The sequence below is a fragment of the Spea bombifrons genome, chromosome 7 (assembly GCF_027358695.1).
Source record: "Spea bombifrons isolate aSpeBom1 chromosome 7, aSpeBom1.2.pri, whole genome shotgun sequence".
Taxonomy (NCBI): domain Eukaryota; kingdom Metazoa; phylum Chordata; class Amphibia; order Anura; family Pelobatidae; genus Spea; species Spea bombifrons.
The window spans coordinates 27,869,994-28,014,172 of NC_071093.1; the positions used below are offsets into that span (position 1 = coordinate 27,869,994).

The following is a 144,179-nucleotide window of genomic DNA, read 5'->3' on the forward strand; positions in this document are numbered from 1 at the left end:
ACTGAGGAAGGGACCTAACAACTTGGTCTCGAACGCTCGCAATTAAACTCTCAGCCAATAATTGGTATCGTTTTCTCCTGTTTTCTCTATGGCTAACATGGTACACAACCTTTTCATCTTTGATTTGGAAATGGAATTCCTATAGCTCAGAATTCTTATTAGTTAGACCATGAATCACCACAGGGGGTCCTCTGGGAAGATGACACTTCCTGCCAGAACACATACAGAGGGAAAACACAAAGAAACTAATTTAAGTCAACATCAGATTAACCCATTGAATGATAACACAAAGAAACTAACCATCTCTGCTGGACTATCCTTGCATACATCCACCATATCCTATGAGTTTGTCATGACACCTTCCCTTGTAAATGCAGACTGGCCAGAGTGGGAAAAAAAAGTAAGAAAAATATCCCACAGGTTGTTTGACCCCATCAATCACAGCCATTACAATCAATTTGGCTACTTCTACCTATAAGTCAACCAGCCCAGAGGCACACTGGGGCCTACCTGAGGCAGATGACTTGGAACCTCAAGACAGGGTAGACGCCGGGCCAGCAAGAAACCTAGGAAGCTGCAGAACAGGCAGGGTCAGGAACCAGATGTGTGTTCGCAGAACAAACTGGGGTCAGCAACAGGTTAGCAGGTCCAAGAGACAGAGGCGTAATCATAGCACAAGCCTGGGTCAACAACAGGTTAACAGGGCCAGGTATCGGAGACATAGTCTTAGAACAAGCTGGGGTCAGCAACAGGTTAACAGCTTTAGGTAAAGGAGAACTGGTGCAGGACTCAGGGTAGGGAAGGCAGAATTGGAGTAACAGAGCATCCAGCTATATGAGAACTGAGCATCTGGCTAAGGGTGTGAGAGACTTTAATAATGTCCCAGAGTACTTAGGGGTCCTATCGTTAAATTGGGTGCAGGTCCCTTTAAGCGTCAGTCCAGGCAGGAGCGCATGAGCGTGACAGAGATTCACCGGATGCCAGCAATAACAGTGGATGGCATGGGACAGCTCCAGGATGCCGAATTCTTCTTGCCCGGTGAGAAGCAGAGCCTGCAGGACATATCATACTGCCTGTGGTAAGCAGACTGTCTGTCTTAATCACCCAGCCAGACATTCTGACTAATGAAAGTCAGTGGACTTTATTAGCATTGCTATAAATAATCAGCTTGTTGTGGTGCCCTAGCAGGGAAAGTCACCTAAAATATTTCATTACCATACCTCCCAACATTTCAAAAAGGGACACTTTTTAAAAAAAATATCTTGCGGAACTCACCGATACAAGCAATTGCACTTTACAATGACGCGCTTGCATCGCCACTTAAAACGCACTTTGTTTTTGTCAGCACAGTCACGCATATTAAAAATAACCAACACATTGAATTGAATTCCCATGAGGCTCAGCCAGATTTTGTTATACTAATTTTGTTATGCTGGCTGAGCGTCATGGGAAGTGCAGCAACAGTAAAGCTGTAGATGCTAGCTGTGAACAAAAATTTCCATGATTCTCCGCCAGGTGTCCACCATAATGCTGGCTGAGCATCATTGGAAGAGTTCACAGCAGCAGAGATTTTTTTAAATGAAAAAAGGCTAATGTTAGGACCCTTACACACAACTGCCCATAAACACACATATACATATACACTGCCCTTACAGACACATATACACAAACACTGCCCTTACACACACACATATACACGTACACTGCCTTTACACACACCTGCCCATAAACACACGTATACACATACACTGCCCTTACACACACCTGCCCATAAACACATGTATACACATACACTGCCTTTACACACACACTGCCCTTACACATACATATCTACACACTCACTGTCCTTACACACACATATACATGTACATGGACCTTACACACACACATATACACGTACACTGCCCTTAGACACACACACATATACACGTACACTGTCCTTAGACACACGTACACTGCCCTTACACACACACACACACATATATGTACACTGCCCTTACACACACAGACGTGTGCATGGACGTCTTTGCATAAGGATTATGTATGTCTATGTATAGGGTTATGTGTGCATGGACGTGCATGTTTGTATGCATGTGAGCATAGATGTGTATGTATAAGTGTATGTGAGCATGGATGTCTATGTATAAGTGTATGTGAGCATAGATGTGTATGTATAAGTGTGTGGCATAGATGTGTATGTGAGCATACCTGTAGATGTGTATGTGTGTTAGTATGAGTGGTGTGAGAGAGAGCATGTTTACATGCATGTGCCAGAGTGTATGTTGGAGGGGGGCAAGGAGCAAAGATGGCGCAGACAAGCTGTTTGGGGTTAGCTGCTTAGGCGGAAATGTGGCACTCACAAGCTAGTTGGTGACACTGCTTTGTGAAGTTGGGCGCTTGGGACAATTTTTGGCACTGGGACCCTGAGGTTTCTAGTAACGCCCCTGTATGTGTTTATAAAGGAGAAAACTCTACAACAAAGAGGAAAAGATGAAGAAAAACACATCAGTTAATAAATTATCTTTGACAGTATTGGGGAAACAACATCCCTTACCATAATAAGCCAGCCTTAAAATCCATATATGCACCTGTGTTTAACTCGCCTGTCACAAGTAATTGAGTTTGTCATAGATCTTTTCTGTCTTTCTAGGCAGATATGCACAGCTGCAGAAACTAGGTAGTGATGGAATTACTGGATGTGACAATAAGCTACTCTATGCTCATGAACTGTGACAAACTGACACTCTTGTAATGTGTGATATGTGCCCTGCTTAGCCTTAATGATTTGATTCCAAAATTTATATAATAGCATAACTTATGATGCAATAACATGCATTGTTGCATAGGCTTTATATGAAAGCCACTTAAAGTATTTGTGGAAGATCAGGGGTTACACCCTTCACTGTGACTGCGTAAAATGGGGTCCCATGGAAAACATATGTTTTCCTTGAGCGTAAAATAAGTGCTGTATAAAAAACAATTTCTAATAAATTTCCTCTCTACAGACCTGGAGTCAGTAATGTAATATTTTAGGTGACTTTCCCTGCTAGGGTTGCCACCTGGACGGTATTTCACTGACACAGCCGGTATTTAGAACACACTGCCGGACTCTGTATTTTAAAAATATTTTTTTCAGAGGCAGACCGGCCGGGAGATTGACAGGAGGGGGCGCCCCGAGTGCTCCCCTGCCTGCCGCTCCGTCTATGTGCCGGTGGCTGAGCCTGAGGCCGATCTCTGACTGCTGAAGGGAAGTGATGTTTCATTTCATGACGACCCTTCCCCCAGCGGCGCTCTGGAGTCTGGCAGCATCCGGCCTGTGCAAGCTCGCTTCCTGTGGAGGAAAAAGCCTTATGTCCCTACTCCTGGCTGCATACATAGGAGCTGTTTAAATGTTTGCATTTGCACTATTTGGTGAAGTTGTCAGGTGTATTTAGTGTTCCCTTTAATTTATTAGTTTTTGTTCAATATTCTTTGAATGTTTTTGTTTGTGTGATTTAGGAACATTTCCTCTGCATATGTATCGTATCTCTTATATAACTTCCTGTGATGTCACGCATATATAATTATTTATGCAAATTAGCATGGTCGGTATTTTTTTGCAAGAAAGGTGGCAACCCTATTCCCTGGTAGGGCACCACAACAAGCTGATTATTCTTTCATTACTCAGAATGTCTGGCTGGGTGATTACCACAGGCAGTATGATATGAAGTAGGGGTGTTTTTCCAGTAGACACAGATAACAGAGCTAAATCACATACAAATGCCCGATATGCCCCTGCCTGAAAACATTATATTATGCAAAAATAAGATCTGTTAAAACAATATTTTCAAAAGCATATCTTTAACATAATACTAGTGATTTTAAAAAATGGTGGGAGTTCAATTTTCAAGTGATAAAACATGCTTGAGGGTTTGTGGTTAAAGGGAAGGTACCTAACATAACCTTAACCCCAGGATCTTCAGGGATGGCACTCCGCTATCCCATAGACAGCAGAGAAAGCAGAGTAACAAGACTAAAGTGCCTGAAAGACTTTCTAAAACCAGTTGGGCAGTGGACTACATGCAAGTTACCTGTCAAATCTGCTCTGTACTGTTTGTACATTGCTTTCGTCTTAGATTCAGGAAAGCCATATGCATATCTCATGCTGCTTAAATTCCCTTATGGTATAAGCCTCTACCACTTTAGTTAGGAGGCTGTTTTTTTACCTTTCACTCTCTTAGTAAAGTAAAATCTCCTTTCGTTACATCTAAGCATCTAGTTTTACATTACCTCTTGTTCTAAGACTTCTCCTCCTTTGAAATAAACTTTCCTCCTGTAGTTTCATAAATTCTTTTATGTATTTAGATGCTTCATATAATGAAGGAGAAATTGAAAACACCAAATTAACTCTGATATGGAAAACACCTAGTAAGGCGCAGTGTTTGGGGATAGACTTACACTAAATTGAACCCCATCCTGAAAAGAGGGGTACATATTATCCTAAAAACAAAACAACTTTAAACCTTTAAACCATGGATGCAAAGCATAACTGGAAACCGCAGGCCCCCTTTGTGAAAATCCCCTCGGGTCCTCCACAATGTCCCACAGTGCCTCCTTTGCCCCAAGTAGCTTATCAGTGCCCCAAGCAACCTGCCTGTGCCATCTTTGGGCCAGCTTGTCAGTGCCCCCAAACAGCTTATCTGTGCCATCATTGCCCCTTGCCTCCCCTCCAACATACACTATGGCACATATTTGTAAACACATTTACACAAATGTTAACACAAATTTACTCATACTCACTAACTCATGTACACGCTCATTCTAACACACACACACTCCCTCTCGCACCCCTCATGCTAACACACACTCCATCTAATACCACTTACACATACAGTGGGGCAAAAAAGTATTTAGTCAGCCACCAATTGTGCAAGTTCTCCCACTTAAAAAGATGAGAGAGGCCTGTAATTTTCACCATAGGTACACTTCAACTATGAGAGACAGAATGGGGGAAAGAATACAGGAAATCACATTGTAGGATTTCTAATGAATTCATTGGTAAATTCGGATGTTGCAGAACATAAAGCAAAATTGCTATAAAAAAAATAAAAAAAAATGTACTATAGGATTTTTTACATACTAGTACTCATAATTATGTTTTACATGTTTCTATGCCCTATTTTTCTGAAAAAGGATGTATTATTTGTGTGGATATATCAAACACAGAACAGGGAAACTGATTAAATCAACGTATAGTAGTACTAAAAAATCTTGGGGTGGAAAGGTTTAAGCTGAAAATGGCAGCCACTTTTAAAAATAATATTTAATTTCAACTAAATTTTTATGTCCCATTCGTCTTTTGTAAAATAAAATTTCAAGACATGTCACATAAAATTAAGACACTGTGGGGTTCTAAGTATCCATATTTGTTAATGTTTCCAGTTTGATCTCAAATGAAAATATTTTTCTGGATCTCCATCATTTAATTATAGTTGGCAAGGAAAGTATCTTTTTTTTTAAATAGTTTAGCTGTATCTGCCAAAACAATCACTTTGGCAGCAAATCACACTTACAGGCTTACTGGAACATGAGATAATGTATCTCCTACCACGAAGGTAACCCTGTGCCATATGAAAAGTTCAGTTTAAGGTTCTTGTTCAAAAATTCTGATACTGCTTCATGTATAACTAAAGTGGTGCTGTTGCCAGGTAACCCATGTGATGAAGTGGTGAAGTAGAGATCATAAACATACCGTAATTCCTCTATGTGTGAAAGTGCTACTTTAGACTGTTACATAGTTACATAGTTATATAGGCTGAAAAAAGACATGCGTCCAGCCTTTCCTATATCTGTTAATTTGTTGCTGTTGATCCAAAGGAAGGCAAAAAAAAAAACCCCGGTTTCGCTCTTTCCAATTTTGCACTAACCAGGGAAAAAAATTCAGTCAGATTTCTCCTTGGATCAATAAGCTGTTTCCCCATAATTAAAGATTATATCCCTGAATATTATGTTTTTCCAGGTATCCACCCAGTTGCTGTTTAAATGTCTGTACAGACTCCGATAAAACTACCTCTGCAGGCAGAGAATTCCACATCCTTATTGTCCTTACTGTAAAAAACCCTTTCCTCTGCTTTAGTCTAAATCTCCTTTCTTCCAGTCTGAATGCGTGGCCACGTGTCCTATGCATAGTCCTGTTATCAGTTGCAGATTTAAAGTGAACTGCTGCAATAATTTGTGGATCGTGGAGTGTTTTTGTGGGACATTTTGCCAATTCATCCAGTAAAGCATTTGTGACGTCAGGCACTGACGTTGGGCAAGAAAGTCTGGCTTGTAATCTCCCTTTTGGTTCCTCGCAAAGATGTTCGATGGGGTTGAGGTCAGGGCTCTGTGTGGCCAATCAAGTTCTTCCACACCAACCTCATCCAACCATGTCTTTATGGGCCTTGCTTTGTGCAAACTGTTCCCACAAAGTTGGAAGCATAGCATTGTCCAAAGTGTCTTAATATGTTGAAGCATTATGATTTTTCCTTCACTGGGCCTAGCCCAAACCCTGATTTTAATTAAGAAGTGTGTACCAATATTTCAATTAGGTCAGCGAGATGGCTTTTAGGAAATCTCCCACATTAACTGTGCATTATACCCCTGTATATACAGATCAATACTTCCAGAAGGAAAAACTAACCATGGCTGACTGAACAAGTTGAAATGTTCAAATCTAGCCCTCTTGTACTTGTGGGGAAAATGTTTCTTTTCATCATCTCTCTAGAACAATTGGTCGTTAAACAACCATTTACTTTTGGAACTTTAAGTAATGTAATTTTCGCATTCTACGTCTAAGAAGTAGGAGAAACGTACATGTTAAGGAATATATTTATAGTATTAAAATAAATCACTCCTCAATGGAAGGCGTATTGTTCTCTACAAGACAAAGAATAGGTCTGTGAACAGCAGCTGTAATGCCATACATCTTATTTTATAATCATACTTTCAATTTGAGGCTGAAATTTCCCTGGGATCAATGCCTTTGCAATTCTAACAAAGCATCTAATCATTAAATCAGTGCCATAGGCCTGAATAAATAGATGATGTCAAAGTATCACCCTTCTTCGAGCTCCTATAACCAAATTAAACGTAACAGGTCACTCTAAGAAATCTAGGCTATATATATATTCTTCATTCTTTTCTTATCTATAGTCAAAAGCTATGAAAAAAAACAGACTTTAACATAAAACATCTGATAAGATAAAGCAAGGAATAAAACATTGGCTGCCATAACGCTGGAGTGATCTGTTTTAATCCTTTTAATAAATACACTTTTAAATGAGAATTGTTTGCCTGATTGATTTGTTTTACTGTGTTCAGAATCATTTCCCTGCATTTATTGTATCATAATTGCAATACCGATTTTTTTTGTTTTCATTTATTGGCAAAGGTTTATATATTGGCTATTTTGTGTTTAAATATTTACAGAGAAAACAGATTTTGCTGCTGTTCTGGTGGTCCAAAAGGATTATAGATGCCTCCATAAATCTATAGCGGTGGTTCCTAGGCAAAGATACACTGGAGATTCCTTCCATTCCAAGTGCAAATAAAGACCATGGTGGCAAGAGGGTCCTACTCATGCTAACTGTGTGCTTTAGTCACTTGAGAGAGTTGTGGTTTTAACTCCTATTGACTTTGCTTTTCATTATAAAGACACAAACCCCAGTGAGCATCTGCAGCAAGACTTTGGTTGGTCCTGTGTTATGGACATAGGCATAAACTGTTCCACATTTATCCATTTTTTCTGTTCCTACGACTGGAAAACAGTTACAAAAATCCAGTATAACCATTTAGTATATCTCCCCCCAGAAAAATGGAGATTTTCTACGCTAGCAGTGGGGAGAGTAGTTTTTTCGAGAAAAACAGGCCCTCACAATCTACAGGCAGGGAGCTAGGACAACCATAAATGGGTGGGGAAGCAGGCTGGTTAAGGGACAAAGCCACACCGAGTTTAGATAGAACTGTTCTGAAGAGCCTGACTTTAGCTCTCCATTCCTACATCTTTTTCTGCACCCCACATTGTCTCCGAAATAGTTCCCAGGAACTAATAAGTATACGCTATTGCATTAGTTAATATAAATATTTTTTTGGAAACCACCCAAGTAACCAACATATAGTATTTTTACCTATAACTGGTGTAATACTGTTATGGTGTACTAGCTATTAATTATTGATGTTTTACTTACACGCTCAATGTTTTGTTGCTTATTAACCCCTTAAAACATTCATGAAGTTCCATGCCGTCATGAACAAGTTGCCCAAAAACCTGTCATGAAGAAAGTGGTGCACATCGCTACCTGACAATTCCCGGTGCAGGGGACTACCTCGCAGGAACCGCCGTTCACCCTTTCCATGCCATAGGTCTCATGCAATCCCAAAACCAAGCAAGAGTTCCATTATGTATCTATTCATGTGTCATGCTGATCAGTAAGCTCAGTAAAAAGGAAAAGTAAAAATAATAAACAAAACATTTTAAAAAGTTATCCGAAGGTTGGAGCACTGTGAACAATGGTTCCTGGTACAGGGAAGTATCTTGCACTCGAGGCAGTCCTTGGGAAAAGCCATTACCCAACCAGTACCTGAAGCCTTGCGCAATCTCAATAAACACAAGGATCCATTCATGAATAGTGAGCGCACCTGACTGATCTGAAAAAAATATTTAGAAATTCATCTAAAGTGAATATAAAGTCATAGAACCATCAGGAGCCTCAGAAAAGTAAAAATAATAAATAAAATGAAAATAAACGTTAAAACGTTTGGTTATTTTGGATTACAACTCCCATCACCCTTCACCAAGCTGATAAGGGTAATGGGAGTTGCAGCCCACAAAAAGGCAAAAATCTGCTATCCTTCTGAATGTATCTTTTGTTATCTGTATGCTCTTGCACAGTTAGATGTATGTTGTATGCCCTGTAGTTTAAAAAATATACAAAAATATAGGGTATTTATATAATCTGGAGATGCAGACAAATACTTTTTGGTAGAGTTCTCTGTAGCTGCATCCAATCTGTGCAAACAATTCTAAAAAAAACATGTAACGTTTGAGCAATGGAAATTAACACTACAGTACGCTTTGCCAGGATTTGTGACCACATGTTTGCATGATAAATTTCCAAATGCTCCTATTGAAATACCCTGGGTTGTCTTCCCCACAAAAATATATACTTTTGAGCTGATGGGCTGCAAAATAGTCATCAAATTAAAATGGCAAAATCTCAGAAATGTTGTTACGTTTCATTTGGTTTTGTGAGCTATAGAGGATTCTCTCCCTCATTTTCTGGGATTTTCTGTGGACCTCAAATTACTTCTGGCATGGACATTAAACTTCTTCTGGGAGGCTGTTCTCCATACACACGGTGATGGATACTGGTGCCACTGGAGAGGCCTGACAACCAGTCTCCTCCCTATCGACTATGGGCCCAGGCTTTGTAAGGACTTCTGTGTCTACCTCCAGAAGTATATCTTCTCACCACTTGCTGAGGGGATTATCTCTGTCAGACAGCCAGGATATGCAACCAAGGAGTGAAGTCCATTGTTTTAGTTTATCAGAACACCCCCACCCCCACGACAGTGCACTAAAATGTTGTATAAATCAGCCCCCCCCCCCAACAGACCATCCCTGGAACTGATTTCAGCCAGTAATAAAAAATGGAGGTTGGAACCCCATGGTACTGTTAATCTCTTTACTACCCCTGTTGTCTCTGTGAGGCAGATTAAGGGGCAGTTTATAATCCCAATATCTTAATTTTTGTTAATGTGCACTATATCCAGCCATGTGTGTGAAAAATAAAGCAGTCTTCATTTTGGTTATACCCTACATTGAGTCTCAGCTAGTGACTGAGAAACCAGGGAAAGAGTATGTTGTCCCAGGCTAAGGGAGCACAAGTCAGCGGCGGTAGTCGGTTGGACTACCCAGCTCCGTGACACACACCACCATCTCAGTACAGTAAATCTTCATTACTATTACATTAAAGTACAAATCTCAGTGGGAGCATAATTAACATGCAAATGATAATTAAGACTTTCAGTGCCTGTAAGGAAAGGCGTGGATGAGAGCGAGAATTTCATCTGGACAAAAAGAAACTGAATTCATTGTCCAGAAACAAGCCAAAAACAAATTGAGGATTTTGAAATTCAGGACACTTATATTATTATATTTGAGGAATTTTGATCAACTAAACTGGTTTGGGGACCATTTTCATAGTAAAATACTATAAAGTTTTTTTTTTTATTATTCATATAAAACGTTGGATTATACATCTGAAAATGGTATCAAAAGAACGCGGTCCTTGAAAAAACAAAATTGAAAAAAAGAGAATCATGGTTCTGCTTAAAAGGTCCCAGGATTTTGGCCACAAATACTCTCAATAAAGCGGGGGTTCAACATTATTATCCTTGCTAGTATTCAGGTTTAGATTATTAATTTGTGTATTGGCGGTTAGGAGATATCTCCAAAATACCACGCGTGTCTTACTTCTCAAACGCCATCTTGGAGGAGAGCTCGAAAACACTCAACCTTAATTTGGCATAAATGTGATGTACTATTAACAGGTTAATAAATCTCTAGTTTAATGAAATCTAAAAGATTATCAAAAGGACGCATCTATGGTGAAACTATCACTAAAATGGCAGAATAGATGGGAAACAATGGTTTATTGCAATTAATCTTGTAGTACTTTTACAGCAGACAGCTTCAGTCCTGCAATGACAAGCACCAACCTCAAAGGAAAAAAGATGTGATAATATTCTTGCCCAACAAAGTATACTGGCAGCGACAGACCAGAGTTCAGAAAGTGGTATTTTTCTATAATAATAAAAAGGACAAGCTATCCACTTAAGAATTGGCACATCAAACCTTTGCTATTGGTAAACCGCATAGGCACTGCGCATGTGGACAACATTGGATATGGATTATTACTCTGCCTGATTTGGTCCCTCATAAAATGTTAAAAAGTGTATTTGTCATTGGTTCTAGCAGCACTGCTGTCAAGCCTCACCTTTTTTTTTTTACTGGTATCGCAGATTAAACTTAATCTGCGCAAAAAAAACAAAAAAAAACCTATTACAGAGGTGGAACTGTTGAGACATCCAGGAGTAAACTTTTCACATTTAACCATAAATAAAAGTGCAGTAAGTGTTCAAGTAGAGTAGGGAGTGATAATGTACAGGGATAGCAGCACATCATCTCTTTGCTCTTCTTGGATCTCTCCCGTTGCTGATAGAGGCTACTACTGGCTGAGGTGTAGTTGCTGGTGAAGTGTTTGTCTGTCCCATTCCTGGTCCACGTCCATTTGTCCGTCCATTGTTATATGATACAGCATGGTTGGAATAAGACCCCGGTTGTCCAGGAACAGGTTGTGAACCGTTTGCTGCATTGGAAATGAATATACGATTGAAATAAACCAAAAACAATCCATTTGGGTTACAGTGAAATCTAGGTTGTTGCATCAGAGACAGCTGCATTTATGAAAGAAATAAAAACAGGATGGGTTTCTGAAACCATGGTTCTGAAACTACTCATCAGCATATCTTTTTAATAACTGTGGGATTAAGGAGGTAAGCAAGAGGAACAGTAATATTATCAACCAGAAATAACTGTTGTAACCAATTAAAAAATATAAAAGTAGGAAGTGAAGAAAAAAAAAAAAGTTACAAACTGTTGGTTAGTGACTTATTTCCTTCTGCACCAACTGCAAAAATCATATGTTACAGAACACATTAACCTTACCGATATTGTTGGGAGATGAATTGCTGCTTTGATCACCAGGTCCCTGGAAGAAGAATACGCCGTGTCACATAATGAAAACCAAGTACACAAACTAATTTTTGGAAATTGTAATAACAAAAACAGCTTTCATACTTAAGGAATGCAGTTTGGAGGGCAATAAACAATGTAAATCATAATTTTAACTTTTGGGTTTATATACTAAGATTACAGCTTTCCCCCGGCTAACCCAATGCACCACGCATGCAGTCGAGACCGCCACATGTGACCAAGGAAAACGTGAGACCTGTATGATTTGTGGGGTATATGATCCATAACAATGACACACTTTTGTTTGATTTAATTTGAAAATAGTTACTTACCATTTTTGCTTGATTTGGCTTTGAAGGCTGACCACTAAAGTCCGGATTTGGCTCACTAAAATTTGGTACTTCGGAATACACCATGCAGAACCTGAAAGCAACATTGAGAATATTGAGATCACTCTGGAACTTTGATTAGAGTGAAAAAAAAGTCCATTCCAAGGCCAGTTGGTTCCATATTCACTCATGATGGACATCAAAATAGCTATGAAACACATAGACATGATGTAAGGAGACATGTTTGGACATATGCAAATTAGAGCAACCAGACCTTCAATACTTGAATATTTACAATGCAGCACTATAATTTTACCTTTGTCGTTATTACCCATATGCAAATCTATACCGCATACCAAGAAATTAAGAGAAACCAAGTTCCAAAGACCATGAGCCTAGACAATACTTTACATGAAATCTTTACTCAGCTATCACAGAGTACAGATCGGGAAGAAGAAATAAAGATTCAAACTGGACATCAATGCCCACCGGGGACATCATTTCAGCTTTCCGGACCTAGAACATCATTTCAAACACTCCAACTGATTGAGCACTATGCTAGCTAGCATGGAGGTTGGATTACCTTTTCATAGCCCTAGAGAGGGTGGTCCCTCCGGTCAGGGTAGTGTGTGGAAGCTCGCATTGCGGCTGCCTGCACCGTACCTGGCCTGTGGATAAATAGAGGACTTCAGTTTCCCATGCTGTCAGTCCTTTAACATTAATAACAGTATAGAAAGTTATTCATTTCACGGAAAAAACGTGGTTATGTGGGAACAAAATGCAGTGTGCATGCAGGAAACTGCAGGTTCTGTAGTCAGATGACACCTAAAACTGGAGGAATAGTTAGCTTTTGTCAGACACAGATACCATCTAAACTGTGATGAACCTTGGAAAAGTCATTGTGATCCACGTCAGGCAAGGGGCCTCCTGACACATATACCTATATAAATAAAAGGATCTCTTTAGGAATTTCGTTTAGACTAAAAAACACTATTTACAGGAGTATGCTGACACTAGTTTGATGACGAATTCAACTTGGTCACTAAACAAAGAAAAAAGTATAGAAGACGAGTTATTTTGTAAACTCTCTAAGCTTAGGAGGCTTGGACGCAAATCTTGAGATTAAACTTGTAAAATTCCATGGGGCATAAAGAGGACACTGGAACAAATTAGGACTACACATTTTAACATGCCTTATAGTAACAGATTTACATCCTTCTACACGAGAGAAATACTCACTCTCCTATCTTCTGAATCTCGCCTCCTCTTCCACTGTATAGAGTCAAGCATCCTTTCCACATAGAAGCGTACCTAGAAATACACCGATATTTCCATAAGCTTCTGTTGTACATATTATCTGTCCCGAATGCCGGATGGCTTGTGCTTTCTAAAGATTTTGGGTGTGGAATGTACCCAAAGCTATGATTCTTTTTATACCTGCTATTTCTGAGGACCACCACCACCAATACCTCTGCCAGGCCTACCTGCTTGGGCTCAGGATTTCAAAACAAATGCCTACCTAAGGCTCTTCTGCCATTAATTCTAAGATGACTGCCAGAGTTAAGGCCAAGGACTTCTGCATAGTGCTTAAGTAAGTCAGCGGTCTGATAGGTGTAACAGTTTGTCAAGCTACGCACACTATGCGATTATCACGTATACATCCGCACTATAGTTATAAAAGGCAGTGTCCGCTCGCTAATGACAGGGTGCAACAATAGCAGAAGCTGCAACACGCTTCCTTTTAAGATGACTCTGCTTTTGCAAGCATTACAGGAAACGATGGCTTGTATTACTAAATCTGGCCCCAATTAGGTATACATTAAATTTACAAAGTTTCCACACTAAGGGATTTTTTTTTTTAGGGAGTAAGGTTATTTTTTTCCTTAAAGCAGTACTGTAACAGCAGCTTTTACCGTAAGCTAACCCGTGACCTAAATTACCTATAAAGTGTGCTTTTTGTTGGGAAGTCAGTTCAATTGTTTTAGAGATATTTAAAACTTTAACCTCATGGAGGCTGTGTGCCAGATCTCAGAGTACCAGGCCAGCATTTAACTAATCCATCTAAGGTCTGTTGAGATACATCCGCCCATATAATATGTATACGGTGGATTGTCAATACATATGTAACGCTTACTTTAATCTGTAAACAGTGTTACATGTGCTTAGTGAGCGTAAAGAATTGTAAAAAAGCGACACATCCGCTTTAAGGTATCTTTAACGCTGACCAGGGATTCACACAAGTAAACATTATACGAGAGATGCAGTCTGCAGCAACACAGCTGTTTCAACAACATATCAATGCACCGGCAATCGCTTGTTGGCTGGGGGTGATGGGAATGGCTTCGCAATTAGGCAAAAAATGACATATCAAAGACACGCAAAAACAAAAAAAAGAATCTAAAGTAAAATGCTAAGTGTGGATGTTACTGATAAGTAAGCACCGCGTGTAAAAATTTGGAAACCGAACATATAGTTTTACCGCGTCCTCTATGTCCATGTACATTCATTTTGTATAACTGGCATGAAAAAAATGCCAACTTCCAGTATACTACAAATGACACCAAATCTACATCCTGATGACCAATTATACTACAGCAAACGCTTTAACGACAGATGGCCATTTACAGTCAATAATGCCAAGCAACCCATAATGCGGTAATTTGGGATTGTGCTTTCGCTTTATCAAAGAGATGACCTTGGTTTACTCATTCTCACTAGTTTTACACCAGCTGAAAAATAAAAAAAAAAACACCACAAAACAAAGAGCTCAAAAGCATACTTTTCTTATTAAAACTATGTCTATGCACTATATGCTTGTCTTTGGATTTCTTTTGTGTTATCACGTACCCTCTGGTTAAGCGTATTATGTCTCCTGGCTGTATAAGGCTTCCAATTTCATCCCAAACTGAGATTGTGATGCTGCCAGTTTTATCTGCCACTTTGCAGGATCTCACTTCATGCCCATCTTTAGTTTTTGTAACTCTTCCTGTATGAAAATTAAGATAAAAAAGGGGGAAAAAAAGGTGCTGTAATTATTAGCCCTACAGATCGAATGAAATTTAATCTTGTCAATTGAATCTGAAAAAAAAAGATGATCATTAAGGAATGCAGCCACAGATGAGCAGTGCCCACGTGTCTGCTATACAAAGCACTGACACTTGCTGCATCACGTTGCCACTTCGTGCCCTTTACTAAAAGGCACCGTCTACCAACTTACCGATCTCCAGGACAATAAAGACGACATTTAAGTTTTTCTGCCCGGTCTTAATGTCTTTAATGGAAACGTATGAATCGTTTACCACGTTCATGATCGCGAACAAACGCCACTAAGCATTACTTTACAAAGAGGGATTTCAGAGGGTTTTATAGTTCGACCCGCCGCCCAGGTTTTGTTTAAAAAAAAAAAAAAGGAAAAAAAAAAAAAGTTTGATGTAAATAGTATGGCTCTTAACACAGAACGGACAAGGCGTTAAATGTACAGAGGAGCCGGAAGGGTGTCAGTCACGGCTATCAGCGCAGATCGGACGGCCACAATACTGCCACCAGCGGTCGCCAGGACAGCGCTATGATTTTTTGTTATATATATTTATAGGGCTTAAAGACGTCTTTCGGTATGCGGGCGTACAGAGTTATGGTTAACTGTACGGTAAGCAACTACCCGTACTTCAAAAGCCCTACCAATAACCCTTTTTACAAAACAAAACAAAAAAACCACACTGCTATCCGCTCCCTTTCACAATGTCTACAAGCATGTGCTGCGTAACCCACATATATACAAATGGACTATGCCATTTGTGCAATGCAGGGGAGGAAATCCTTGTGAAGAAGAAAACCCTTTGCCGATGGCCAGATTGATGCGATAAATCAGTTTCAGTTCAGCCTCTGGTCGTACTAATATTACTGTAACAGTATTAACTGACTAATAATGATTTTTTTAAGTTGAAACGCAAATCAAACGCTTGGGTGCGTCGAAAATAGGAATGGAACCATCCGTTCAATCAGCCTGTTCTTTACCAACGACAGTGCAGAGGTGCCGACAACTGATTGGCTTATTCACGCATATGGGGCGTGGTAAGTGTTCTTTTGTCCTCTGACTTTGTCTTGTACGAGGCATGCATTGCTATCCGGTGCTATCGGCGCTGGGTGTTATTGCGTCCACCTATTTTATTCTTAAATTACTCTTACTTTAAACTATTTATTTAGTAAATGGCATAAACCGAATGTTTAATCCAACGCTAAGCAAATGACATTCGTTAGCGATACGGCGAAGTACGAGAGCAGACCTGCTTTAACGAAGCCAGTAACGGATTCTCGTAAAAGACTTTACACAGCGTTCGGAAATTCGTTTTATAATTTCCTGTTACCACATTTGTAGCTATTCCATCAATCTGCAGAATTAAACCAAGTTAAACATTGTCCTGATAAACCCAATGCACCTATTGTTCCACCGGCTTACAAAATGTTTTATACGATACAGTGATAACGTATTTAATGCTTTTATAGCTCAGGATGGAAGGGGAGAAATCGAACAAGAAACCACAGCAAGGTTATTTTGCTGAAGGACTGAACTATACGATACCTCTGAAGTGTCCCTTTTTAGTTGGGTTAGTCCCTCCTTTGGTCCCAAATCCCCGCCCGCTTTTCTCCCCTGATGTTCCTCTTTTCTATTACAAAACGTTTGGTGCTCTGCAGCCCTATACGGTGTATAGAAACCACAAGCAATGTTTATAATTTAAATTGTGTAAATAAAAAGCACTGTACTTCTAAATGCCTTACTTTGTTACATAAATTACTAGAAAGAGGTCAAAAAGTGATATAAAGTCTCTAGGTAAGGTCCCGCCCCATAAAGCATGGTGCCCCTCTGGTCATTTGAAATGTTCGAGGTGTGATATATAAGACCACAAGTCCAGTTGGTATTTAAACCTGAAATAAACACCTCTTTGTGAGTCAGTTCCTCGGTTGAAAGGATAAAACATATCTGTGTAACAAGATATGCACATCAACCAAAAACAAATCAGACAAATTATTTGTTTCGTTTTTGGCCTTTCGGTTCTGACAAAATTCAGAGGGCTTTTTTTTAATTATTTCTTTTGTTGTCTCTGCACAGCTCCGCTCCTTATCCTCAGGTTTTTCTCCTTTCTTCTTCTTCATTCCTTTCCAGGTGATCCGCGGCGTTGACCTGGCCTCCTTTGAGCACTTCTGCATCAGGGCTTCTCCCCCTACTCGAGGTTGTCCCCGTGGTGGCCTTCGCCTGATGCAAAAGTGCTCCTGGAGACCATAATAATGTAGACGGATCCGCAGAGAAACAAAGGCGCATCTTTCACAGTTGAAGGAGTAGATGTTAAGAATACTATTTCATCGTGAGATCAGAGCCCCTTTTACCTAATATATAAGTTTGTCAGTCTGTCAGCTCTAGTTTTGTCTTATCATTTGAATATATATTCGGTGGCCACGTTTTCCAGAGGCCTGAGAAATGTCGATATGTTTTTTAAACATTGCTTTGGCATTTTCATTGTAACAGCTTTTATGCAAACTGTCAGGATACAATTTTATTCATGAAGGTTCACCAAAAATTCACCATATACCTATTTGCACAACAAAGTGATACAAATATGAAAAAAACACGTGACAAGCAGTAACAAAAGGAAGAAAAACCATGAAGGGGTGACAGAACATAAGATATTATATACTGTCCCATGTCCCTTGATATGCCTTATAGGGGTATAAGGCATTTCTGGGGGCAGAGTGGGCCCCCTATGTGCCACTCGGCCTCTAGAAATGCCTTATACCCCCCTATATGCCACTCTGTTCCATGATATGCCTTTTAACCGCTATATACCAGAGTGGCATATATGGGTATAAGGCATTTCTGGAGCCAGAGTGGCATATACAAGAATATGGTGAAGAATAATGTGATCAATATTTTGCTCCACTGAATAAAATTGAACTTTTTCATCTAAAAATGTTTGCAGTAGCAAATGTTTTGATTCCATTATGTGTAATGTATTTCATTTATTAGGGCCTTTTAACGCTTTTGCTTTCTGGTATTATAATACAAATAATGTGATAAAAAGAATGTTTTATAGTTATTTGTATGGCAAATAGTGTGCCTCTGGTATGTATTAGGAGTGCGTGTGGGTATAAGAGCTTGACCGTGAGATAAACTATATGGGGCTGCTCTCCAAATGTTTCCAGGGCTGCTTTTCAGTCCCAGTCCGGTCCTGAATATGGGCACGAGGACTTGCCCCACTGTAGAGAGACACAGGAGGTATGTAAGATGTAACATAATGAATTTACCAAAACTGCCTATAGACTGTGTCTTTTGTGTCTGTGTAAGTGTTTTGGTTTTTATCTCTGGGAAGCTGAGATCCATGGAAACGTTTGAAAGCCTAGCAGACATAGCTACACAAACAGTCACCCGTCTATAGGATAATGCGTGTTCAATATATGTAGTTGTAAAGCATGCCTAAACAAAAATCCACAGTGTTGTCAGACTTGAAACCGGTTATTAACAGCTTGAAATTGTATGCTTCTATGGAATGTCATAATACATTTGCAAAAAAAAACCCCATAGCTTAATATCAGTTAACCTTCCTTTCAGGAACTTTGCAACCTAAATAGTCTAAACCAGCGATGGCGACCTATGGCACGCGTGCCACAACGGACACGCAAAGCCTTCAGTACTGGCACGAGCCCAGGTTGCCGACTCACCAGCAATTTTTTCGGATTGCGTTCTGGTGAGTGGCACGAAGGTGTTTCAGGTGGGAGGAGGGCTGACATAATTGCGAACGGCTGCCAATTATAAATTCTTTCCATGTTTAATATGCATTGTTGGCACTTTGAGGTCTGCACTTGGTTTCATGCAGAAAACTGGGCACTCTGGCCCAAAAACATTCACCATCTCTGGTCTAAACTAACAATACATGAATATTTACATATCTTTAAAAGTGTTTGTAAGAAATCACATTGTAAAGATCAGGCTAATTACTATTTAAACCAGCAGAGAAAACACCTTCTGGATTTGTCTCTAGTGACTTCATGTATGTTTTGCATTGCAGAATATGGTTGTTATGGCAGCAGTGCACAATGCTCTTAGGATTTGACACATGGGCTTATTATGAAGCTATAATTATGGGGGGGATCACACCATTGTTATATTCTAACTATTGTTCTGCCTCTTTGCACATCCATCCTTATATACTTTCTCATTCTTAGTCGTTCATTGAAATGCGAAAATGTACTGACATTTTTTCTTTAAATATAATAGTATATGTTTTTAGTAAACCGGCAAGGGATTAAACCAATTATTTCACAAATTGGAACATTGCCCATAAATGTTAGATTAAAGGGCATGCATACCATTTAAAGCCTAGTAATTCTGAAATGCCCTGCAAAGTTGTTATCAGTTTAATCAGTTGACTTTGCAAAGTTCATAAATGTACAAAGGATGGGCTAAACATTGTTTTCATTGTGGCTTACATATGCACTATAATACATACTGTATGATAGCTATGGGGTTGCATAACATTTTCTTGGTGTCCTCTTTGCAAATGCATGCAGTTGCCCCTTTGCCTGCTCCCCAGCTGCGTTCAATCCAGAAGATGTGTTCGTCCAAACACATGTCCATGCATGCAATATATCGACAGCCAGACAGCTCCAAAACTGGCTCTGTGAATGGCACAGGTAGGGGGATGTACACTTGAAAATTATTGAGTGGGTGGGCTCGATTCTTCTTTTGGTGGGTAGTGGCTCCAGCAAACCAATAACCACCAAGTAATCTGGCAAGCACGGGTTGGCACTGGGAAGCTGTTTGGGGACAAAATTGGCAGTGGGAAGCTGTTTGGGCACTAAGATGGCACTGGAAAGCTGTTCGGGGATAAAGTGGCACTGTAAGGCTGTTTGGGCACAAATATGGCACTATTAAGCTGTTTGGGTATAAAAGATGGAACTATTAAGCGGTTTCAAGACAAAGTTGGCACTGTTAAGCTTTTTGGGGACAAAGATTGCACTGAGAACCTGTGGACAAAGATGGCATTGTTAAGCTATTTGTAGATGAAGATGGCATTGATAAGCTATGTTGATGAGGTAAGGCTCTTTGGGCACACAGTTGGCACTGTTAAGCTGTTTGTAGACAAAGATGGCACTATTAAGCTGTTTGGGTATAAAAGCTGACACTATTAAGCTGTTTCAGGACAAAGTTGGCACTGTTAAGCTTTTGGGTATAAAAGATGGAACTATTAAGCGGTTTGAAGACAAAGTTGGCACAGTTAAGCTTTTTGGGGACAAAGATTGCACTGGGAACATGTGGACAAAGATGGCATTGTTAAGCTATGTGTAGATGAAGATTACATTGATAAGCTATTTTGATGAGGTAAGGCTGTTTGGGCACACATTTGGCACTGTTAAACCGTTTGTAGACAAAGATGGCACAGTTAAGATGTTTGGGTAAAAAGTTGGGACTGTTAAGCTGTTTGGAAACAAAGTTGGAACTGTGAAACTGTTTAGGGACAAAAATGGCACTGTGAAGCTGTTTAGGGACAAAGATGGTACTAGCAAGTTGATAAGGGACAAAGGTAGCAACGTTAAGCTGTTTGAAGATGAACATGGCACTGTTAAACTGTTTGGTGACAAAACTGTCAGACAATCTGGGCAGAGACAAGCTGTTTGTAGAAAAATGTGGGACTGTTAAGCTGTTTGTAGACAAAGATGGCCCAGTTAAGATGTTTGGGTAAAAAGTTGGGACTGTTAAGCTGTTTGGAAACAAAGTTGGAACTGTGAAACTGTTTAGGGACAAAAATGGCACTGTGAAGCTGTTTAGGGACAAAAATGGCACTGTGAAGCTGTTTAGGGACAAAGATGGTACTAGCAAGTTGATAAGGGACAAATGTAGCAACGTTAAGCTGTTTGAAGATGAACATGGCACTGTTAAACTGGGAACAACGGTGGCATTGTTAAATTGGGGACAAACATGGCAGAGACAAGCTGTTTGGAGACAAATGTGGGACTGTTAAGCTGTTTGGGCGCAAAGCTAGAACTGTTAAGTTGTTTGGGGACAAATATGGTGCTTGGAAGCTGTTTGGGGAGAACATTGGCAGAGACAAGCCAGCTGGCACTTGCAAGTGACAAGTTATTTAAAGACAAAGATTGTAAACTGCCACCTATGGGCAATGCTATGCATTTATTTAAAAAAAAAAACTTTTTAAAAGGATGCAGGTAAAAATAGGCATTACTTTTATTCTGATCTAACTAACAAGCTTTAACACCAGGGATAATTTGTAAAAGAAATGCTACTTATGAACTAATTCACTTAGTACATTTACCAGTGCAATTATTTTTAGTATAAATGAAAGCTTTTTTTCGTGCAAAGTTGTAAGTAATATTTAATCATTTTTTAGCATTACATTTAATTATATGGCATGGTGTTAGCGTGAAAGAAATGATTATGGTACTCGTATGTATTTCATACAAATTGCCACTAGATGGCAATATGAAACAAGGTATAAACCTAGAACAATGGTATTTTTCAAATTTTACATGGAGGAGGTGAACTGCAAAATTCAATGATCACCATGCTTAAAGCAATTCCTAACACTATTTCCTAATTCCACATTTTTTTTACACTAAATAAACTCGTTTACAGATAAAGATATGCAATATGTAGACTTTAAACAAATCAATTTTACGTGCATACCATGGAGAAACGTATCTTAATTTACTATTCTCAGAATCTGCATGGTTATTCCTCCCCACTAATTTATCCCTTACCTTTTAAGTTGAGGACTTAATACTATAGCCTTTGTAAGGTTGATCAGTTAAATGTTGGCTCTGCCCCTGAGACATGATTCTCAATTTCTATGAAATAATTAAATAATATTTATTCTAAATATCTCCAAAACTATTTTTACACGTACTAGGTAGTTTTAATTAATTTATTTAGTTATGCTAAAATCACTTAGCAGCCGTGGAACTCTAAGGGCAGTGGGTGCCAAATGGTTATTCTAGATATTCTAAAAACATGGTCTCTCAGCACATGGCCAAGCGTATCCACATGCACTGCAGAACCTGATCTGTCGCTGGAGCTGTAGTATTGTATTTAGACAATTTTTTAGAAATAGTCATGAGAAATAGCATTGCCCATTTAGTGCTTTGATGCAAGTAAATCCTAAGCCTTTCACTAAAGCAAGCTACAGTGATAACAGTAAACTAAAGTGATTGAAGTGAGCTCCTCCATAGAATTGTATAGCGCACGCAGTCAGCAGTATGTTCTCAATGTTTCTGCAGGAAAATATCTCATAATTTATTAGATCGCCTAGATAGATTGTGTGAAAAGCAGTTCCTCTCACTGCAGAACACTCAACATATTCACGCTGAAGTTTACGAATAGCATGGGGATTTCTCAGATGATCCTGTATCCCGTGCAGTAATGGAAACTATGTAAATAATAAAAAAATGAACATTTTATCCAAATATAACCTTTTTTGCTTCTATATAAAAAAAGTTATTTTTAGGGTTTTTTTTTTTAGCTGTTTAGGCACATTACTCTTTTACTTTGGGTCCCATTTAAAAGATTTATTGGGATTTTGAAAGGATACTGACTTTGACAACATAGATAATGGTACTGGGTGGTCTACACTGAGGAAAGAATCTAAGATATTTACTATTTTAATCCCACTGCACATGTGTGAGTACATGTTAGTGCTGGTGGTGGGGGCTAAAACGTATGCGATATCAGGCTGTTAGCCTCCATTTCCCTTACTATTTAAGTAAAGGAGAGCTAAGTTATCATCACTATCTATATTGCCAATTTTTCTATACCTCCAACCTTTACAAATGACCAAAGAGGGAGACTTCTGTATTAGAGAACAAAGCTTTACCAAGATTTTTTATGTGACTGTGTCCTACAGATATCTATTTATGTAAGTAAGTAATTTAAGTTATAAACACATTGCTGTTCCTATACAACGAAGCAAAAAGCTCAGAATTTTCATCAGAAATGTTGGGCCCTTTGACTCGGACTCTCTTTCTTGTTCACTCTCTCTCCCGTTCTCTAAATGTTTCCTGCTGACCATTTCCACTTCTGCATCTTCTTGTTCTTTATCTTCTTATCTTTTCTCATTCAACTTCTCTCTTCTATCTTCATCTGCATCTCCACAGACATAACCTGGCACAAACTTTCACCAAAATGGTTGCCCTTCCGGTGACATTCTCTTCCATGATCATCCAATCAGGGGAGATGATGTCACCAAAAGCGCCATAATTTTTGTGGAAGTTCACCTTAATGCTGACTTTATTTTACTTTATTCAAGTGATGTGCTGTCTGCAAGTATTAATTCTGAAGTCTCCAGAATTATCATATCCTGGTTTTCTGCTTGAAAGAAACACAAGTCCGTAGTCCTGGCCTCAGCCCTGCTTCTAACCCCACCTCACAAAAACTGTGTACCTATTTGGGCACATGCAACGTTTGGGGAGTATGAGATGCAGATTATAGAGTAACTGTGTAAGTGTAACCAAAACTGAATAAACAAGCAGTAAACCATTCAACAAAAAAATTATCCTTCTTTCATCCCTTTCACCATTACTGCTGTCTAATGGCAGGACAAGAGAGGAGCAGGGGACGATGTGATGGGGATGGAAAGGTAAGGAGGAGTGGGCCAAAAAGGGAATTACGTTGACTGTCAAGGACCCTGGTATTACAACAAGCAAACCTGAGCATGGGATCAACTGCCCAGATCACAACCAGGAGGTGCTGGGATTTACACCTCTCCATGTTATCTGTCATCTTCAGTCTATTCCTGATACACCAGGGGCTTTTATATACCGGGGCCCCTCCAATCTTCTTTTGCTGGAGCATTAGTCCTCCCCTGGTTTCCTATGTGTCCTGTTACAGTTTGGTAATTACCTGGTTCCTAACCTTTGCTCAGACTAGTTTTCATGTTTTGCCTGCTCCCCTTTGAGCCTTGTTTTAGCCTCACAGATTGTGGATATTGAAACTGGGTTGGACCTTGACCCTGATTCAGTCATGTTTACTAATATTTGATCTTGTCCTGGACTTGGATTATCCCTTTGCCTTAGCCTTCTGTACTATACTCTGTTTCCTTCCATATATGTACTCAGCTAGCCCGTCAGAATCTCCTGCCATCTGCCAGTCCCCATCTCAGTCTCTTATGTTCTCCTGGCCTTTTCTGTAGACGCACCCATAATGAGGACTAAGGCTGCAGTAGCCATCTGCTTTTATAGGCTCCTGAATCTACCAGCCCCATGCATGGTCCTGTCTTCAACAAGCACCTATACATGCACAGGATTTCCTTCCAAATCCAGTATGCACAGTGGTGACATGGAGATATTGGGAGGAACATGAGAGAATGATCTAGTGACGAGGCTGCTGGGGAAGTTTTGGGGCACACAGAAATGTATAGTAACTAATGTTATTATATGCATTAAAGTGCTTATGATTACTGTAGTGTATAATAACTCCACACCGACTGACTACACATCTATTTATTTTGTATTTCTTAGTACAGTATTAAATATCTTGTTATTCACATATATGGATAATGTTTTTCCATTTCCTCCTACTACCAATGATTAATAAAACTACCAAGAACGCTTGATGAGTGATGCAAATAGTGATCATTGTTTTTGCTCTCTGGTCATCCATACTAGTAAAGATAAGCAAGAACAGATAAGGACGGTGAACTTTAAGCACAGAGGGGCAAGAACATTCGCATGACCAAGCCATAATGCACCTAAAATACACTTGGCATACAATAGACTTATTGCTCGCTATCCAGCCCTTTTCAGCATAAATACAGTAAAGGGACTGCTTGGTATACCAAACAGTGCACAAAAAAGGATTTGAACAGTGCGTAAACGTAGTCCAAAGCCACCGGACAAACATGTGAGTTACAAGTAAAATACAGGGGAAAAACTCACATTATAACATCTTACAGGGCAACATCGCCCTTTGACAACTCTCTTGGGAAGCAAAACCTGTAACAGATCATCAGATTCTATATGAAGAACATCATGAATGCAGACTCAGAATACCTAAAATGGGTTATTTATTTAAAACCACTTTTATTTCTTAATGAAAACACTACCAAAATACATGTAGGGCTTACAAAGATCTGATCACAACGCACAATCGGCCGGACAGGAAGATTAAGCAATGGTAAAAAAACTGAAACTAGCCTACAGCAATCAGAGAAATTCTAGCAATTTTCCCAGCTTCCTGGCTTGTGGGAACTCTGGTTTTCCTGGGAATAACTGCTATTTTTAACATTTTTATTATACAATTTGTCATGGTGCTGTCTCAGGAGACTATCAACAATCAGTTTCAAACAGATTCCAACCACAAACACTTCTCCACATGTGATTTGGAACATCTGGCTATGAAAGAGGGCGCTTTCAAGGAGCTGCTCCTCTACAACTCTCCATCAGACTCAAGCAGTAACTGCAACTGACTCAATATTTTGCACCCAATTTGCCTTTGGTGTTAATAGATTGTAAGTTTGTACGAGCAGAGCCCTCTGTACCAGTATGCTTTAATGTGTATTAAAGTTATTGTCAGGTTAAATGTTATTGTTAATTTTCACTCTCCCCCGACTGCAATATCCCCATGGAATTTGCTGGCACTCTATAAATAATTATAACGTGTTCACAAAATTAAATGCTTCTGCAAATTTAGTAACAAAACACCAGAAAAAAAACAGAGCCTCTAATTTATAATTATTGTAAAGCTGATACCTATGTAACTGAAAAGGCCTAGAAATATAATTCACATTTACTTATCTGATAAAACTTTTCTTTAAAGTTTAACAATCCAATAATTCTAATTTTTTTTTACATTTAGCATGACATTCAGGCGAATCCCTTAATTCCAGATACCAAATGAATTAGTTAAGAGCCGTAAACATATGGTGATTTTGCGTATAATTTTCTGCACTGCTGATGTCTAACAGGGTTGTATGACATTTAGCGAAAGTTTTTCTGTTTTGTCTCTGTAATATTCTATTTTTTTTTTTTTTTTTTTTTTTAGAAGAGGTTGTTTGCAGAAAAGGTACATTTTTCAACTCTTTTTATCACTATGCATTATAAAAGCAAAATCCCAATGAGCTTCTGCTTGGAGGGTTGGATGTTTAGATTTACTTTACCGAGTGTGTGGCTGATTCATCAGGAGTTGGAGGCTAATACAGTTATTGCATTTAAACATGTGTGAATCTAAGACAAGACCAAGGACTGTGAGTCTTTATATCAAGACAAGAAAATGAGCAGACTACCAGTAGATGGGCCAAATGGGTCTTATCTGCCATCCAATTCTATGTTTCTCTGATAACACATGGGTAGTGTGGGATATTTCTTAAAAGTCTCCTCGCTGGTTTAACTTTACATTAAGAAGACCTGAACTGTCCCTGTATAATGTAGAGTGATATCAGGGAGCTGATCCATATTCAACTCTCTTGCACACTTCCATTTTAGTAAATAGACCCCATTTGGTTTAAACTGAAATTACAGTATTTTCAGATTATATTTATTACAATTGTAAGATAGATGTATAGAGGGCAGTTGTCAAGATAAGGTATGGAGATAGAAGCAGAAATCAGGCAGTAGGAATACAAAGGCCAACCTACATGGTTGAAGGAAACTCAACCTCACAGTAGGAGTTCCTCCAGCTATACAAAACAGAAAAGGTTCGTACATGCTAATATCTGTTTGATCTTCATAGAAGTGGAAGTGTAGAATTACCTATTGTGACAAATTTCTGCCCGAACTTTTACAATCAATGAAGAAGATCTGATGAGGCTGTGAACTGTGCTCACCATTTCATCACAAGCATGAGCCAATTTCAACCAATTCATAGAATATGAAAATCACTTGGCATGGTGTGTGTAGAGGATAAATATGGTTGTCTCTTCCAATCTAATCTATTTTAGAAACGGTTGTCTAACAAGGCAACCATGATTGTAGTGCAATAGTAAAAACCAACTTTGAGATTTGTCTACACAACGCCAAAAGGTTCTGGGACTTATATCTAAAATGCATTGTCACTTTTAGTTGAAAACAAGCATGGTCAACAAGTGAAGGAATTATTTTCATGTAAAAGATTTACAAGCTTTAAGGCAATTAAATACAATAATGACATAATGCAGTTTTCATCCCATAAGTATATTCAATAAAACAGAAGTTTGCAGCTGACTGCACAATACAGCTCCCTGACAATGCAGTATGAAGGGCCAACCTCCGCAAGTTTCCAGTCAGAAGAGCTGGGTAATCTGTATATAACACAGTAAATGTGGAAAGATTTCTCAATGCCATGTTATAGATTTAACTATGCATAAAACAAAGCATCCTCAGCCTTACACGAATGAGAAGCTCTCTGGACTTTGTACATTTTAATCCACCAATGTTATTGTGCTTATTAATATCAAACTTGTGTTTTAGTGAATATGTTATGTTGTCATGTTCCGAACCATCTCATGACTGAAAAGTGAGTGCTTAAAGCATTTATCAAGTTACTATTTTTGCTGTGCCCGCATACAAGTTTACCAGCCATTTTTGGACTAGTCTCAATTTAGGGGCCCAGCCCCATCCCATCAAAATCCTTAATCGATGTTTGATTAATCCAATAATCTAGATAGCTAGGATCAAACCAATTACCTTGCTTTGACGCAGAGGCGTGGCTAGGTCTCTAAAATATCCAGGGCTGGAGCCCACAGAAGATTTGATAGCAGTGGAGTCTGCTCTGGGAGTGGTTGCGGAACACACTGCACGAATAAACACAGATCAGCCATAACATTATTACCACCTGCCTAATATTGTGTAGGTCCCTCTTTTGCCACCAAGTCCTGTAAGGCCTCCATGGATGCATCCTGGTGCCATGTGTTCTCCAGGTAAGCGACGCACACGCACTTGGCCATCCACATGGCGTAAAAGAACTCGTGATTCATCAGGCCACGTTCTTTCATTGCTCTGTGGTGCAGTTCTTACCCTCACATGTCCATTGTAGGCACTTTCGGCAGGGGTCAGCATGGGCACCCTGAGTGGTTTCCAGCTACGCAACCCCTATATGCAACAAACTGCAGTGTATTGTCTGTTCTGACACCTTTTTATCAGAAGAAGCATTAACCGTTTCAGCAATTTGAGCTACAGTAGCCTTCGACTCCGACATGCATCAATGAGCCTTGGCTGACCATTAACCCTTTCACCGGTTCACCTCTTTTCTTCCTTGGACCACTTTTGAAAGGAACAGTTTTGGAGATGCTCTGACCCATTTGTCTAGCCATTACAATTTGGCCCTTGTCAAAGTCACTCAGATCCTTACGCTTGCCCATTTGTCCTGCTTCTAACGCATCCACTTTGATGAAATGTTCACTTACTGCCTAATATATCCCACCCACTGACAGGTGCCATGATAACAAGATTATCACTGTTACTCACTTCACCTGTCAGTGGTACTAATGTTATGGCTGATTGATATATATACTGTATGGACAAAACTATTGCGACATTTGGGCATGTGTCAGGGACGGATGTTGGGCGAGAAGGCCTGGCTCACGGGATCCCCTTAGTTTTTGTCTTGGGGGGTCGCACTTCCTGAAGGGATATGCAAACCCTTCCTTCCTTGGCTCAAAAGCCAACAGGAGATTTGGGTCCTTCTTTGTCCTTCCCCACAAAGGGAAAGACCGCTGGAGTAAATTTCTGAGGGAGTAGCTCTAAAACTCAGACCTCCCTCACAAAACAGATCACCTAGACTGAAACAATGAAACAAATAGAAAAAATAATCAAAAAGAGATCTGGAAGTTCATAATGCGGTAGCATGCTCAAAAAAAAAAAACAAAAAAAAAAAACAACGTACCGCGTTCAGCCTTCCCAGAAATAATATAGTGCACACACCCAGGCCCTGTACTTATCTGATTGCAAACCAAAAACACCTCAGGGTTTCAAGCATTTTTGTTCTTAAGGCCGGAGGAACCAACTTTCCCCTTTGCCATAGGCACTTACTTTATCTTATTCTCTTACATGTTGGGGTGTAGTTAAAAACACCAAAATGCGAGAAAGCAGCTTGAAGATATGTGAACTGATGTCTATCTTGATTACAGGTGAATACTCTGGGTTTGGAAGAAGTTTAAAGGAAAAAAAAAACAAAAAAAAAACATACGGTCCAGATCAATTCTAATAGCTCATTTATACACGCACATGCTAAAAATTGCACAGCCATATGAATGTTTAATATGATCAATTTTAAATGTGCCAATCATTTAAACTGCAGTTTAAAAAAAAAAAAAAAAAACACCTTTACCATGTATCCTTCTACCAAACAAAAACAAAACAGAGAGTCATGCGGCAGCAATCTAGGATGACGTCTGTTTCATATCATTGTTCTCATCTGTTGATGGAGGCTTTACAAGGAAGTAAAAAAAAAACGTATTTGTATGTCAAAAATTTACTAAAAATCACGTAGCAAACCCATAAAAATCCAAGTTTTAAAAACAAGATTAAAAATAATGTAGTTGTAATCTTAGTGGTTTTACCACAAAAAACACTAATTAAAACACATGCCTCTGAAAATTTAAATAGCCAGATGCTTTGTTTTAGAGTACATGGTGAGTCAAGGGTTATTCCTTTACCATAACTATGACTTAGTGACCTACTTATAGTTATATTATATGACCAAAAGTATGACCTAATTACTAAGTTTAGGAGTTTCAGCCACACCATTACTAACAGGCATATAAATTCAAGCACATTGTCACGTCACCTCCATAGACGAACATTGGCAGTAGAATGAATTTTACTTGAAGATTTCAGTGATTTTAAATGTGGCATTGTTATAGAACTTTTGCCACCAGTATGTAAAAAAAACAAACAAAACAAAAACTGCTAGAATCCACCTCTTAAATCCATCCAGTTTTATGAATTCTCAGGAGGGGCAGGCTAGATTTTCCCTTATAGCCACAGCAGCAGGTTCTGTAGATAAGTGTCCGCTTCACTGGGCCATGGGGAAACAAATTGGGTATCACTGCTTCTCCAAAGGCTTGGTACGTTAAAGTAAGCAGATATGAAATGATCTTTCCAATGCCCATAGAATGCAAAATCATGTATTACTAAGCTTTGTGAACAGCGTCTGGTGGAAGGCAATTAGGGGCTGAATCAGAAACGGAGAATGTGGATAGATATGCCAGCATGGATAACGTGTATTGTATAAACGGTTTTGATTTATTTTCTCTTTATTAGATTTTATACTTTGGATGGTGTGGCAGATGCTCCATTTATGAATAAGGCCGTAGTCTAAGCATCATCTGGCTTGAATTCAATTTCTAAAATGTCTAAATCTGAAATCACATCTAGAAAGCATTTTTATTCTTTTTTGGCACAAAAAAAAAAAAAAAAAAAACTTTCCAGCATGTGAACTGTATAATTTGTGTATTTCTAATATTAGAATTTTACAAATTATACTATTATAAACAGTTCAATCGTATGCGATGTACTACTGATGTTTACCTATTGTTAACTGTGAAATATGATTATATACCGTATTGGCTCGGATATAGGCCGCCCCCGTATATAGGCCGCACCCTAAAAGTTTGGTGGTTTTTTTAAAGAAAAAGTTTTTTTCTTTAAAAAAGCACCAAAAAAACATACTGCCACTCTGTCCCCCCCGCCCCCCGAGATATGCTGCCACTGTCCTCCCTCCCCGAGATACGCTACCACTGCTCCGGTAAGTCCGGGGGGGGTGCAGAGGTAAAACGCATCCGCACGATGCGCTTAGACAACCTCCCGTGCCGGCACCCCCCCCCCGTGGGAAGTGCTGGCAGGGGAGGCTGTCTGAGCGTATCGGGGAGTAGGATACAGGTCCCCTGCACCGCTGCGGGGGATCTGTATCCTAACCCCGCTGCCTGCCCGGCGCCCGGGACTGCATGTCCCGGGCGTCGGGCGCTAGACCCCGAATATAGGCCGCACCCCCACTTTAAAGTCTTAAAGTGGGGGAAAAAAGTGCGGCCTATATTCGAGCCAATACGGTATATATATATTTATATTAATTGTAGCTCTTCAAGAACTATAAGCAGAATATATAATCAGGAGGAATCTTCCGTGACCTCCAGGCTGAATACCAGATTTGATTCTCTTTTGACATGCTTTCCCAGGGTGTCATGCTGTTTTAAGTTTTATAATCTATGCATCTATCTAGAGAAAACAACATACCTATTGTCAGTTCAACAAACATTTATGCACCGTAGGTTCCTGGCTGCAAGTGAAACAAGCCATCATCTTCAACCTCAAAAGCCTTTAATTTTATCTCGAATGTTACCGCCATAGTTGCAGGCGTTGCATGCTTTCTGCCAGGACCCCTGATGCAAAAACATTTAACATCTCTTGGCACTTATCTCTAACCAATCAATTGAAAATAATATCTACTCACACATGCCCCAGAGATCCTACAGCAAAAACTCCACAACCTACAGTGCATAAATGTTTGTTGAACATCAATAGAGGTTTGTGTTACACCTGTAAATGCAGTCAGGACTAGAGATGGGCAAAACGTTTCAATCCTTTGAAATAACCAGCATTTATGTAAACATTTGTCGTAAATTATTATATGATTTTAAGTTACATTAATGAAAACAATCTGTTTTAATTTGTCCATATTGGAGTCCAATCAATGAAAATGGATTTAGAGCTACTTTGACTCTCAAACATTTTGGAGTTTGGTGTTCTCAAGTAGCATCTGCTGATGTGAACCATGCCTCAGAGAAAGAAGTCTCAGAATTAAGACCTACAATCAAGAATGGTTTATTTGCATAAAGCTATAAAGGGTTACAAAATAATCTTAAATAGTTTACATATTCATCAGTCCACAGTTACACAAATTATTAATAAATTGGGATAAATTAGTACTGTGGCTACTCTGCTTAGAAGTAGGCGCTCAGCCAAGAAGACTACAAAGGCACAATGCTCAGTGAGCTAAAAGAACCGCAAGAGTAACCGATAAAGACAAAGGAATCATTGGAAATGGTTAACATCTCTGTTCATGAGTCTACCGTATGTAAAACCTTGAACAGGCATGGAGTCCATAGCAGGACACCATGGAAGAAGCCGCTGTTCTCAGGTTTAACATTGCTGTTCCCCTAAAGTTTGAGAAAGAGCACATTGACAATCCACAACACAACTGGGAAAATGTTTTGTGGAATGATGACACTAAGATTGAATTGTTCGGGAAAAATATGCAGCACGATGTACAGCGTAAAAAGGGCATCGCATACCCACATGAAAGCCTCACCCCTACAGTAAAGTGTGCTGGTGGGAGCATCATGATTTAGGGCTGATTATCACGAGGACAATGAATTCCCAATGTATTCAAGGTATGATACAGGATAATGTCAGGAAGGCTGTCCGCCAGCTGAAGCTCAGTAGAAATTAGGTCATGCAGCATAATGACCCTAAAAATCAAAGTCAATCTACCACATAAGTGACCACTCAGAGGCCATATGTTTAATGGGTGTGTTCAATAAATATATTAATGATTATCAGTGTTTGTGTGTTATTATCTTAAGCACATTGTGTTTGTTTATACTTGTGACTTAGATTAATGCAGAAAACCAGTAAGTTCCAAAGACAACTTGGCCCAGTCCTAGTCACAACCACCTTTCCTTACTTTCTACCGAGTTGAGCCTCTCTTTCTAGCTTCCATGCTGTGTATTCTGCTCCTCAACAACATTCCAACATCACAGATATAGATCTAACTGTCCAACACTTTCTTTTAAACTTTTCAATTTATTGTGAAAATGTTAGTAGTGTGCCATGAAAAATATAACACATGAGGCATTAATTCACACTCAGTGCAATATTACGTAAGTGATGTGGAGGCACTAAAATTTATAAATGGGGTAATTCTGTTATTGGTTACCCTACCATGTTCATATATTAACAAATATCAGAAATCATAGCTGCCTTTAAGAAGTGAAGTCTAATGTCCCTGACCTCCCCCTAAAGAAGAATGCAAAATAAAGTACAAATAAAGTAATTTAATATGCATTCTTCCAAAATAAGAAAATAATAGCACTTACCTGTCCTAAAAGTTCCAGCCCTACTGCAGCAGCTGCCCTCCTCCTCTGTGATCCAACATTTGTTACCACCGATTGGCTGCTTGAAGCAGAAAGGCACCCTATTTAAATCAATGGGAATATTTGCTGGGCATAGTGGTTTGAAGAAACACTCGCCCATAATGTTCAATGAGTGTTTGTGTAGTGTTGCAAAACGGACATCAAGTGCATAGGGTGGCTAGACTGTCCCTCGAGGCTTGCAGAGTTTAAAGAGAAGGGCCCTCTTCTTCTCTCCCAATAGTTCTTTGTGTGTGCAGTTTTCATTGTTTTACTGTTTTGTTTGTTGCAAGCAATGAAACAATGACAACGGAGTCATATAGCAAATAAACAGTAACTTGTCAACCGAGGAGTTGTACCATATCCAGCTTATGTCTTGATAAGATATGAGCATCAGTAGTATGTACAAAAAAACAAACAAAAAAAAAACAGCACACATATCGATCATATGTCTTGGATTTATAAAAAGGTTAATTGCCGTTAATTACAGAGAATGCTTTATAATGCAGATCCATATTGCTGGTCCTTTTGTGTGCAGTTTACAATTGATTCATGATTAATACAAAATACATGAGCATAGATAACAATTAAGACAGTAGCGTACCTTAGGGAATAGTACAAGACGATGAAGAACCACCACTTTAAATTGCAACACTTTGCATATTTTGTTACATAGTATTGTGAGATATAAATAATTTATTGTGCACAATTACTGCACGTCAATACCAACGTTAAACCAGGAAAGCCATTTCCGTATTGTTAATTTGTTACAATCACATTGAGAAAAAGGTTTTCAGTGTAATCATGGCGCTGAGAGATAGTAAGTCTTTAGTGCAGTTGAGACTGCCGCATTCGGGTACATTTAAGATTGAAAGATTTTGCAATACGAACCTTTTGCTCACAGCCCACCCCCCGAAAAAAAAAAAATATAAAAAAAAACTCATGTATTCGGAGTCTAATAAAAGTATAGTTTCGGTATTGCCCACATACAAAGAAATTGACAAAAGCAATGATCCTGTAAGGTTTCTGGTACCCTCCTTCAATTTAAAAAAAATAGGCCTAAGCTATTTTAGATGTACAGGAAATTACATGGTTGCAAACAAATATATATATCAATTATATGGATTTTATAAACTATTGATCCAAAACCATGTCTTCAAAATTAGGAAACTATAAAAACGTGTCACCCATTTCACATATATTGGAAAAAAATATCACCTTGTCTTTTATGGAAATTGAATACATCTAAATTTAAATTCTTATATGTTGAATAGATTTGAACATGCCTATACATAAGCCCTCAATATATCTTTGTGCATATAAAAAGGGTAACTCATGCACAGAACAGATCCAGGCAAAATACATTTAAGCTAATTCTCAGCACCAATTTTTCATCCTAGTTTTGGGCATCAGCACCATTTTCCTTGAAAAGCCTTCTTATATAAGATAAACGCTACTGTTTTTTCCCTACCAAGCAAGCCACTTTCTGGAAGTGAAAATGAAACATGCCGTTTGGGACTGCCACCTCGAATTACCTGTTTGCAATCCTGGTAATCATCCATTCATTACTTTGTAGTATGTTTCAGTGTTGCACACAATTGGAAAAGTAGATATTTTTTTTTTCTAAACCCTATTAAGTACACAAAATTCTCCACATCAATTAAACATACGATGAGAAAATCCATACAAATGATGGTCCACCAAACTCGACAAAATATAGTTGCACAAAGCATATGAAGTCGGTACCTTCCATAGTGTTATAGATTTACTGTAGTGGTTTAACAACTTTTTAGATTTTGTTGGCTTCTGATTCCATTTTTCATGATCAAGAGAATCCAAGAAACATTCTTTGGCACCATTACTCGAGAGGAGGTCTTCCCACCCACCGGGGAAAACTATTCTGTAGGCGCCCTATTACTTTATATAATTGAGTGGGGGTTTTCAGATTTTATACATACTGAACCACATTTAAATATACAGAGAGATGCTGGTCTCGCCTATCATGGGCTCTGCTGTTATAAGTGAAATATGCTTAATGTTCAGAAAAAAACCATCTTTCTTTGGATTAACCATAATCGGATACATTCCCCTTCAAAAAAAGATAAGGTACTAAAAAGCTTAAAAATGTTCAGAAGATTGTCATATTGTATGGGCCAAACAGGTGCATTGGAAAACTCCAAGCCTTTGGCACAACCTACAAATAATTAAAAACAAAAACGCCTCTTTAAAAATTGCACCGGTAAAATCAAGTTCATAGGTTAAAAAAACAAAACGTGGTTAGGGCACAGCCACTTCCAACAGGCGGTTATTTTTTCGTTTGCAGGTGGGGATGTTGCCGTTCTTCTGGGTCCCCTGGATGAACTTCACACAGACTTTGTCCTGCTTGAACTGCACAAGGAACCTGCAGGAGAGAAAAAAGGTGTGTTAAGAGGATTCTAAGAGCGAGCCATGTATTACCAATTCATCGGTCACCGTGTGCGTTTTAATTTTTAAAATGATTTAATTATCAATTGATAGATGTAATGCAGTTTTCTGAGAGGGAGGTAGATAAACAGCCTACCATCAGGATTGGTATTGCGAAGGAATTTAAATATGCATGGGACAGGTCAAGGTCTGAGTCTCTAAATCAGGAAAACCATGCAGCCCAAATGGGCAAATTGGTCCTTAATATGCTATCAAATTCTATGTTTCTTTATATTGCGCTGTAACTCTACAAAGCTGCTGCATTTCACCACCATGTGCAAGTAGATGACTGTTCACAGTAATGTTTTCATCTGAAGCACTGCCCTAGGCCTAACCCTTGGGCAATGGTCACCATTCTTACTGCCAAGTGCTGGGATATGACATTATATCCCAGTGTTAAGGATGCTTAGGACCTGGGAACAGCATGCCATGGAGGCTGTGCTGACTAGGACAAGGCCATCAATGATTAATGGTAGCAAATACAGATATGAACTTTAATGGTTACTCAAATAACAAAAAAAACACCCAAACCATTAGACTTTCCAGATTATTGTAACACATGGTACAGAAGGCTTTTGGTTGTCTGAAGTGAAAGAACTGAAACGTGGAAATCGATTTTATCTCTATGGTCTACAGAAAAAAAGGAATATAGAGTGCATCAGACTTTTGGGCACCCTTGCTCCCTAATACCCTGGCGCAATAGCCAACTCTTCTATCAGTATCAGATGAGGAAAAGAAAAACATATGCAAGGCCGATCACATGTTCCAGCATGCTGTAGAATATTAACTTTGATACAATGCATTTTTCAAAAGAATGAGAACATGAAATCCAACTTACTCATCTGCAATCTCTATGTAAATTTTTTGCTTTGTTTGCATCAGTGTTGTACGGTAGAGTTTGGTGGCCATTTCTATAAGATGATCGCTGCTGAACAGGAAATCGCCTTTGCAAGCTGCTGCAGAACCCTAGGAATGGTAGAGACAGAAGTCTGCAATTAAATTCAGCACAACAAGCATCTAATTACAAGTATTACTTCAGCACCATAAAGTTTGGAATTCTGATGAGTCAGCAGAGTTAGCAAGAGGTCTGCCAGCACTTTGAACAGCCTCAGGAATTTGCTAACTGGCACGAGGTTCATAAACCAAGAATGAAGTTACATAATACAGCCACCTAATGCCACAGTGAAAGTTCACGGCAGAATAAATTACATCAACATGAGGATACAATTTTTTTTATTACTTTAAGATGTTATGCAGACAGTATACACGAAACAATACAAGTATAAACAACATACAAACTGACGCGGTAACATAAGCCCTGGCACTTTAATGCCAGCATCCAATAAATACTTAGTGTCTGGGTGCCTGCTAAACCTAAGATGGAGGTGCTGTTGGGCTCTGATGGTCTATAACAAGTTAACCTTGTAAGAGTGTCTAGGAATTAGGTGTCACTTGGCAAACAGTTAGGTTGTGACATCAGTGCCATTCATGGGGACTGCAGACAGCTTTTGCATTCACAGGGCCCGAATCTGATACCAACTACTGAGAAAAAAGGGTTTATGGGGAATGTATATAATCACACACACATACACGCTGGGGGTAGAGCCGCATGTGATATTACATGTTCTCCATGATTCCTAAATTAGAAATCCTGGAAGGTGGTTAAGTATGCACCGGCATTTTCCATTTTTCACTGTTATTCAGAATGACACTACATTGAGTGATGTCATTTCTTAGGTACATTGCTTAGGAACACATTAGAAGTACAGGAGGAAGTATTAATAATCCAGTTCAGTGAATTCATCAGTAAATCGTGTACTGCCTATAGAATTTAAGTACTATTTTGATTTTCTTGTAGTACACCAGTGTTATTTAACAGGTTGAATAATCTAAAGCCAGCCAAGTTCACAACTTCAACTGGTAAGCCTGCCAGACGAGTGTGCCTAAATAAGAAAAGTGGTATGGTTTCGCCTCACTATATTATATATATTAATATCCATTCAAAGGTTTAAGAAATGTATTTGCTTCCATGTATAGCCAAAGCTTTGAACAGGCAGTAATGATTAAGTTGAATTTCCCATTCCTTTTATGCTCTAAGCAGGATTCCATGGCTTCCACCCAGGGCCGGACTGGCCCACCGGGATACCGGGAAATTTCCCGGTGGGCCGGCAGGTCCGTGGGCTGGGACCAGGGGCGGGCTGGGACCTGAGCGGCCGCTAATGCGGCCGGCCGGCGCTACTATAATACTTTTTTCTTAATTTAATATGGCAAGCTGGTCCGGCTTGCCATATTAAATTTTAAAAATGTATTACAGTATCGCCGGCCGGCCGCATCGGCACCCAGCAGCCGTGTGCGATGGCCACTTAGTGATGGGAGCAGCGTGAGGGGTGAAAGCTCCGCCCCCTCGCACTGACCTTTCACCCCTCACGCTGCTCCCATCACTATACAGCAATCAGACTGCCGAGAATGTAATCTGAACGGCCGATGCGTGCTGATGCCGCCGGCCGGCTCTGCTTTAATACTTTTTTTTTTTTTTTACTTTATATGGCGAGCCGATCCACCTTAGCTCCGGCCGGGGGCATCAGCACGCACCGGCCGTTCAGATTACATTCCCAGCAATCTGATGGCTGCATAGTGATGGGAGCAGCGTGAGGGGTGCAGCACCGGATGTCAGGTCAGTGGCATCCTGTCAGGAGAGAGAGGAGAACAGTGTGCGGCAGTCAAGAGAAGTAGAAGGTGAGTAAAGTAATGTATTTTTTTGTACAAAATGTATAATATTTTTTTTAATGTGTTAAAAACAAAAAAAATCGGCATGTGTGTGTATGTAAGTGTGTCCCCCTATATGCCACTCTGCCTCCAGAAATGCCTTATACCCCCCTATATGCCACTCTGTCCCATGACATGCCTTTTAACCCCTTATATGCCAGAGTGGCATATATGGGTATAAGGCATTTCTGGATGCAGAGTGACATATAGGGGATTAAAAGGCATATGATGGGACAGAGTGGCATATAGGGGAACATAAGGCTTTTTTTGGAGGCAGAGTGCCCCATGATATGCCTTTTAACCCCCTTTATGCCACTCTGCCTCCAGAAATGCCTTATACCCCTATATGCCACTCTGTCCCATGATATGCCTTCTAACCCCCTATATGCCATATAGGGGGTTAAAAGGCATATCATGGGACAGAGTGGCATATAGGGGTATAAGGCATTTCTGGATGCAGAGTGACATATAGGAGGTCAAAAGGCATATCTGGAGGTATAGTGGTAAAAAGGGGGTTAAAGGCATATCACGGGGCAGAGGGGCATATAGGAGGGTTGAGGCATATCAGGGAGGCAGAGTTGCATATGGGGGTTAAAAGGCATATGATGGGACAGATTGGCATATAGGGGAACATAAGGCTTTTTTTGGAGGCAGAGTGCCCCATGATATGCCTTTTAACCCCCTTTATGCCACTCTGCCTCCAGAAATGCCTTATACCCCCCTATATGCCACTCTGTCCCATGATATGCCTTTTAACCCCCTATATGGCAGAGTGGCATATAGGAGGTTAGAAGGCATATCATGAGACAGAGTGGCATATAGGGGTATAAGGCATTTCTGGATGCAGAGTGACAGAGGAGGTCAAAAGGCATATCTGGAGGTATAGTGGCAAAAGGGGGGTTAAAAGGCATATCACGGGGCAGAGTGGCATATAGGCGGGTATAAAGCATATCGGGGAGGCAGAGTGGCATATAGGAGGGCATAAGGCTTTTCTGGAGGCAGAGTGCCCCATGATATGCCTTTTAACCCCCTTTATGCCACTCTGCCTCCAGGAATGCCTTATACCCCCTATATGCCACTCTGTCCCATGATATGCCTTTTGACCCCTATATGGCAGAGTGGCATACAGGGGGTTAAAAGGCATATCATGGGACAGAGTGGCATATAGGGGGTATAAGGCATTTCTGGAGGCAGAGTGGCATATAGGGGGTTAGAAGGCATATCAGGGGGGCAGAGTGGCAAGCCTGGGGGCAGATGTGCATAACTCGGGGGTAGGTTGGCAAATAAAAGGAAAAAAACAAAAACATATCTCAATCATAGCTTATATTAAATATGAAAAAAATAGTCTACATGAATTAATAAAGAAACAAAAGTTTCTTACCAGAATATTGTGAAGAATAATGTGATCAGTGTTTTGTTCCACTGAACTTTTTCATCTGAAATGTTCGCAGTAGTAAATATTTTGATCCCATTATGTGTAATGTATTTAATTTATTAGGGCCTTTTAACACTTTTGCTTTCTGGCATTTTAATACAAATAATGAGATAAAAAGAATGGCGAATAGTGTGAGTCGGGTGTGTATAAGGGGTGCGTGTGGTTAAAGAGCGCGACCGTGAGATAAACTATATGGGGCTGGTCTCCAAATTTTTCCAGGGCTGCTTTTCAGTCCCAGTCCGGCCCTGCTTCCACCAGACCCTACAGGTTCGCTAGTGGGCAGGACAGGACCTTTTATTTTATTGTTTTTACTAATTTAATGGCTAAATTACATTTTGCTTCCATTCGAGGTACATTTTATTTAAGTAAAAGACTCCTATATATAGCTGGTAATGTGAAAACATATTCAGCGGAAATACAATTAATGAAATACACATGCACATTTAAAAATAATCGACCATACCTCCTTTAGATGAAGAGCAAAGAAACCATCATTTTGAGAACTCATGCTAACTTTGGTGATATCTCCCAGAGGAACCTCCAGCTTGATTTGGCCCGACTTCTGGTCAGCAATAGTGACATTACTCTTTGTCAGCAAGAAAATCCTGGTGGCCCCCTGACAATTAGAAGGAATGTTTATCTAGTATGTTTGCTAAAATATGCTGCTATATATAGTCCTGTCCTAGTCTCTCACGTGAAGACGCTCTGAACAAAAAAATACAAAAAAAGTTTTGACCTATATACATTAGAGGATATTAAGTAACCAACATGTCTTATATCGACTCTTATATAAATACATTTGTAATTGTAGGAAACTGCAGTGTACATTAATATTTTACTCGCTCTTGAAAGCCTATGCAGACCCCAACACTTCTGTTTTAAAAAGTATCCAATAAGAGCATGTGTATTACATGTATCTATACGCACACACACATTATTTTTAAACCTTATTTACAACAATCCCTCATGACAAGTCAGCTGACAAATAATAAATGCATGCTGCACTAATACAAATACGAAATTCTTTAGCAACCTAAAAACACAAAAATGGGGGAAAATATTTCTAATCACTTGAGATATCTATGTTTAAGTGTTCTCACGTTTCTTTAGTCATAGGAGCATTTGAACTCAATCCCACACAACCCAATTATTTTCAGCGAGCCGGACGAGCTTACCTTCCCATTGGCTCGGTTTATCTTATTTACAGTGTCTGCTATTATGATCTTCTCTTCTATTGTATCACTTAGCTTCTTGTACTTGGGGTTCTTGCTGATTTCCAAGTAATCACCGTGGAATGGCTGCCCAACACTATTAAATAAAAGGACAAAGGATCTTCATTTTATCTGTAGAACTTTACAAAACTTTCACATCCGCACAATTATTACTACAGCTAAAAATTAGAAATACAAGAGAGGAATAGTAACAAAATACAGTAAAAAAATATTTTAAAAAAGACAGATTCACGTCTCTTACAGCCGATGGAAGGATGCTTATCATCAGGGCCGGCCTTTGGGGTGTGCGACCTGTGCGACCGCACAGGGCGCCACACTCCAGGGGGCGCCGCCGCCGCCGCCGCCGGGTCCTCCCCCGCCGACGCTGCCGCCGCCGCCACGGGGTTCTCCGCCGCCGCGGGGTCCTCCTCCGCTGCCGCCGCCGCGGGGTCCTCCTCCGCTGCCGCCCCCTCTGCACCTAAATGAAAACGTTGTTTTTTTTGTTGTTGGTTTTTTTTAACTTTATTTAACAACCTCCATGTTAAATAAAGTTTTTTTTAACTTTATTTAACATGGAGGATGTTAAATAAAGTTAAAAAAACCAACAACAAAAAAAACAACGTTTTCATTTAGGTGCAGAGGGGGCGACGGAGGAGGACGACCCCGCGGCGGCGGCGGCAGCGGAGGAGGACCCCGCGGCGGCGGCGGCGGAGGAGGACCCCGTGGCGGCGGAGGACCCCGCGGCGGCGGCGGCGGCGGCGCCCCCTGGAGTGTGGCGCCCTGTGCGGTTTGAAGGGGCAGAGGGGGGGGTAGTTTGAAGGGGCAGAGGGGGGGGTAGTTTGAAGGGGCAGAGGGGGGGGTAGTTTGAAGGGGCAGAGGGGGGGGTAGTTTGAAGGGGCAGAGGGGGGGGTAGTTTGAAGGGGCAGAGGGGGGGGTAGTTTTGAAGGGGCAGAGGGGGGGGTAGTTTGAAGGGGCAGAGGGGGGGTAGTTTGAAGGGGCAGAGGGGGGGTAGTTTGAAGGGGCAGAGGGGGGTAGTGAGGGGGGGCGCCAGAGGAGTAGTTCGCACAGGGCGCCGGAACACCTAAGGCCGGCTCTGCTTATCATAGCTGCATGCTAAGCTTTGCCACACTTCTGCTCATTGAATGTTGGCTTTTAGGGTTGGAGAAGTTGATGTATTTTTCTACCATTCTAGGTTAGAAAGCAATGTTCCTTTCTGCTAAGTAACCCGTTGCGATTTGGCTTCTACATTCAGCTACCGTTCCACTTTCTCTCTCTCCTAATTTTTGTTGTGTAGTGTTGTGTAAATGTAGATTTTTTTTGGTGGTGTATGTGCAGGATATTTTTTTAATGCTATCTGAATGTCTGTACAACTCAAGAAAAAGGTACATTGCAGCTAACTAGGGAGTCAATGCCTTCTGCACAGCAATTCTGTGTTGCCAGAGGTCACAGAGGAGCTTTAAGACTGTAATTAAGTACAAAGGTTTAAAATGTGTCTGCATAACTGTGACCCAGAAAAGAAAACATCTCAGCTATTTGCAATAATCTATGCTGTAGCAAGTGATAAGAGACAGCTGTCTGGGAGTGACCTATTGATGCCCTACATATACATGTAGGTCTGAAGGATGCTCCAGCTGGACAAGAGAGGCCATTCCAGCAGCCCAGTGAAAATAATGCGCACGCATGGGCGAGAAGGGTGGTACCAGGAGAAGACAGACATTAATGAATAGGAAACGTTACAGCATAAGTATGCATAAAGCGCTAAATATCAATATCTGTAAATGTGTCCATACCCAGATATCAATAGATCACATGTATATAATTCATTCTAACCACCATTCATCAACCTATGCATCAATTTTAAATCACTCTATTATTTAAATTCTAGATTTCCTTTGCAGAGAAACTGCGTTCAGCTTGTTACCTGGCAGGATACGACAACTTCTTGTCCTTGAAGAGTTCGCTGGCTTCCAGTTTCTCATCATAAATGAATTTCTTCTGCTCTGTGAATTGGTCCCTATATTTTTTGCACTAGAAAAAAAATGTTAAAGTTAGATAATAAATAATAATAAATAGCTTACAGGGCTCAAACTATTTAAAGATACTGTCCTGAGAAAACAATTAAAAACATTTATCAACAAGCAAATCATCATACAAATAATATTGTTTGTCAAAGAGAAAGACACTAAATATGTATAAGGTTCAAAATAGCCATTATTATAGATAAAAAATAGTAGCAAATAAGTCCATTCTTAAGTTAAGGTGAAAGAATGCTGTTTGTTATTTTAAGCTGCATTCATTACTGAAGTTCACATCAACTGTAATAAAGAATAGGAAGTTTACAATCACCGCGCTGAAAGAATTTTGCCATTTCCTCTATAAAAGAATGTCTTCCCCTCCTCCTAAAAACGCTATTTAAACAGAAACACAATAATGTCCCAGTGAACTAGGACTGCAGATGTTATACAGGGCAGCTTTACATTAACTCTAACTGATCTAATCTAGTGATTCACCCTGAGATCATGCTTCAGTTTAGACCTGATTTCAAGTAATTAAATGACCAACACATCATATATCTTTTATTAGATTGGATGACGGAGAACTTAAAATTCAAGTTCAAGAATTGTTATATCACTAGTATATCTTTTAGAGTTGTAGTTGATTAAATGTTGCATAAATGTCCACCCCCCCCCAAAAAAAACAACAGCTGTCAGACCTGTCCGACACCAATATCACACACAAATTGTGACAGTAAAAAAAAACAAAAAAAAAACATTTAGCCGTTAAATAGATCAATTTGACAACTCCATACTGGCGCATTCTAATACTGCTGTCTCACCTGATCTACAAATGAAAGTGGCAACAGATAGGGCTATATCTAAAGGTTTACTCTAACAGCTATCAAATCAGAAGTCATCCATCGGTAGTAGGCACAAAGGATAAAAGTGGAATGTGGTTCATTATTCTATTACCTATATTAACACTTTTGCATATGCATCACATGTACACCACACATTTCCATGTTGTATTATTGTTGTGGTTTTTTTTTGCTTTGTTTTTTTATTATACCTTTCTTTGCATATAACTGCTGTCGTTTTATGGTGTTTAAACGCCACTCCTGTAACCGTGTGTTATTTCTAGAGCTGCTTTGTTAGGATCTGTAATTGCGGCTAGAAAAAAACTTCAGTTTATTGTGTGTTATCTTTGAGGACTTCCTATAGAAAAGCAGAGAGCTCTTTGCATTGCCTTCTGCAGCCATAAAAATGACAAAGTAATCATGTTTTATTGCATGTTATCCCTGGTGTAATCTTTGCAAATAAATACCAAGCTGATCTTTTGAAACCATCATTAAATGTTTTTCCCCAGCCTGAATATACTGGACTGTGCCTGCTTCTTTACTAACATTTATGTTGCTGTAAAAGCATTCATATTTTCTACATAGAACTAAACAGGCTTGTCTTTTTCTTGTCTTGCAGAACACCGTAAGGTTCATCGTGGGTATTACTTTGAGTTTCATTCCTAGAAATTATTCGTAAGTCAAGTAGAATTATGTCTCATTCATATCTGACTATTTGCTGCCGAATGTCTTATCAACATTTGCACAGTCCTGCTCTTCCACGCAGTGGCGATTATGGGACATTTTGCAAAGCTTAGAAATAAGTGTATACATACAGTATATATAATGTATGACGCACATTATACAAAAAATAGATAGAGAAGAAAGAATTTTAATTTCTCCATGAAACTACATATTAGAGTGTCATGGGATCACTAATAGCATACACACTTCATGCAGGGCCGCGCTGATTTAAATTTCACCCTATAAAGATCAAGGGGAAATCTAGTGACCGGATGTTTAACACCAAGGCAGCATTCATGAAGGTTGTAATTCCTGGCCTGTCCTACATATTAATGCAATTAAGAAGTTGATAGATATAGCTGTTGCCACCAATCATTCCAGCACATTTTGCATTCAACTTAAAAACCTATTTTCTTTTTCTATACATTAGCTGAAAATTCTAAAATAGCATCACTCCACACCATTAGCTATACGTAAAGTTTTGGTTATATTTTGTACTATTTAATAATTAATGATAAATAATTCTAAATGACTACCAAGAAAAGTAAGGAGCTATTAATACCACGGCAACACTTGTTGATACTGATGCAGACTGATTCTTACAATTACAGCTCTTCCTCTTATGGCTCATTACTGCTTATAAGAGCCAACATAAAACCTTTGGCTATGTTTTCATGGCTTGCACACCACTTTTATTGTCCAATTTTGGAAGCACACTATTTTTTCCCAAGATCTAATAAACAGGGACATGCTGGAAACGTTCAAACCAGATGATTATGGTTTTTAAAGGCTAAATCAAAAGCTTACCCTCCACAGATGGAAAATCCTTTTCATTTCCTTGTGTGTAGAGTCCAAAAAGAGGTAAGGTCTTGTCGGCCAATTATTGTCTATTGGCGATACTGAAGGCATCTTATTCTTCATTTCCAGAAAGTACTTCTGTATCTGAGAAAAGAGAACATATATACAGAATTACATTTCTTCCCATCTTAGATCAAATGTATAGAGCAAATTAAAACTAAATTTAGTGTTTGTCTATATTTGGAATGCTATCCTTTAAAAACTGTAAAATCTCATATATACAATAATGCTGTTTGTTTACTAATAACTTGTAAATTGGCCATCATTTCCCACCATTCTCGTCAACAAAGAGTTACATAATGCGCCAGCCACACAATATGGAGATCTTATTTACAGAGATACTACTGAAACATCCCAATAGCATAAATTCAAGATTACAAGATCTGGCATACTAGTCTAGTTGCTAGGTAACAGCATCATTGATTAGGGCATATAAAAGTGTCTGAAATGTTGGATTTGTTCCACACAGTTGTAGACACCAGGCTCACAGATGGTTTGCCACATCTACAGTAATTCCTAGAACAGATGGTTTTACAGTATACACAAAGTCTACATTTAACATTGGGTTCCGAAACTTACTATTCTTTGAATAGTGAATGCATATATCTTCTTTCCAGCATTTGCACGGAAAAACTTCCTATACTCTCTACGGACCTATGAGGAGTCAATTAAGTAAAATTTAAATGAGGGTTTACCTTAATCATATAGAAAAGGAAACAAAAGAAGTTAAAATGCAGATGAACGGACAATCAAGGTATAAGTTGAAAAGAGACCAAAGAAAACACAACGTGGTAAGTGTTAACAATAATAATAAAGCAACGCACCAATGATATTTACAGTTACATTTGGCACATAAAAACAAAAAGCACCACTCTGAAACAAGCATTTTGAAAAGAAACACGATAAAGAGTTCTTACTGTAATGTTTAGGACGGAAGTAATGTTTGAAAATACACTGAAATACTCAGAAATCATCTACAGTATCCAATATTTTCAGGTTTTGTTTCCTAAAAATGTTCTAAACGTTAAGGACCAAAAGCATCTTAAAACGCAACCGAAACCTGAATTCACCTTTATGTCTTCTCATTCCTGGTAAATAACTCTTCTTGTGACTATGACTATGAGTTGAACAGGGATTTCTGCAGATAATGTTGATCTGCAGCTTCTATAGTCCACTCAAACTGCTTTAGTGATAGGGGCATGACTGCACAGTTACATATTTGTATGATACTTATGTTTAATGTTTCAGAAATATCTGGACTCTTGTAACAAGTATGCATGAGAAGGTGAGATAACATAGAATTGTTATACTAGTTCTGACACAGATCTCAGGTTATTAAAAGTAAAATTATTAAAAGTATAATGTTATACCGTTTACCTCTGATTAGAAAGAAAAGAACCAGAAGCTATATGTTTTAATAAATACAAAACTGTAATGGAGACAGCTACCTGTGCATTAACCAATACAGTTACTCAAAAGCAAAACATACACGATAAAACGCTGCTTCACAAATGGATACAATGATGAAACTAGAGTATCAACAGTGAAGATCACATTTACCGATGTGCCGTAGTTGAACAGAGTGCATAAAAAAAAGACAACCGGTGACAGAGGCAATCACAGAGGGATGTTAGTAGACACTTGATTGGTCACAGTGGTTAAAGAAGTACCTTTAGTCCAAGCCAGTAAGCCCAAATGACTGCAACTGCATGCTTACGCCTAGCCTCTTCCTTCAAGCGCTTCAATTCCCTTCGAGCCTAAAATGTTTAGATGTTGAATGGATACACAGCCGGAAGCAGAAAGCACAATGGCGACCAAAAGAGCACCTTTTCCAGTACAGAAAACCCATTGAAGAGGGAGCAGATAATATAGGAGAAACACCTAAAGTTTTTGTTAATCCCAAGAAATCTGAATGTCTTACTGAAACAGAAATATAGCATACCAGAAGTAAGAAGTCTTTCATGTCCTGAAATTGACTTTGAATTGAATCTAGCACAGTCCCATTAATGACTTTGTAAAGATAAGAAGGGGGTTTAAGAAGTTCAAGGTTATATGATACAAAAATATTTCTCCATCTCATAATGGCCAACTATCAAGGATTGGCTGTGATTAAACATTTTATGACCTGTAGAAATCCATAGTTCTGGTTCTCTATGGTATCACCAAACCAAAATAGTAGTAGGAAGCAAAGAAATATCCACGTGCACCTCCACCATAGAGACAACAGGCGGCTGCCTTCGGCATGGAGTAAATGTGGGTGCTGCCACCTTTACGCTTTAAAGCAATAGCATGCAGGAATGGGACCCCAGTGGCACAGCTTGCCTATGGAGCTAGAAATCCCAAAATCCAGCCTGGTAAAACAAGTTTTAGCATCTGATTTTAAAATTCAATATAACGGATTAAGTGATGATATTCCTTTAACAGAAGAATTAGCGCTCATGGGGAAACGTCTTCTGTTTACTTACCTGTATTCAACGCTGGCAATAGAAACCATGCAGTCACCTTTAGATTGTACAGTGTTGTACAACTCCAACCTTTTTTATTTTTGTTTTAACAAAAAATAAATAAATATCTGAACATCTTGACCTAACAATTTATCAGATATGAGCCAGCAATCAAAAATTGTGTATGCGTTTCACACAGACACAGTAAATCTTTACCGCCCACAAACTGACCAATTTCAGTTAAAAACTGTAAATATTTTGTACATTTATGAAAGCTCAAAATACACTAAATGTCATTTTACAAGAGGCTGAGGAATTACCAAAACAGGTATAAAAAAAAAAAAATGATTTCCGGTGTGATGTCATACTAATTACAGAATAGATTCCAAAAAGTTATTTTCTGATGTCAACAAAAGGCAACATGATTCTATTATTTTACTATTTTACTTTATACCCACAAGGGTTTTGGGGAGGTTGACATATTTTTGAAGGGTGGGAGTTTTATTGTGCCTTTTTTGTAAATCATATATTACTGGGCTCTGTTACATTCCCCCCCTGTACATTTTCTTCCGATTGAGTCATTCAGAATAATTTATTCTGGCAAGACAGTCCAGAGGTGTTATTTGTTTTACTCTTTCTGATCTTTGGTTTACAAAACGCACTCAAGACTTCTCTGCTTTCTTCTTTTATGTGAGAGGAGCAAAATTAGTCACTCCAGCTAAATTTTAAATTAATTACCCATTTTCACAGGAATAAACGCTTTTCTGTAGAATTGCATAAGCCCTTTTCAAGGCATAATAAACAATGTTGAACTGTGGCTGGTGAGGATGTTGTACATAATAAGCATATGGCCACCAAACTTGGATCTATATGTGCTCACAAAGTAGACCCTAGGAATCCGTTAATGTCATTTATCTTGTATTTTTAATATTACCACAATTATACTGAATCCTAAATAGTTGCATACATCACCAGATAAAATGAACAAGATGTTGAAGGTCTCTAAATGACAAAGCAAATTACTGATTTGGATTCCGCTGCTTAGTTTTGGCTCTGAAAGCAGTAAAGTCAGGCTGAACAAATAGGGCCATGTGAATGTACAAGTTCTCCAGACAAAATGGAAGGGGCGAATATAAGCAAATACTGGAAAAACCCACAAGAGCATAAATATTTATTTTCAATCATTAAAAGTTCTGTATTGCTAGAGCTTGTTGAGTTAGGTGTGTTTATCCGTGTTCACACATACACAGGGCTCACTGATAATCTACTGTAAAGCACTGTGGATTGACAACCTTATATAAACCAATGAATATTGTTGGAACTGACCAACAATATCCGAGTGAAGCTACAATGCCAGGTAGACTTCATTATTGGGTTCAGTTTACTTACCGTCATTATTTAAGTACACAATGAAAGGATAATTACATATACACAGATTATGCCTAGATATATGCTTCGAAATGATCCATCATGCAAAATAATTGGATATTTTCATGCTCAAGCTAAAATATTTCTTGCCCCTCATATCTATAGATTTAAAGAATTGTTGGTAGATCACAAGGATTAGGCAAGCATGCGACGATTATGCTGTACAAACAATATGGGTGTTTAGTGTGAAACGGGAGTGGGAACATCCATGCACTGCTTGAAATTACGGTTTTGTTAATGGTTATTCAGACGCTGAGGCTGGCGGTTGAGGGTGATTTGGAGATATGCGTGAAATACCTTAAGTCCAAGCCAGTAAGCCCAAATAACAGCAATAGCATGTTTATTCCTAGCCTCTTCCTTCAGTCGCCTCAGCTCCCTTCGCGCCTGTTGTGCATTTGAAAACGAGGTTATAGAGCAGCTTACAAGCGGAAAACGTTATGCCAGGTATCCAAGGAACATGAACCAGTGTGAAAGGAAATCAAGCTAGCAGGTATAGTTACAACTCATTTTTATAGCACTGTGTGGTTAAATACAAAACAAAGAGTTAATGTCAACGATAATCCATTGTGCCCCCATTATGTGAATCCCTATAGGTGTAACTACATTTAATAAAATAGAATTCTGCTTTACCTGTGTTCCGTGCCAGTAAGCTGCGATGGTGGTCACTGCTTCATTGCAACGTTTCTGGTATTTAAGTTCTCTAAGGATTTTCCGTGCCTTTGATACAAAATGTTTGTTTTAATTTAAAGTCGTGTTCTTCAGTATCTTGCCAAGTGCCAACCACAAATAGGTTAAACTGTTAATATATCCTGACATGCACTGTGGAAAGCTATCAATGGCCAGACCCATGTGTCACTGGTATATAACCATATCAGCATTGTCCACAAACTTGTGATTTGGCAGAACATGGGTGGGATAGGAATATGTTTATCCTGAATATAAAACAAGGAAAGGACAGGCTAAGGTTTGAGTATTTACAGTAGAAAAAAAATGGGCAGACAAGATGGGCCAAACGGTTCTTATCCGATGTTAAATTCTATGTTTTTCATGCAAACTACATGGGCAGTTACAAAATATAACACACAGAACACGCTATAAAGTTGGAAAACTGAGTGGAGAAGCACTTACCTTCCAACCTCTGGTGTAGGACTGTACCACAATGGTAGAGCTCTTAATTCGTTTGTACTTATTCTGTTGCTATGATGCGGAAAGTCAAAAACAGAACAACATGTTAATTTAAGGGTTACAAGTAAACAATTTGTGATTAAATGACAAACGTTTTGCTTCACACGTTCTGGGCCTCTATATGACAAACACTATAAGGGAATTTAAACATACACAAGATCGGCATATGGCTATCCTGAATCTAAGATAAGACCAAGGTTTGATTCTTTTCATAGTTATCTGCCATCAAAGTTTCTATGTTTTAAGACGACACTGATGCAAAGCCATAAACCTGGAGTAGGAATATCCCATGCACAGAAACCAATTGATTGCCCCAAATGTCACATATTGCACTAAAATCGTTAAGAGTTTTAGCTTGATAATATTTTAAGATTCCAAAAGCTAATTTTCTCATGTAAATAGGGAATAAGAAACGTCTGGATCTCCATAGCTGCCTGCAACTGTATAACATGAACTAAATATATCAGCTTTCTTTCAAAAGCTCCATTTTCTGACATGTGATGAGTAGCTCACTTACCAGATAGCGCCTGACCCACGCAGACACCACAATCTGGCTTTTCTTCATGAGGAGGAATCGAGTCCGACACTTCCATCCCCTGTATATTTTCTGGATGAGGGTGGCGAGATCCTCCAGGCGCTCCTTTCTAAGTTCTTCCAGCTTAAAAAGCTATGGGGCAATGATAACACATGTTATTACAGCTGACATTCACAAGGTCAGATGATTACAATGGGCTTGATTTAGTGTGAGTTTTGAGTATGTAAAGGGAAGAATTTTATTTTCCATAGCAAGTAAAACTGAGTTTATATATAATAATGTATTAAAGACCACAAAGCTAGAATGTATAAACCGACTTGACTGGTACGTCTTACTATTTACACTAATGTAGCTTTCTTTACACCAAACGACATCTTTATTACGACTGAAACATAAGTATATACCAGCGGCAATTGTGAAATATCCTTATACTGTTTGCTGAGTAAGAATATGAAACCTTTTACTGATGCAAACAATGTGAACCCCCAATGTACCTTCTAGCAAATAATGCAATAAAGTAAATTAACGCTTTAGGGATTTCCTACTCTTTTTACAGCTACATTTGATGGACTTAAGGTGCAAAATAGGGATTCTTTTTGAAAACAAAATGGGTACCAGGGCAGCCGTTTTCGTGTAGGCTCTGCTTAATTACAGATCTGATCTGAGCCCACCATCACATCCCTGGCTTTTGAAAACAGGGGAGAACAAACCCTGGTAGTAAGTACCTTGAATTTGTTACTCATCCATAATAACCTGCTGGCAGGCATGTGAAGCTCATTAACTATAAATGTAATAACGCCAATGCTTGTGACAAAACAGCACGGCTAATAGCTTGCCTTTGTCACCTGGCATCATAAGTGAAAGAGTACCTTTTAAACACCCACTTATCTGGCAAAAGTTATGAAAATTAAAAAGGTGCACACGACAGCACATTTCAACGCCTTCTGAAACAAAACGCAGAACACATGTTTATGTTTTATCAGAGAACACCGTGTGCTGTTCTTTGACGTTAAAGGTGTTTGAAATTGCAGCTTTTCCAGCAGGGAACAGCATTACCATTGTCTTGTGTTTAACATTTCTGGAACAGGGAATTGAATACAAAGACAAATTTAATCCCACATGTTTCAGAAAAGAGCACATGCAATTTGTAAAAGACGAATTTGCAGGAACGCATACACCCTTAACTCAGATTAAGGACTAATTGTCACCAACATAACATTTCTTTTTTTAAAACTATCTATATTGTTTGTTTTTCAAATCAGTGTAGTTGTATATGGGATTATTTTACTTTAAGAAAGCATGACAAAGGTGACACAACCAGTGGATCAATTAACTTCCTGTCTTAATGTTACAACTAACTAGTAAGACGACTGAAGTGAAGTATCCAGGGGTCTGCATATTAAATTATTAATATAATTATATATAAATATACCATATTTTCCCAAATATAGGCTGCACCCCCCCCCCACTAAGTCTTTAGAGTGGGGGTGCAGCCTATAATCGGGTGTTTAGCACAGTGATTTTTTTCTTTTCTTTTTCATTTAGCCCCGCTGTGGGCATGCAGCAGGGTTAGGATCCAGATCCCCCACAGCGCTGCGGGGGACCTTGATCCTCTCAGCCAGCCGTGGACGACTGTGTGATGTGTAGACAACCTCCGCTGCTGGCCCTTCCGCCGGTGCTTCTCCGTCATAGAAGCCCCTGCGAAAGTGCCAGCAGGGGAGCTTGTCTACCCTCCACCGGCTGGCCCCACTAGACACCAGGGGTGCATTGGTAATTCGGGGGGGGGATTTCTAGAGGGCATAAAGCATATCTGGGGAGCAGAGGGGGATATCTATAAGTAAGGTTCAATATGAATTAAGGGGGGACCTTAAAATGGCTATTGGTTTTCCATATTTCTGTTTATATATAACATATGCTGACTAACTGCATAATAGATACCAAAAATTTTAAAATACATGTATTCTCATTAGGTAAAATACCTACCATTCCACTAATGTGTATTTTTTCTTTAAAATAGCACCAAACTTTTAGGGTGCGGCCTATAATCGGGTGCGGCCTATAATCGGGTGCGGCTTATAATCGAGCCAATACAGTATATATTGTGCATAAAAATCAGTGATGGAACACACCATATAGGGTCAGAAGCAGATTGCCTTACAAAAAGAATACACCAATGAAAGTCATAAACCACACTGATTGCAGCAGTGGTTGTAAGAAGAGTGATCTCAGAGGATAAGTCTGTTGTTAGAACACAATGTATTCAACATACAATATACACCAATAACTGAAACCAACTCAACCGAACAAGCTGAGCAACTTCGACACTCCTGCCAAGCCAGGTAACTGATCCGTTAACTCTGTATAAAGGCTTCTTCACTGCTCTTCTGTTCAGGGCACAAGAACCCAATTGCTGTCTAGGATTTAGTCAGCAATCAGATACGGTTAATGAGGCTGCTCGACATGCAATGAAATCCTAGACATCCTCAGAAAGTCTCCAAAATTCACTCTGCAAAGTGCAGCTGTTCAAGATCAAAGTACGCGTATGAGCTAGTTGTGGAACTGGACACAGGTAATGTGTGTGTGTGGGGGGGATTCATTCATAAAGCACAAATCACAGACTGCGCATGACCAGTGGCAGGATAGATAAAGTATTTTTTCTACATTGAACAATTTTGCACGGATCAAGGTTGATCAATCTTCTACTGTAAGTAAATGCATATTCTGAAGCTTCTTAAGATACTTATCCCAATGGTACATTGACAAACATTGCATAGGATTACCGTATTTACGCGATTATAAGACAACCCCGCCCATATTTGAATATTAATTTAGGAAAAAAAGAAAGCCTGAATATAAGACTACCCTATACGAAAAAAGTTTAACTACTAAATGTTAATTCACATGTAAACTATTTTTTCATATTTAATAAAAACTGATTGAGAAAAACAAATTTTTTTTTGTTTTTATTTCCTTTTATTTGCCAACCTGCCTCCAGTTATGCATTATACCCCTTATATGCAACTCTGCATTTGCTCTGAAAAAAATATTGTCTTATAATCAAGCAAACACGGTATTTAGAACTGTAAAACTTCTGAAAAGCATCACTGCTGCTACTAATCCGCGAGAACTACTATGGCCCGGATGTAAGTTCAGAATCTACTAAATAGAAGGTTGACCCCAAAAACTTTATTATAGAAGCTCCTTTTTATTAATAACTTGACTATTACATTAGCTGCTTGAATACTCAATTTTCCAAACCCAATCACAAGTTTATGTAGACATACCGTTCGTGGATTACGGATGAATATTTTAGATCTCCCAAAAGAATATTCTTCTTTGGGTATTTTCAGGTTATTAAGAAGCACTTCTACGCCATCTCTGGAAAAAAGGAAAAAGAAAAGAAAAAAGGTAATTTTGCAAGTTTGCAACTGTGTAATTCCAGCTAAAAACAAAGTTAGGGTATGCATAGTAGCGTCACTTTTGGCGGGTGTATGTTCCGATATCAATATTTATATAATTGGTCAAGGTGTAATATTGCCGAGGTATGTTGTAGACCCTATGCCCCTCTATTTATTTGCTGCAGAATATTGTTTATTGACAAATCCATAAAAAAAGTAAACTTTAGCTGTAAAAAAAAATATTGGATCGAAAGAGTTCAGATTTTATAAAACTAAACAGTGATTTAGCCGATTTAGTAGAAAACAAGGACATTGATAGCTGTACTAGCATAATTGCAAAAGCTATTTCTAATGATCAATTAGCCTTTTAAACAAACTTGGATTAGCCAACACAACGTGCCATTGGAACACAGGAATGATAGTTGGTGATAAAGGGCTTCTGTACACCTAAGAAGATACTTCAATCAAAAACCAGACATTTCCAGCTACCATAGTAATTTACAACATTAACATCTACACCGTATTTCTGATCCATTTCATGTTATTTTAATGGACAAAATTTGCTTTCCTCTTAAAAACATTTCTACGGGACCCCAACCTTTTGAATGGCAGTGTATATACAGTATATGCACTACTCGTTTTGGGATCTATTTGCTCTTTCACTGTGATAAAAAAGCCTTTCAATTTTTATACAACAACATTAATACAAACAACTGAAGTCGCTGTTTAACTGGTAATCTCTTTACAAATACTTCCCTTTGAAACATCTATTTTTGGTAGTCTAACTGTAGGTAATTGGGACGGCCAGGCCTGTATGTACAGTGGCCATGAAAATTCAAAATAGAGTCCACTCAATACGTGTTTTTGCTGTATGACCAGAGAGAAGTACAATAGAACTCATTCAAACACACCATAATAGTTCTTTAAAATACAGATTTCATAGGAAAAAAATCCCTATGGTTTATGTACTATTGAACTGGCTACTTAGAAGCGCTATGGTTCGTGAAAATACTAAGCAAATACTGCTATGTTGATTACTTACACGGTGAAACAAAGTGAAGTAGGTATGAAAACGATAGGTCTTGTAAAAACCAAGAGATTACTGTGTTTGCTTACGGCATGCATTTCAGTCCAGAGTAAATTCCTAGAGCTTCAGAATATAAACTTTTACCTGTCAACTTTGCACATCCATCAACCAGATAAGATCGAATAGTTATCACAGTTCACTTAATCACTGATGATATTGTAGAGAAGTTGACAATGATCAAGTGAATGAAAGGGACACTCCATTCATGATATGTACTTCCTCCACCTTGAAAATGCATGGCTGAATTCTGCAGAACCCTCTCCCTCAGTTTGCCTTACTCATCACACTTCAGCTCCTAGGCTTGCAGGAGATGTGCTTGACCAAACATCCCCTTGGTTGCTAAAGCACATACCCACTATATTCATGGCCAGCTAGCTAGGTGTAACAAGACTCCCTGAGCGCATGTGCAGGAATCAGCAATGAAGGGTACAGGTTCTACAAGCGGAATGATGCATATCCAAAGACTTACAAAGTACTTAGAAATGCCGTGTTCATTGGTGGGACTGCATAAGACATTAAACTTTCATTTTAATAATAATAAAAAAGTAAAAATAGCAGTTTTTACACAGATAAACATATTTCATTATTTTTGAATAATAACAAAGCTCATGACCTACCTAGCTGGTCCTTTCCAGTGAGGCCATGTCTGCTTACACAGCATCTTGTACCTTTTTAAACAAGGTTCATATGGTTGTCTGAAAGCAAAGCCTGCCCTTCTGACCCGAACATTTTCTAGAAGACCAAGGTAATTGACTTGATGACGCACAAGAGCATCATTAAAAATATGGGCAGCCTTCTTGTCATTCGGTTTGATGCATCTGAAACAGTGTGGTAGCAGTTAGCAAACTGTAAAATTATTTTACAACATATTCTTCTCCAACTAGTAGGTACGGCAAGAAGATAGATTTGATAGATAAAGCAAAATATATATCATCTTGGATTGTGACAAGAATCAGATCAATACAATCTGTAGTTTGTTTAAATTAGATAAACATGCAGAACTGTAGACAAGCAAACAGTACCGTGGTCTTCTATAACCATCAGCTGTCATTATTATTTTTTTTTTTTTTATAAACATACAACTGGCCAATGTCTACCTAATGTAATTGGGATTCTTGGTTTGAAGGTTCTTCATTAGGGTTGAAACCGAAGCCTTAAACTGTGAACCTGCAGTGGGAGGTCTCTTGAGATTAATCTTGGCTGGATTCCCTTCAGGAAACAATTCTTTAATGAGAGAGTGGTTTGCTTTCCACATGGCTTGTGACAAGTCACGATAGAGGAGGTCGTTGTTCTTATCGACAAATCCTTCTACTTGGTACATTACCTGAAAGATGCATAACATTGTTGGAGATGCAAGCAATACATAACACAATTTACAAGATTAAAAATATAAGTTCACTGACAAGTACTACTTTTTTTACCGAAAGGGTATGTATGGATTTGTCATCTGCGATTAAAAGATGCTGAACAAGAATTATTCTGCTTTGATGGAGCCAAGACGGATTTTGTTTGTCCTTTTTTTTAGGCAACACTGACTATAAGCCATGTTCAATAAGCCACACTTCAATATTTATTTAGCAATGTCCCAAATGTACTTTTTTATGGGGAAGAAGTCACTTGTTAGACAACTCACGGCACTAACTTAATATTCTATAATGCTTCAAGATTTGTGAATATGTCCTTAATTACCGCATTGTCAAAACCAGAAGTTTAAAACAAGTTCAGCTTTTATATAGAAATAATTCAGTTATAAATGTTTAATTAGGTGAGCAGTGCTGTACTGGTAAGTTCGTAAGCCAACACATGACGAAGAGACATTGCCCTAAGGCTTGTTCCGAGAGGTACCTTGCCAGCGTAATGCTGGATTCGGAAGCAGCAGTGCGGTAGAGACGTATCGTTCAGGAAACGCGAGCACTTGCTCATTCTGCTCTCAAAATGCTGATGAGTGGCACAGACTTGGTTCAGCTTCTCCAAGAAAGTATCATCCGTAACTGTGCCAGGACGGAGACATTCTTCATCCAGCATGGCTATAATTCCATTCTGATTCTACAGATTGAGTAAGATAAATATTTGTTCTCAATGCATAATTCCTATTACTAAGGCAAAGTGCACACGGCAAGCAGATTAAACTTTTCCACTTTCTATAAGAGAAGGTCCAGGATTACATCAAGAAAACCTTAGAAAGCAGGACAGTTTGTAAGAGCATTCTATTTCAGATGCTTGACTGTACTTTTGTTTGGCTGGCCCTGTAAAATGTGTACATAAATCAGTGTTATCTCCTGGGCCTCTGATTCTAAGCCAGTTTGTGCATGCTTTTACTGCAATTCCATGATCACCCAGCGGGTGTCTACAATAAATTTAAGAAGTATTTACACTGTGGGGCTAACTTACTAAAGTAGATGTTCACGGGAGAGTTTCAACTCCCTTACCTCACAAAGTATAATGTAAGACTCATTGTGAAAGCCTGTTTGGCCCTGTTTAAGGCATTGTTGAATTCAGTGGAATTTCCTTAAAACAGCTTTGTCCCCTAAACTATTTAGTCCTCACGGTGGAGAATATTAGCCAATGTTGGCCTTTCAAGATGCATAGCGGAGTAAGCAAGTCGATACACAAACTATGCTGCCAACTACTACTTTAGCGAAGAAGCGCCTCTAACTCGATTTCTATTCACCATTTATTCTACAAAAATCTGTTTGGTAATCTTTTTGTTGCTTCAGCTTTTGTTTACTGTGGTACCAGACCCATGCAACATTGCTAAAAAAAAAGTGTCCTGTGCATATTAACGCTTTTATTGTGTACTTACATTTTCTATCAAATCGCAAATGACAGCATTATTGAAGTATTCAATATGGGTCCACTCAATGCCCTATTAAGGGAGGAAGGAAAAGAAACAGTTAAATTGCAGAACGCTATAGACAGGAAATGAAACAGTGGTCAAATATCCTATTACATCTCCTGAGGGATGTTTTTACAATGTATCCTCATTCATTAAGCTGCCTGCCTCTTCACATAGACTCTCTCACTGTTGCTGCCGGGACCATTAACACGGCAAAGCAACATACCACTCAACGGGTTTGACACTGAACTGGTTAACATCTAATAAACTCAGAAATGCGGTATCCGTTCATCAATTGCAAAATGGATGCCCCTGAACAACTTCCAGACTTGGTCTTCATTCCATTCCCTGATCTGTATCACATTCCCATGCACTTTAATGGAGCAGAGCCAAACATTTAGGCCGTAAGCTTTAAGGTCACCAGTGCTTTGTATATACTTCTCCAATTTCAAGAACATCAGACACTCCTACTGTTCTGGCTTTAAATGTCAACCTACTGCATGGTTTTTAACATGAGACACAATGCTTAACTGAAAAACAATAATATATTTTTGGATTCAAACAATGCAGGGACTTATGTGGTATTCAATTTGGTGAAGCAAATGACCAATGCCCACAAAGAACAATGTATTCAATTTGGGTGCTGCAAGAGGATGGCGATTGTTCAAGACCACGTGGACAATACTCTGTATGAAGATACATTATTATACATGCAATACTGTAAACGGATACATAAAACATGGAAGGGCAGTAACCAATAAAACAATGAATGGTCTAAATGTATAGTGGGACTCAAATGCATCTAAATTGCCTCAGGCATTTTATTATTGCAGACAAAAAAAAACAAACAGACTTCTGTCTCTATTAACTATTTCGGTAATTTAATACAACAGAACTATTTTGTTCTTTTAGTAGTCACAAACTCTCATCCTATTTTTTTCAATTTTATTACTTAAGGCCATTTTACATGCCGATATATAAATACATGCATGCAAATTTAATTTTTTAAGTGTAATCAAAGTATAGAATTCTTATATTTTTAATTTGCTTACTCCTTGTTTGTCCAGTAATTTTTTGCATACCTCCGGCACTTAATGTGCTCACTATACAATACCACGTGAAATGAGTGACGTATACACTACCTGGTGGCATTCCAGAAATAAAAATGTACGTAAATAATGGTACATATTGCAAAATGGCACAATCTTTACAATTACTTATTATGATTTATTCATTAAATAGTAAATGCATTCTAAAAAGGTGAAATCCGACCGAGTTTCACCAGTACCAAGGACTAATCTGCCACTCCATCTCAATTCACCAATAGTATTTTGCTGATAAAACAGAATATGGCATTTTTAAGTATTTTAAGAGTAGACTTATAAAAACATTTCCTGTTGCAATGAAGGAAAACCTGTTCATTTACATGCAAAGGTCCTTTCGTCTGACACGAGCCTGCATCACTAAAGGCCCGGCTGTCAAGATATGTCACTGATAACCTTGAAAATTTGTTCAAAAACATTAAAGTATTGCATGCAGTATTGAAACCACTTTCTTTAGAAAACAAATAAAATGTACCTGTTCTAGAACTAGGAATCTTGGAACGCGTACAGTTCTTACGGCGAGGAGATTAAGTATTTAGAGTGTTACTCTACACTAGAGCTACTCTAGAACAGAATACAAACACATTTAAGAGCACATTTAAGTCAGACTTTTCCAAAACATCTTCCTAGGACCCTACTCTAGGTATAAGTATTTTCAGAAACAAAACCTTTTTTCTTTTTATTTTAAGCACAATTTCAAGATAGCATTGAAAATAACTCCTGGAGAGGGGCTTTTTTGTTGCACTGGAAGGCCTCTCGCTCTCACACATATTTACCTTTTTAGGAGTTTTGTTATTGGGCATTTAGAGTATTTTGTCATTTGCTATTGCTTCATTTGACCTTTACATATATTTTATCACCTACAAGAACAGTGTATGTTTTGTAAACTACACCATTTTTATTTACATTGCATATTTTATAAGCTCCATTTGCATGTTTTTTCTGATACAAAATCCTGTTTTGGGGCATGAAAAAATAACAGTCTAATACGGACATTTGAATCCCATAACAATACACATTTCCACGTATTAATATGTACAGTCTAGAGACAAAGCTTAAGCTTGCAATTATTAAAGTTCTTATTTCATCCAATATTAAAGATGAATCTAGAAGCTAATCCAGTAGTATTGGATGGGATGTAACACAAAATCGAGGGATGTCTTGCTGTTCTCAACACCTCTAGAAACTCCTGGCATAAGGTCCCTTTTATAATTTTGACTACATTTACTCCCAAAGCCCCAGAGATGCTAGATAAATCAGCGGCTGGTTCCTGAGCTGCCCCAGCTGCTACAAAATATATTTAAATATCTCCTATTCGTTTGTCTGTGTAAATGATTAATGACCTGTAGTTGGAATAACAGCTTGGTGGCCAAGTCCTGTCACATGACCATCTGCTTTCCTGAAAATTTCCTGAAATTTTATTGAAATTTGTAAATGGCGTTGTATTACCTCCTTACCAGAAATATATTGTCATACATTTCTACGTAGACTATACTGTTTTCATCTAGGACTTTAATATCATCCATATTCATTAACATGCTTTTTGAATAGTTAACGGGCTCTTTGAATAGTCACTCAATATTTTAGTAGAGAAAGGATGAGAGAATTCTTACTGAACATTATAGAAAGAATATAAATTGGGTATTACCATATTAACTTGCAAAATGCAAAAGATCACATAAAAAAGAAATTACATCCTGATGGGCTCATCAATTCTACATAAGAAATCAAGCACCCAAAAAGGTGCACTGTAAAAAGTGTTCAGACAGGAATTGTATGTTTTGCAGTATGAAGTAACAGTTTAAATTACAACCATTTAAAACATACATGTTATAGATATTATGCATTTCTAGACAATGACGTAAGCTATAAAAATGGCCTTAAGTACTGCACTCCCTCAACCACTTAATGAGTCATTAAAGTATGCCAGGCAAATATACGATCATCGTGTAAGCTTAGCTGCCAGATGGGCTTCCGGGTAGTTTTATGCCAAGTCCTTGTTTCATTTATGAAAACAAGTTCTTCCTGAATCTGTAAAAATGTGAATACAGGGCTGGTTCATAGATGTGCTAGCTTATTAGGAACTGCTTTGGGCCCTTACTGGTCCATGAAGGTCAGACTTAAGAATGTGACATCATCATATTACATCACTTAAACACATTTTATAAAGTCTATTGCAAAAAAAAAAAAATCCTAACCATCTGTATTATAATTAAATTCACAAAATGTTTCATTATTATTTAGGTTTTATCTACTTGAAGTGAAAACTCAAATGTTATTGTAGGAAGTTTAATATTCAAGCTAATAACCTTGCACTCTTCCCCCCCCCCACATACTACAGGTTTATAACCATTTAAAAATGCCATATGGTTAGGCATTCTAATGAAACATCTGCATTAAATGTGTTAAATCTCTTCCATATTTCTTGGAATAAAAAATCTGCTTTAGATGTTCTCTTTTTAACGTGAAATAAAAAGTAATTTGTCATGCTTGGACCCATTGCAAAATAGCTATAGGTTGTACAGGAAGGTAAAAAACTAGCTGAAAAACAGAAGAAATAAAACTGCTCCAGAATCCATATATCTAGTAAACTTGGGTGCCGGCCAACACTTTGTGTTCGTGAGAAAAAAAAAAATCTTCGTATTCCACGAATATTCGCCTGTTCCTATGTGCGAATATTTGTGTACATTCTTCAGATTCATTTTTCTCCATTTTTTGCCATTTTTCAATACGGGGTTAATGCGGTACGCACTACGCAGCAGCTTGGCGCCAGGATTTTAAAAGTCTGTACAAGTTACTCTATTGGTCGCCGGCAGGGGCCTCCTCTGCCATCAACAAATGAAGTGCACCTGAACATCGCTGGTACAGACCTTTAACTCTTGGAGCGGGGAGACCAGTGGTCTCATCCGGCCAAGCTGCTGCATGACCCTTTAACTCCCGACGGCGAACCTATGGATTTCAGCTCCCGTTAACCCCTGCGATGCTGCGTAGATAAGGTAGGCTAGATGTCTTAATCTTTGTACACGTTTTGCCGCCACCATGTTCATCTTCATGTTTCGCCCGACTAAGAATGCACAAGTCTAGTATCTAGTATGGATACACAAACAGTACTGACAACTACTGTGCAAGTTTCAGAATACATAGGATGGCACAATGTATGACAGCAACACCACTATTCTGAAAAGGTTTTAGGCTCTTCGAATATGAGAAATGTGGTTGGCAAAAATATACATTTAATTTTCCTGCAGCATGTTACCTTTTAGGAACATATAAAAAGTAAAACAATCAGATATATATGAATGCCATCCATACTTCATTTGGAAGCCCATTTGTTCACAAAACACCAACAATAACAGTTTTGAATTCTTGTTAAAAATCAATAAGTTTGGTATGTCTGATCATTTCGTTTAGCAATGCAGTGACAGTAATATATTGGACCATCAAAGGTTACTGAGGACTAGTCACACGTTCTGGGGGCACTGTAAAATGGACAATTCTGCGCCTGACAGCAGGACAGTCCCATTACATTGCTTTATGGTTACCACTTTGCCAAGCAAAAATTCAACAGGGGTCAAGTTAATAAAAATTCTAGTGCAAAGAAGCATAGAAGTTAGAGTCTGGCAGGCCATATTTGACTCCTCCGGAACCACGTTTGACATAACAAAGTCTAAATATTACTTCAATTGATAGCTATAAGGTGCCGAGATAATAACATTAAGCACGTTACCTCACGAATGTATTCTTCTTGCTCCTCCTTAAGCGTTAGCTCAATGAAGATCTGCTGCAGCTTCTCATTACAATAGTTTATGATAAACTGTTCAAAGCTGTTTTCCTAGAAACATATCAGAGAGACAGTTAATCCCAATTCCCTACAACACAAAATCTTTTAAACATTTTACTCCCTTATTAGCCAATCAGATTAATGATTTTGGTTCATAAATATATAGATCAAATTTGCTACTACAAGAATGTTTAGTCCTAGGTAATATCTACTGATATAGATAAGATCCATTTAATTCTCTAAGCGAGTCATAGTTTTCAATCTGTGAATTTAGTGGCTAAAATATTTTGTGATTCCGTCTGCTCAGCCTTCTTTCCTTTTAATGGGTTGCATGTATGTGACCTCACAGGGCCAGCTTCAAACACTGCTTCTGGGGCCATACTTTAGAAGTTCTCTTAACATTAAAAGGTACTTAATATAGGGTTTTCTATCTTAGCAGCACATTTCATGTTGCTGCCAACCATTTCAAACAAGTTTTTCTTTTAATGTTTTTTTTTCTCCTAAATTATTCCATGCAAAAAAAAAAAAAGTATACAAATGAACATACTGTGCAAGGCTGCTGTCTGAATACATGTGCAGACAAGAACTTTTCTAACTTCACATAATACTTTAGATACAAAATACTACATAAACATTTATATGGATGGTAGGATATTTAAGCAGAGCTTAGCATTACTGTACATTAAAAGCCACCGCAAAATAAAACCATTTATGGAAACAGAAACTAAGCCTGGAAACACACAGCTCATCAAGAGCGGCCAAAAAAAAAAAAAAAAAGTACATAAAGTACATAAGGAAGAAAGCAGAAGTTAAACTAAAGAGGTCTCGTTCTAAACAATGCATCAAAAGTTCAGCTAGCATTAGAACTCACTGAAGCTGGTTTAGTTTACACGAAGCATGCAAAGAACGCTCACTGCATCGAATGTGATACTTACGGAGTTCTGGGTAAAAAGCGGAAATCCACAAAAAGTACAGTCAGTACAGTCAGTTCAAAGATACTGAGCAGTAATAAAGAAACAACCATATCTAGCCATTACAGTGTGGAGACCAGGCATACAGAAGTCAATAATGAAATCAAATTAAAATAATGCATGGGCAAACACGGGTTGGAGTTTAGGTCAAAAGTGCGAAACCCCTGATTACATGACGCCAATTTGTCGGCAAAAGGTACTTTACAGGGTGGGATGAAATTGCTATAAAAAGCCAATGCGTAGTAAAATGGCAAAATAAAGATATGATGTCATGGACTATGGTATTGTGGTGTTAGTTTACTGTAGTATAATATATATATATATTACGGAAATGTTGAAAAACTAAAATACGCCGATATGCTTAATAAAAAAAGCAATGGTGGGAAAATTAGAAAGATATGTGAAATATCTAAGGCCCTGCCCTTCCCAACCCTTGAACAGTTGAATTTGTTTTCCATTATGTGCTTCTGACATTCTAATGTTGGAAACATTTGTTTACAGAGAGATGGATGGATCAAGACATCAAAATTTGATCCAAAACCACTAAAAAATCCAGCTACTTTTTAAATGCCAAATGTATAACACTTAAAAAAGCAGTAACTTACAGAACATCTTCAAAACATGAAATCTATCCACAGTTTTGCTAATCCATTGAGAGTTCATCGTCAATATAACTGAAAATGGCCTAAACCATAATTGATCATTTTTACTTTTCCGTATGTGTTATACATTTTTATTAGGTAGCTAAGAGGTTTGTTTCCCAAAGCAGGCAGACTAATTACACACATTGATCTATGAAGAAAGTAAAAATAACTAGGGGGTTTTTGTTGGTGTCCTCTCACTCACCTGCTCAATTATCTCAATTCAATATAAAATACCCCTGTCTGGGGAAAAGCCCAGTAATAAAGCTGCCCTAAAAGGCACAGTAGCCTTGTTCTATACGTGTTAAACACAATAACTATAGCAAACAACAAAAAGAACCAGTCGTGGTCCCAATGTTGCCTAAAGTCCTTTTTACCAAGAGATTTTTTTTTTAATTTCAAGTAAAATATTCAAGGGTCATTTTACAATAAATTTCTGTTTAAAATCCTTTTACACGTGTCACTTAATTTGATCGCTAATATTTTGGTTTATTTTATGATCCAAAATAATGTATTTTATTGTATGTATTGTAAATGAAGTGACCATGTTTCAGGAGGGTTATGGAGCCCCTGCCATCTACTGTTGTCAGCTGTGATGAAGCACTGAGAAGTAAGCAACAAAAGCTGGTCTTGTTCTTAGTTTACAGGGAAAAAGATGATGTTGTACTTGTTGTCATCTGCCTTGCTCAGCACAGTTGAAGAATCATTTATGCTGACATACGCCTGCTGCCTCCACTTCACCCTACACACATTCATTTCAGCAAGTATGCACACACAGCTAATTCTAGCAGGACCGGAGCCAGAACTTAGTCACACGGCTAAATTAAAGAGGAAAGGCAGATAGGAGGAAATAAGATACCCCCACTGAATCACAGAGTATAGAGTGAATATCTGCTTTCTTAAATTTATTTTGGAGGGTCTAGTACTTCTCAATGAAAGGGCTCCAGGTTCAAAGCTTTTAGCATTAATTATTAACGTTACTAAGAGTTTTAGTAGTGGCAAAACTAGTTTAATCATCAAAATCTTAAGTTATACTTAACGCATATGTAAATGTACTTAACACATGTATATGTGAAAGATCGGGAAAGACAAAGATCTATACATATATATATAGCTTGCAGGAGAGAAGAGAGGGATCGAAAGGAATACATTGATTTACCAAACACTGGAAGAGTTTATTTAAAAAAAAATGAGAAATGTTAGGAGGTCATGATCTAAAAGCTAGAGAGTAAGAGGCTAAATGTAATGTAAAGAAGTTATACTTTACTGAGAGGGTGGCTGATAAGTGGAACAGCCACCTGGCAGAAGCGGTGGAGACTAATATAGTAAGGGATTTTAAACATGGATGCATTTCTAGAAGGCTACAGGACTGCGCGTGGGATGGTCATTATATAGTTATAGGCGCCTGGAGAACAGCCTACTTACTAAGAAAGGTCTGAACTCCAAACATACATAAAAAGGTGTAATGACCTATATCTTTATTTCTCCAAGCACGGTGGTTTCTTAAATATGGCAAATAAGTCAGCCAGAATATATTTTTGTGATATATCAAACAGATATAAATATGCACACACAAAAGAAAGAGATAAGAATAGGAGAAACAATAAACAAATAGGAGGCATCATGATTTGCCAGTAGTGATTATATGGGCATTTGCGTACACTCTCTGATAGACTCGGGTGCTCATTGCAGCAAAAAGGAAAGGCACTTGGCACTTTCAGAAGCAAAGGAAACTGCAATGGTCATTGCTACGTCTTTCATTTCAAATTCAAACAAGCAGGTATTTCATTTAGTCACTTTCTGCTGGCCGTTACAGAATCTGGTGGAGAATGCAGATCTTAGTAATATATATATATTCTTAGTATTCATGATTCAGCAATAACCACTCGCAGTCCTTAATTGCGCAGTTTTGCAGAAAGTGGTCTTACCTCAAAAATCTCAAAACCATAAATATCCAGAACACCCATCACCTTCTTCCTTACTTTACTTTGTGCCTTGCAAAATAAAAAAATGTTTATATTAGAAACAGATGCCAAAACACAAACTTTGTAACAAATTTAAACTTGCCATCTCAAAGGAAAAAAAGCAAGTGCTCGGCATTTATTTGCCCGCTATTTTACGCTTGTTCCAAACTAGTATTGGCCTCAAATTCAGAGCTTAAAACCCACTGTCTGCTTAATATCTGCCTAAATGTACAAGGGATCAAATCCTGGCCCTGTATTGTTGATTGTTCACATAAAGTACAAGATATTTCCACAATAAAATATGTTGGGTTTTTTTTTGATACTGAACTGATGGCTTCTCCAGCCATGAACATCTGAGATGCAGAGGCAGCTAATATACGTTAATACAATCTGCAAAATAAAGGCCGATGCATACATTTCAGTTATTTACAACACTTCAGTGGGTTTTGCAGAACTGTTACAATAGGAAAATGATCATTAAAAATGACAAGGAACATTTTGACACGAATATAAGGTTTGTTTCCTATTCAGAGGCATAAAACAGAACATTAAAATGGTTATAGTGACTTGGAAAGGATAATCAAATAACTACTGGTACCTTTATGCTCTCATTTATTCTTTGGACAAGCCATGAAAACAACCTGCTGTACATGTTCTTAGCCAGAGCATCACGTGCGTAGTAGGCCTGTGTGTCAGGAACAATAAATTAGCATGAATGTGTAAAACATGTTCTACAGGTTTCTCAGTACAGACCAACATAAAGCTGTTCATTTCAACAGTGAAATAGCATTTTGTTCTGGGCAAGAAAGGAAGCACAATCCAATGCGTCATAAGCTCATATCAGGCTCTAAAGAGTTGAAAACAAATATATCTTTCCCCATCTTTAATTATGACCCCTATCAATTAAAATAAGAATTGTATCCTGGTAGGGGTTGTGGAAATGAACAATGTATTCACTTAACACACAACAGAATAGGGACTTTCTTAGAGCGGAAGAAATAGGACGACAGTCTCCAGATTGTTTTTTATATTTTTTTCTTTTGCTGTGAACAGCTCACTCATTACAAACGGTTACTTGTTTGAGTCCCAGAAAGAATACATTCAACGACAATGACTCCTTTAACAAAAATGCTTGGGCTTTTAAAATTTGAAAAGAAAATGTGCATATTTTTGTTAAAGACACCATTCCTGTTTTTCTTCTTCAAACACCAAAGTAATGCCAGTTATCTGTTGGGATAGATTCATATAAAAAAAACATTACTAACAAAAACATGTTCACTACAAAGATGGTCACTGCTGCCATCTACTGATCCGGCTTTGCACCGGAGATCCATTTTACACTTTAACAAAGACTCACCTGAGCAACATTAAGCGTTGTGGATACTTTTTCCTGTTTGGCTTCCACAGTCCGGAAACTAAATGCTCTTTCTAGCACGGTTTGCTCGATGCCCATCAACTCGCAAATCTCTTTCAGCTCTATAAATCAGGGTTAACAAAATCTTAAAGCCATGCCCATTATCAAGACATATTTCAGATGGATCACACAAGGTATAGTCAGATTTATCTTCGACTTGGGCACAAACTCTGATAATAAAATGGCCTTTCCATCAGAAGTTATGTGGTGCCTTTTTTTTTTTTTTTTTTATTTCATTTCCCTCTCACATTTTTTGTGACCATGCTACAACTTCTGACAGAAAGGCACAGAGTTGGGGAGGAAAGGTAGGCAATCCCTGACTGGGGCGAAAAGACCACCAGTCAATTACTCATGCTGTCCCTTTGTTGTTGACCATGGCCGTCAATCAATAAATGAACAAGGCAAAACAAATATTGATCATAATGTTGCATCAAGTATTTAGTAAAACATCTGTGATATCATCATGGTCCTTTAAGTCATATTTACATTGGCTAGAGTTCTAGGAAAAATAAAGGTACCACTCCAGTCTCAAAGAGATAGCTTGTGAAACATCTACATTGCCATCTGTGAAGCACATGATCCTTGAGTATCCTCTCAGTATGTTTTTTACCCATACAGAGTTCAATAGCGAGAACCAGTCTATTCTAGTACGTAAAGAGACGTTTATGCCAGAGAACATTGCTAAACACTAATCACAACAATGTGGAGACAAGACTTGCAGTGCAGACATACTTTTGAGTACATATTCCATGCGAAAAATAGTCAAAAGCAAACGTCTGCAAACCAGGTACACAAATCAAGTTTTGAGAAACAGGGCCAAGTAAAAAAAAATCTGAAGAAACTGCAATGTGGACATTAATTTGTAATAGCTACGAACTTCATGAGGAAGAAAATGTGTCCATAACACACCAGCTATAATGTGATTGAATATATTTATTCAGGTAGATTATGGTGTGTGCTATCGGTTTCTCAGTGTAATCAGACAGATTTGGAAAAGCTCTATTAGCAGACGGGGCAGTCCTTGCATAACAAATGACTTCCTTGTCCTAAACTCACCTCCTTTCTCCTCACTTCCCCTCCAAAGGCTGCCTGAGCCAGCTTCCTCTGAAGCAATGGAGCAACTTAATGCTGAGGAAAAGTCATGTGAATTCTATGGCATTAACATTACAGCTACCATTGGCTCTGCATCTAAAACATGTGCAACATTCCACAGGGGCTGAAATGTCAAGTTTGTTTTGATACCTGCTAAAAAGTGAATAAACTCTCCTGAACCTCAGTAACAATCCTTGGTGTGCTCATTTAGTGTGTGTGCGTGTGTACAATATATTTGTTTTACCCTCTTATGCTAATAGCAGCAAAGGTTAGGGCCTTTTGCGTGTAGCTGAACAGACATTGACACCTGCGATCTCCACATATGTTCAGCCTCACTGTGTCCTAAACTGTACTAATGGAGACAACTAACACAAGAGTCATATCGACCATTTTGAATTTTACCATTTTTATCTTTGACTTTACTTTCGTCCAGGCCATTGACTCGAGATTCTGGCTTAAACTCAATATTTCCCAGTTTTAGTACTGCAGCCACTATTGCCAGGACAGACTGTGTTTCATGGTCCAAAAACCCAACTATCTGCATAGCATTCTGAAAGGAAAAAAAAGAGACCATTATCAATGTTAACATCAGTATAATAATCTCCAGAGGGTTTTTTTCTCATTTGGAAACAAATCTAATTGCCACACTCTCTTGGACACACACACACACACACACACACACACACACACACACACACACACAGTCTCTCAGAAAAAGTGCAGCCCTGCTTTATTCTGACAAGGTGTAGTATTTCCACAACAAACGGGCTCCATCCTGTTGAGGAAATAGAAAGAACAAACAGAGAACATGGAGACAGTGGAGACATGGAGGCGGTAGGGAGCCATTGTGAGAGAGCATCCAAGAAAGAGAGAAAGAGTGCGCACGTGAGAGAATAAAAGTGTGCATGTATGTGTAAGTGTGCGAGAGAGAGGGCACCAAAAGAAAACATTCCGAGCTTTCTGCTTCATTTTCATTTGTTTCTTTGGGGTTCTTCCTTGTTTTTAGACAATCATACAAACTGACAAATGTAACATTTGTAAAATAAATAAATAAAATAGCACTAATCCGAATGCATACGTCTACCATTAAGAGTAAAGTTCTATAAATATTCCTTATCAGAAAAATGAGAAGAGCTGGAATTTGGACATTTACCCTGACGGTTCTGAAATTCGATGCATCGTCGATGCCATTCACTTTTGCAGAGTCCAGACTTAAGTAGTTGTATTTGCTGAAGTCACGCTCAAGCTTAAGTTTATCTGTAAAAATTTAAATAATATGTTAAAGAATAGAAATACATTTAGGAATGATTTAAACCACCATCTTGTGTACATTTTTCCTGTCTCCACTCAGGTCCTGATCCATTGTACTAGGCAGTTACCTTGGGTAAGCCCACCGAATGATGCAAATAAGATGCTACATTATTGTTTATAATGAAATTACTGCAAATACGCTAAACTTTCAGAAACATGGTTATATTGACTTAGTGTTTTTAATGCTTTGTAGATAAATCAGGACAGCGTTTGAGTTCCGTAGATAATTTCTAAAGTATCTGATCTAAAAAAAAAAAACAAAAAACAAAGCTATCTAGTTGGCTGATCAGAAGCAACTTTTGGAAACATGTATGTCAAAACACTGGCCTTTTGATGTAAGCAAACAAATATATATATAAAACAAAAAAGGACCACATCCCACTTACCAAGGAGATCATCTGAAGCACCAGACAGCATCTGATAAAATATATGGAAATTTCTTTCTCCTCTTGGTTGCTTCACCACTCTGGACTTTTCCAATAGATCTTATGGAGGAAGAATATTTCATTTACATTCACAAGGAATGAAAACACAATTTGCAGAGATTACATAATCTTAATTGTTGGGGGGGGTTCTGTTAATAGACCAATTTTGTTTTAGTTTAGCTTAAAAAAACAACATTTTCACTTTTAAGATGAATAAAAGTATTGTATGTTTCCGGTAATTATTGAAATTCCTTGGAACACTAACTAGCAGTTATAAAAAAATGTAAACTTTAGAATGTTGCCCATGTGTGGTCATTTAGAATAGTCTACTACCCCTGTAACTGATGGAAGGCCACAGAACAGACAATTTATTTAGATGAAAACAAAGATCAAAACATGAAGCTTTGCTCTAGTTCTCCTGTGCCTAAAGGGCATAGCCTGCGTAAAAGCGGGTTAGAAAAGAGTAAACTAGCGTATTATGCCATAGTTTTCTACTCACCAGTCTACCTATGCCAGAAAATAGGCATAAAAATCCATAGGGACCTGCCTCTTTCTCAAGAGACAGCTCTGGGCAATTAATAAGAACATTTGAAATACCACAAATGAGAAATATATCTATATTATGTCACTGCTGCACCAAGATCCAGGTGGCCACATGTAGCATAACAAATCAAAATGGCTCCTAACAAAGTACATAGACTTGTCCAGCTATGGTTTACATGCACAAACAAATGAAACATAATATTAAACAAGTGAGCTCAGTTTCTTTTTATGTGAGAAACCCCCTCATTAATGGCAAGTGCATCTCACCCTCTCATTTTTCAACAAGAAGTATATTGGAAAGTAAGGATTATCATGCTGAAAAGCTTTAGGGCATGTTACAGCTCTTTTGCTTGTTCTCTTCAAAACAGTCATTGACAGGTAGGTTTAAACCCAGACAGAAGCACAAAGGGTTAATTAATATTTCATTACAAGCACATGTAGTTTCTTTGTGCCACTCTAGTATGGCAATTATGTTACTAAAAACGCTAATCCAAAGTGGTTTGTATCAACGGTCACGTTGCGCGAACAAAAGACCACTAAGCCCACTAAACCGAAAAACACATGCTTCACTACAAATGGATCAGGTCATGAACTATACAGCTTATTTACTGCTCACACAATCAGCAAATTAATGCATACAGAACCACAGCTGCTACAACACTTTTGTGTGTGTGTCAATGTATTTTTGATCGCCACCCCCCCCCCCCCCCAAAAAAAGTTACTGGAGTTAATGTAGAGAACATATAATGCGTTACATGGACCAGCATATGCATGCGCTTATATCCATGGTGTTCGATTAACTAAACACCCAAATTATGTAGATATCAGCTATAGAAGGCATAACAAAAAGTCCTACATAGAGGACCTCTATTACCCCTCATTTCTTACATTGATAGGGACAAAAAATTCTACTTAGCAGGTAGACATTCAAAGAGAAGTATCCTCAGACAGGCAAAGTTACTATACGTATTTGATTTTCTTCTTTACAAAATGAAGCAGTTTATATCCAACTTGGACAAAATAGTACATATAATGTAACAACTAAATTTTAAATAAGCAAAACATAAGTAACCTCCTCAAAAAGTAAAGCACTTAAACAATAGACGAAGCAAAATAGTGTTAATTCCACACAACGTTAGCAATAGATAAGCAAAAAACCCAACTAGACCACGCATTTATTTAAAATGACACTTGGGGGTTGTCACAGATGGCCTCAGAATAAGTCTAAATGGAGTTCTGTGGACTACCTGTAAATCATATTTTAAGCAGCCCGACTATCTGAAAGTCTCTTTTCAGAGCATATAATTTATTGTCTATTTCAACAAGCCCTACAATTATAAGGACATACCTGTGCTACTAGTCTACATTTGTAACGGAGTCTGAATAAAGACTAATAAAATTGCTATATCTTCTTCTAGATCAAAGGCAGGACTTTCTGAAATGCTAATGGGGCCCTGGGATAACTACTGTTGGTGGACCCCTATATAATCCTAAAGCTATCATATTAAGGTATTGGAAAGAGTACATACCGCTGTCTACCAGCACCATAAATAGTTCATACACAATTTAATGCCAGTGTGTAAATCATACATAGCAGATGAGGGCTGGGAGCATTCAGGCCAGAGGCAAATCTAGGAAACTGGCCAAGTAAGCAGCCAAATATACATGTGGCAGACTGCATGCTCAACATACACAATATAGCCCTATCCAGCATACATTGTATGCATGCATTAAAAAGGAATACACACAAAAAGCCATTAAAGCATATAAAAGCATTTGGTTGTACATGTTTGTCTAAAGCCCCTTTCCCCGCCCCCCCAAAGAACCTGGTGGAACATTTGAAGTTGTAAATACAATGTCCCAAAACGTTATTTTAATACATCCAGTGTGGCAACTCATTATGCCACACTCACTCTCTGCCAGGACATACAAGCACTTGCATGGACATCCATACAGGAAAGCATGCAGAGGTGCCGCTTTCAAATGTCAATTAGCTACCAAGGTAAACGTGGAGCTCCATGTTCTCTTACATGGTACAACTCCTGAAAGCCTTTGGGGCTTTTCATTCCTCGTGCTGGACGGATCATAAAATGTAGTCAAAAGCAACCAAAATTGCAAAAGGAAAGTTCAAAAAGACACCAAAATCATATGAAACAAATTACTTGATTTGTAAACAACAAGACTCGGAACATTAACATGACATCTAATATAGAAATGTTCCAGCTTGTGTTCATGCACAAAAAAAAAAAAAAAAGTAGAATTTGTCTTTGGAACGGAAACCAATCTATACACAGTAGAACAGCCACTCCGACACATCGCAAATCATTCTATTGAATAAACACATTAATACATGTAAATATGACTTGATCAACATTTGGAGATTTCCAAAAACACCTAATCTTCCCCTAGAAGCTTCATCCCTTACATATGGTACTCGAGCGTTCAAGGATTTTATATACTGCCCCAATAAATCTCTGATGGTCAATATGGCTGCCCTAAAAATGCCACTGCTAAACCATATGGATCCATAACGCCCCATAAAATCTGCTCTCAACAACTACTAGTACTTGATGCACTTTACAACATGGTATATTTATGCTTTGCCTTATTCTTCTAAAGTTTTGTATTGTGCTTTTAAATTAAAAATAAATAAATAAATAAAAGTGACCTTGTTCCGTCACTGAAATGTTTTCCCGATTTTGAACACAGCTATTCTGACGGGTGCCTGGATCTGGCCATGAACTTAACTGAGCCAGTCATGTGAGCGATAAACACAAAAATTCAGCTGACTAAGGACAAATAGTCACGACAGATGAAGGGAAAACTGTCTGGTTATGTTACTAGCCACTGCATAGCCTTATCAAATTCAATTTATTAGAAACAAAGCAGGGATGTGCATAGATGGAGACTGGGGAAAAAAAAAAAAGTCTACACTTTTAGCAAACAGAATGAAAAAAAAACAAGTTCTACAGACACTGGTCTACAGACATTAGTAACAAACTATAAAATGTTGACTGATAGCGTTACTGTTTTGACGGTCATAACATTCTCTGCATAGTTGGACTGCTAATTATGACAAGTGAACATACTCACAATTGCTTATGACTCCACCAAGAGGATCACCCTTGAAATTAAATTCAATGTCCATATACTTGCCCTGGTTAAAACAAAAAATAAAATACAAATGAGTGCTCTACAAAACGACCATTGATTACTTAAGACATCAAATTAGACACTTGTTTAAAGGACAGCAAGATAACAGCTAACCTGAAATGTTTTTTGGGGTTTTTTTTTTTTTTACGTTACTACTATAACGGGTTAGTTTTAAAATGCTGTGCTGCATTATATTTGAGAGCGAAGACCACTTCTAGGATAGGGATGAGGTAGTTAAGTTCCATGTTATTATATGTTATATAGGAATATTAGGGAAAAATATTTAAGCAAATAATATTGAAGTGTCTGAGATCTAGCACCAGAGAGTCAGGTCAGGTCTAGATAGTGAATACAAATGCATAAAAAAGTGATCCAAAGTTTGTCCTCAAGTGAGTGCACAAACATATACTGCAATAACATACTCACAAATCGTGAAGAGTTATCATTCCTTGCTGTTTTTGCATTGCCAAATGCTGTTGAATAAATAAAAAGCAATAAATAGAGTACACTGTGCATTCACCTAACATCCTCGGGAAAAATGCTTTTTAAAAAGGGACAGTTTAATGTCCCTGACACCCCACTAAAGAGTATTGCATTTTGAAGTATTGTATGAGAACTTTAATATGCAAAACACTTACCTGAGCTAGCAGCCACGGCCCTGCAGCTACCTTCCTCCTCTGTGGTCTAACATGTTGCCACTGATTGGCTGCCTAAAGCAATTTGAGTGCCTGCCACACATGCACACAGGGGACTGAATCAAGAGCATAACTAAAAACCATTGCCCCAAGGCTCCTCAACATGTTCCATAGCTTGTGAGTGCCATCTTTGCCCCAAGCAACTTGTCAGTGCCATCCTAATCCCCAAACACTCTGCGTGTGCCATCTTTGCCCCCAAACAGCTAGTCTGTGCCATTATTGCCCTAAAAAAGCTTGTTTTATACACATTCATGCTCACACAGAAACACAACACATCTATGCTCACACAGACATCCATGCTCACATACACAACCCTTCCTGCCCATTTCAATGTAAAATAGTACATGTGCAGCCAATGAAGTGCCAATCCATTGTGACACTGGACAGGACTGATGGCAAGTGAGAACTCCTGGTGAAGACGGTCTCATTCATTCTGACATGGTGCAAAAAAAAAAAAATGTAGGGTACAGCTTAATATTACGTCCCCTATACATATGCAAAAGTATAGCCATGAAAATGTAAAGGGACCACACTGCTGTCATATGCATTAAAGGGCATATGGTGGTTGGAGTGTCCCTTTAATTACCAATGAAAGGCAATTGTCAACTTTTCAAGAGGTAGTGGAAACAATGAGGAAGAACATATAAAAAAAAAATAAAAAAAAGGAACAAAACAGCAAATACAAACAGTAGATACATACCTTCAAGAACTGGATTTGACTGTAAAAGCTGTTCCTTGACTTGATTAACTTCAGCTCCCTTTCCACAGACAGCTGCTACATATGACATTACCAGCTTACTGGCCTCTGCAGGAAGAAAGAAATGCACCTATGTTTCAAACCAGAAGCCCAAAGTTGTATAAGAGATACAGACCAACGTGGGAAACTTAAGTAACCAAAGAAAATGTTAGGTAATGGATTTTCTAGTGTACCTGGTATACAATTTACTTAAATGACTTAATACAAGACTGCCACACATTACCGTGGTTACAATACCACATTAAAATTACAAAATAGCAGCTTAAAGGGAATCTACTAGTAATATGTTGCATAACATTTTGTTTTGAGAATTATTCCTAGCTTATTGGTTTGTTTACTATATTATTAGTTTTCCACCAAGAATACAGCCATAACTCATGACCATTTAACAATTGAGCAGTCTAGGCCATTCTTCTAGAAAGGAGGCTCAGAGTAAGTACTGTCACACGCCGTGTTCTTTGTTCATCAGAAGGTAAACTTAAATGTCATACTCTTAGGTAGTAATGATATCGAATAGAAGGGTATGGCGGTGAGAGTTTTTTCTGATATGTTGTGAAATCAACTAAAAATGGCGGACCTGATGACATTCCAAAACCATATTTTATTTAGATATCTTTAGAGCTTGAAATTAACATGAAGGAATATGAACTGGGGGTAACCCAAAAAGGATCCACTATCACAAAAGAATGCTATTCTCCCTGTTTGTTAAAACTTAACTTTTATTAAATCGAATAAGTTAAAAAGCCATTTGGCTAAAACTGTGAAAATAAGTTGGAATGAAATGTCTTTTAAAGTAATTAAAATATTAAAACCAAAGTCCTGTCATATGATTTTTTAATGCAGTTAAGGGAATATACCAAAGACATACATATATATACATCCAACTTTATAATAAATATCATATATACAATGAGTGGGACAGGGGTTCATGATCTGTAAGGGTCTGAATAGTAACTGGATATTTGGTATCCTTAATATTAAAGTCACTTAATTGGGTTTCAGAAAGTTACTTTGACAAAATGCTATTACTTAAAAAAAAAAAACAAAACAAAAAAACATTAATATAAAAGGTAACAATATGTCTACATTGATAAAAAATTGTAACCCAATGCTGTTCATATAAGAGCTACCCCGCTTCAACTCCAGAACCAGCACACTGGTTTCATTCACGAAGACCATTTGTTCTGTTTGGACAATATCAAATCTAGTAATACAGTAGAAGGGGCTGTAAAAGACCCTTAAGGCCTGCTTCCAACACACAGCCAAAGCCACAGAAAAGTATTCCCACTCAGCAGCAGGCCATGTTCCTTTACATTTAAATGTAGATACGGATTTAAATTTCCCACGATAGTGTTCCTTTCATGAAAATGTGATAACACAAGGAAGTACTTGCTAATGCGACAAATGCAGAATAACTTGACAAGGGCTGCCAAAACAGATTATCAAAGAGCTGAATGTTATCTGTCCTTTTGCAGGGTTAGAAGAAAGCAATGAGAGGATGCATGCAGGCAAATAAATGGAACAGCGGTAAAGACAGGAGATGAGTCACTGAATCCACAATTACATGTACTGTTCCACTTGATGCCCATTTTCAACCACACACACACAAAAAGACTGGGGGGGGGGGGCAACACATACTGAAAGCACATGGAAAAAAAACCCAGCAATATAACACATGCATTTCTACATAAAAACATTTTATAGACAAAATTTGATAACTACATTCAGAATACTTCAAACCACATTTATCAAATATAAATACAGTTGGTATCTAGATCTGGGCAAACTAGCCACCTCACAGTGCTAGGCTTTAGTCATCAGGTAGATAGCCTAAGCAGATATGCTGCTAAATTCTTCTGAATCATTTTGCATCCAGGTAAGAGTCAGGATTAGCTAATATCACACAGATGGCCGTCTCGTGCACTTCTACTGCTTTGTAAATAAGCGATAATTTGATGCTGAAACCGTTGCAAGAACTGGTCCCTAATAACCATAGGGGGAAAGAAAAATCTTATGGTGGGCAATCAGGTGAAGGCAATCGAATTTACATCTATTGGAGGACAGACTCCAAACCACAACCTAGCTCAATCTCTACAGTGTGGAGCCACTGACTTCTGTGCCTTTTAGTTGGAGATGGTGTATATACGGTGGGTTGAAATCTCAATGGATTCTATTACACGACTGCTGAATATATTCTGCTTTTATTTACACTTATACCATTTTATTTATTTTTTTTAAGTTAAAGTTTATTTAACTTAACCTTTGAGTTTCTTTTGCAGTCAATAATGTAGGCACATCAATCATTGGTAGTATTAGTTGCCAAAGGCACACTGCACTGAGAGGCAAATGTATTCAGTCTTGCCACCTTGTGCCAGCTGCTTATTGCACAGCCATAGGCCATTGTTTTGCGAAAAAAGAAAAAAAAAAAAAAAAAACGTAGACTAAATAAAACCTTGAACGATATTTTAATACATATTTCTCTTCTTGGTAATGATCCCATGACTGCAGAAAACAGATTTCCCCTTTCTTCTTTCTTTGAGTGGGGCTTTTAATGAGGCTACTTTGTAACAAACCAAACCAAAAATCAGGAATTTCAATGGGCTACTGCAATTAATGTTGAGTAAATATGGATAATACATGTATGCTTATAATAAAGTTCATACAAGAATAGATATCATTTGAAGGCTTTCTGAATCATTTAAGAACCACATTTTGGCATGTGTATTAAGCCTAGATCCCCACTATATTTCTTTAGAAATTTCTTTTAAACACCATGGGTGGATCTGACAGACCGCAGCACCATTCATGAGTAGGGATAAAGAGGTAAGTCTAAAGTGCTGGATTTACTTCTTTATACCAGTAAGAATAAAGGTGAGGTTGACCCTGTTGGAGTGGCACAGCAGCTCGCACTGTGTGTGCAAGCTGCATTGAAGACAAGCTGAAGACAGGGTAAGTTAGTAGTGTGTATCTGAGGGGGTAGGCATATGTATGTAAGAGTGTGTGCGTGTCTGGGTATGTTCGTGTGTGTGCATGTGTGTCAGTGTGAGTGTCTGGTTGTATCAGTGTCTGGGTAAATTAATGTGTGTGCATTTGAGTTCCCTTTCTGAGGCAAGGCTCTGGACCCAGTCGTGCTAAAGGCACAAATATAATGGTTTTGTTTTTTTACAGATCAAAGGCCTAGTTATAGGTCAGTTTCAAATTCGATTTCTAACACAGGCTACACAATTTCACTGACCACAGCTGCCTACATAGATACAAGGCATGTTCAATATGCAAATAAAGAATATAGGCTGGTCTATAATACTGCTTATACAATATGACAGCATCTTAATCTAAAGGCTTGCTTTTGTGTATGGTGTCATTTAAAATAAAGCAGACCTTGGTCCTAAAAAACATTTTTCACTCCCTCCTGTATAAAGTTTAACCAACAATAATAATAATGACTAAGGTGGAATTGTCATACTTTTTGAGAAACACATTAATCTGCTCTCTCATATACCCACAAGCCTAACCACTAAGGTTGATAATGCAATAAAGCGCAAGTAGATACGATGGCACCCCCCACTGGGGACCCTTCGGGCACATACTTGTTATATTTCTTCCCAAGTGTCAAGTTTTCTTCCTGCTCTGTCCTTAGTGGTTAGGATTGAGGGGTTTTGGTGAACAGATTAACATAGGTGTCAAAATGTATGACTATTCCACATAGAGGTTGGCCACATTTAGAAGGCTGACATTTTTTATGGACCATGAGAGGATGTATATATTACTAGAAGATAGATTTTAAATTTTTTAATTTTATTACTGCTGCCGCTAATAATAATCAATCCAGATCTCTAATATGGTCCGTCCAAAAGGATTTGTATCTGTGTATTCCCTCAAGCAAAACAATAGGGTGTTTATCCCCAAAGATTTGCCTCTCAAATCAATTAATTTCAAGTGCCATAAGTGCTAGGTTGGACCCCCTCGTCATGGTAGGTCTAGCGGACAGGTGGGAGCACCATTCTGGGTCCGTTCCATGCCAGCAATCTTTATAAATATATCACTGATATATTTAGAAGATATTCCACCAGAATTAATTAGAGGAGATTCCACCAAAAAATACAGTACCGCATAGAAAGATTACCGGTTTTAAGATTATTTCATGGAAAAAAAGACATTGTATTAAGAAGTTTCTGTATCAGTGTTCTTCAGTTTATGGAAAACATATCTTATCACATTTGTTTACATTCCATACTCCATGGGGTTCTTTCCACAGCTTCCTGTGAGCTTTCTCTTTTTGCTTTTCCCAGAATATGTAGGAATTTGTATTAATATATCAGAGGACAGAAACAGGTGTACTAGAACATTTAAATATACAGATGTGTACACAGACATGACTATTACACATACACCCAGACGTGTGTGTGTGTCCGTCCGTCCGTCCGGTGCCTTTCCAGGACAGGTTGCAGAAGGATTTAATTTAACATGAAAACTGCAAGCCCACAACCAAAGGCATACCTAGGAGCTTCAGATACCATAGAGACTTGCACATTTTGCTGCACATAGGAGACAGGAGGGAGTGAAACTTAGCCCGGGGAGGCTAAGCTAGCCATGTCAAGTGACAGGACAACTCACAGATGAGATCACCTCCCCATAATAGACACAAAAGGCCAACATTAAATGCCTGGTAGACAACAATGTTCAGGAGAGTTCCAGGATTTACTGTATGGTTAATGCCCTTGATAATGGTGTAGAAAATGCTGAAACTGGTTGGGATTATTGGAGTGCCATGGCCATGTCTGTTTGTGGATGTGTTTCAGGAACTTTTAAATGGATACAATAAATCTGTTGTATCCTTCTTGTGGAGACCTGCAGCTGTATATACCTTTTTTGAAGATTATATATTTTGGAAAGGGACTTCCAGAAACCTTCTGATCCTTAGCTTATCATAGCTTCGTGCAGTAACACTTGCTTTTTTCTAAATGCCTGCTCTTGATATAGTTGATACACTGTTTCTCCTGTTTCTATTGCCGGGTCCCTAGTGGACATAATAGTTAACTACTTCCAACAGTTCACACTTGTCTTGGATAGGTGATGTTATTCCTTATACAGTTTACCGTATCTGTTGGTGAAGAGTGGATTTTGAAATAGAATTTGGCAACGGGTATTTTTGTGATTGTCATCTAGGAAGATAGAAGCACATGCTCCACAACAGATATTATGATTTTCAGGTAAATCAATTATATCACTGATGTCACATTTCTAATGCTTGTAATTTTAAATACATGCAACTCAAAAATGCCAAGCATCAACTTTCAAACAATAACTATGCAACTTTTTTTTAAAATTTAGGAACACTAAGATTTGTGACGTGCACTAAATACTGTGTGTTTATAATGCATATTGAAATTAATATAAAATAACTAAAGCATTCATCAGTTAATGGCAAATATAACTGTGTAAAATACAACACTAGCCCACAATAACTATTAAAGTACTTTTTTTATAGCCACAGGAAATGACTGTCTCTTATGTAGAGCATGGCTTCAATTATTCTAATGAAGAAAAGATGTGCTGTAATATATTAAAAAAAAATCTAGGATGTTTCTCCTTAGAAGGGAATAGCAGATTTCTCATTCATGGCATAACTAATCTTTTAACCCACAGCATTGCAGTTACAGAAGATATTTAATGTGTCCCGTGGTGAGTTGTGCGAGTGGCTGTGTGTTGCAAGTTTTGTTCTTTTGAGTCTCGGTTGAGTATGTCTGAATGATGAGAGCTACTGTTAGGTGCATTTACAGAAACAGAGTTGCGTGAGTGCCTAGGAGTTTTTTTGTCTTAACTTAATAGTGTCTCTAACTAAGTTGCTAATGCTGCATTTCATTACAAGTGTTACATTCAGCAGAGTAGGTGGAACAGCACCTTTAATTTGTTTATATGGTCATCTATGGATATTTTTTACACGTCTATGAAAATTGGATTTATCTACAAAAGCAGTTTAGGACAAAATATTCTAGACCATACCTGTTTTTCCAGCTCCACTTTCTCCTGTAATTAATATGCATTGATCTTTATCCTGGTCTCTCAGGGAACGATAAGCTTCATCTGCGAGGGCATAGCTGTAATATAGGTAAAAAACAAAGTGTTAGAATATTTACAGTCTCATTGTACTCAATTTGGAAATCCTCGCCGAAGTAAATACTGAAGAACAAAAAAAAACTTAATGATTTCATCAGAATAAAAATGCCCTCTGGTTTCATAGTTTGCATCTAGGTGTCCAGAGAGCCATACACACCTAAAAAACTTAGTGGGCACTAACTCTGGCTCCCTATTTATGCAACCTCACTTTATTAGGGATAAAGTCTCATGTGCACCCCAATTACTGAAGCTGTGCTAGACAACATACAATATAAAGTCCAGATTAGCAGTTTTATCCGTTTGGTTTGTCAATCTGGTCTGTTGCTCAACAGGTTGAGTTGATAACTCCACCGCTACTGAAGAACTGAAACTTTTTCAGAATTATCAAACCAAATAATGGACCTTTAAGCTCAACAAGTCCATATATATGCCATTTAGGTGCACTTTTTCAGTTTATGACAATGCAAGCATTTCATGAAATCTATGCAACCAGTAGATTAAAAAAAGACAAGAATATTTAGATTTAAGAAATTATAGAAGGGTTTAACCCTCCCATCCGTAAGGGTTACAGATTTTTATAGTACCTCTTAAGTATTGTACTATGTATTGTATTACATCTTGCAAAAGTAAGGATAAATGAACAAAATCTATGGGACCAGCGGGTCTGTCTCAATTACTCATAACATTGGTACTCACATGATTAGTTTCAGATATGAAACATAGGTTTACTCAAGTAGTCCTTTAATAACCTACCCAAAACTAATAGACCAAAAATCATCAGGTTTTATTCTACTCATATTAATCATAAATATTACTATCAAAACTTTTTTTTTGCCATCTAAAAAATGTGTAACAGTTAATTTTTGTAAATATTTGACTCTGCAGAATACAAGTCTGTAGGATCCTGCTCTCTAGCAAATCAACACTTTGCTGACCGTGCTACTTGTTTCTGAGGTTCTAGCCAGAACAGTATGTGCCATTTTCTTTACTTCTCATTTTTCATTTGCCCCCTGAGGGAATGCTACATGGAACTCAAGTGACATCACTATATGGAACGCACAAAACCGCAGCAGACAGGCAGGCTCAGGAAGTAATCTTGGCTTTTACCCATATTACAGAACAAGATGACAAACCTTCCCCACAACATGAAATATCGATAGCAACCTTTAGCAAAATAAAGCTATTCTATGAGTTTACAGAGTAGCAGAGGCACCTAATCAATGCGCGTTTTGTGATACCGGGGACTATGATTATGTAGAGCAGGTCATCCACAGTAAGAAAGAAGCAGAAGCTGGCATAGTTTTATGTAAAATGTGCTGCATCTCATCTTACAGAATCAATTAAGTACTATGCGGCCCTTCTCACAGAACAAACTCAACAGACTCATTTTAGCTTGTGATTTAAAGAAAAACACCAACTCCAATATGAATAAAAATGACTACATTGCATATCTTTTTCCAAGGAAGACATTATTTTTCCTATGATAAATTCTGCTGTGATGATCTTACGTGTTAAGGTTTGTTCAACCCTAATCGGCAAGAAGGTAGATAACCAAACCCTACCTTAATCAATCTTAACTTCCTTGCAGCGCTCAGTTTGCTTTTGCTATATAACATTACAGAGTATGGAAAATGGTTGTAGTCATGTCCCAATCAGCCAAGCTCTTCTCCCATAGAATTAGCCTTAGTTGTCTGGGAGAACGGAAAGGTATTTGTATTCCCTTTTCAGAAGTATGTCCTTATTTTAGGCCAGTAACAGTAGGGAAATATTTAAAGAATGCGAGTCAAATAATCATTGAATCCTGGTTTTCACCATTTAATGCACTGATTTGGATGAATCCAACTCTAAAGCTGACCCAAAGATCAACCTATAGTCTTGATAAACCATTATTGCACAGAGGTACAACTGAACTATCAACAAGGAATTAAATTGTTTACTTTACAATTCGTAATGTTTTGGAAGACAAAATGGAGAATGATACAGTGTTGCTTAGCAACAGCAACAAGCAGCAACAACAAAAACAGTACACTCAACACCTAAACAAAAGGAGGCAAAAAAATACCAGACTCCCCAAATAAAAGGCAGATTTATAAGTGCTCTGATGTTTACAAACAAGTGTCTTAATATAAATCATCCTATCAAATATAACAGGGTTCTAAATTTCTACGCTTGCATACTATATCTTCATAGCCATCAACACCACTGTAAGTGGAATCGCAGTCCAGCACAAAGAATAGTTGAGCACAGTCACCTATATTTTAATGTTATTCAAGCAATTTCTTTACTTTAAAGGTGAATGATGTAAGACTACAAACCAAATGATTGCATAATTTTTCATTTTAAGTGACAGAAGCTATCTCATCTACTGAACTGACACACAGAATACGTTTACATTAAGAATAAAATAGCTACTTTCACATCTAACAGAAATGTTATACTATAAGAAACATTTTATCATAAAAAAATATCAGCACTGTCATTTTACAGAAATATTTAACAAAAACACACAGTTGGCTATGTATCGAGGGCAATTACAGTGCAATGTTATACATGTCATACAATACTCCTGAGGATGGCTCTTCATTTTACCCATTACACCGAACACCTTTTACCTTTAGGATGTATAGCCCCACTAAAAAAAAAAAAAAAAAAAAAAAAAAAAATCAGGATTTTTTTTTTTGATACACTTAAATTCTTGAACCATTTCTCATCCATTAAATACAGCGCTACTGTATTGTATGTGGGAGCAGATCTATAGGGGTTACAGAGTTAAGGGCTCTGAAGGTCAGGGTCAAGAGCCCAAATTTAGTTATTGAAGGTATAGGGGGCCAGTGGAGATAGAAGAATTAGTTCCCTAAAATATTTTGATTAGCGACTCCGGGTGGCATCTAGGGAACTTTTCAGGGAGGGTGTAGCTTGAAAAAGCACTGGAATTTTTAAGCTGTATTTTGTGAGCAGCATTAACCAATATGTAACTCGGGCTATAAAAAGAAACCCAAAGTTAAATAAAAGCATATTAAAACTTGTAGAAAAAGAAATAAAGTTACCACTACCACAAATACTACATTTTCATCTGCTGTCCTTTAATTATGGTTATTATAGATAATTAATGTAAAATCAAAGGACAAACAGGGCTACAAGACTTTATAAAAGGTACAACACACACTGCCAGCATTAGCTGATGGGAAACAAATGTATCTTCAGGGGACACTCCAACCATTATATGCAATTAACAGCGGAGATGTCCTTTTACATTTACATGCTGTTCCTCTTCCAAATGGAGGTTTCAAGGAGTGAACAGGTGGCAAAAACTGGACCACATGAGGAGGGGGTTGAGCGCCAAAAAAGCACACATGGGATGAACAGGGTGCCACAGAGAAGACAAACAGACTGTGCTTGTACATGCAGGTAACATGGGGAATAATCAATGTGCTATTAATACACATATAGATTTTGCGCCACTCTTTAAAAAACCCGACCGGATTGGTTAATTGTGTGGTCATGAGTTGAATGACACCATGTCATAACGATGTGTCGGGATGAGAAAGCTTATCAACTGGCTGGTTTAATCATTTGCCATGCACACACAATACAGTTTTCTAGCACTGACCGTGTGTTACCACATATAAATCCAATGCACTTTTCATACTGCCCACATTCTGTCATAATTATTTAAACCATAAAATAATAGTTAACTATAATGAGCCTTGATGCTTCCAACTGTGAAAGTTTGTTGTTGGCTTCACAATAAATTAATGCATTTTAAAACCTGAATGCCAAGTCAAAAAAACATACTCCCACTGTTTCTTCAGAAAGTACAGTGATTAAGTTACCAGGCTGCAAAGTTGGGGCCCAGCTGTTAATATAGAAAAGCCTAATAAAGTGCAGTTCAACAGCTTTTTTTGTACAATGTCAATGTATATTGAGAACAATATATGCCGTTTCACCACTAACTGGGTTTTCTTTCAAGAAGAGAAAAAAAGAAAATGTTTGGAATTTTGCTATAAACATTAGCTGTATTTCCAGTCACAGATTGGAAAATATAGGATGGATTAAGAAAAATCAAATACACACTTTTCAGTCCATTATCCCACCAAATTAATAATGGTAATATAACAGCTTTGTCCCAACGTGGCAAATGTTTCATTAGTCTTTCTTCCACTTATAAGGAGAAAAGTACAACCCTCAAGAGATTGTGGGAATTTTCTGGGCTTTGATATTCATTTTTTTGTAAAGGAACATTCTTAATATGAAATGATTGGGAACGTCTACATTGCCTTTGAAACATACTAGCAAAATTAATATTTATAGTAAAACTGTCATAATGATGGTGGTTTGCATACAATTTGACTCCATGGTTGTATTCTTTGCACAAAGGTGGAATTTGCAATTCTTATCTCCAAATTAACGATCTGTTCACTCCTGCTTTGTCTAACAAACAATGGAAAAATGTGATTAACTGGTAAATTACGGACGTGATCTTTAGATTTCAGAGGACAATCCACAGGTGGTGCCAGATATCCTTTTCCATGGTTTGCATAGATTAGATGTAAACATAAGACAGGTCTCAGAAGGCTGAAGCGGAACTACAATTCTAAAATCCTCCCACAGTATTATGCACACTTTACTTTGCAACTGAGGAGCAAACTTTTGATGGCTGACAAAGTAGTCACTTAACATTAAAAAGATATTATACACCCAATATTCTTTTTTTAACCCCTTAAGGACCTGACGTATTTGTATCCTTCATGACAAAGGCTGTTTTAATACGTTTGCAGTTCTCGTGTTTAGCTGTAATTTTCTTCTCTCCCATTTAGTGTACCCGCATATATTTATATATTTTTTTCCAGAACAAGAAAGGTTTTTCAGATACCATTGTTAATTAGATCAAATTTCCGATAAAACAAATAAAATATGGTTAAAAACACAACTCGTTTTTATTTAAAAATATATTTTACGCCTCTTAGGCCTTTAGAAATAGGCCTGCAACTAACTATTTTCATAAATCGATTAGTTGGCCGATTAATCAAAAAATTATTTTAGGTCGGATTATAAAACTTTCATCTTACATTTGATAAAATCGATTCAACTAATTGATAATGAAATTCATTGGCAACGATTTTCATTATCGATTAGTTGTGTACCCAATGTTTTTATGTTTTTGGGGGGGTTTTTTTGCAAGTTATAGGGCAATAAGTACAAGTAGTGTTTTGCTATTTAAACATTTTTTTCAGAGCTGATCATTTTGCCCCCATGTGCTATTTGGGTCATATATTTTTGAACACTAGATACCCCAAGGTATTTCAAAATGCTGGTATTTTAACCCTTTTCGTTTACAAAATCTAGTACTAGCCTTTGCCACAGTCTGTGGTAGTATTTTTTTTTTGTATTTTCTTCACGCAAAATGTACTCCAGGTATTTCTAGCTCCTGATATACATCACTGTCAAACAACACTCCAATATGTGTTCAGCAATATCTTTTGAACACAATACCACCACTCATGCATGGTGTTTATCTAGTTGTTTGGAAGATAAAACACCACATTTGGGAGGTGTGCCCCCCTCCCCATTTGGGACATCTTTAAACCTGGTTAAATAAATTTACCCCATTAAACCATACCATATCACTGCACATAATCATTTTGTTACAGTGCTGTGGGGTGGGTTTTCGGTGTCCCTGAATGCCTCAATATTAAGGCATTTCAGCAACACCACTGAAGCCCATGAGGTGATCAACAATCTTTTAAATCAGGTGTCCATTGGCATACAATGTTTGGCGGATGTTGGAGCCCCGGGGAGGGGCCACACAGATGCCGATCTCGTTGTTGCTGAATGGCTCGACATCGAGCAGTTATAGCAAAACGGTTTTAGCGAAGGAAGTGCTCTTAGATCGTTAGGCCTGTTTAATGCCATGACATGGCAGGCACATCATTGGTTATGGGGTTAATGGTTTTATTCCTACAACACAGAGATAAAGTTCTCTCATCTTCCCCATGACATTTTTCATATTAAACAATGAACTGAATACAATGGACGTGTCAAACATTCAGTCTAGACCAGGTATACTCAACAAACTGCGATGAACTGTGTGCTCTGATGCTTTTCTATCAGCAATTTGAGCTACGGTAGCTTGTCTGTTGGATTTGACAACACGGGCAAGCCTTCTCACCCCCCAATGTGCATCAATGAGTCACTGGTTCACTACTTTTCCTTCCTTGGACCATTTTTGATAGGTAAACCCCACAAAAGCTGCAGTTTTAGAGATGTTCTGGCCCAGTCATCTAGCCATCACAATTTTGCCCTTGTCAAAGTTGCTCAGATTCTTATGCATGGAGTTAATCAGCCCTAAATCTAATTCACTAATAAAGCCCACACCTTATTTTCAAACAGTAGCTTATTTTAAGCGAGATCTTCATTAAATACTCCTTCGCTCTGTTACATACAGAGCAGCAGGATCTCACATCATTCCTTCGCACTGCAAAGCACTATGAGAAAGGATTGAACACCGATTGTACATGATATTATGTGTTATTTTATAAATATGATCAATTTAAGACACTATGAAATTATAATCTTCAGAACAGTGGCCCTATGTTTGCAGCACAGAAGGGATGAAGCATTTTTGCGTTGCAGGCAATGTGATCAGTAACTGTTCTAGGCAGATGATTTGCATTCACCAGGATCATAAAAGAAGAACGAATGAACAATGGCTGTTAAACAAAACAGTCACTAAGATACAGAGAAGCAATGCAAAGAAAAAAAAGATACTAGACAAACAATGTCAGCTGTTAACAGCTTGTGAAAGAATATCCATAAACACGGCTGTGAATTATAGCTATGCTGGGAACTGAGAATGATGTACACAGATATTACACCACTGCAACAATAAGGAAAATAGAGAACACTCATAAAAACGCATTCATCTTCTGACCTTGATCATTTGAACCAGAATTCAATTTTGGGTAGTGATTTACAAAGGGAAGGCCCTGGCTTTTATTGTAGTTTTCTACAGCCTTTGCGTAACGTGCCCCCCCTTCGGAGTAAAAGGGAAACATTTTTGACAACCTGATAATGCCCTGTACGGTACATTCAACTTCATGAAGAGTGTCTTTTGCAGAACCTCAACCCTACCTATTCCTGGTAACGTAATAATGGGCTTCCAACAGACATTTTCCCCGAGGATACCTGAAGCAATATAACCCCCGCTACTGCTGGCACTTCCGCCGGGGCACCGGCATCACATGACCTTCTGATGCTCATTCATAGAAGCTCGAGTGGAATTGCCGGCCAGCAGCAGAGGTTTATCTACGCGCATCGCGCAGACGTTCACCACCTGCCCCTTCTAGACACCAAGGATTATGGGGAATGGGGGTAAGTCTGGGGGGGCAGAGTGGCATATATGGGTATAAGGTGTATTTGTGGGGCAGAGGTGCATAAATGGGGGGTCAGAGTGGTAAGCCTAGGCAAGGATGTGCATAACCGGGGGGCTTTTATTGTAGTTTTCTACAACCTTTGTGTAACGTGCCCCCCCTTCGGAGCAAAAGGGAAACATTTTTGACAACCTGATAATGCCCTGTATGGTACATTACATTTCATGGAGTGTCTTTTGCAGAACCTCAAGCCTACCTATTCCTGGTAACGTAATAATGGGCTACCAACAGACATTTTCCCGAGGATACCTGAAGCAATATTGTCCAATCCTGCCAATATACCATTAGGACACTGACATCTGAATTAACCAGGTCATTCATGAGAGCCAGGTCAGTGTTCAAGTACGGTATATGTATAAAAAATGTTAGCAGATTAGATAATACATACTTTCCTCAAACACAGATTCTCTGACAACAGAAGACTAACATCTACGTTTCATTTGGAGAAGGAAGGTGGCTGCATCTACTCACGCAAGGTGAATACTGGCTGAAGATGGTATACAGATCAAGAAATGTTATTGCAATGGATTTCAGTGATCAACATATTTGCCATCAAATTGCTAAGAAAAAACCCACACCTATTTTGTTCTAATCAAAGAGATATCTTCCCATTCTTGTAAAAACAGGGAAAGCTTTGTATGTCACTCATCTCCAAGTAAACTTGGTATATCTGCTAAACCCCCCCATCCACACACACTTATAAATGCACATCCAAGAGTCCCAAAGTTAAATGAGCAACAGAATATCCTTTCTTCCCCAGGGCTCATGGAAGAAAACAGTGTCTGGCTCATTGATGCCTTGAATTGACAACTATACTGGCAGGTACAGACGAGTACCTGCTCAATACTGGTTTTCCAAGGGAATAGTCTGACAATTAAACCACAACAAAAATCTCTTGTAACATTTCATGTAATCAAAACTATTTCAAATAGCATAAAGACAAGTATTTGCAGGTTGCTTGATAAAATACTGGACCCATCACCTATATCAACAGAATCTAGTACAATGCTGACCACTAAGTACTGCTTCTGTGAGCCAGCAAAATGAAATCATCCAGGGGACATAACTTGGATCAGCCAGTCTACAATGGACACCATGCCACGGTTTAAATGTAAAATTACAAGTAATTATTTACATATAATATACATACATGCACACTGAAGTAATTAAAACCACCAAAATTTGAATGAAGCTTCAAAAGCTGCCACTAATACCAGTTATCCTGTCTTCTCAACATCCATTAGTAGACTCCAGATGGAGCTATATGGATAATTTGGATTGCTCACTTACTCAATAGCTACCAGGCGTCACCGGTACCCAAAGTCCACAGCTGTCAACATTGTGTTTCATGCTGTTCCAGGTAAAAGTGTACACAACCCAGAGATCAATAAAGGTAGAGCTTTCTGATACAAGAAGAGTAAAGTGCTTCATGAATACGACATATAATAATTATTTTCTCACCAACCTGCTCATTGAATACCTACACTTTCCCATCATGGACGCTGCAATGCATCATCCAGGCAGGACTATCGTCTGACATGGCACAATTTTTTTTTTTTAATTGCCAGTTTATAAAAGGTAAGGGAAAAGTTCCCAAACTGAGATAGGGTACACATTCAATGAATTCCCATAATAGTTGTAGCTAAGGGGAAAACAGTTCATTAACCCCTTGCTGCGCTGAACTGGCCTACATGCCTGGTAGAAGTCACATACCAGAAAACTAACATTACTACAATCTTCCATTCTTTTAAGTTTGTGGGAAAGAGCACAAGGGTCTATTTCGGTTTCAGATTCTCAAGGGCTTTATATATATAAAAAAAAAAAAAAAGAAAAAAATCAAAGCCAGATGTTCAAGCACCAAGGGAAAATAAAACATGGAATCCATGAAACAGGATCTGCCACTGAGGATGGAGAGGGGGGACACACTGGCTACCATCAATGAAGTCACTAGGGAGGTGACAACACACAAGGCATTAGAGTCTGCCACATTTTCCAAAATAACACAAGAAATTTTAAAATTATGATTGGTCTATTATGGTATAATTGCGCTGAATTCTTGCTTTGTATTGTCTAAAATCTATTAAGATCCACTATTAAGCACCAAAAAGATTTTACAACTATCATCCCATGAAACACACTAACGTTAATTTTTTTTTTTTTTTTTTTTTTTTTTTTTTTTTTTTTTAATTGGACCAAAACTTTATATGCAAAAGAACCTTATAAAATACGACCATTAGAAGTAGAGAGCTGGAACTCTGAATAAAAGAACGTATTAGTGACTACAAATTTGTTTTAAAGAAAAATAAGTTACTTCTTCTCTATTGTTGTTGCTGGTGGTTGATTGGTTCATATGAATGATGGGAAGGGAATGTAGCTTTTAACCTGGAAACAAATCCAATGATGGCCCTGCCACAGGCTGACACTAACTTTAGCTTCCGATTAATTACCCTAATTGACCAAAGTGCCTTATATAGTTTTAATTAATGAATGATGGTGCCAGCTAAGAGTGAGTCCATCTTTAAAAAGTGTTAACATCTACCACCTTTGATCGTTAATATTATTAGTATGGTTTACTCTGGCATGAAAAAAATAGTTTGTGGCACAGCAAAAGAAGCAGATTTCTTTTCTGGGATCCAGCAATTGCCATTTAACTCTTTCCAGTAAGGCAATACAATAAGAGGTTTATTTACAGTACAGTTGTGGCAACACAGCATAGAAAATAATGCCAGTAGGAACTAGTAAATGTAACCGTGTTGAACACCTAGAATTATTGATCAGAGATTCGACAAGGAAGGAACCAAACATTGTCATTGTTTGCTTTAGCCAGAGGATAGGGTGTAAAAGGGAGCGTTTCACTATAGAAAGGAGATTAACTCTTACAGCTGAAGGCTATATAATGAGTTTGTGCCACATTGCCTTTTGTAAAATAACAATCACTTATCTTGTTTAGGAGTAAATCTACAGTGTGGATTGCATGTAAATTCATACACACATACCCCATACCTACCAGCATTCCATAAAGGTGGGATACTTTTGTGGTGGTGAGGGTTTACTAATTTGTGTTATTTTGTGACCTAGTTATGTAATTAAGGCATTCATTAAAAATATATAGTTATGTGACATAAGAATAAAAACACCAGTCTCTGTACATAGTATTGTGACTTTTACCCACTACATCAATGTGATGCACTTAAACCCACCAAACATTCTGAGCTTATAAAAAATGGAGAAATCAGGAAATGATTTTCGTTTTATTGAAGGACAGTCACTCTTAATTGTGGACACTTCAGAGCAGTGCTGTTTGGAGCTCCTCTGGAGGCACATAGGCATGTGCACCCATACACCAAATATTCTTACTGGTCAGATCCCGACTTCACTCCTTCTGCACACATCAGAAGCTGCTGCTTGTAGTACCTTTACCACCTGTCTCCTGGTTCCAGCTACCCATCAAGGAACCAAGGCCACCCAAAGCTTGAGGGCCAATAAGCATGTGCTTTTAACCTATTATGTTCTAAGTTGCTTAGATTGCTAGGGCCAATTGGACTGCAGCTGGTGCTTTCGTCTACATGACATAAATGGGTTAATGAAGTCTGAAGAAAAGTGAATTTAAATAGTTTATTCACTCACCATGTACCGTGTCAGGTAACATCATTCACTATTCCTTGTTCAGCCTCACACTCTCAACCTTGAGCCAGTAAGCACCCTTGAGAAACTACCGAAGGGCATGTTACTATTATACTTTTTTTTAAAAAACCATTCGTTTAAATCATTTCCAGCACCTGAAACAATCATGTTTCTAAAAGGTAACAAAAAATGTAAATGATTGTAATTCCCTAGTGTTTCGGATTTTGACAATCGATGCATTTGGCTCTGCAACACCACCGTTTATAAAAAGATCAATTTTTAATGTCAAATTTAAAAATACGCAGTCAATATATCAAATAAACTAATGCCACTGTGTTAGATTAAAATTAACATATATTTGAAACATACACAATTTTTGTCATGTGAGGATGACCACTTGATGCTTTTTTTTAGGCCAATCTAACAAGGTTTGCATCTATGTAGATTAGTATCTTTCTATTCAATCCACTTAGAGATTTAGGTGCAGTAGACGCACACAGAATACAAGAGACAGATCCTCCTGTGAATGGGTCATCAACAAGAAACATAAGCGGAAGGACAGCCTAAGCTGAGTGAACTTGTAAGAAAATCAAGCCTGCTTATCTGTATGGGAACAGACACCTTAAATTCCTTAGAAATTACATGGGTATTCCTCCCCATTACATTATCTGTCTCACATTGTCAAGTTGGCTAAGGGTGGTAGGTCTGGTGGGCAGCAGCCTCAATACTTGTGAACTATCCAGGTATAGTTTACTGCTCACCTTATATGCAAACCTTTACTAGTTACTTATGTATTTAAGTAGGTCATTTAGTTTGTCTTTGTTTCATTCAATGAGATCACGCTTATCCATTATTTATATAGCGCAAACAATTTACGCAACACTTCTTATAATACATATGTTTAAATGGGTAGGACAAAACTAGAATTAACAGACTAAGAAAAATCTATACATTAGGTAATGAGGGCACTGCTCCCGGACCCTCATTATATAGTCTCAGGGTTTTCAGCATCAGCCTCAGTGTAACAGGGTGAATTTATGTATTCTCACGGTCAAGCAGTCTGAAACAGACCTTCACATTCTACTATGATGATATCCAAGTAGCCTACATGGAGCTAAATAGTACCGGTATACCATTTGAATTACTTGATTGAATGCAGACAACTTAATTAAGAATGCATCTACCGCCTAACAATCTATTATCTTTGTTACTGCAGCCATTACCATTAGCAGGTCACTGCAGAACCTTTGTAATGGTGTGTGCAGAATGCACCAAGAAACTACTTGCCCATATTGTAGATAAGCTGGTAAGTTACAGTTAAATGCTGCACTGCTCATAAGCATATTTGATGGCAAGAAATACTTTCCCAGAGGGAAAAGGGTTGGCACGGATGGTGTTACTATTCACAGTCGTTTTTAGGGTACAATGCACTCTTGTTTAACAGAGCTTAATTTTAGTGCATGAAAGCATTGTGCTGCATAACTAAAACTGGAAAGTGAATATGCTGAATCTGTATTACCGAGACTTATATCCCGTTTATCCAGCAGTTACACAACAGAGCGCATGTGGCTCCAGGCCAGTGTCCGAAAGGCCAATGCTCTCATTAGATGCCGCAATAGCTGAATGTCAAGTGCTTAAATTCCACAAAAGACTGGACAGTATCTGAAAGCTCTATCGCCTCTTAACATTTTCCAAATACTTTAGGGATTTTGAGTTCTAAATCTTTATATTTACATAGCCCTGGAAAAAAATGCATAACTGTTCATCATAGCATAACCAGAATTATAGTACTCAACTACTCATCAACATCTTATTAATGGACACCAGGCTACAACACTGTAAAGACTTGTGAATGTAAGCCAAGGCCTGTATCTATTAAGCTACTGCAATTAAATCTCAAGGGAAATAAGTGTACAGGCTATATCATTAACTATGCTACATAAGTACATAGCATATGAGGCAACAGATGTCATCTTCAGATGGAAAAGGACTTTCCTGAAAGATAAAGCCATTAAAGCCCCAGGACAATCAGCCTAAACAACTGGAAACATGAAAGAGAAGTTTTTTTCTTCAACAATAAAGTACTATGTGTAAAAATGTTGCCATATTTCCAAACTGCGCGCTTAAAAAAATACAAAATGCCCACAATTCCATTGATAAGAATACTTGGGAATGTGTGGGTATGGCAAACTGTGTGATCCATGCACCTGAGTCTTATGGGTCTTTCCCTATTTTATAGGAGAACAAACCCATTTCAAATGCCCTGATGAAAATTACTGATAAAGGATCGGACAATGAAAGCGTGAAGCTCCATGCCACGCCATCCAACGAAAGACCCAGCCCTGGAGGGCTCCGCAATCAGTTCTTAAAGTGCCTCCTAAAACCAGGTATGCACATAACATCACCTCTGTGCGGGTGGCATCGTGCTAGTGTACATCACTAGGCTTTTTACTATGTCTACTCTGTCAAACAAATGTTTTCTGCCATCATCTTATTTTGCTGACAGCAGAATCAATTAATACTTTTGTGCCATACCATGTTTGATATCTACAATAGAAGAGGGCCTGGACTGTGATAAGAGGTTCAAGTCACAATAGGAATTTCCATGGAGGAGCAGGGATGGTAGAAATGGACTAGATGACATAGGAACGAAGGTTGACCTCAGGAGCTTGAAAAGAGCTGTGGAACAAAAGGCATCTGGTACAAGAGAAGCTGGTGTAACTTAATTTTTTCGTCAATGACTGAAGCTTTTCCGGAGTATTTTATTAAAAAAAAAAAAAAAAAAAAAAAAAAAAAAAAAGTAGCCACCAGGATGTTAGAAAGTCTTTAGGTGGCTTTTTCATGACTGAATGATTTTACTAATATTCTATACATTCTCTTTCTGTAAACACGTTTTGGGCAAGAATGGATAATGCACACAGAGCGTGTTCTCAGCCTGAAGTCTTTTGATTTGTTTTTTTATTTTAATTTACCCCTCAGTCTGAATATTCCCAGGCCTGACGGAAGGTCCAGGCCATATTTTACTGTATGTAGTCCTGGTCACCTATCCAATGGTCATCCCGTCACTCTGCACTGAACAAAAAAATCTCACCCAGAGTTTGTAATTTTATTTTTATTTAAAACGCCACGTGGCTTTAATATTGCCACTGGTGGATCCGTGTATAACTGTTAGGCCTCCAAACATTGATGTATAGCGATTGTGAGTTGTTTTTTTGGTTTTTTTAACAGCACATAACAAGGGAACACAGTTTGATCCTTTACTGCTGCCAGAAGGATGCCAATTACCTATTCCACCGTTTAAGTAAATACTTACATGTGTGGACTGAGTTCATAGAAATTTCGGTTTCTGTATTCCTCCACTTTGTCTGGTGTGTAAATTGGAAGCGTCCTATATGGATTCACAGATATAACCACGCTGCCAATGTATGTCTGAAAGGAGAAAGAAAATAGCATTGAAGCCTATTTCCTGCCATAATCAACAAACGCTATTCAGTGATTCATGGAAGTTCAAGTGTTAGAGACTGCTCCTCACATGATAAGCTTCAAATAACGTACACTGGTCAAACAACATGATACTGCGCCCCATAGACAGATTTACATGGCAACCCAGGCTGTGTTAAAGGGCCCCTTGCCAAATAGCAGTAGCCATGTGGACAGAATTTTACCAATAACTAAATTACCTATATGGTTTCAAATTCATGGTTACTACAATAAGAGGGTACATTGTCATTGGAGAACAATTGCAATTTGAAATCTGATTTTAATAATCATGTTAAATTTGCCCTCTGCATACCTCCCAACTGCCCCTCTATTATCCACATCTCTCTATTGCAATTTCTTTATCGGATGTCCACATCTGGGGAACCCCAGGGTTTGACTCTGAGTCTTGGGGTTTTTGCCCAGGATGAAGGTACAGATTCTGCAGGTCAAAAAATCATATTCTACACTGCTGTGATTACTTCATATACAAGGACTGCCACAATAAGTTATTTTTCCACCAGTATATTATGGTTGATAGCTCTATTCGAATGCATGTGACTCAATCAACTCATCTTTAAATAGGTTTTCCATAAGGACTAGTATTAGAGCCGTTTGGCGAGCAACTACACAGAATCTTCAGGATGGGCCATTAGGGGTTAATATTTCAAGAATCTCAGGATCAACTCATTTAGAAAGTTCCTGGTATGCCGATGTCCCTTTTCTATTATATGTGTGGTAGGTGTGTGCGTTTACAAGCATTGGTACATATGTAAATTAAATTGTGTCAATAAAATACATTACTCCTCGTCTAAATGCCTTACCTAATTATATAGTTATTATAAGGTCACAAAGCCACATACATTTTAAATAAAGCATCTAACCATACAATCTGAAACAAAAGTGTGTCTCTGGCTATTTATATATATAATTTTGAGCTCTTATGCTATAAGAGCTATAACATAGCTTCATACTTCCATGTTGGTTTTCTTTGATTAAATATTAAATAACAAGGAGAGGTTGCATTAAATTTCACCAATCCATGGGTGTTTTGGCATTCTCTGCCCAGATATATAATGATGTTTAACAATGATTATTGGCGCAGCTGTAAACATGAGCTTGTGCAGAATCACATCACTGATCACTACATGTCCCAACCCATGATAGTCTTTGAATGAATGTACTTAACACATACCGTTGGAGAAGGAGAAAAAGGGTCTTGCTCTTAGAGTAGTCATAAACACAAATAATTTGCTTTGGCTGAAAGTGTTATTTTCAACCTTAACCTATTTATATATTAAAAAGTGGTTCAACCCACCCGGAAGTAAGTGTGTGCGTGTAAAAAGCCTATAGACATAGGATCCTGGAATAATTGGTTGGTGCGAGGTTACCCAGATTATTCGAGAGGGAGAATTTTGAAGGCCCTGAAACACTGACTTCACTAAGACAAGAGAAGAATTAAAATGTCCTACATTAGTCTTACTACATTCATTTGATAATACAGGAACTGGACAGATTTCTCGCTAGAGTTTATTTATTCTCAACTTTTTCATTTGGTCTTTGGTTTTCAAAAACATATAATCTAAAGAGACAACCATAGTTATTTCCAAATAGGTTTTATTCGTGCAACAACTAGATGTTGAATGCCATGATCTTCAAGCAGGAACCAAAGCATTCCGAGAATGCATACTCACTAATGTTCACTGGGGCCAAACGAAGAAAATCTCATCAAATTAACTTTTCCCTCCGCTACAAAGTTGCCAAATCAGCAGAACCCATCAAATATGATCTGAAAATGAAATTTTAGGAGCCACTTCCAAAAGAATTGCACAAAATGCACAAGGGGAAATTTACGAAATGCAGTAATGTAGAACCAAGTATGGTAACTAAATCCCACTATTTGGGATGGCGTTCCTTGACTCGTATCTACCTGAAAGGATACACCTGACAAGACAAAGGTGTGAAGATAAAGACATTCCATTACAATTTTTTTTTTAAATCAGCTGCAATAGTCATTTACAACATTTCAGAATTTCTTATTCTTCATCGATGTTATTTTAATGGACAAAAAGGTGATTTTCCCCCAAACTTTTTATTTTACGTTAATAAATAAATAAACGTAGTTTTTATAAAGGTAGCAGAAGTCTTCCTTTTCTCTGTATCTGCTTATTTGATTATTCCCCATCATTAAGTTCTCTTGTTAGGATGCTCATAAACTTAAAAGTCCTAACAGCATTTAAGGATGGGGTAAGGGGACACTATTTGCATGGCAAATTAATTAGTTTAAAGAAAGGTATAATTTTAAGTGGAAACTGTAGACAGCTTTATCGAACAACTAAGCTATATGTGGGAAAATATTTGATGACATGGCTATCCACTGTTGGTTTCAATTTCTGTTTAGTTAAAGTTTTTAAAGTGCCTTTTATGAAACATTTTTTTTAAATTAGTTTTAATAAACTAAAACAGCATATATTTGCAGACATATCAGAGATTTGGAGAGAGATGCAAAATCTAAAAAACAGTATATAAATGCACTATTCAATAAAATTATGAACATACAAAATCATGTTATGCCCATTATGTATTGTGGTAGAGGAGATAAAAAGTCTGGTTTTATATTATTTTTAATAAGTGTTGAAAGGTGTGTTTCTGATTTGGTCCACATACTTCAACTGGCTTGGACTACATCATAGGAGAAGTCTACCCTTATTTACAGCAGGTCTGATATTCTAAGACAGGTCACCTATTGTTGGCCCCTCACTGTTCTTTACTGTCAAATAGATGTAAAGGTTCGATAGATTTCATATGAAGTTGATCTCCAGCTATGTTTTAAGGATAGGACACAGAGGAACTCCAAACGCAGTCCTACCCATGCAATTCCCACAAAAACAAGACTGTCATAACTCTGATTCAAGTGAATTCAGATAAACACTATAACTCAAACTAAAATGTATAATTGAAAGATATGTCTTCCTACAGTACAAGCAGCAACATGATGAGGCACAAAACACAGGGTCTGCTTTGTAAGGGGGGGGGCAACTATATAAGTAGCTCAAAGCCCACACCTTTAGGACATGGGAAGAGGGAGGCACAGATTTCTTATATATTATAAGAAATCTGTGCCTCCCTCGCTAGTCTTTATTTATTCTCAACGTTTTCATTTGGTTTTCAAAAATGTATAATCTAAAGAGACAACCATAGTTATTTCCAATTCGGTTTTATTCATGCAACAACTAGATGTTGAATGCCATGATCTTCAAGCAGGAACCAAAACATTCTGAGAATGCATACTCACTAATATTCACTGGGGCCAAACAAAGAAAATCTCATCAAAGAGATTTAAGCATTTAAGGATGGGGTAAGCCGGTAAGGGGATACTATTTGCAGGGTAAATTGATTAGTTTAAAAGGAAATGTATAATTTTAAGTAGAAACCGTAGACAGCTTTATTGAACAACTAAGCTATATGTGGGAAAATATTTGATGACATGGCTATCCACTGTTGGATAGGGTGGGCCAAACGTAGGTATACAGTACATATCGGATGATATTGTTTTTATTTTACAGGTAGCAAGAACGACAGCTAGTTCTAGAGATGCTGCACCAAAGATACCTGTATACCTACTTGTGGCCTACTCTGTGTGTGTGTATATGTGTAATATATATATATATATATATATATATATATATATATATATATATATATATATATATATATATATATATAATGTATCTTGTTCATTAATGAACTTGTGACCATGTTTTATTTCCCTTCATTTATATAGCTTAAATTCTCATCAATTGTATTTAAGAGGCCACATATCTTAATTCTTGGGGCCCCTAGAGGCCCTGAACTACCTATATGTATTACCCTGGTGGTTGCTAGCTGCAACTTACCAATCAATACTTTATATGTATGGTTTCTTTCAAATAACACATCTATATCTCACCGATTACCAGTACCAGTTAGTGTTCCCCTTACTAGTTTCTATACTACTATTAATCATTTAAACATTGGCAACCTATTCAATGACAGTAGTTACTTAGTCACAGCGTATACAAACAAGAGTGAAGAGTGTGTACATGCAAATAACGTTATCAACCCTCTTTTGTTTTGCAAATACCTTTGAAACAGCTATTCAACTTCCACATTTTCAGAAGCAAATGCGTATGTGCACACGATAACTTATTTTATTTTTAATGCCTTTTGACAAGCTATGTATTCTCCTGTTTGTTGTAATTTACCTTTCATTACATTCTAAAATGTATTTGTCTCCACTTTTTAAATTCAAGGTAGAAGTCAACTTAAAAACCAAACCTGCACGCATAGTGCTGTGGCCTGCATTAATTAACCATTTCAGTGATTGAATGGCGAGCATTTCAGTTTTCCACAGTATTGGGTGTATTTAGGCCTAGGCAGACCAGATAATCTTTGCAGAATGCTGCCTTATAATAAGTGCCACCTATGAAGGTACCGAGGCCTGTAACCGATTATAGTCACATGCTTCCTAATGGTGCTGTACACTGCCCAGTAGGGTCATACAAGTGTAGCTCCTCTAAAAACTTGGGTATGAGATGGGGCACAGAATGAATGTAAAGCATTACCATTAGCAACAGCCTCCGTTATAGATTGCTCCCATGGTCTGAACACTTATTTAAGCTAAAAAGGTATCATGCTTCACTGTCAATGAAACATATGGATGACCAAGTGGTGACCCCAGAGGACTACCAGGTCCAAAGTTTTCTTCTGGGGTCACACTGCCAAAAGGAATAGGCCACTCTTTCCTAACCTCCGCGGTTAGAAGAACAATGGGAGGACCAAGTCTTCTTAGTCCCCTCCAAAGAGGGGAACAACTAAAGTCTTCTGGGGTAAATGGCACCCAAAGGCCTGCTCACCTACCCCACCAAAAATCAGAACCCAAGTGTACTACAGCAGTACTGCTTGTTTCATTAAGTCGAATTATTATGTAAGGGGTTTTTTTTTTTGTCTTCTTCATACTGAAAAGTAGTGTTATAGATACCATTTTAAATGGTTTATGGCTTTATAGCCTATAACGCGCCGATGGACCGGGAGAGTTTTTAAAACTAATTTCATATTTAAGTGGCGACTATTATTGTTAATATATATATATGTTAATCTTTGTTAGCATCAAGGAGGCCAGTTGCATGCTGGTATATATCATGAGCAGAGTGGTCAGGAAATTAAGAGCAATTGATCAATGATTTTGTTTTGGTTTATTTTAGATACTAATTAAATTGGAAATTATCAACATAAGCAAAATCTGTATCTAAAAAGGGAAGTTTCATGCTCCAAAACGAAATAGTTAGATTAATTTATGATCTTTAAATATGTATTTTTTTTCTTCTCTAAACAAAAGGTTAAAATGACATTTTGTCTGTTCTTATGAAGTCCAGAATGACTAAATAAACTAGTATTGGGTTTCTAAACCACAATTATTTATGCCTCTAGCTGGCATTAGTTCACATAAAATGACTAGTCTGCTTGTCACAGATCAAAAGGATTTATGGCTTTAAAATGGTAAAAAGGACTCAAAAGTATCACATTTTCAGATTTGCAAAAAAACATAGGCGACTGTGACTGATATGCATGGCTGGACTCACTTGGCTCACCAGAAATGTATGGAAAGCCATGTTCCAATGGGTGAGATTTGCTTGTGGGCCCCACACATTCGCCCCATCCATATTTTTTTTTTACTACTGCTGCCAGTAAAATAGTCACAGAGTAGCTATCCTATAATCTGAAAGACTTGAAATAGGGTACAGAAGTAGTACAGTATATCAGGGCCGGACTGGGACTGAAAAGCAGCCCTGGAAAAATTTGGAGACCAGCCCCATATAGTTTATCTCACGGTGAAGCTCTTATACCCACACGCACCCCTTATACACACCCGAGTCACACTATGTGCCATTCTTTTTATCTCATTATTTGTATTAAAATGCCAGAAAGCAAAAGTGTTAAAAGGCCCTAATAAATGAAATACATTAGACATAATGGGATCAAAACATTTACTACTGCGAACATTTTTAGATGAAAGAGTTCCATTTTATTCAGTGGAACAAAACACTGATCACATTATTCTTCACCATATTCTGGTAAGAAACTTTTATTTCTTTATTAATTCATGTAGACTATTTTTTTTCCATATTTAATAAAAGCTATGATTGAGACATGTTTGGTTTTTATTTCCTTTCATTTGACAACCTACCCCCGAGTTATGCACCTCTGCCCCCAGGCTTGCCACTCTGCCCCCCTGATATGCCTTCTAACCCCCTATATGCCACTCTGCCTCCAGAAATGCCTTATACCCACTATATGCCACTCTGCCCCCCTGATACGCCTTCTAACCCCCTATATGCCACTCCGCCTCCAGAAATGCCTTATACCCCCTATATGCCACTCTGTCCCATGATATGCCTTCTAACCTCCTATATGCCACTCTGCCATATAGTGGCATATAGTGGGTATAAGGCATTCCTGGAGGCAGAGTGGCATGAAGGGGGTTAAAAGGCATATCATGGGACAGAGTGGCATATAGTGGGTATAAGGCATTCCTGGAGGCAGAGTGGCATGAAGGGGGTTAAAAGGCATATCATGGGGTACTCTGCCTCCAGAAAAGCCTTATGCCCCCCTATATGCCACTCTGCCTCCCTGATATGCTTTATACCCTCCTATATGCCACTCTGCCCCATAATATGCCTTTTAATCCCCTATATGCCACTCTGCCTCCAGAAATGCCTTATACCCCCCATATGCCACTCTGCCTCCCTGATATGCCTCAACCCTCCTATATGCCCCTCTGCCCCGTGATATGCCTTTTAACCCCCCTTTTGCCACTCCACCTCCAGATATGCCTTTTGACCCCCTATATGTCACTCTGCATCCAGAAATACCTTATACCCCTATATGCCACTCTGCCATATAGGGGGTTAAAAGGCTTATCATGGGACAGAGTGGCATATAGGGGGGTATAAGGCATTTCTGGAGGCAGAGTGGCATAAAGGGGGTTAAAAGGCATATCATGGGGCACTCTGCCTCCAGAAAAGCCTTATACCCCCCTATATGCCACTCTGCCTCCCTGATATGCCTCAACCCTCCTATATGCCACTCTGTCCCATGATATGCCTTCTAACCCCTATATGCCACTCTGCCATATAGGAGGTTAAAAGGCATATCATGGGACATTTTTGTTTACTTTATATGGCAAGCCGATCCAGCTTGCCATATTAAATAAAAAATAATATATGCCACTCTGTCCCATGATATGCCTTCTAACCCCCTATATGCCACTCTGCCATATAGGGGGTTAAAAGGCATATCATGGGACAGAGTGGCATTTAGGGGTATAAGGCATTTCTGGAGGCAGAGTGGCATGAAGGGGGTTAAAAGGCATATCATGGGGCACTCTGCCTCCAGAAAAGCCTTATGCCCCCTATATGCCACTCTGCCTCCCCGATATGCTTTATACCCTCCTATATGCTCCTCTGCCCCATGATATACCTTTTAACCCCCTTTATGCCACTCTGCCTCCAGATATGCCTTTTGACCCCCTATATGTCACTCTGCATCCAGAAATGCCTTATACCCCTATATGTAACTCTGACATATAGGGGGTTAAAAGGCATATCATGGGACAGAGTGGCATATAGGGGGGTATAAGGCATTTCTGGAGGCAGAGTGGCATATAGGGGGACACACTTACATACACACACATGCCGATTTTTTTTTTGTTTTTAACAAATACAAAACACATTATACAGTACAAAAAATACATCATTTTACTCACCTTCTACTTCTCTTGACATCCTGGTAGCTGCACACTGTTCTCCTCTATGCTGCCAGCCAGGATGCCACTGACCTGACATCCGGTGCTGCAGCAGTCTGAGCGCGAGGGGGCGGAGCTTCCACCTCACGCTGCTCCCATCACTATGCAGCCATCAGACTGCTGGGAATGTAATCTAAACGGCCGGTGCGTGCTGATGCCGCCGGCCGGAGCTACTTTAACACTTTTTTTTTTTTTTTTATATGGTAAGCTGGATCGGCTTGCCATATAAAGTAAAAAAAAAGTATTAAAGCAGAGCCGGCCGGCGGCATCAACACGCATCGGCCGTTCAGATTACATTCCCAGCAATCTGATGGCCGCATAGTGATGGGAGCAGCGTGAGGGGTGAAAGGTCAGTGCGAGGGGGCGGAGCTTTCACCCCTCACACTGCTCCCATCACTAGGCGGCCATCGCACACGGCTGCTGGGTGCTGATGCCGGCCGGCCGCATCAGCACCCAGCGGCCGCTTTGATTAGATTTCGGGCAGCCTGGGGAGCAATTGCCCCCCTGCCCAGCCCGCCCCTGGCACCGAGGGAGGCGTTGAATGCCATTTGCAGCCGCTCAGCGGCTGTCTTCAGGGTAAGTCTGCTGGCCGCCCAGCCCACGGACCTTCCGGCCCACCGGGAAATTTCCCGGTATCCCGGTGGGCCAGTCCGGCCCTGCAGTATATTTGTGTATTGGCCACGCAAATATTGTCACTGCGTAACTGCGCCAAAATAATTATACAGGTAAGAATTAAATTACAGATATAATAGAAATAGAATTTTATGACACTATCGATGACATGTGTGCAAAGCAGAAATGTAACAATTTGCAAAGGGAAAAAGGTTTAACTCCTTGAGGACAATTGACACGCCAAGGCAGGTCACCACGTTAAGCCATATTTATAGTTTCCTCCAGAGTACTACACCAATGAAATGTTCCAGATTTTGCTTTTATAAATATAGGCTTCTTAGGGAAATTATATAAAAATTATAGTTAAATAGGTATAGTTCTAGCAGAGGCGTATCTAGGGTATGGCAGCTATGGCTCATGCCATAGGCACCATTTGAAAGGGGGCGCCAGTGAGCGGCTTTTAAACGCCATCTTTTTTTTTTTTTTTTGATGCGGAGGAGAGAAAGGGATGCCTAGCAACGGCTCGGCACCCCTCGTTCTCCCCCGCATAAAAAAAAAAAAAAGACAGCGTGCCATATGCTTGCCATAGGCGCTACTTTCACTAGGTTCTAGTACCTTAAAAGCAAATCATTACAACCTAAGACTGCGGTACAAAACACACTGTATTCAAATGTACACCCATTTGCAGATTGTTCTTACTGAATAGGTTGTGAGCACACAGGTACTTTTTGAGTTAGGCATATGAAAAACAACACGAAAGTGTTTTTACAAAATGTGTCCAAAACAGAGAAAATTCAAATGAATCCATACGTCATCTACACGGCTACATTCTAAATTCCCATCGCAGTGTCAAGCTCCGACATGAATTTCACCCCCAGGGACTAAACCGCATACTATCGGTCTCCGAAGAGCAAGTACATTGTTTTTATCACTTTACTTCAAAAGGGTCATATGCATGTGTAGTGTTAACGTTTTTATAAAGAAAAATCTATACTTACATATATTTCACTGTGATCAAAACGCTGTTTGAGGTTATCAATAAAGGAATCTTCATTGAGAGGTTCCAGCAGTACCATATCACCCACACCTATCATGTTGTCTAGAAGGGATGTTTTCACCTCCATTTTGGCCATTGCACCCTGAAAGACAAAAGCGAAGCACATAAAAGATGTGGAAAGTGCTCAAGGCTGTATCATGAAAGAGTACCGATTCCAACATTGCCTTTTTGCCATGATCTGCATTTCCCTAATTAGTCTTTAATCCATTATTGGATACACTATAAAGCCATGTTAATTTAAACCCACAATCACAAAACCATCCCTTTGGTTATTTAACACGTGCCACCATAAATAAGCACCAGACTCCAACATCTCCTGATTGCTCCTGTTCCTATCATAGATAACTACCTATAGCTTGTGCTTTGTGTGCATCAATTCCTGCCATGTTATTTCCCATCCCCTCGCTTCACTCTTACAAAGGATTCCAGAACAGGTAAGCCGTTTTACTATAACTTGACCGTACACCTCTCTGTGGCCGCTGGTGTAAACTTATACTCAAGGGTATATCTCAGTAAGTGTCAATAGCCGCCCTTCAGGTTATTGACTTGTACAGGATAAACGGCAACAACCTTGACTTTGTTGAAACTGCAGGTTGTGTAAATTAAAGAGCGATACAACGTAAAGCAATCTGTGCAACGCGGTGGATATTATGTATAAAAAACGTCTTGGATGTAAAGCATCAACTGAAATGGGCCAATCAGTAAGATCATTCCATGGGTCACTGTGGTTATATGGCTGGCAGAATCTAAATGTTATACATAACCTCCCTCTGTGATTCTACTGGGCAATGAGTAAATACAGCTGCAAGTGTCAACAAAAAAGATCTGGTTAAACATAACTCAAAATTACGAGCAAAAAAGACTATTACACCACGTTGTATAAAAATAAAGGATAAAAAAAACAAAGATCCCACTTATTACTTAATAAAACTCTCCATAAAGAACACATTTTCCAAGATCTAGTTTTGCATTAGCCCCATCTCAGGGAGAAAGATCAGATACAACAAAACTACAAGAGTAAAATAACTACACACCCTATAATAAACAGAATACAACCTTCATTACGCTCTGCTAGATAACGCTGGCTCCTGCTTTCAGCAAGAACGCGCAGGGAATTTGGCTGAAACTACATCGCTCTGCCTCATCTCTTGGAGGTCAAGTCTGAAGAGCAAATTTATCTGCACCGGGGTCAAAAGATGATTGGCAATCTTAACAGTAACCCTAGAGTGGGCTGAAGCGAGAAATAAAATCCAGTGATGTTTTATATGTTATAATATATGCAACACCCTAACAAAACGGATGTGCCATAGCTGTGTGTCACGCTGTGCTCACATTACTCCACTTAATTAGAACATTTGGCAATTCTACTCCCATATGTCATTTCTCTCTAATTCTGCAATTTCATAAAACAAAATTTCATAAAGTAAAATTTAATCCTGGTTGGGATTTTTTATGATGACAGATTTAACAATGCTTTAAGGCACTTAAACATTGAAAGTTATATTATTAAATAGACTTAAATAGGCTACAGGGGGGTTTCAGGAGATACTCCCAGGGACTACATTATCACCAATATCTAAATCAGGGCACTGTCCATAAAAGCACAGACATCCAATTAGCACACGCTGGAGGGTCATCACATGCTGCCTTAAAGCTAAATCACAAAGTGTTGCAGTAGTACCCCACCACTGTATTGGGGTGTGTATAATGATATATACATACTGCAGGTACTGCCAGATTATGTTCAAGATAATACAAAGTCTGAACACCAGTACCTTAAATGACCGACTTAAATGTGACACTCCACGATACACCATGCTGACCGAGACATTAACCCCTTAATGACAAAGCCCGTACATACGGGCTCAAAATGGTTTAGGGACGGCCCATTGTCCTTAAGTGGTTAAACAATAGATCCGTATATATTGTACGCATCAGTTAATGCAAAACGCTAAGGAGTGGTTCAGAATCAAATGCTGCGTAACAGTGTTAAACTTAGTCATTCTTTTTCTACTTAAATGTAGCTCTAAATCAATACAATGAAATGATCAAAAGGTTGATTCAGATACAGTACCAGTTGTCCAAAGAAACAGATTAATGATCAAACCAACAGAAAGTATTGAAGTTAGTCATGTAACTGGCCTCAGTGCTCCTTTTGTCCCCAGGTAGACTGTTCTCTGAATTGCAGCAACCCTACTCTATTGTACTGGTAACTAGGTGCAGGCACTCCCGAGTCGGAAGCATGTCCATTAACTCCATTCACTCTGGTCTGTAGGTACGGCATCTTTACATTACACCACTTCTATTCCATGAACGTGTACACTGTCTTCCTTTTCTGTTTCAATATATCACAAGCATTTACCATATAACTCCCAATGACAAAGCAGCAGAAGATGCTGGATAAATAAAAATAATTTATTGGCCAAGTCTCACTGCCATAAGCATAAAACGTTAAAAGCCTGTACCAATAAAGACGATGAAAGGGTCTTATTTTTACATACTGGTCTTTTACATACCAGTTTTGAAAATGACAGTTACAGGAAGCATAAGGAAGCCATTTTGGGGTAATTAATTAAAACAAACAACTAGTTATCCTTAATAATTTTGCCTCCAGTTTTCGCTTCAACAGCCATGCCTTTGTCTCTATAAGTTCTTTGATGAAGAAATATATATATATAAAATGTATCAGGCCTGTAAAAATCATGTGATCATGTAGTACAATGGGGCTATGTAAAATAACAACCTTTCAAATACCATCATTGACACTTATCAGCATAGCAATGAACCAGTTACTATGGGGGATAAGATCACTTTTTCCTGCTTTACACAAAGACCACAATATCTCCCGGTACGTTTGGTCCCGTTAAAGTTCTGAAAATTAAGCCACTTTCACGAAAGTATTGAACGGTTTCTGGCCCGCAGTGATATTAAATTAAAGTACTTTAACATGCATTCTTCTTTAGAAGGGGTGTCAAGGTCATTAGAATATCCCTTTAAACCAACAAAGCCAAATTTGCCAGACAGTCCTGGGTCATGTCCCGTCAAATCTGGGCATGTGCACAGGCAGCATTGTGTTTGCCCTGCGTACATTTAAGAGACATATACAACCTGAAAGCTGGTTAATGAGCTCCGGACACCCAGTATCTGTACCAGGTAGCCTGGAGCACAATGCTGGAGGGTCACGCAGCACCACACAACCCTGCCCACTATAGGCTCCACTGCTTTTGTCCTGGGGCTCCAAGAGGAAAAGCTAAAGTACGCCTTTAAGGAGTAGAAAAGAGGGACTCCCAATCAGGATTGAGAAAGAACAGATGACAAACTTTAACACTGTTACTCATCCAGACAGCCAAATGAATACACTGATTTTGAAGATCAAAAAGAGTTAAATCTAGTTAGGTTGCTACATAAAAGGTTAAGACTACAACAGCTCTTAAGCTGTTCCCAACAACCATTCCTGGGTATCTACTATTATGCAATCTCAACAAGCACTGGTCCTATGGAAACCAATGGGTAATAAACCTATATATAAAAACATTATGCAAACAAAAAGCACATAATTTTTGAAAACTTTTGATTTGATTCGATTCAAGTAATATAAACAATTGATGGGCATTTCCTTAATTACAATCCCTACTACTTTGTTATGTAACAAAGTGAGCACATACTACCATACCAGGGAACTCTCTGGGTCATTCACCTCTTTCTCCAAGGAAGAGGAGCTGTGTTTAGCCGCAATTACTCCACAGCCAATTCCCCTCCCACTGCCGACTTCCTCTGATGCTCTCTGGGGCTAGCCCCCCCCTTGTTATGGTTGTCCCCATAACGCACATCTAACCATGCCCCTTGTGTAGCTACCCATGCCTCCTAACAAAGCCAATCCTTGAGAAGAGGGAGAGCTCCAGCTAGCCCACCACGGTCAGCAGGCCCAGACTTGGCATCTGACATATCCGGCAAATGCTCCAGATAAGATGCTGCAATGCGAGGCTGCCGGCTGGATATGCCCGGCCGCACACTTCGAAAACAAAAAAACGTAGCATGTGGCCATGAAGTGCCATGAGGTGCCCCGGTCTTGCCCTGTAGTATGAATATGTATATATGTGTGTTAGCATGGATGTATAAGTGTTTGGTGGCAAAGATGGCACAGGCATGTAGTTTGAGGGCAAAGGCGATGAGCCCAGTGTGTGCAATCTCGGTTTCCAGTGCAAGCCCTATGCGTGCCTGGTCAGTGCGGCAAGTATTTTTGTTTGTGCTTTTATGTGGTGTTGGTCCAATCAATATTAAAGACGGCCCCGCAATGGATAGAAGAGTATTGCATGTAAATATTTGGGGTTGGGCTTTATATAATACTTACGATATATGTATACTGCACAAACAGACTCCAACAATATTTTTTTCTGGAAACTTTCCCTTTACAAGTTGTATGTTCATATCTTTACACATTTGCATGGGGTCGAATTATCAGTTACGTATAAAGCCTTGCAAGTGCCACAGCTCTTAAAGTTAAACAGCGTGCTACGAGGTCTATAAAAAAATAATAAAAAAAAAGTCCTAGCAGTGGTCTTGAAACCATTACAAATTAATTTATCCATTTATGGGCATAGTTTGAACTAGAACAGTTATCACAACCTGCAGAAATCGCCAGTCTCCAGAATGAAGCAAGACAGGATTACTGCTGGAACTGGACTTGCCACCTATACCAATCTTCCAGGTAATGAATCATATTCATTCATCTATCTGAAACAATTTTGTAAAGAAAATGCTCAACCTATTTCTGCCTTTTCAGTGAACATGAGTATAATGAGTTCAATTCTCAATAACTTGGGTATTACCACATTCACATTTTTAGTATGGAGTTCATTTACATAAAAGGGACAGATAAGCCAATTCTACGGCACGCACTCGTATTCAAATAAAATTGCAAATAGCTTAAAGTCTCCAGAACCACAAAAAAAAAAATAAAAAAAAAAAAAAAAAAATATATATATATATATATATATATATATATATATATATATATATATATATATATAGCCAGCAGGTACACGTTAAAAGAACAGCAAGAACAGAAGAAACGTGTTATTGCACTCACTACAACAACAGTTAATCCTCTCCAGCAATTAAATATTTCATCTTTGTATTTAGCTATCAAAATCTGATAAATGGACCTTAATAATAAATTAAATAAACCTTACTGAAAGTACCTCTTTTCCTTCTGTGAAATAATCATTAGTGTTAAGCCAAGTTGGAATAAACTGCTGCCATTGAAAAGGTATTGTCTTCCTGTTTGCGCTTGCCAATCACAGCAAAGTTTTTTTTGTTTTTTTTTGGCTTTATTTTATATCACAATTAAAACTAGGTTTTGTTTATTTGGTGGCCGGGTTAAGGGCATAGCGCCATGTAAATGTGTAGCTACTCCTTTCCAAAGTAATGGGGGGAGGGGTATTATGCATATAAATCTGGTAACAAATTTATTACAGTGAAACAACATTTCTCCTGGTCTAGAGGCGAACACAGACATAAAAAGGGTAAAGGTATTGGACATTATCACTCCTTTCAAAACAGCTACTGTAGATGTTTGTTTCAGTTGCACAATAAATCAACATTTACCACAAAATAGAAGTGCCACAATAGCTACGCAAGCCCTATAAAACTAGGACTCTAATAGAGATTTTGAATGCTTAAGTTATTTTTTCTAGCGAGCACACGTTAATTGCTGTATTTAAATAAGAATTTAGAATAATGGAATTGACAGGTGGGACTTATTTTACAAACTATTCCCATTAAATATTTTACTGTATGAACTAAGAAGAACTATCCATTGCGTAACGTGGGGTCCACTCAAGGGAAATATGAAGAGCAAGTTTTTTTTTTTTAATGCTTCTATGGATTTTTTGTTATTGTTATTATTTCACAATTGGCATTACCAATGCCCAAACTTTGGTGCCCCGTGAGATTTCATAAGCAACGTCACAGCAAAGTACTGAACCAAGGATATGAAGTAAACCTACTAAGAGTACTGGGTCAATCATTTAGTTCATTAAGACCACACTCCACAGAATACCAGGAGCAGTTTGATGCAAGTTGAGATCATAAAACGGGTTTCAAAGCAAATGTCTTCATATAGCCGCACCGATCCAATCTATTAAAAACAACGGCGTCATATGTAAACCTTGAATGCACCGTAAACATGGTAGAGATTTTTGTTAGCCAATCATTAAATGGAAGTGAAATACTAGCTACACCACATGTTCTACATCTAGGAGATGGTATGGCCATAAATTACCATCTGCTTATTTACCAAGGGGGAAAAATCCACGCTATGAAATGGCTGAGAAGATCTATACTTTCAAACTGACTTGAATCAACTCCACGGAGTAAAATAATTGTTTTAAATTTCCTACCAGTGGCCAGCATTTGAGAATTAAGAGCTATGTCGTCATTGGTGTCCTGAAAACCAGACAAGATCACAGCATATCTTCATTCTAAAGTGACCCATTTCTCTTTCACTATGCCAGAGTTCATTCACTAAAGAGTAGGTCAGATAAAGCTCCAGGACACATATCTATATCTTACAGTATTCACCTACGTCGACATGTGCCAAGCCAATTGGTAGGGTCCATTGCCTCCTGGTCCCATCTGAGTATATTACAAAATACTCTTCCAGCTGTTCCAACTTTCATAACTCTATAGACTTCTGCCCTTGTCCCATCCATACCCTTAGCTGCTCCCAATTTACCGTTACTGGGAGAAAAAAAAAAACGCAAAATGTATTGACAAAAAAAAAAAAAAAAGAAAGAAAGAAAGAAAGAAAGAAAGAAAAAAGTATGGGGACAACACATTGATTGAGATCTGCCTCTGGAAATTATGTGCGTCTTAATCCCATTTGAAATGTATGGTTACTTTGCTTGAAATGCTCTAAAGGGTATTTATGGCACAAAATAAAATGATGACCTCCTGCCAACTATTTTATAAAATAACACTCAACTGTACAGTGATATTGTTTCTGGATATACCAACTAAATGTTATATATACATGCATCTTCTTAAAAACATCTCCCCAAAATAAAGTTACAAAAATAATATAATGTAATAACACATGGTCATTCCCACCAGTACTATCAGAGTTAAAACATGTCTGTGCAATTTAGTTAAAAGTATAATTCCAGATGTTAATTTCTTAAGCCTAGGGAAAATTGGCCACAGATGGGTGAAGGCTGTTCAGCTATTCGTTCTTTCAACCTACCCCTTTCAAGCAATTCACAATGTAAATTCAAAACATGCACTTTTACAGAGAACGTGAACAGGAGTATCCTATTCCAACACCTGCATGCTTTATTCTCATTAGGAGGTGATGTAATAGACTAAATTTAGCATTTAGACTTTATTATACGAATTACCCATCCGCCACCCTATGAACCTTAAAGAACCATGGGCCACTGTTGGTATAATGGAAAACATGTGAGGGGGCCCCCCCATCCCATATTGCCCCCCCTTCTGCCCTTGCCGCAGCCTGAGTTTCCTGTGCCCTGGTGGGCTCCTCGCCCCGGGTCCTACGCGGTCGCACTGGGCCCTTGTCGGGCTGTGATCCCGCCGCACAATACTTTTGTAAGACGCTGCTATAGGATTCTCTGTTTCTGTATAATTATTTTGTCCCCCCCTCCCTTCTTATTTTTATGTACCCCCCTTACTTTACAAAATCAAAAACACTAATAAAGTCTGATTTACCCCCAAAAAAAATTTGAGGGGGGGCACACACCACCACGGTAAATGCCCACAGCAAACAGCTGTGTATATGCCATGGTACCAGTTAACATCACAATGCATGCAGTGTTTCAGGGAGTCATGTGTTACATCAAAGGGTGAAAACCGGCGTCTTCTACCCATTTTTTGCTCTCAATATTATTTCTGTGGAAGTTTCTATGGAGGCAGCCAGAGAAGCTTCATTTATAACGCGTAGGATAGTAGGCAAGTCCAACTGTTAATATTACCTGCACAGTCCTGGTTTACTGAACACACCTCTCTGAGATTTTATTGAATATTCACTGTAGACTGTGGAAAAAAATACAACAATAACCCAAAAGCTAATATGTCTTAGAAAAAAGGATAGTACAATCCTTTGTGGAAACGGGTGGATGCTGAGGCCGAGACAATGATGAACACATCAATTATTAGTACTCTGATACAACATAGACTAGATCTAGTTTGCCTTCTAACAGTAGAAAGCCACCCTCCTCATATACATGAGGCACGCCATAAACTTTAAGATCTGCATGCTGGGGGGCACGCTTTATAATCAGATATGCAACAACGTGTATGAAAAGCATGTTAAGAGTTATTCCCAGGCTCCAGTGTGCCTATTGCCACAGAATACACGGTGGACACACTTCTATGTGATACTATTATATTACCGTAACAGTTTTACTTATAAAGGAAACATTGCTTATCCGTTCCATGTCAAATTCTCGTATTTTGAACAAAAAAATAAAAATATAGCATTTTTAAGTTACAAATCAGTGTGTTTTACGTCATACCAGATACTACATTAAGTTTTTTTTGGTTTTTTTTTAACCTTAAGTGAGCACATCAGCAAACGCAACAGGACAAGGCCAACAACAAGGCCGGATTGATACACAGGAAGCATAGATCAATGAGATGTTGCAGGTCACAATAACCATCCAGGAAGATCGAATAAAAGTAACAGGAAGTCCACATTAATGTCAAGACGACCTGGTGGACAGGCAACCATCAGCCAGGCTTTTGTGTATATTTTGTCAATTAGCCATTTCAACAGTGAAGGATTTGCAAGTAAAGGTGATGGGGGTTGGGGGCATTGAAGGGACATGAAGACAAAAGTAAGTTCCTGACACACCCAATGGTGACCAAACGGTTAAAAAGGTATTGAACAGGGAACAGCAGCACAGAATGGACAGAGGACAGTAGGTTACCAGACACACAAGGCAGACATAATATACAGACATATATACATATATAAAAGAAACTATATAACCCCATAATATATTTTATGCAGAGAAATTTGGTGGACAATATTTAGGCAAACCCACAGGGCGAACACATTAAAGAAATTGCTCAATCTTTAATTCTGCACAAACCTGCACATTAAAACGTATTATGATGGTTTAACTGGGTGAGTCAAGCTTTAAACATAACTTCTACATATAAAAAAGAAATTATATAGGCAGAAGTAGAATAAAAGGTACATAATGATACCATTAGGCTCTGGTGACACAGCTGTGACCAGTATTTACGAATATTTGTAATTACAGGCTGATCATGTGACTGGTGAGGCAACCACATTGCAATTTTACAGAGATTGTTAAAGGGTTTGTGAGAGCCAAAAACTTGGTACCAGCCATACTCAAAGTGGCTCAACCATCAAAAAGTAAACTAATAAATCCAATAGCATAAAAAATTCCTAAATATTGTGAACACCTGGGTAATCTCAAGAGCCTTCATGGGGACCTTTTCATTATCAGTGGGAACATATTATTGGTTGATCAGACCTATAGTATATGGACATTATATCTTTACACTGATAGCAGATTTTGTTTGGATGAAGCTTCTTTAAATATCCCCCTCTAAACATCCATCTGCATTTGGTGGGTAATTTGAAAGCACATATAGGAAACGTGTGGTAACCCATTATCTGTGAGCTAGGACCCCATAGTACCCATCCAATCACACTAAAAACACATAAGAAAAGTCTTAGATGTAGCTTGATCATGGGAGAGAGGAAGGCATTGACCATATACATAGGGTATTAGCCACACTTATCCATTGGTCAGGATCAAGTAAAATGTATATGCCCTGAAATAAATGGCTCAGTGTGGGCACCATATGTATAACACGAGACCTGTACCTGCCATGAATGATGATATATTTTATAGCCAAGACTAATTTGTGTGTCATTACATTCATGATGCTTGGGGTCCTAGTAGTTATAAATAAACGTATAATTTTAATGTACAAAGTGGTGATGTCAGGAAATGTACCCACAGTCATTAGACTACTGGTGTGAAAATCCGTGTGGGCTCATAACTGGAAATTCAGAACTGTGGTATAGTTAATCGATAAACCCTTAAAGGGACGGAATGGCATGAAGCACACCATTCATTTTTCCTTTGAACAGTCTTAAATTGTAAATCATTTTCAAGGTAAAGTTATCTTGTAAGAAGAAAAAGAAAAAAAAAAAAGTTAAGTTATGATTTTGTATATTTCTTGCCTATGCCATTTATTTTAAAATGACTTGCCAGATTTTATCTCACCATTTTGCTGTAAATGATATCTGATTTCATTCTAGACAGACCCACAACTATAAAGGGCTTCCATAAACAGAACCTTTGCTGTGTTATTTCAGCAGTGTGGGGGTAGACACATGCCACATGATTAACTAGCAAGAAAGTAGAAAGGAGTATTATATAAACCAAAGGGAAAAAAAGTACTTTTGAACCCACAGCAAATTTTTTTGTTGTAAAATATAACCTCCTGAGCAAAAAAAACATTAAAAGCGCTCCCTATTTAAATAAGTTCACAAGATAAGTCAGGTCTTAAAAAAACCCTACAGCAACAGTCTGCCTCTGAACCCTTCCCTTGCCATGGGGTATGTAATGTAATTAAGACAGGACCCTATGGCAGCAAATTCTTTGGTGGTGTACACGGTTTAAACACAACAAAAAGATAATACTGATAAATTCCAAGATTACACTTCCAGCCAAATTTAAGGAAAACCTTGCAACATAAGATGTGTTACACACCTTCCGATACTCAAGTAACTGGTTCATGTGTTTTATGCTGCTTTGTTCTTCTGCAATCACTGCAGGCACAATGTATTCAGTGTCATGTGTTATCTCTATGCCACACAGAATGGTCTGCAGATGTTTTAAGATTATTAATGGGATGAAGCAATCTGTATTTATCCAGAGGAGAGAAAGAGGAGCTCTTATCTCCAGTAAAAGTTAGCTTGGATATATCAGACACCTATTCACTCACAGAGGTTGGGTACATATAACTAAATACTTGTGTAACTCAGTGTCTGTATACATATTATATATATGCATATATTTGTAAATACCTTGAAAATAAGGCTACAACATGTTACACATTTATTATTATTATATTAATAACACTCCTAACATTTACTTATGTAGGAGTTAGATAACATTCTTCTAACTTCCTATCGACATCATCCCGAAAGAATAAAAGTTTACTACTTTTGGCAAACAGTTACTGCTGTCGGGCATCATTCTGGCAAACAATAGGTTAACCGATGGAGTATTATATTGACACCAAGGGCACAGGCTGTAGATCTTTCATTAATCCCCCCCCCGACACTGTGACATCATAACTGCTAATTAGAAACATGATTGATATAACACAGCTCACGGAAATAAAACATGCTTTCTCATTGCTGTAAGTTGAATGAAGTAGCCGGGGCAGCGCTATCTGTCCGCACAGTGATTCACATCTCTCCACATCATCGTGTGACAGTTACCGATACTAAACACTATAACGAGGGATTCTGTGTGAATATAATTTACATTTTGGCCACAGAATGCATATGAACAGAGCAGACTGGCTGCCATCAGAAGATGTGCGATCGTACAGGAAATCACCCCATAGGGCTGTTAAGATATAACGTGTCTGCCACAAGCTGTACTGCCAGCAACCATTAACCCAAGCAGTGCACACAGTAGGGTACTGATTGGGTTGAAGGCACACACTAACGGCACCGAAAAGGTTAAACGACCGCTACCCACTTGTTGCACCCATTAGAAGATCAATGCATTTTCTTTTCAGTTTAAGTAACCCCGTTCCAATAGGAGCACACTATCTGCTTTCATAAAGCTTGTTAAACGTTAAGCTAATAGCACGGCAAAAGATGGGTTAAATAAAGGTTATACATCCCGAATTTCGGATAAGGGCAGCGTATCACCGCTCACGTGAAACTGGCGATTGTTGGCCAAACCGTTTTAATTCAGCAGGAGACCGTTCTATGTATTGTGAATGTACAAAGGAGACAAAAGAGGAGGTGTGTAACACGAAGTTGTTCCAGAACCACACCCAGCATGTAAAGGGTTACTCGTGTACACATGCCCCGTCTCTTTATGAAACATTGCCCGGTATCCTGCTGCACGCTTTGTGCGTTCGATCAGACGGGGCATTTAAATCCCTTTTCCCTGCCCGGGGCACGCGTGTCCCCCACACACTCACGCGTTTAAACGCTCTACGGGGCCACCAAAGGTATTAACCTTCTTAATGCCACCGAACTGCCCCCAGCATATGAAACAATTAAGCACCCAGATAGCAATGTATACATCCTATATATAAATATATCCATCCATAAATATACTATACCTTCTTAGGGATGGCTCCCAAATTTCCTCCACTCACAAGTTTCTTTTCTTGTTAGTCCACAAGGATAAAGTAACTGTAATCACAGAAGTTTTTCTTTTCTTCCAGCCAAACAGAAGGGCTGGAAATAGCAAGATAAAAAAACGTATCCAATAGCTCCCCTATCCAGCAAGCGTGTGAATGAAGCGGAGTTATTACTTCCTCCCTGTCTGCTACTATCATCCAGCCTTAAGGGAGAGGCCGGTATAGGGTCCCAGCAGAAGATGTATTCCCAGCCTCCTTACCACCTATAATTTTATATAACCCCTCCCACCGCCTCTTTAGTGAGCCTGAAAGGTAGCGCCACCTGCTGGACAGAGGTCGTCCTGCAGTTTTATGCCCGGTTATCTCGATTGATTTTGCCCAAAGCCAATATTTAATTATTGTATGTAATGTAATGAGATATGTATAATACATGTGTACAAAACACATGAAAGTTATCAACATATGTGTTATAACTTTTGACTCTAAAATACTAGGGTCTATAATGGAAACAATGAGAAGAGGCTTTATTTGGCATTCTGTCAAAGTCTCCTAATGTATTCATATGTGTTGTGGGGTTCTTTTTGTTAAATCTTTTTTTTTCCGTTTAACTGTTTATTTTTGATTTGGCATTATGATATTATCCCATAGAAATGTTAAAGAAACCACAGCCAGGTAAGGGCAGCCAACTTTCAACCAGGAAGCAAGTGAAGCTAAATACCCAGAAACATAGCAACCTAAAACACTGGCACTTTTAATGCTGGCAGCCAGATGACAAAGTAAGTGTGGCTTAATTTATTCCTTAAAATTATCATAAGTGGTCCTTGAGAGTACTGACATACACTATATGGGCAAAAGTATTGGGACATCTGACCATTACACTAACAGGGACTTTTAGGACATCACATTCTAAATACATGGTCATTAATATTTAGTCCTCCCTTTGCAACTATATCAGCTTCCACTCTTCTGGAAAGGCTTTCCACAAGATATTGGAGTGTTTCTGTGGGAATTTTCACCCATTAACCCAGTAGAGCATTTGTAAGGTCAGGCACTGATGTTGGATGAGAAGGCCTAGCTTGCAATCTCCGCTTGCAAGTCCCAGGCACCTTTTCTTTTATTGCATGGCAGGAAGCAAGACACCTCAAGCATTGAGTACTTTAAAGCTCCTTCTGGTTTTAAGATGTTTTAGATGAATTTTAACCATTTAGTTACACACTCAGTACATACAGTTCATGAGAATCCTCAGCAGATGACACTTAGCTTAGTAATGCCATTGTAACGCTGTCATTTTCATGTAAATATAGTAAGCTGATATTTGATCGAGGTGTGATTTTCTCAGGCCAATGACTTTGTATAATGACAGCAAATATTCTTCTTTTCTGTTTCTTTCCAAGAACCTCACCCATTATTATTTTGTCTTTATTGTATAGTCAAAATGGGCAGCCTCCCATTGGCTGAATTCTATCTGAATATCCAATACATTATTCTGAACAATACCTGGGCAGCTAGCCTAAGTGTCTTTATAATAAGCTTAGGGTATCTCTAATGCAAGTGATGAAAAAAATAAACCAAGGGAAACAATACTTGTGATCATAAGAAGCAAATTACCAGTAAAATGGTTATAGGTAGTTGGGTTTTTTGGAAATATTGCCTTATACCCGCAATTGGACAAATCCCTTAATAAATAAAAAGACAAGAAACAAGAATAGCTGTAATAAGAATCATAAAACACGTTTAATGTAGCTGAAATTGGATGTTTTCACCCCCCAAAAACTGTTTATATATAGAAATGAAAAACTCTATTTAAGTTATGTTGATATTAGCTTTTCAATAACTTTTCAGAAGTCTTAGCATAATCATTTTAATTGGAACTAACTGTCATTGATTTTAACATGGCAGGACCATTTAGAGCAGGACAGATATTCCTGTTCTCATATATACTGGCAAATGTTGTGTTGGAAGTTATCGGTAAGTTATTGCTGCATCTTAAAAACAGATAAACTGTCTGAAAATGTTTAAAAACTGTTAACATAGCACTAAAGCTGGTTTTATGCATTCTAACATGTAGGAATCTTTACGAGATACACCAGAAGAGTTTGCTGACCTGAAGGGGCAAGCTGTCCTCAAAAAAAAAAGATTAAGTTGGAACATTTTCATGGAGCAGGTTTAGAGTTTCTGCTATGTCTTTCTTCAATTGTTATTTCCCACTTTCTCATTTAGGGTACCAACACAAATTTATTCAGTTTTAGGGGTATATACATTATCTACAGCTAATAAAGATGTGAAAAAACACCAAAAATATATTTATTAACATGCCCCAATTAAAAAACATCCTATAAAACTGTATGATATTTGTTCTTTTGTTTTCTAATTGTTTTCTATTTATTTTTTTATTATTTTTGACTGAATAGGACAAAATTATTGTAGTGTAGTAGGTAATATGGTTATATATATATATTTTTTTCTGATAAGTGTGAGAGGGAAAGTAATTGAGGTTGCAGAACAAACCTTTAACAAAGAACCTTGTAAAACGAAACTAGACTATTGTTATTTTTCTATTGTCTATCTCTCTACAAATAAAATAATACTGTGGGAACGGCCATATACTTCCTGGAGTTTTTTTTTTTACTCTGGAGCCAACTTATATATTGATATTTCAGTCTTCAGGTCTGACCACGATTAAGTAATCAAACACTAGTATAAATAATGTGAAGTCTAGGTAAACTGTGAGTTTATGTTGCCCTTTTCTGCTCTATCAAGGTTTTTATCTAATTTACCCCTCAATTCACAACATGGTTTATGAGATCCAGGCTGTGTTGGCAATAACTTTGAAATGTGATGTACTGTTCAGGCTTAACAATCTCACTTGATGGTATTGCAGAATATTCTAAGAATGTTCTTTAACCCATAGTTTGAAAGACATTTCCTTTTAGCTCTGGTAAACACAAGGCTTAACAAATGCATTGTTAGCTTATGTGTCAATCAAAGTCACCCCAATGGTGGTTATGTATCCTTTTTTACAAACTACAGTGTCCTTTTTATCATTTGGCAAAAAAAAAACCTTTTTCTGCCTTATATTGTCTTCTAGGGGTACTTCCAGTATATGTTTCCCTAGGTCTTTCTATAGTAATAATATGCATTTTCCTTTCTGGTGGCTACCAGGACATGTTTCACTTACTAAAAACCGTTCTGGCAATAGAATATATTCTTAATTTAATAACTCATCTAAGTGTTACTTTTTCATGGTGTTGACAGTGAGCTTCAATTGCTTGTAAAGTGGGCAGCAGGAAGAGAGAAATAGCTATTCTGTATATAGAGATGGACTGATTACTCCACCTATCAGATAGGCAAAATCAAGACAACGTTGTGGTCAAGCAGGCCCATTTTAATTTGTGGCTCGCAAGCAGCTTTTGTATAAAAGGTAGCCAAGAGGTAAACACTCAAACCTTAATCAGGTTAGTGGAACATGGTTAGTGTAACGTTGCTGCTGCCTTATCATGGGTTTGCGGTAATTTATGGATACGGAGTTGCAGTGCTAGTAGAGCGGTGTTTGGTATTATTTTTGCTGGTTTTTGGTGAGGTTCAGTATTGAGTCAAGATGCTATATGTTTGTAATGCCACCAAAGTTTGAATACATGATATCACGTTTGATGTCAACAAAAAAACATTTAGAGGATTTAACCTCTAGCATTCGCGTACAATGCCTCTCTTTAAGCATACATTTTTTTGTGTAGATCTTAATAGCGTTTTTTTATTTAATTTCCAGTAAATAAAGCAGATATATCTATTTAGATATATCTTCTTTTTGGTGGATGAGATCATTAGATGTCCTACACAAACACTGATCGTTTATTCTTACTTTCATATTACATCGGAAAATGATTAAATTTAAGCTTTTTAGCCTAATTTCTTTACTTTGGTATCCTCTTATAAAAGAGCATGACAAATTCTTCATTTCATCAGCAGCAAATTTCTTGCATGCGTATATTTTCAAATGATATGTCTAGTATACACTTTACATATTTCTAAACCTACAAGCCACCATTGTCTTCAGCGTCTTCTAATCAAATAGTCAAATAAAGGTTACAGATACTTACACATTACCTTTTATTATAGGTATTTTTATAGGCAAATGTGGTAATGTGTGTATTGCTTATGTTGCCAGAATACACCACAAGATTCGTATGGTATACTGAATTCCGAAAGGCAGTACTGCAAACTCATCCACATTTTTCCGTTTGTGATGGCACTTACCAGTCACGTAACTCCAGCACCACTTAAAGAATACTCTGAATGTAAGTGTGCTGTTTTTTATAACACTATGAAATGTAGACACTAAAGAATGCAGTATGGCATGATGGAATTTGAGTGGGAAGCAAAGAACATATTTGTGAGACATAAAATACTAATAAAGTCCCATTACTGGTTTTTCAGGGTATGCTCCTTTTGTAAGTAAAAAAAAAAATCAAGTTACGTTTATGTTAACAGTTAAAGTTTTCAAAGTCCTATGATGTATATTCCATCACATGTATGAATTAGTTAATCTGGACAGGCTTTGTGTCTTTTTTGTGCCAAAGTCTGTACATGGTTTTCCAAGCCATGCTATCATACAATCTGGTCCTCTGGCAATAATAATACTATCTGCGATTGGCCTATAGAGGGGTGACTCAGGCAGCACGGATTGGATGGTGTCCAAGTACAAATGTCTGTGCTCCACACACAGCCCAGTTCTGTATGTCGCTCGTTATCAAATCCCAATACTTTTTCTTGTCCACATCTCTCCACTCCATTTCTTGAATAACACCCTTTCCCATTGACAAGCCAACATGATGTTTACGTATTTCTTAAGCCTTGGATGCTTTGCTTATATGTTGTCATATGGAAGCACACTTCATCAAGCATCAGGTTATGACATAGGCAGCATCTTCGTCATCACAATTTACATCCATCTGCAACCATGTTGTGTAAACAGTAGTTCACACCAAATAAACCTACCTCTTAGTTGTTCTGTAACATCCTCCATGCTGTCTTACCAGTATTTTTCACTCCCATACTCTCAATCTCTTTCTCTCTCTCTCTCTCTCTCTCTCTCAATGTTTCCCTACCTTCTCAGCTGACCGCTTGCATAATCCTGCTTTCTTTTCTATAGCTCTGCTTCTTCTCTTGTCTTTTTCTGTTCTTTCTTAGTGCTCTTTTCCCACTGGTATCAGCTATGTTAACCAACACTCCCAGAGCGCTTCTGCAAAAAGGCGGAGCCTCTGTGCACACCCTCGGGGGACAGCGTGTTGCTGTGGTCCGAGCCGTGGCTGTGTCCTTTTGTGGAAGAACTCCAGAAGCCAGAATAATTTTACCTTTTTTATATTCTTTATATTTAAAAATGTAAAAAAGATATTGGGGGCTCCTTGTTGTGAGTACTAGGGAGTGTTTAAATTAATTTCATACACAGGAGAACGTACATAAGGTAGTGAGTGTGTCTCCTAATTGTGAAATAGACTCTGGGGACTACAGGAGAAGTTAGAGTGGACAGGGGCATGTATAATGTCCCTCTATGACCAGCCATATAACTCCGCTAGTCGGGAGAGGTATTAAGCCCATAAGTGAGACGTCTCTTTTTTAATTCAATGGTTTTTATCATGCCAGATAAATCTAAATGTTGCTATCTTAATTGGTATTGCAGTAAACAGGTATAGTATCTTAGATACTGAGCGGATCAATGTTGGAAAGTGCAATGTACAAGCCAGCATAGCTAGCTCTAAGGCTCTATATAAAGTCCTTTATATTTAAAAGATTTAAGTCTCCAGTAAAACTTAGCTGCTGAAGTAAAGGTCTCCACCACCTGTGGGTCAAAGTTAGCACTCATGGCTTCACATTTGCTGTTATTTATTTTATAGCCAGATATATGCCAGAAGTCTTAAATAGTTTAGCGAGAGTGATCTGGGGGATGATATCTTAAGTAACAAGTCATCTGCAAATAAGCTTAACTTGTGTTCTGTTTCTTCAATTGCTGGTGGTTATAAACATACTTCAAAGAGTATGGGGGGCAGGGGGCATCTCTTAGATTCAGAGCACGTAAGAGTGATGGTTGCTGTGGAGTTTCTGTATAGCGCTTATGTGCCCTGTATAAACTGACCAGTTATTCCAAACTTGATTAATACCTACCGCATATATGTGCAGGCAACCAAGTTTTTCGTATCTAATGCCAAAATAGGGTTCATTTTTGTTTTAGTGATTGGCCTGCAACTGCCACAGTCTGTAGGACCTTTGTCTTCTTTATGTATAACTTTTATTCTGGCTTCAAGCATCTCTGACAAGTGGTTTAAAAATCTAGAGGATTGATGATTTTAATCCTTGTATGATGTTTTGTATTTTAAGAGCCGGGTTGGCCTTTTGGGCCCAGAGCTTTTTTTCAGTAATGGGGGCATTGAGCATTTCAAAATCTTTGAGATTTGAAGATGTTTAAAAAACTCTGTCATCCATTCCATTTGGGGCCTTATTACCGTCGTACAACTTTTTATAGAAGGCAGAGAATTAACCTACTATGTCCCTGGGGGTGGACTACAATTTACCCGTCTTGTCTCTTGGAGATATTTAGTTTTTTTGGTCTATTAGTCTTTGGGCCAGCATGATGTCAGGTTTATTGGCCTTCTCAAAAAAAGGACTTGTTCAGTTTAGTTTAGTTAATGGCATGTAAAACATTCTTATACAAAAGAGACTTTATTTCTTCTTGGAGTTGTGTAATTTAGCGGAGTACCGCTTCTGTTAAGGATTTCTTATGAAATGTTTCAAGTGTTTCTAATCTGCTTGTTAAAAGTGATGATTTGCTATGTTGTTTCTCTTTTTTTCCCTGCTTTTCTAAGGGAGCCGACAAGGAGAAGGTATCTACCTTTTTATCTGCCTTCAGTGTTTGTAGCTGAAGATTGATATGGTTCCGTTCAAGTATGCTGACATTTTTTTTCTTATTGAGGTGGTCGGTGTAATATTGGCATATATTAATGTGCTGAGTGTTCGGGTAATCCGAGTCTCCTAAAGTGTAATTCCTGTAATATCAGAAGCCTTGTCTCCTTTTCTGTGGAACTAAGAAATAATGATCATTTAGCTCTATGAGAAACTACCTTCAGATCCATTAGCCCGTAAAAATAAAATATAAAGAATGTTAAACTTACTATGGGACATGACCCCTTTGGGGTCTCAGTAGACCTCTGTGATCGCTCTTGTAACAAGAAGGTATCCCTATGATGACAAAACTGGTTGTTAGGGACCAGCCTGTTGGGAACTAGCCAAAGAAGTTGCAGTAATGGAGTACAGTGCAGGTGGGAATGCATTTAGCTCAGTCTTGAAATAACTAGCAGACAGCCGGCAAAGGGTTATTCTGGTAAACAAACCAGTGTGAGTAAGGCAGGCAGCAGGCAAAGGGCAAAATATTGGCGTGTGAGATAAAATCTTGTATAAAGACTTGAAGCATATTAACGTAATATAGTCACTAACAAAATGCTTGAATACACTGAATAACAAACGGTTTGTTTACAACAATTGTGTCATGTGTTATTCAACCCAGTATTAGCAACACTAAATACCTCAAATGTTTATTGAAATTGCTCAATGATTTAAGTTAGGGACCGACAATGTTTGACTTTTCAGTTTCTGTCCTACTAACACATCTGTTGACCCAGAATTACATCTTGAGAACATGACTGAATAAAGAACATTTAGGCACCAAGGAAAGAGAGACGTGTAATGTGCAAATGGGGTTCCAGAAATATAGTAGGATGTATTCATTAAAGCTGAAGTTTCAAGTTGCTGCAGTTACACCTCCCTGACTTTATTATGCATTATGAAGTACCAACACCTGTGAGCCGCCTTGGCACTTTAAGCCAGTGGCCGCTTAATGACATAAGTCCAGCTTGTATTCAACAAATGTAATCAACAAAGAACTAGTTAACAGAAGAGTGGCCATCTTGCACATTAGGAAAAATATCCAGTGGGGTGGATGGCAGCGCACCATACTCACCAGATGTACCTCACCAACAGCAGATCATGTTCTCCATTGTGCGACCTCCAGCTGGATATGACAGGCCACATATCGTTATGCTCAAGTAGTGTGCGGCCTGGCATATTAAGGTATTTTTGTACACAAAAATAACATGTTTCCATTGTGTTGGTTATGACTTATTGTAATTTTACTCCTGTTAAAATCAACAACAGACATTAAACCTATGTAACATACAGCTGACATGATAAATCCAGTTTACTTTTTATGTCTGCAAGAATGGAAAAGTGACCAAAATAGGTACCCTGTGGAATCCAGCAATTTACAAACTAATCTGTGTTAAAAAGAAAACAAAAAAAGTTGGTATTTTTGTAGACTCAATGTTTTGCCAACATTTTTTTGGCTTGTACTAAAAAGCAAGAATGGAAACATAGTTAAGCTGAAAACCATACTGTACTTTCTGCTGATTTCACTATTGGCACAGAGCTATTACCAAACCCCTGTTTGGAAGTGCAGCATGGAATGTATGTGGTAACACACCTCCTCTGGCACAAGGGTTTGGAAATTTTAGACTTACTAATCATTGTTTCCGCCATAGTTCCTCTGACAGATTTGAAGACGTTTATATTTAGAAGTGAGGGGAAATGTACCTAAAATATTCAGTCATGAAAATGAAAATAGGTCCTTAAAAAAAAACAAAGTGACCGAAGAGTAAGGTGATGATAATAGCTATGATGACTTGATTGTTACGAAATGGATGAAATGAGCTTTGAAAACAATATAAAAAAGTGTCAAATTTTTTAATGGGATGTCCAACAAGCATATAGGTATGAAGGTGAGGTGTCCACATACTTTTGATCATGTAGTGTAAGTAAAACTCACCATAGAAGTTGACCCCTGGAGTCCTTGGCATAAGGGGAGCATGACCCTGCAGGCACTGAAGGAGGGTACCCCCGTTTTGATAGGGTTGGTAGATCCCAGGGTGATGGACAGAACTGTAAGGATGTGCCAATGCAGGGAGGCATAGGTTACTAAAATAAATGGCCCAGGCACATGGTGCTGGATCTCTTTTGACAGTTGCAGTATTGGATTTCTGTGTTTGCCTTGTATGTGTTTTTTTCTTACCATTTCAGGTGCCATAGAAGAGATCTTTAACCAGGACCCGAGGTTTGGAGTGACTCAGCCATCGCTTTGGTGACTTGGATCATGCTCCCCAGTCGCTGAAAAAATGAGGTCATGCAAAGAGACAAGTTCCAGCACGAAGAGGCCTACAGCATTTCCCAGTCCAGATGTGGACTTTGATCCCAGCACAGCCGGGAATTTGGTCATCCTTTCCTGAGGTGCACTGAACGAGGAAAGGAAGTGGCTGGCAGAGTGTCCCTGAGCGGGAAGCCTCTGGTTGTCAGAGAGCAGACCTGAGCTGGCACACTCTTAATCCCTGCACTGGAGTTTGATCTATGTGTCCACGTCTGTCGGTGCCATCGATGAGCCAGACGATGTGGATGACACATTGCCTCCAGCCTAGCGCATTAGGCGAGAATCCAGCATGGAAGTCGTTTCAGCAGGTCGGGTGTTTCAACTCTGGGTGTAGCGTGTCTGGTCAGCAGTCTTGCATCAAGGGTGCACTACAAGGCCTGTTAAGGACAATGTTTATGGTGCTGAGAGACCTCTTGTTCCCCCAGCTTCATTGGCCATTGACACCCATGACCGGCAGTGATGCTTCCTTTCTCCTCCAACCTTTTCTCCTCTATCTTCTTGGGGCACTGTAGCGCTAGCGCCCCTGGGTTTGATATTAGGTGTTCTTCTCAAAAGGTGCCAGTTGAGGATTGTACAGCTAGAGTACATGTGTTATGCAAATATTCTAATAAAGAGTAACGTCATGATATTTCAAAATGAATGTCTCGGCCATTTCAACATCCAATCCTGCTTTGTGTCATTATTTATGGTGCCTTGGTCAGCGACAAAGTGGGACCTTGGGAACACGGGCAGTGCAATGGTCAAGTGACTCCTGAAGTACCTGCAGGCCCTGAAGGAGGGTACCTCCTTTTTGCCAGTGTTCATAGATCCCAGTGGGATGGGCAAGCCTGGAAGGGGGGGTGTCAATGCGGGGAGGGAAGTGTTACTGCCAATAAATGGCCCGAGCACATGGTGCTGAGCCTCGTTTGACAGTGTGAGGATTAGATTTCTCAGTTGTCCCATCCCCCTTTTTGATGATTTATTGGTACTTTTCACAAAGGAGAGGTGCAACCGGAGTCCCTCGGAGGAGTTTGAGTGAGCCAGTCTAAGTAGGGGCAAGTCAAATCTCAAGAGTTAGATGTTAGAATTATGCACCACTAAGGAAAGTGGTGTTGAACGGCAGATCTGCAGCCTGACCCACTGGCTTTTAGACTGACCGGTGGTATTTACTGTGGGGCAGATTGTGGATGGCACTGATTTCCTGAGTGGCAATCTCACTTGTGGATAAAGAGATTCCTCTTACGCCTGTGATAGATGTTTTTACTGGTTACGTTTTTACTGATGGTAAGTCATAACTGTGTTATGCAAATATACTAAAAAAGAGTAATGTTGTGACATAAAATATCCTATTCTGCTGGTGTTTGTGTCATTTGGGCACCTCCTTGGGAACATGGCAGTATAAGGGTCAAGTAGTGACCTTTTTTTTCTAGGGTCAATTTACCTTTTACAAGTCCTCATGTCTATACCAAATCAAAACCTAGCTGCAAGAGAGGTAGGGGAGTGTGTATGTATGTTCTGTATATTGACAAGTACAATTGATTGGTGCCTGTCACATATTGTCATATATATATATATAAGTTATTAGCTAGGTGTTGAGGTTTCCCATTGGATACTATATAATCAGATTAAGCTGCTTAGTGACCAATTGATCTATAAGTGCCACATGTGAAAGACCTACTGTGTATAAAGGGCATAAAGCTTTACAGAAAAAAATTAAGAATTATAATATTTTTTTTTTTTAAAGTTCCGTTATTTTTTTAACTAGAATGAAATTGTTTGTATCAAAGATGGTCCCGAAGACATTTTGGTTAAGGCTTAAATCTTGTAGCAACTACTACTTCTGTTAAAATGCATGATATAAAGGGATCAGTTACAAATAGTATACAATGATAAATTATTATTGTAAGAAAAATGTATATTGTCTTAGTTTGTCAATTCTAGTTTTCCCCATGAATGTATGCATGACAAAAAGCGCTAGGTGAATTGTTGGCACCATATAAACAAGAGATAACAACAACAGCATAATAATGTCCAGCAGAGCTGCCTTTTTGCAGTTAGCTTAGTCTGAAACTGACGGTAATAGCATGACTAAGCTCAGGTAACCCCTATATTCATACTGTAATTATGACATTTAACACCAAGCCCTTCATGACACAGCAGACTCACCTTTTCCTGTTCAAGCTGGAATGTTGAGTTGATTACATGCTGATCAATGTTTATTCCATTTTTTTGACATTTCTGAGAAACTGAATATACAGTAATTCCCATCATCAATTTGTACACATATGAAAACCTGTTAATCAAGAATTCTGTGATTAAATACAGGAAGTGAATATTATGTTATGATATATTTCCTTTACTACAAAAAAGCAGCAAAGAAAAAACCAATACATTCATTGAATAGCTAACTGTGTTTTTGGCAGTTATAGAACCTTCGTAATCAACCGATAGTATAAGAGCAGAGCATGTATAATATCCTCCCAAAGCCTATAAATCCAATTTCTTTGTCTGACCCATCAAAACGGATAACAATATGCTGGATGCAGAAATGACTTAAAAAACAAGAAACTTGAAGAAATGATCCCAGAAGAAAATCAAAACACTAGCTCTCAAAACACTTTGATAGTACATTAACCTTATAAAAAAAATAGAAAAGAAGCAAGAGAATGTTAGAAAACATTCTTAGGGAGGGATAATATTGGCCTTTCGTCTTTAATCAAATCATTACTTTGCATCACTAAGCTAGCAAAATCACTAAATTGCATTACAAGACATGAAGCTTAATATTATGTAAGTTTAAAGCAGACATATCAATTAATCAAAAATGTAGAAGTATGTGAAACAGAGTTAAAATAAGACTCTCTAACCGTAGATTCTCAGCTGGTTTAAGACTATCCTCAAATCTCTCACCAGAGGATAATCTCTTCAGTCCTTAGCCCCCTTGAGTGAATGGGCTTTCAAACATTTAACTTCAACCCTTGCCATTTCCATGACCCATTTAATCCACCTGGCAATAACAGTGGAAGAGGCAGGAGCATGTGGTTTACAATAAGAAATTTAAAGCTGCAAATGGGCAGATTGATTTATAGCAGCTATCTAAATAATGTTACAAACATGTAACAACAAATACGTTAGGATGGTTACGAAAACGAGGAAAAAAGATTGACCTTGTAAATGTCAGTTCTTTTAGAAATAAAAAAGGATGCTGTGAGGATCAAAAGATTTATTATGGGAATCAAGAGCTCGAAAATCTGACACAAATTTACATGTGACTAGACATAAAAATTAGCTTTGCAGACAATTGCTTTAGTGACAATGATTCATTAGTTGGCTATGATGAAAGAAAATGAATGACCAATTCAACATCCTATTTTTGTAGATATTTTTTTTATAATGTTTAATACCTTTAGGAAGCCAACATATTAATGAATTGGCACAGAGTCCACAGAGGTATGTCCTGCAGAAATAGCCGAAGGATATAGATTGATGGTCCTGAAAATGGTTCCTTTTAGATCATTTGAGCAGGGCTCTCCTTACCTCTTGTTACCTTATGTTACCTCAAATTGCTATGTTATTTACTACTTGTTATGTCATGTTTACCCATTGTACAATGCTCCGGAAAATGATGGTGCTATATAAAATAATACATATTAATAATTAGTAGAAGCCAAGAAATGTATTACATCTTTCACATCTGCTAGAACAGTATATAGATTCAGACCAAACTTTCCAGGCTATTCTATGATCAGTTTTGGTAATTGCTGCTCTCATAGTATATCCCTAACCAATTGTCCATTGACAATGAAGGAATTCCTAATATGAACCACACCAACAGGATAAGAGAGTTGTCAAAACCTAATAGATGTCTCTCCCCCAACAGATTGAACAGCATGTCATATTACATCCTGGATCCTTTGGCCTTAATAATGGCTTCCTCCTGAAAGGGTGATATGTGTGTGATTTGGGACAAACTTATCAATAAGTCAACAAATTATTGACCCTGTGAAGCTCTGAGTTGTTTGAGTCTAACATTTTCTCTTAGAGGGGCTGCAGGACTGTCAAAATGTCGCCTTTTTTTGTACAGCTTTACCCGACTTAACCCTGTCTCCAATAGTAGAATGATCAGGGTCTGGGAACCAATGGCGCAGTAAGTCCCTTAAAGGGATTTTTAGAAGCATTTACAATCATAGATAGAGACTTGGCAATAATTTCTGACATGGCCAACATGACCGCTTGTAAAGCTATGGAGACCTGCTTGGACATATTCTGGTGTTGTGTGGCACTGACATATACAAAGAGTGTGTGAAAGAAAGCACAAAAAAATGACTACAACAAATGTTGACAAAGGCTAGTGGTAGAATTAGTGCATGGAAAGTGTTAAAATACTATTATTCAAAATACCCTTAGGTGTATAGTTTTTAATAACATATGGTTGGATGGGGGTCAATAGAATTGCCCAGCTTCAAAGATGAACTTGGGTGCAGGATGACCAGATTTGGAAAAAATAAAAGTCATAAAAAATGTTCAACTATATTCACCATATTTTATTATAGTAAATGAGATTATATGATTAAAATAATGGTATCTTAATATCTTGTCCTGAAAATATATATATATATATATATATATATATATATATATATATATATATATATATATATATATATATATATAACTTGTGTGGGTACACTAAATGAGAGAAAATATAGCTAAACACATGCACCACACAAATGTTAAAACAGCCATGGTCACAAAGGGTACAAAAAATGAAAGAAAAAAAAAGCCGGATCCTTAAAGGGTTAAAAAGCTGCCCAACAACTTGGATAATAGTCACAAAACCCTTATGTATAAACATATTAACATACTTGGTGAGTGGAGTAAATGTCATTGGTGGGTGGGGCTGAAGATGTCAGTGGGCATGGCTGACACATCAGTGCCCAAGACTGGTGACATTGCAGGTGGAGCTAGCCCTAACTGCTTTATATAAGATCCATAGTGCACCGGTGGTTCATGAGCTGGATAGCCAGTTCAAAGCTTTCTCTTGTAACTGATCCATTAACACTATGGAGGTCTGTCTCTATGCAGGTGATCGTGGTGGTCAGCGATTTGGACAGCTGGTTTTCTGCCTTGAGTCAGGCCCATGGTAGCACTCAACCAAAATATGTCACTGTTGGGAGGTCTGCTACAAGAATGGCTGACAGGTGTGTACACTGTCTCCTATGCATAGTACTTTAACCCAATGGTGAAGAATGTTGTTACAGCACTGGGAATGAGATGACAGGCCATCTTTAGACATATGTATGTTATACTTTAAAATGTATTTTAAAATCTGGTCAACCTAGCATGGCAAACATTATTGGACAGTGTAGATGCACAGTGTACTTGCTCATGAGAAATTGTAAGCATGGAAGCGCTGGTTTTGGTACCATGCCAAGGGCCTGCTGGTACCAAATTAAGGTTTTAGCAATGTTTTATTTGAATATTTAGCAAGTTTTAAGTTGTTACCACCTTGGCTTAATTAACTTTGTTATTAACCCATAGTTAGAAGGAAGACATATGTCTTGCCAACAACAGTCATGCTGTTACACAATTATCTAGATATTACATGGTTTGCATGGAGATAAATTATGCAAACATTCCACACAATGAAGAAAATGTTTCCAGCGGATTAACACCTACACAACCTACGTAGACAATTTAGTGATAGTGGAAAAAGGTATCTTCAGGGTCAAGGCGGAACCTGGCCTACCTTTTCCTAGTATGCTAGGGCACCAAGCTAATAAGTACGCCACCACCACGTTTCCCTGTATGTTAGCAAACATAAGGTGGCATTATAGAAATAATCTAGGTTACCAGAAATCCTGAGGCCTCCCCATTTCCAATGGGTACTTTGAGCCTGAAGACCCTGAAGAAGTTGATGTAAAACAGATAAAAAGCTGTGATGGAGACCCATACTCTGAGTAGCTCCGTCGTAGAGATCTTCTTTGACGTTGAAAGCTTAATTTCTCAAGGGATTAACCCTTCATATTCCCCCAAACACCAGCCACGACTTAGTGTAGGGGTAAAACAAACCTCTCTTTATTGAGGACAGCACACATATATATATATATATATATATATATATATATATATATATACAGCAAACATAATAGGATTAAAGGCATAATCCCATCAACCACCAGACAGCCCGGCACCACCATACAGTTCTATGGCCAGAAATGCCCACCCAACAAAGAGTCACTATTTCAGCATGATCCCAAGGGAGCGGCGTCAATCCCAGGGTACCAATGGAAACATCCCTGGGAACAGCCCACGCAGTAGCCGGGCCAGAGTTTCCATAGCCACAGCTGGGTAAACCCCGGTTTTAAGATTGGTAATAAAACCAGGGTTCCCGAATAAGCTCTCTCTCTCTGTAACCACCAACGAGTGTTGCCCATCACGTGCTAAATGTACCCTCAAAAGAGGGATGTGGTGGTGCAAAGGGCGTCCGTAGCGACACTGTTCCAATTGTCGGCGGGCATCGCCACAGTTCCTAGCTGCCGCACAGTTCCATAAATTAGCGGCTAGGTCCCGTTCAGGCGCCAAGCAGGAGGAAGGTGGGATCTGACCAACGTTAGGGGTATGCAGGGTCTGTGAACCTTTAATCCTTGGGAAAACCACAGGGGTGGGTTATAACACAGAAAAACAGGTATGGGGCCAAAATACCATAAGAGATAAGAAGATGGGCTGTCACAAAAGCAGTTTTGGATTACAGTTCATTAAACTTTATTTATCAGAGTGTCAGCAAATTCTGTAGTGTTGTTATAAAAGGGACAAATACAAAATTCACCAACACTATAAAAATTGGCCATATACAAAATTAAGACAACATGTCAAGTGCTTAGTACAAAAGAAGAAGAGGGCTCTTGTGAACTTACAATCTATTAACATAGGAGGCATTCACAGCCATTTGTTCAGAATGGTTTTGTTGGTGGGACATGAGCAAGAAAAAGGCAAAAATTGTTTGATCAAAATTTGTGAAGCTTGTGTCAGTTTTGCTCTTATTTTCAACGTGGCACCATAGGCACATGCCTAGACTGTTTAATAGGAAACCTGGGTTCAGCAGTAGGGACTTCTTTCAAAGTACTCAAGTTGTTTAAGATATTAACAGGCTGAGTTGTATTTTAAAGTATTTGTGTGTTGACAAACAATGCAACAATAAATTAGCGGGTATCCCCGCTGAGCAACATGTCTTTTTCCAGATGCCCGATGGTGGGCGACACCTTCACCAACTAGCAGTGAAACTGTACTTAATCCACCAGGTGAAAGATTGGCTGTCCTCCCCATACAAATACTGAATTTTCCAACAGATAAGAACCATTCTGCCCATCTAGTCTTCTTCTTCTTTCATACACCTAAAAGTTACTTGAATACTTTTAGACACATTGAAAGTGTGCCATCTTGCCAGACATTGATAGTCTTGACTACATCATTGAGAGTCTTTAGTACAACTTAAATGTGATACCACTTTTCCACTAAATGCTGTACAGTGCAAACCCATGCCAAAACAGACAAGAGTCACCATGTCACTGGTACACTGTGAGGCACTATTAAATAATAAAAAAAATAAAGTGGAAATTACGGGAAGTATGGAAAAGTATAGACCTATTTAAAAAATATAATGAGAGGAAGGATATGGCTGAGACGGGATGCGTACTTTTACTGGAGTTATGAATGATTTGTACATTTTTGCACTGACAAGTGGAGCTTTGTTATATCATTCAGGGTAACTTGATTAGAAGAAATCATAATGATTTAACTGTTTGATAATAGACAGTGAATAATAAATAATGAACCGTTCACCAAAGGCATGGTATATTGTCATTTATTTTGGGGGAGAAAAGAACAGTCTAGCAAATGTTCAAAGCACATCAAAGCACACTGAGTAAACCTACAAGAGTTGTAACATTGATGTATTGGATCTGTGCTCCTTCTAGCTTCCAGACAAATGCAAAAATATTTGAAGCCCCTCTCCTCGGCTGGGTAATAGTGCTGTGCTGACTACTCCAACAGTAGTCCTGGCTATCTGGCAAACTGGGCAAATGCCCAGTGTGTTGGTGCCAGAGGGCTCAGGTTACTTACAAATCTGGTTTCTTAGTGTGCGGCCACGAGTTATGAGAGCTTTAGAGTGTAGTGTGTGATTATGCGTATCCAACAAATGGCTGCCCCTATATCATTTATTTATTTAGTTTAAAGTGCCAGGGCCAACTAAAATCCCCTATCCGGCCCTAACCTCAGGTCAGAGTGGAAAAACGAAGTCAACAAAGGGTATCAAAATTACAGTTTGTCAAGTGAACCAAGAACTCTAGGGTGGGTATTAAAAGGGCATTTTGTTTACCATCTTTTCCATGTATTGACCCTTCTAGTCCCTCACAGACTCTCCCTTACTAAACAAAAACTGAAAAGCCCCGATCCCCTGCTGGGGCGACTATACATCATCAGTTAAATAACTTTTTCATTTAAGGCCCTCAAGGGGCTGGAGTGCTACATGTGAGTTCGAATAAACGGTGTCTGTCCAGGCAAATCAGGAACACGTAACCCTTAGAATACCAGAGTAGGTGAGGAATACATTGTGAGGAATGCAACTACTGGCTTTTTCCAACCATGCTAATATAACAAGACATGATCCGAAATAAGAGAAAACATGTTGAGTACAAAATATGTTATTTAGTAAACTCTTGACAAGTTGTTACAGGTAAGCGGTTGGACAGCTTATGCCTTATAAAATGTTTTAACTACAAACATTCGCAAGCAACCTTTATGACCAAAACAAACGCAGAAATTAGACACACCTTTGAAAAAGAAATCATTTTAACATTACAAGTAAAAACCTTAAATTGCCATGCACCAAAAAGGTCAAATAAAATCCTATTATGGCTTCACAAGCTGGTTAAAAAAACATTACATCTGTGTATGTCAGAGTGGTATGCTGAAAGTTTACAAGTAGCCCTTCATTGACTCTACTACGTTGTTAGTAAGAAAAATGGATATAGCCATATTAGCCCAAGACAACATGGAGTCTTTAGTTGCAGTTGATAATTCATTAGGCCAATGTAGCAAACAATGTACAGTTACATTTGTTTTCAGGACCTCAGAGTTCTCTTCTTTAAATGCTAATTTAGGTTTTGTGGATTCCCATTGATATCCTTCCTTTAGACAATATTACGTTAGCCCTCCTCGAACCTGACAGAACATCTCAAGCTCTGTACCACAAGTAACGTTATGACATTCCAGGAATACCATTCACAGAGATCTGCATTCCTGATTTCACAGGGAGAGTCCGGGAGGGTTAATTACGTCAGTGAGGGAGGACTATAATTTAAGACATGTTACAGAATTAAGGTGTGGGCACCCTCTTTACTAGATCTTGAATGTTTTTGGTGTCATGAAGAATACTGGTGTGATATATTGTAAACTTGCTAGCAGGGCTCTTTCTACCTAATGTATCGGTTTGTCTTAGTCTGTCAATTCTCGTCTTGTTATGCCCCTTGAATATATGTATTGTATTAAGCGCTGTGTAAATTGTTGGTGCTATATAAATAAAATATAATAATAAGGAAAACGGTAGTTATAGCTATAGTTTTACCTAGGGACAATACCAGGGTTACAAAAAGCTATGGATCAAGAAACATTACGCTTTATTCACTAATCATAAAGAATAGCAGGGCCAATTTACAGGACAATTGCATGTATGGGTGTTTTCACAAATTTACCACTTGATAAGCCTCACACATGTGTTCTAGTATGGGTACACATAGATGTTAGTGAGTGTGCAATAAGCAGGAAGAATTCTGACTGCAGTAGGGGGGGAAAAAGCGGGAAAACTTTTGTTTTCTGTAAGTTGGACTGTCAGGTAGTGTATGACCACAGCAAATCCCCAGCTGCTCTGAAAACAGCCAAAGTTTAAAAACGTTGGTGAGCTTCCTAAAACAACAATTATCATTTTAGGGCTATTATATTGCTAGTAAGTAGACCTTAATGAATACAAGATTACCCAAATGACAGATGCTAACAAAAGATACAAACTAAGACACATGTGAGGAAATTATTAAAATGGTGGACAAGTCTGCACTACTAAGGTACATACCTTTGTTCTCTTATCACCCAAATGTCCTTCTTTGAAAGTAACAGCAACTCTTTGGGACCCAAACCCCACTGTTCATATCTTTACAAAATATTCTTATTATTTTGTTCATTGCTCCCATACTATTTGAAGTTGCTTTACTTTCTGCCTATCTCACATACACCTTAATAATTCATAGTTCTAATGAAAGGGGAGCAGAGGGGATCATTCGTAGGATAGTTGATCGTGGCAAATGCTTTTGAATGTGGCTTTAATGCAATCCTTTTTCCCAAAGAAATCACACCCCAGCTAGAAACTCTAATGACATTTGACCTTTAGTATATTTATTCATCAGCATTAACACAATAGTGGAATGTGATCAAGATAAAAAAATCGGATTCTATTGTGAGCACTCCATGCAATGAAAAATCTGAGGGACTCCAGTAGGTCTTTGAAGTATGATTAATGCTAGACCAGTCTGGCGTTATTCTCAATTACACCTTACAGGTGTCCATTCTAATATAGTCTATTGATGGTTCAGTAACCTAATACATTAGTGATATTTTAGTAGACAAAGTCCTTTAACTTTCTTGTAATAAAAGACAGGCACTGGCTGAATAGATGATTTAAAAATAGAAGTGAGAGCGGAAAAGTAACTAAGCTAACATGTTTTTGACTTTATGCTATAAAAATTCTGCTAATTCCTTGCCCAGCTGCCTCTCACTCAGGGCTATCTGGGGCCTGTTTTGCCTTCACATGTAGCTAGGCCCAGCTCAATTTAAAACCACTTCCTGAGAAGAGGAAGCGCTTTGGGGAGCCTACCTTGGGATTTATTGAATTGTTTATCGTTACCATGAATGTTTACCTCCATCTCCATTGCAATGGAAGTGTACTATTGTACAGATGGATGCAGCTGATATACTAGCCCATTGATGTATGTGAACATGTTTTGATGTTAAGGATGCTGCTTGTAAGGATGGAGCTAAGCACCGGTGTATAGGGAAGCAAACAACAGACATATTTTCATTTATGTGGACAATAATCCCACGGAATGTGGAAAGAGTGGACTTTTAATATACTTTTATGGTTTATTTGATTCAGTAACCAACACTTGTACCACAACTTACTTCCAGCAATCTACAGGTAGCCAAGTGGATTTCATTTGGCTGTACCAGGACTGTTTTATAATTTACCTGGTGGCAATTAAGTTTATAATGATTTTATGATTGTAAGTGGTATTTTATATAGGAAGTTAATGTATGTGTCGATATCGCTTTATTCCTTTTTTTCTTTTTTTGTGTTCACCTATTTTTCTACTGTGTTTGTAAGCGCAAATATTACTTTGTATTACAATTTATCCAAACGAGTAGAATAATACTGATTATATAATTTTTAATAGATTGAATAATGGATTATATATGTAACTTTTTGGGGGGAGACTGTGCTTTTTGGGGGAGACTGCTGGTGGAGATGGTAGATCTTTTTAAGATCAAATAATTATTGGGAGACTGTGTTTGGATTTCTAGTACTGATAGAAGTGGATAGATGTATGGTTCCCTTCAAAGACCACATATTTCTATACTCCATAGTCTTTATTTTGTGATGAACCTTATGGAAGCAATGTCAAGCACATATTGATACGAGGTCTAAAAACACTATTTAGATACTCCTAACCAATACATACACTCACTTGTTAGTGAAAGCCATTTTTATTCATATTGGAGATGCGAACAAGGTTGGTTTTGAGTGTAAAATAATTCTCACTTTATAGATTGTGAATATTTATCATAATTGTTATATTGCTAATCTTACGTTCGGTTTGATTTATGTATTTATTTATTTATTAAGTATCAAGCTATATTGGATAGTCTTCTCTGTGTAGGCTCCCTGGTAGATGCGTCTTTTTGTATGAATGTGGATCAGGAGCTACGTTTCATAAAGCAGAAGTTGATTTAGTGGATATGTTTATTACCTTTTGTTCACTCATTTATAAACTTGTGTTAACATTTATTGGTTTTTAAGTCATGGACAGGGAGCACAGTAAAGGCCACTAGATCTTAATTGTCAGAAAAATATTTTTATAACCGTTAAAACTACCACCTATAATCACAGTTGTTAATATGTAACACATACATGAAGTGACAAAACTCAATAAATTATGTTGAGTGTTGGAAAAATGACAATTAATTTCCTGGGTCATTCCATCGGTAAGAAGAGTAAGTGTTCAGGTATAAACAACAACAAGAGATTCACAGCTGAATCATTCACACACACAAGTGCACTTCATTGGTTGATGGCAGAGGAGGCTCCTGTCGGCAACCAATAGAATTGCTTGTATGGACCTTTAAAATCCTGGTGCAAAAGCTGCTGCGTTAACCCCGTATTAACCCCTTCTCCTAAAATGGCAAAAAATGAAGAAAAACAAACGAACACGAAGAATGTACACAAATATTTTTTCCCCACGAAGACGAACACAAAGAGTTGGCTGGCGCCCAAGTCTACTAGACATTACTCTTGCATAAATCAATGTAACTGGATACTAAGGAAGTGATACATTTTTATTAAGCCATCACTTGCATAATAATCCACACCTCCAGAGGACTAATCACTCATTGACTGTGCATCAGTTACTGCCTGTGTCATCAACATGGCCTGAACTGTATTTGACTTCCTTTCAGGCTGTTGCGTGTGCAAACAATTACAACATCGTTGATTGGTTACCAATTTATCCCCATCTCCAAGTAGACTAGCTACAACACCAGCTTGTTTGCCTATATTAATATATGTTATATCATTGAAGCTGTAGTCTTGAGAACCAGTTAGAAAAAATTATGACAAAACCAGAGCTGTAGAAAAAGATATACTGCATTAGCTCGAATATAGGCCGCACCCAAATATAGGCTGCATCCTTAAAGTTTGGTGCTATTTTAAAGAAAAAAATATTTGGGCCAATACGGTATCTCTAAAGGTGTTAATAAAATGATAATTAGGTGTAACTACTGTGTCTTTACTGTATTTGAGAATGTAGGTTTTGTCAGTTTCAGCAAATTGACTCGACACTGACTCTACAGAAATGTACCTACCATACATTACAATAACATTTGTGGGCTATAATAATATGCAAAAAAATGCAAATGACACACGTATTCTTTTAAAGTGCACTAAAATAATTTATTTCACAATATTTTTGTTGGATAAACCTGTGTTGTGTTTGATATCCATGAGAGTAGTGTATTTGTGTTTTTTTTTTAAGAAAAGATCAAAGGGCTAAACAATACAGTTTTCACAGCATTCTTTGGTCATATTTAGCAAGGGTGCCATTTTTAGTGGAGAGCACCTTATATGCTATCATCCCTGGATCTTTTAAAAACCTAACAACATCCTGATGATAACTAATATTTTCATGTTGACAATCTGTGTGCCATTTAGACATTGTTCATAGCATATAATAAACCTAACCACATTCTATATTTATATTTAACTAGCAATAATGTATAATTGTATAAACCTAAAATGAACACCTTCAATAAGAAAAAGTGCCTTAATGACAGGTTAGGCTATGGGTGGATTTAGCTCTCCAACATTCTGCCAAGAGTTTAGACACAACGAGAAAGAAATGCTATCAGCATCATATTTGCTGGGACAGTTTTGAAAATCAGTTCTACCTGCCAACGAAACAGGTGAATGTTCAGTTTACTGAACATTGCCCTAATCTGCCACTAGTCATGCGGCAAGTCAAGTAACCAAATTTTGTGTTCCCTTTCTTGACAATATCCTCATAAACAACTGTACTATTTGAGAAAAGGTGTGTAAACATCCTGGGTCCAGTAGCAGAAGCATGGGAGGAAAAAGCGCAGCTGACCTCTCCATTTCCACATCCTTTTTAGATGTTATTAGTAACTATTTCCGTCCACTGACAGGCTGATGTGATGTTCTTTAAGATAAGCTTGCATTTTTCAACCTTAAAGAATGAAAAAAGGAAAAAACAAATACTATTTTGTTTTGTATGCTATACCTGCCTGTGAGGACAGTTCTTCATAAATTGTAATATGCAATTTTGGGAAGAAAATGTTTTTTTCCCTTAGTTACCAAATAATATTTTAGCAGAATGATCTGGAAAGATTTAGGTTTTTGAGGGCTTGAGTGATACCCTCCCTTGCCACAATGATGTTCCCATGCTATAGCCATTTTCCCATAATACCCTTTCACAGTTACAACAGTTCCATGATACCTCCATTTTTACTACCCAATTCATAGAGAGGTTTGTTAAATATTTCAAGTAGGCAGGGAATTGCCACCTCCTCTTTTGTTGGTGGAAAACCGAGGAGCTTATAAATCTGTATTGGAAGAGCACTGATCTCTCCTGTCTCCAATGCCACACCTTGCTAGCTCTGGCCTACTAAGCCAACAGTACTTCATTCCCTGTCAAATACCGGTATTCTCTACATGAACAAAGGTATGTGGACACATGACACCTATACGATCTTGTTGGGCATTCCATTCCTAAACCATTGGTAATTAATATGGAGCTTTCTACAAGAGTTTGGGGTGTGTCTGTGGGCATTTGTGCCCATTCAGCCAACAGAGCATTTGCAATATCAGGCACTGATATTGGACAAGAAGGCCTGGCTCCCAGTTGGCTTTTCAATTCATCCCAAAGGTAGGGTTAAGGTCAGGGATTTGTGCAGGGCATTCAAGTTCCTCCATATCAAACTTATGAAATCATGTCTTTAAGGACCTTCCTACTGAAACTGGAAAGGACTTCCCACAAAATGGTGCATACTATTGTCTAAAATGTATTTGTATGTTATAGCATTAAGATTACCCTTCACTGGAATTGAGAGGGCCTAGCCTAAACCCTTAAATACAGCTCTGTGATTCTGCGTGGTCTGCCGCTTCATGACTGAGCTGATGTTACTCCTAGACGCTTTCACTTTACAATAATAGCATTTACTGCAGAGCAGGGCAACTCAGTAGCTGTGCCATCAAGGCATGGACTCCACTAGACCTCTGAAGGTGTGCTGTGGTTTCTGGCACTAGAACATTAGCAGCAGATCCTTTAAGTCCTGTAAGTTTCTAGGTGAGGCCTCCATGGATGCATCCTGGTGCCATGTGTTTTCCAGGTAAGCGATGCACCGGGCCATCCAAGTGATGTAAATAAAAACGTGATTCATCAGACCAGGCCATCTTCTTTCATTGCTCCGTGGTCCAGTTCTTATGCTTGCCTGACCATTGCAGGTACTTTCGGCAGCGGACAGGGGTCAGCATGGGCACCCTGACTTGTCTCAGGCTACGCAGCCCCATCAATATGATCTACAGAAGCTTGTCTGTTGGATGCGACTATACAGACTTTCACCCCCACATGCACCCCTTTTTCTTCATTGGACCACTTTTGATAGGTAGTGACCACTGCAGACCGGGAAAACCCCACAATATCTGCAGTTTTAGAGATGCTCAGACCCAATCATCTAGCTATTACAATTTGACCCTTGTCAAAGTCACTCAGATCCTTATGCTTGCCCATTTTGCCTGCCCCTAACACACCAATGTGTGAAACGTTCACTTGCTGCCTAATATATCCCACCCACTGACAGGTGCCATGATAACAAGATTATCAGTGTTATTCACTTCACCTGTCAGTGGTCATAATGTTATGGCTGGTACCTTGTACACTGAGCACACATGCAGCAAAGTTTCAAAAGATATCAAAAACCTCAAGGATTAACCTATGGACAAACTGTCTAAAATTCTGCTCTGCCATTTCATTTGCCTGACAAGCAAGTCAAACTCTAGATAATGTTAGACTTTGTTGATTAATGGCTTAGAATGTATTCTACAGGTGCCCATATAGTATATGGCTCTATCTACCACAATCACTTCACTTTTACCATTTGTCCCTTTTTAAATAATCTATTTTTTTCTATTATAGTTTCCTCTATGTGGCTTGCAAAACACTTCCATAACTGTTGTATATAAGGTCCATAGTTATAAGGAGCAATTTTGGTCTAAAAATGGCAATGGACTG

The 144,179-nt window shown here is 38.3% G+C and overlaps 2 protein-coding genes and 1 long non-coding RNA gene across 8 annotated transcripts; all 3 read right to left on the reverse strand.

Moving 5' to 3' along the window:
* Positions 1 to 10,655: 10,655 nt before the first annotated feature.
* Positions 10,656 to 15,740, reverse strand: NABP1 (nucleic acid binding protein 1). Its single transcript, XM_053471660.1, has 6 exons — positions 15,323 to 15,740; positions 14,953 to 15,091; positions 13,345 to 13,416; positions 12,109 to 12,199; positions 11,750 to 11,792; positions 10,656 to 11,390 (listed from the first exon to the last, which is right to left on the reverse strand). Exons 1-6 carry the CDS (start codon positions 15,411 to 15,413, stop codon positions 11,203 to 11,205), a joined length of 624 nt encoding a protein of 207 aa, XP_053327635.1. The 5' UTR covers positions 15,414 to 15,740; the 3' UTR covers positions 10,656 to 11,202.
* Positions 15,741 to 35,146: 19,406 nt separating this feature from the next.
* On the reverse strand, positions 35,147 to 119,075 carry MYO1B (myosin IB). 6 transcript variants are annotated; one of them, XM_053471840.1, is made up of 31 exons: positions 118,809 to 119,075; positions 106,378 to 106,518; positions 96,761 to 96,876; positions 82,280 to 82,374; positions 76,220 to 76,324; positions 75,251 to 75,297; positions 74,765 to 74,828; positions 71,090 to 71,188; positions 70,546 to 70,649; positions 69,795 to 69,942; positions 68,244 to 68,362; positions 67,485 to 67,571; positions 66,851 to 66,916; positions 63,257 to 63,361; positions 58,394 to 58,456; positions 57,436 to 57,636; positions 56,688 to 56,914; positions 56,208 to 56,408; positions 54,390 to 54,483; positions 51,088 to 51,237; positions 50,514 to 50,582; positions 50,016 to 50,102; positions 49,683 to 49,769; positions 47,184 to 47,270; positions 46,093 to 46,167; positions 45,463 to 45,597; positions 43,000 to 43,106; positions 41,043 to 41,175; positions 40,331 to 40,483; positions 36,505 to 36,632; positions 35,147 to 35,604 (listed from the first exon to the last, which is right to left on the reverse strand). In XM_053471840.1, exons 2-31 carry the CDS (start codon positions 106,510 to 106,512, stop codon positions 35,481 to 35,483), a joined length of 3,411 nt encoding a protein of 1,136 aa, XP_053327815.1. In that variant the 5' UTR covers positions 106,513 to 106,518; positions 118,809 to 119,075; the 3' UTR covers positions 35,147 to 35,480. The 6 variants fall into 6 exon arrangements, with proteins under 6 accessions (XP_053327815.1, XP_053327816.1, XP_053327817.1 ...); XM_053471841.1 differs by lacking the exon at positions 118,809 to 119,075 and adding an exon at positions 108,511 to 108,630; XM_053471842.1 differs by lacking the exon at positions 118,809 to 119,075 and adding an exon at positions 107,471 to 107,487.
* LOC128502136 (uncharacterized) lies at positions 48,075 to 48,665 on the reverse strand. Its single transcript, XR_008355091.1, has 2 exons — positions 48,416 to 48,665; positions 48,075 to 48,384 (listed from the first exon to the last, which is right to left on the reverse strand). It is a non-coding gene; the product is annotated as an uncharacterized LOC128502136 (long non-coding RNA).
* Positions 119,076 to 144,179: the final 25,104 nt, after the last annotated feature.

Coding starts and splice junctions, on each gene's coding strand:
- MYO1B (XM_053471840.1), bottom strand. CDS start 106,512: ATGGCCAAAATGGAGGTGAAAACATCCCTTCTAGACAACATGATAGGT. Junction 96,877..106,377: donor TTGATCACAGTGAAATATAT/GTAAGTATAGAT, acceptor TTCTCCTTTCAG/ACATACATTGGCAGCGTGGT. Junction 36,633..40,330: donor TTGCTCTTCATCTAAAGGAG/GTATGGTCGATT, acceptor TACCATTCCTAG/GGTTCTGCAGCAGCTTGCAA.
- NABP1 (XM_053471660.1), bottom strand. CDS start 15,413: ATGAACGTGGTAAACGATTCATACGTTTCCATTAAAGACATTAAGACC. Junction 15,092..15,322: donor CTTTATTGTCCTGGAGATCG/GTAAGTTGGTAG, acceptor ATTTTCATACAG/GAAGAGTTACAAAAACTAAA. Junction 11,391..11,749: donor TTCATCTCCCAACAATATCG/GTAAGGTTAATG, acceptor TTTCCAATGCAG/CAAACGGTTCACAACCTGTT.